We start from the raw sequence: 144,179 nt of genomic DNA, 5'->3' as shown, positions 1-144,179 counted from the left end.
TTTAATCTTTCATTTCTCTCCAAAAGCCAAATTATATAGTACATGTCTTAGAGCATTGACATTGGCTTCATCAAAGTCATCTCCAAAATTTGATGAAAAGTGCATGTTTTCCATAAGTCCAAAACTTCCTGAGCCATAACCCCACATTGGATTCATCAAAATAATAATATAATATTATTTTTGACATAATAATATTTTTAATTTATTTTTTCATATTTTGCAATTACAGTAACCATATGTTAATTAATAATTTAATTTTATATTTTGCAATTACACTAAATATATTTTACAATTATACTAATAATATGTTAATTAATAATTTTTAATTATCTTCAAGCTCATCCCCCCAGTGAAGACTACAACCATGTAGTCAACTATTCTCTTGCCAAAAAATGTCTGCAAGCTACGAATTGTAGCTTCCTCTTCTTGAAAGCAACGCGTCAAGATTTCAATGACAAGACAAAAAAGTCTGTAGCTCGGGAGTTGTTCTTCCGCATTTTGGAATAAAAAATTCCTTTGGCCTGTGAATAGTATCACTTCAAATTTAAAGAATGAATTGGATTCATTGTAGCTCAAATCTTGAGCTGAGAAGTTATAGCCACTCCAATGAAGACACTTTCAACGATATATATGCAAAATTTGCATTTGGCTGTGCTTTTGATGAAGCCAATGCCAATGCTCTTAGAAGAAGTATCCTATGGTCTACCACCCAACTTGTGGGTATACCTTGTTTGATGGGGACTTTATGGGGGTAGGTGTAGGTTATATTACACCTTTTCTAATTAGTATATAACCAGTTCACTTTTGTTTCGGTTATATTGTTTTTTGGATGCCAATTATTTGGTTTCTAATTATTTAAAACCAAATATCACTGATATCCTCATTGAATTCAACCAATTTGGTTGTGTAAGTTGGTTCAGTCAGTTTTCTCCACGGCTATAGTTACTATTCTTTTCTTCTTTAACATTCTTTTTTTTAGGAAACATTTTTCATTGTATTGAACTAGTGTTGATGATTCATGTTTTTTTTCCAGGAATGATATTGGTCTACCCAGCAAAAGCACTGCAGTTGTTTCTGCTTCAGGGTCATCTGAAAGGTTTTAGCTTCTTTATTTTATTTATGATGGGGATAAACAAAGAATGGTTAGTTTGACAATCCCTTCAAAGGGATTTATGATTATGATTTAAGGAAAAACAAACAATGGTTTTAGCATATTTTGTTGGGGATAAGCAAAGAGCCTTAATTTGGGAAACAAGTATTTCTGTTATCTTGGCACACATTCAGTCTATTGTTGAAATGCACATGCATTATGCTTAGATGCACTTTAATACTTGTCATCATATATTTTTCTTCAAATATGCAGTTAGGGAGCATTGGAAATGGAATTGACTTTTCTCAGTTCTCTCTCTAAGAAACCAGTAGACAATTGAAGTTCGAAAGTGGATTGTAGACTATGTTGCATTATCATGCGTATCAATTTTATTGTCTGGCACATAGCACAATTTGACTTAGATTGTTTTGTTTTCCTTCTTGTAGGAATTTATCTACATCTGCAATAATGGAAAGAATCCCAAGCAAATGGCCACGTCCTGTATGGCATCCTCCATGGAAGACTTACAGGGTAAGCCTCCATTGTAGTATTGTATTAAATAGTTTCTTAAAAAAAAAGAAAAAACTAAATTGCATGATTGTGTGAAAGTTTTAAGATTTAAATTTTGTTCTTTTTTAAAAGAAAAAGGAATAAATTGTGTGCCTTTTTTTTTTTTTCTGAAGAAACTTTAAATTGCTGCGTCTTTTCTTTTACATTTTAACATTCTGCATTTTCATTTCTATAGGTCATCAGTGGCCACTTGGGATGGGTGAGATCTATTGCATTTGATCCAAGTAATACGTGGTTTTGTACCGGCTCTGCCGATCGCACAATCAAGGTATCCAGCTTCAAGTTCATGAAATTTGTTCCATGGACTTGTTCTGATGAATGATATCATGATCATTTGGGCTTCCATTGGTACCTTTAAAAATTTTATCTCATTCCTGTTGTCTTACATTTACTGCCCCTGCTCTCTCTAGCTTCACGTTAGAATTTCTTGTCTAGTCAGAAATGTCTAGTTTATCCAAAATTATCCTGATTGGATTGGTTCAGCATTACCCGATGTAAACTTGGAAATGTTTAGGAAACTATTATCTTTAGAAACTGCTTTGGGGAACTTGGGCAGAAAACCTGGCCAAATTGAGCCAAGTAAACTAAAAGACTGCTCTATTCCAAAGCTCAGTTATTGTGAGGTGGATAAGGAGATAGAGCGTCTCTTATTTCCAAACTGAATCTGGTCATGCAATCTCTTCTGTGATTTGAAAACCAAAGATTATGATTATGCAAATACCCTAATGCCATTCACTTGTGACATTTCGCTGTGAGGAACAACAACTGAATGTTTTTGTTGTTATTTTTGCCTGACTAGATATGGGATGTGGGAAGTGGAAGGCTAAAACTCACACTAACAGGACACATTGAACAAATACGAGGTCAGATCCTAACAAATTATTGATGTTATAGAAATTTTAGTGCCTAATTATGATGTGGTTAATGGCTATATTATTGGGCACAAGATGGCTAAAAAAGTGTGTTTTCTTTTGCAGGCCTTGCTGTCAGCAGCAAACATACTTACATGTTTTCTGCTGGTGATGACAAACTAGTTAAATGTTGGGACCTTGAACAGAATAAGGTTAGAACCTCCATGAAATAAAAAACTTCAATGCTCTCTTGTATTAGTCACTCTGATTCTTATCAAACATATTAATTGCTGTGCAGGCCATCCGATCTTATCATGGTCATCTAAGTGGTGTCTATTGCTTGGCTCTCCATCCCACTATTGACGTTTTGCTGACTGGGGGACGTGATTCTGTCTGTCGGGTATGCAGTTAAGTAGTATGACAGAAGTTACTTTCTGCAATGTCATAACAGCTGCAGTATTTTTAGCTTCTACACTCAGTGATTGTTAGCATTGTTTTGAGAAATTGGGATGAAAAATATGAATTTGGATGTTTTGATACAACAATGTCTAGGTCTGGGATATTCGTAGCAAGGCACAAATTTTTGCTCTATCTGGCCACGATAACACTGTCTGCTCGGTGTTTACTCGACCTATGGTATGTGGATTTTTTTTTTTTTGTATATGCTTTCTTTTAAAATCCTGATTGCACTGATGATACTATATTTACGAGGGCCACATTTTGCTACTTTATTATTAATTTCTTTTCTGAGTTGTGGAAAGGAAGAAGAGAAGAAAAGAGAGGGGGGGGGGGGGGGTATGAATCTTATATTGGTTTACGTGTTGTGGAGTTACGAGTATATCCCTTGGGTGGTTGTTAAAATGTGAACTTAGATATGCTGTTATTATTCGTAGTTTTGTATGAATATCTCCAAATGTTGGTTTGGGGTTTTTTTATTGTTAATTATATGTGGATTCGTCCGTTAATATGGGGGCGGGGTGGATTTGAGTTGTGTGATATATATAATGTGTTTCTTATTTTTTCAGGATCCACAAGTTGTTACTGGCTCTCATGACTCAACCATCAAATTCTGGGACCTCAGATTCGGTAATTTGGATTTGTGTCATTGATTTCTTTTTCCCAATTTGAATACCGTTACTATTTTTTTACCTATAAGCTGCTGCTTTGCAGGAAAAACAATGTTAACTCTCACACACCATAAAAAGTCCGTGCGAGCAATGGCACAGCATCCTAAAGAGTATGTGCTATACAGAGCCGTGGTTTTAATATCATCCTTTTATGAAAACATATTACCTATCTGCTCTTTTTCTCAGGCACTGTTTTGCATCTGCATCAGCTGACAACATCAAGAAATTTAACCTGCCGAAAGGGGAGTTTTTACACAACATGCTGTGAGTTCTGAGCCAAATTTTCTTTTCCATGTGCATTTTCAGACAACTTGCTTCTTCCTTGTTAATATTAGTATTCTGTCTGATTGTTTAATATGAGTGAGATCACAATGAATATTTTGGATAGTGTTTAGTATGACTGTATGAGTGAGATCACTATGTTTTTCTTTTCTTTTCTCTTTTTTGGATAACCAAGTGAGATTGCTTAGATGACCCGTTTGCTGATAGTTTGAAGTGGTGAACTACTAATACATCGAACTTTATAACTTTTTCCCCTCTTTTAAGAAGAAATTGATTGCAAGATGAGTGATGCACCCTCCCTTTTTTGTTCATATACTTTTATGTCTTTTTTACTCCTTGAGAATAACTAACATTGCAATCAGTTAAAAATCACCACGTAATATCCCACTCTGCGCATCCAGTGAAATGGTACACTTTTCCCCCTCAACTAATATTTGTTTAGTTTGTCTAGTGATGAACTGATATTCTGATGTTGGTGGTTTTTGAGCAGCTCTCAACAAAAAACTATAATTAATGCAATGGCTGTCAATGAAGAGGGTGTGCTGGCTACAGGAGGTAGGTATTTGATACATGTTGATTGTGAATTAAATTTTATATTGGAGGTGCCTGATGTCTAGGTTCACCATCTACATTATATATTCTCGTACTTCTTTTTATATATATATTTTTATTTTTCTATTTTCTTTTTTGAGAGGAGTATGCTTGTATTTCCACACTGAAGTCAACAAGGTTTCTAGAAATAGATAGATGTTTTTCTAATCTTCCTCCCTTCTTTTGTTTATGTTAGGTGACAATGGGAGTCTTTGGTTCTGGGATTGGAAGAGTGGTCACAATTTTCAGCAAGCCCAAACAATTGTACAACCTGGTATGTATTTTGTGCTCTTCTCTCTCTTTTTGATCGTTGGAGTAGGGGTGACCTGAAAACAAGTCAAGTTTATCACTGTTAAAAAACTTAAATTCTTATATATATAAATATATATATATATATAAATATATATATATATATATATGTATGTATAAACTTAAATTCTTGCTTTCAGGCTCATTGGACAGTGAAGCCGGTATCTATGCTCTCTCCTATGACATAACTGGTTCGAGGCTGATTAGTTGTGAAGCCGACAAGACAATTAAAATGTGGAAAGAGGACGAGAATGCCACACCAGAAACTCATCCCCTTAATTTCAAGCCACCTAAAGATATCCGGCGGTTTTAGCAGATGTGAAGCAAATTTACAACCAGCAATGTTTCTACACGGTTTGTCAGTCAGACTGCTAATATCTTTGTTAAACAGAGTACATGGCTGTCGAGGAAATATTTTTTATGTAAGCATTGATGTAATATATCTTGACCTGTAGGCTGAAACATCCAGAGATCTGCACAAGTTTGGTTCATTAAGAAGTCGCTACGTACTAAAATATTTAGCTGTCTTGTCTTTTTCTTTAGAGATAATATAGAAAAAGGCTGGTCTGTTCCCTATAATTTGAACTAATGTTTTCGACCCCTTGATTTTGACTAGTATAGGTTTTAACTTGGCAGGCACCATTCATGGCCCCCCCGGCGGCTTAAGGCGTATTTACATGTTTCTTTATTCTCTCTCTCTCTGTCTCAAACTTTGGATGTTGATCACATGTTTCCAGACCCAAGTTCATGTACTTCTTTCATACTTTCTGCCACGATGAAACGAAACAAACAGGTCATGGACCAAAAGGGTGCTTTGCCATTTCACTGACTCCATAAATAATATTTCTATATATTTATATATATATATATATATTATATTATACATATAATGTAGATTTTTAGGAAGCCACTGACGTTAATCCCAACATCAACATGATTAATCGTTATCGTTATCATTTACTAGGCGTTTATATCATTAGTTGAATTCGTCCATTTAAAAAACTTCCGAAAATGCATGCTTGGTTCACGGCCAAAAACCACACGCCATTCAACCAAAACCGAGGTTGGTGTTATTTCTTCGTATGCAAATGATATATTCCGCCTTATGTTGTCGGGTTTGGATTGAGAGATACTTCAATCTCAACAAATCTTATCTCAATATCTATACATCATAAATGTAAATATTTTTCAATTTTCAATTTTTAATTTTTTCATCAAATTATTATTTAATTATTATAACTTTCTTAAACTTTTAAAGAAAACATAAAAAAACAATTCAATTTTTTCAAATTTTAAAACAAAAGTTATATTATAACAAAATCTTAACTTTATAATATTTTTATTCATTTTTTTCTCAATCCATTTCTAACTCATCTTATTTCAATTCAAATATTTTACTATTATTTACAAACTATATCAACTCATCATATCTCAACTTACTATTCAAATCACGCGAGTGTGCATTAAGCAAGCACTGCGAATTCTCTTTGAAAAAAAGTAGAAGAAATTTGGGACTCACAAAAATCAACTTTTTCTTAATAAACTTATTTTTTTTCACTTGCACACTCTAGAACTTCTTATCGCGTTGGGATGTTAAGTTAAGTTGAGCTGAGTTCTTTATGAATAATAGTGAGTTGAGTAGGTGAAGTGAGTTATGTGAGATCCATCTAAAATGAGTTTAGATGTGTTTGAATGTTAATTAAGATGAGTAATTTAGTACTATTTATAAGATATTGAAAAAGGTTGTGAGTTCCACGTATAAAGATATGTTGAGTTGAAAAAAATTATGAGTCTCACGTATAAGAAGATTTTGAGTTGAGATGAGTTTAATAATTTAAAAATTTAGTATTTAAATATTAAATTCAAATTAAAATTAGATTGAATTGAATTGATATCAAGATTAGCAACCAAACGGGCTTAATGCGAGTCTTTTCTCTTCTCTAAACTTTTTAAGAAAAAAAAAAAAAAAACTTACAATATTATGTTTCCTTGAAACAATTTTCCAGTGAAAGAGAACCAGATGTCGACTGCTTAAGAGTGCCAAGCCAGCAAAGAACCCTCGCACCCTCCCACCGATCATTATTCGGCCAAATCTCATGCATGCAAGTCCTCCCTCTTCAACCAAAACGCTCCCCCTCTTCCATCCCACCACTCTCTCCAAAACCTACCCTTTTTTCTTTTGCGTACAAGGAAACTGCACGTCTGAAAATATGAACTCCGAGCTGGTTCATAGAACTCACACCACCCAAACTCCAGGAACCAATGATCTTTATTCACCACAACGTGGAAACCCTCTTCAGAAATCACCGAATCCATTGCTCTACATTCTCCGCGAGCAGCGACCCCTGTTCGTGCTCATCGGGATCGCCATCGCCACGCTTTTCTTTAGCTTCGTGCCCCCGCGTCGTGACCACCATGATCTGATGATCCCTGCAGACCACCGCCAGGTTATCCAATCTGAGTCGACGAGGACCCTCCCGTTGACTCGGCGCGTGCTGATCTCCGAGAACCACCGCCATTACTCCGCACTCGGGCAGGTGAATGCGGGAGGGAAACTAGTGCCGCTGGGGCTGAAGAGGAAAACACTGAGGATCTTGGTGACTGGCGGGGCGGGCTTCGTCGGGAGCCACCTCGTAGACCGTCTGATGCAGCGGGGAGATAGCGTGATCGTGGTGGATAATTTCTTCACGGGCAGGAAAGAGAATTTGGTGCACCATTACGGCAACCCCAGGTTCGAGCTAATCAGGCACGACGTTGTTGAGCCGATTCTCTTGGAAGTTGATCAGATCTACCATCTCGCTTGCCCTGCCTCGCCTGTGCATTACAAGTACAATCCCGTCAAGACCATCATATCCTTCATTTTTCTTTTTGTTCAACTTTTCTTTTCTGTTTGGTTATCAAGAAAATTTCAGTACTCAGGTTTTTAGATCAAACTCCTATTTCCTTTTGTTTTTCTCCATATTAACCATGTATACAAAGAAAATAATGGAACTTTTTTCTTTCATATTTCATTTTTCTTTTCTACTTCCACATTCCATTTGGGTCTCTCCAAGCCTTCATCCTTTTTTTTTTCCCAGAAGGAAAAAAATCAATTCATATTCTAATTAAACTCAGGATATTCTCTTTTGTAATCGCTTTTATTTTGGTGGGTGGTGTTTTGGAGTGTCCTTGACTCTGATTCTTGTATGCGGTTACAAGACGAATGTGATGGGGACACTGAACATGTTGGGACTCGCAAAAAGGGTGGGTGCAAGGTTTCTGCTAACCAGCACCAGTGAGGTGTACGGTGATCCTCTGCAGCACCCTCAGGCCGAGACCTACTGGGGCAATGTCAACCCCATCGGTATGCTCTCTCTCCTTTCCCAGTAGTGGTATTAGCATATGTACTAGTCCTGGTACTGATAATCTGTTACACGGCAGATCGACCACCAACACACATGTAGCACAGCACTAGCTAGTATATTCTAGAATAGGTACTGCAGAGTACATTGTGGTGGTTATTCTCTACTGTGATTTGTAACCAACAAATATTCTTTTGTAATGTCTATATATGGACACAGTTTTCTATAATGCAAAATAGAGAGGTTTTATGCAAATTCTTCTTCTCAACATGGTATGATCCAGAGCCCTCTGACTTGCACGTCCCTAGCTGATCCATGGCCTCATCTCCTCCTTCAGTTGCTCGTGTGGATCCCTTGAGCATGTGGACTCAAGTGGGTCCCACTATCTTGTTAATAACAGAGATGCTTGTAGACATTAATGTCGTTAATTTGCATATTCTTGGCAGGGGTAAGGAGCTGCTACGATGAGGGGAAGCGCACGGCGGAGACTTTGAGCATGGACTATCACCGAGGCCTTGGCATTGAGGTGATCAATTTTAACTGTTCCCAAGTTCTTACATTATAATTATTTGAGTTTTTTTCCGATAATTGCATATTCGAAGCTTTGGGATTGAAAAATTACAATTTCCATGGCTTAATAAAGCTGAGTGGTGAGCTAGCGTGCATGGTCACAAGCCTTTTAATTAGTTTAGCATTAGAAAGGCATCAAGTAATAGAATATAACGAGAAATATAAATGATATTAGCAATGTTTTGCAGGTGAGGATTGCTCGGATTTTTAACACATATGGGCCACGTATGTGCATAGATGATGGTCGTGTTGTTAGCAATTTCGTCGCTCAGGTAAGCTTTGTTCTTTATATAGAGAGAAAAAATATGTTATTTTTCATCTAAATTTTGTCATCTCCAATCATATTTTTTTGACGTGAGATATTGTAAAAAAGTCATATATTTAAATGATGAACATATAAAGACACTTAAAAATATGTCATATCAGCAAATGCAATTAGAATATTAACAAATCTGTATATATCTCACCTTTCTTCAATATCCTATTTGTTCACAGGCATTGAGGAAGGAGCCATTGACTGTCTATGGTGATGGGAAACAAACCAGGAGCTTCCAATTTGTTTCGGACCTGGTAATGATCTCTCTCTCTCTCTCTCTCTCTCTCTCTCTCTGATATATATACATACACACACACATATATATTGTAAAATGCATGATCTGATCCGCATGTCCTCTTTAATATACGTACCCAACGCCTTTATATATTAATTTATATAACATATTATACCAAACTATACCTTTCGAATCCATATATGCACATGCTTGGTGTCAATATTGCTTGTGTATATAGGTGTTTCAATAACATTTACTTTCTTTTGGTTAATTTCTAATCTACATATATATGAACCGCGTTACGACATAACATATATATAGCTAGCTAGCTAGAATTACATCGATCTTGTTGAGATAATTTGTGAGAGAAGTACTGGTGCGTGCTAATAATTACACAGTACTCCCAAACAATTAGGCATTAACAATAAATTTTCTTTGACCTATTATATTATATGTTGTTCCATCCATTCATGATGTTTCCTCTTGCATAAACAAATCTCATTTTCCTTTGTGATAAAATAACAATTAGGTTATCTTTTTGTATATTTACTAGTTGGAAAATGAGGTTCAAGAATTGGGAGTACTGACTCCCACATGATGAACAGTGATTTCACTCAGTGTTCATGTGGGACGATCCGTTTACGACTCCCGTATCCCTAGCAATCATGAGGGGTTAATTACTTCAAAAAAGTCAAAATTAATCTTATTAGCCCTAAAAAATTAATCTATATTCCCGACTTACTACAGATCATCATGAACGTTGATGATATTTTATTTTATTAATATACATAATTAACAAAGCATATAGCTAGGAGTCGTGATTAATCAATGAGTATTACTAGTCCCACCGCGTACGTACTCATGATCACAGTGGTTTAACCAGTGAAGGTTGGGACGGTTCCGATTATGTTAATAGTAGGAAGTTGTTTAGATTTTTTGATTAATTAATGTAAGTACGTACTCAGATTAATGACGTTTTTGGGATTGTTCAAATTTGATACCTGCAGTAGTTTCTGTGCTAGCTAATTAGATAGATGATCATCATCATGAGAATGCAAAGCCACATGATGAATCTATCATTGTCTGCTGGCTTAACTAGTGAAGGTTCTTCTTCTTGTGGGTCTCATCAGTAATGGTCGTAATATGTAGTACTTCCTGGTGAAGGCTGTACTACTACTATTAGACTTTGTTTGGTTCTTAAAATCATCTCAATTCATTTTAACTTATCATTACAACTTTTTTAAATTCTAATATAAAATATAATAAATAATTTAATTTTTTTAAATTCTAAAATAATAATAATATTAAAAAATAATATTCTAACAATATTTTATCATCTCAACTCAACTCAGTTCAACATCTAAACGCAGTCTTACTCTACGATTCTCAAACCAAATAATTGTCATTCAATTTTGTGATCATTATTTAAGCTAGTTTCGGTGAAAGGCTTAACAAAAAGATTAGAGCAGGTTTAAGAGGTGAGATGAGAATTTTGTATTTTATTTGAGAGTTTAAAATATTATGTTTTAATATTATTATTGTTTTGAGATTTGAAAAAAGTGAATTGAGATTTGAAAAAGTTGAATTGTTTATTATATTTTGTATGAGGATTTGAAAAATGTGTAATAATGAGATGAAAATTTGTGTCTCATCCCACCCTCCAAACCTGCCCTTAAGTCCCATTTGAATAGTGAGATAAGATGAAAATTAAAAGTTGAATAAAATTTTGTTAGAATATTATTTTTTAATATTATTATTATTTTGAGATTTAAAAAAGTTAAATTATTTATTATATTTTGTATAAAAATTTAAAAAAATTATAATAATAAGATGAGATATAACCGCACTTCTATATTCAAACGGAACTTATTCTTCTTTACATACTAAATATATACTATGATTAGATGATGGACGTTGCTACGTACATCCACAAAGGATTTCATATACCGAAATCCTCTACCGATCAGTTAAATTTTTATTTTTTTTACTTTTATTTTCATTATTTTTTAAACTATTTAGATATTTTTTTAAAAAAATAATCAAATTCATTTAAAAATATTTACTTAATCACTAAATAAAAAAAAATTAAAAAAAAAATTCGGGGACCACCTTCTGTGAAAAAGCATTTCGATCCCTTAGATGATATAAATATATATATATATATATATATTTATTTATATAAAAGTCAGAATGTACGTACTACTCGCGTTAAGAGGCACATATATTATAGGGGCAACATGAATTAATTGTTTTTATTGATAACACTCCCACCTCTGATCCTCTTAATCATTTCGTCGTTTTTAACACCGTTTTTTTAATTCCCTTTTTTATATTGAGTTTTGACTATATACGTACCTGCGTTTTACTTCGTCGGGACGGGCCATGTGCTGGGGGATGAAGTCTCGGCCTGGCCTTCCATTGCACTTGGGGGGAAAGTCTACCCTTATATTATTTTTATTACACGTGGCAGTAGACTCGGGGTGATATATGTCCATGCAACATTTTTCAAGAAATTGATAGAAAATAAGATTGGATATTAAATTTCAAAGTCAAAGTCCGGGATTTGATGTCAATACATACAAAAAAAAAAAAAAAAGCACACGAGTTATTATCATGATTTGTCTAAGTTATATTTACTTAACTATTTTAGTATATAGGAACTGTTTATAATCTTTAAGGGTTGGCTCAAGTGGTAAAAGTCTTGGGTTTGGGATATAATGCTGCTCTTCCAGATCTAAAATTCAAATCTCCTTAAATGTAAACAATCTTTAGAGACCATTAGATTGGATGATTTTTTCTTTTAATTACTCATTGTGCACTTACGAAAAACTCTTTGTTGAGAGCCTGTACACCCCTGGGATTAGGAGGGACGTTGTTCCTGAACACCCGATACCAATAAAAAAAAAATATATATAGAAACCATTTATTGCATGTTTTCTTCTTCTTGGGGTATAAGTTTCTTGGTTGGGCGAAAGTCATATATGGTGGACAGTCGTAGTTAATCATGCTCCATGCATGAAGTCATGTGCTTTTGTCGGTAAATCCCTTTAAAATGAAGTGTGTAGGGAGCATTTTAGATTTGAATTACTAGTAGGAAATTCAAATATAATTACGATTTGTCTTTGATGATTCAGTCAGTGAATGTCTTTCATGCTCCATGCATGACGTTTCCTTTTCAAGTCATGTGTATGTGAGTGTGTGAATGATATTAATAGGAGTGTGGGGAAGGCTTGCAGGTGAGTTGGGTTGGGGGTAGGCTTCTGGCTGCAGTGGTCTGTACCTGTCCTCCATCTTAATTACAAACTCACAGTAGGCATTATTTATGGTGATTATATATGAGAACTGATTGTGTTGTATTTGCACATACAATAAATAATAGGTGGAGGGTCTAATGCGGCTGATGGAAGGTGATCATGTGGGTCCTTTCAATCTCGGGAACCCTGGTGAATTCACCATGCTTGAACTTGCTCAGGTAAATTTTCCCAATACTTGCTGCAAAAACATTTCCACATTTCTATGCTATATAACCCATAAAAAAATGATCTCTATGCTATATATATATATTGAAGATGCAATCTTTTCAGGTTGACTCAAACAGAGTAACAAATAGTTTGTGTGTTTGACTCCCCTTTTCGAGAAACATTCTTCTGTTTTCCTTTGTTGGATGAAGACATCAGTCCGTATTTCCTTTCCTGGAAATATGAAAGATGAGAGCGTGAAAAAAATCTACAAGGAGGTGTCTTGATGTAATCAACAACAGTGCACCATTATTCATAATTGCTTAATTTAGTCATTGCATAAAAAATTGCCATTTCGTGGTCCTCTCCTTATTCTAGTCAAGGAATATGGGTTTGAACCAACATTTCGATTTCATTATCTAGTTTTTTGCGTTTATTTTTATGTAGTGATCAGTTGATTGTAGCCCAAGATTTTGTTGGATTTTTTACTCCATCCATCCATTATGTCTTCTCTTTTTTAATTTAACAAAATCTTACTAAAAAAATTGAGCTAAGAAGAGCGAAATGGATACTGTTTTGTGCAGGTTGTACAAGAGACTATAGACTCGAATGCAAGGATAGAGTTCAGACCCAACACAGAGGATGACCCACATAAGAGGAAGCCAGACATTACCAAGGCCAAAGAGCTTCTTGGTTGGCAGCCAATCGTCTCCCTTCGCAAGGGACTTCCTCTCATGGTTGAAGACTTCCGACAACGTATATTCGGTGACCAGATCAGAGACAGTACTGTCGGAAATACTGTTACATCCTCAGCATAGATTTTGTGTATGCTGAGTACGGGCATTGAGAAAGAGATTATAGCAAAAATAAAGATAGAATAAGAGGACCCTTTTGATCATTAGGTACTTCATTTTTTTTTTCTTCCAGATTGTTTTCCTCCTTTTACTCTGTTAAAATATTATGAGATGAAGACTGCAGAATAAAGTTAATTTGCAGCAGCTAAGACAAGTACTTCACATCAGAGTGGTAGGCCGATGATCAGTTCTTTCATCTTTGTGTATGTAGAATAATCTTGATCTTTATCTACATATAAAGATTATTCTACATGATATAAAACTCTTTTAGTAATTTTTTTTTATCTTTTCAAGCTCTTTGTTTGGTTGACATATACAACATTTTATGGACTGATAAGATTATTAGATCAGTCAATTCTCAAGTACTAAAAAATAACAGACTTCAGTTTGTACCATCCACAGCAAAATAATCTGGCAAGACCCGTAGGGATTCAAGGAAAAAAATTGTAACACTTCATACTAAGTGCATGTTTGGGATTGCGGTGAGAAATATAACTTATAGTTTTAGGGCTTATAGTTTATAACTTAAGTAATAAGTTCTACTATTAAAAACTTATTTACTGTTTAGTAACCATATGTTTAAAATACTTTCAAATATGTTGCATTTGTTTGGAAACAAATTAGAAAAATACTTTCTGAGGTAGAAATGACAATTATTTGAATTTTGAAAAATTATGACCATATCCTTAAAAATTTGAAAGTTGTAATTATCTTAATGATGTTTTTCCTCAAATGTACTTTTTAATTTATTTGAGATTAAAAGTACTTTGATATGTAGCACCAAAACAACTTAATTTTTCTATTAAAGATATTTAAGGTTATTTAAACACCTTTTAAGACTTCTTTTGCAAGCCCTATAAAAGAGTGGTGAATAAGATTCAATATTATCAAAGAAAAATGAGTTATATAACACTACAACAAATGTGGGTTTTTTCCAAGAGTGACACTCCTGGGAAATTTTTTTTTTTCTACCAATTATTCCGTGGGAGACTCGTGACATATAATAGGTGGAGAAAGAGTCTTTTTCCACCAAACCACAAGTTCATGGGAAAATCATTCTTTTTCCCACAACATATGTGGCGGTTAAAACTTTTTTTCTTCGTGACAAATAAGGTCTCATCTGGTATAATGTAGTGGGAAATAACATCATTCTCCATGGAAAGAGGTTGTGGCAAAAAGTATTCACCCATGACACATCTCCATGGAAAAAGTGATATTTGATATTTCCGAAAAAATACTTTCCTGGAAAATATATATTTTTCACAAAGTATTTCGTCGAAAATACTTATGTATGAAGAAATTTTATCGTGGAAAATAATTACTTTTGGCCAAAAAACAAACATTTGCCACGAGTTTCATTCGTGGCAAATGCTAAGAGATTTCAGAAAAAAAAAATTGTCAAATCAAAAAAATGAGACTGAACCAAAAATAATTATAACAAATAGTCTAACATATGCTATAATTATTATATCCTAACCAATGACAGATTATAACTAACCCAAACAACTACATTTAATTAAAATTTGTTTATAATTAAACTAATTTTAATTTAATTAATCAATGAAAAAATGCATATGCAAAGAGCTTTTGATTATATCCTAATCAAAAAGTTTTTTTCCCACAAAGTTTTACTTGTCGACATAATTTCGTGGCAAAAGGCTTGTCTTTTTTCCTACCGACTGTGTTCGTGTCATCAACATACTATTTGCCACGATCATATATTGTGGGAAAAGAATTCGTGGCAAAAGCCCACATTTATTGTAGTGATAGTTGTTTATAATGATTCTAATGAGCAATAATAGTAACATTAACTAATATTTTTTGGGTATAAGTCTGAGCATGCCCAAGAGCGGAAGAGCCAATTACTTGACCAAACTAGCCCTCCTAACATATCTCCATATATGACTTGGTTTTAATTGTATCATTACATTGGTAACATGATTGTTATAAAAACTTGGTTCTTTGGATTTATATGCATATATCAATAGTAATGGATGCATGCATTGAGTTTGGTGTTAAAAGCTTCCATATGCATAGAATTAGGGCTGCAACCTGATCAACTCTAACTGGATCTGGACCTGGTCCGACTCGACTCGACACTGTTTGGACACCAAACAAACCGGTCCGACCCGTACAGTACGGGTCGGGTTTGGTTTTCATGTTTTTTTTTTTTTTTTTTCCTGTATAAACTATATGAACGTTGATATCCCAATTATGAAAATAAGTAAGAGAAACGTTTGGAAATTTCAATAAAGAGGAACTAAAACATATAAACCAAAAACATGGCAAACATCAAGCCATGAAACATAAACCAGAAGAACTAAAACAAATAAACCAAAAACGTTTATGAAACAATCAAAATGAAAGAAGAACTAGAAATGAGTAAACAATCCAAATATGTCTACAGTTATTGACATAAACCAGATGAACGAAAATAAATAAACCAAAAGAACTAAAATATTAATTCTTCCAAGAAAGAAGTAAAGGTGCAAAGGCATGATGTGAATTAAAAAGAAGCATATGCAAAGAACTATCCAGGCCTATCACATTGCATTCAAATCTTGTTAATAATCTAATTAAAAACAACAACGACCATGCATAACATGTAATAAAAAAAAAATGAATTTTCATAAAAAATATGGAGCTCTTGGATGGACTTTATCCATAAAAAATGTGCAAAAGCCATCTATTACAAAAACTATCTAAATTACAAAAATATGAACATCAACTGATAAAGGGCTGAGGAGCATCCAACGATCGAATAACAACAGCTTCTCATCTCTTCTTCTATATCTGCCATTACAAATCAATAATAGCACATCATATAATTCAAGTCAACACAAAGTGGTTTAGTTTCTCTAACAAAGGAGTGAAAATGAAAAACATTCTATCATGCAGACCATAAGCCTTGAGTTACTCCTCATCAATGTAAGTAAAACTTGATTTTGGATCAAACTCTAAAAAAACACATGATAATTATTAAATGATATAAAAAAATAAACATTATGAAAAAGTTTAATAAATATGTAAATAAGAAATAAGTTTATTACCCAATTCCACCTCAAAGCTTTCAATATTATCCAAGGAGGCACGAAGATCAATGGGTATTGGATCCCTCAACCAGAAGAGAAAGCTAGCGTGAAGAACAAATAAGGCAAGGAAATACACAAAGGATCTTTGAAAGTGGTACAATATCAGAAGTTTTGAGAGAGGGACAAAGAGAGAAGGTTCTGAAAGACAGTTTAAGGGGGGAGCAGTACTGGAAGTCCTGGAAATTTAAAGAAGTTAGAGAAGTTAGAATGGAAGCAGATGGAGTTGTTTTACTGGTAGTTGGAAATGTGGGGCTGGTGGACTTTAAATATTGGATCAGATCATGAATTTGTATTCTCCTCATTTATCAAATGTGTGCAAATTAATTAACAAGTAGAAATGAAATTATCTATGCCTAGTTGCCTATCATCCTGTGTATTCTCAGTAGTAGAATTTTGACTCGAGAGTAATAAAGAATCATGCATTCAAACCAGTCAAACCATGTGTCATTAATAGGTAGAATCAAGGGAAATCTGGTTAACTTTTTAAGTACAAGTAATCCTAGTTAAACACACAAAATACAAATGACTTCAAAACAAACAATAGAAAAGCACAGAACATTTATACTAACTAGGGAACTTGCAGGTATGGGTGGTACTTATTCTAGAAGTGGCTATGACTCTTGGCCCATGACCACATGGACACCAACAGCTAACAAGAAGACGCATATTAAAGCAAAATAGAGGATGGAATGAACTAGTTCAACATTTCAACAGACTCTACAACCCAGAGAACGACGACCAAACAGAGAACACATAGAGCACCAAACAAAGCTCGAAAACTTAAATCTTATCGAGAGAGAGAGAGAGAGAGAGAGAGAGAGAGAGAGAGAGAGAGAGAGAGAGAGCAAACCCATAAATACATGAGTACACTGAAAAGCAAAAGAAATTATGGATAAACAAAGACAACGACAATCACCACATAAATACATGCAGATCCAAAGAAAAAAAAAAAAGAAAGAAGAAAGAAGCTGAAAGAAGAAAGAAACACCTGCATTTACAGCTCTCAAACCCATGAGAAATAGAAACTGATGGATAAAAGGGGTCCTCCATTTCAATGCAATTTACGTTGCTCTATCCAACATAAAATTCACAAACTAGTTCAACATTTCAATAGACTCTACAACCTAGAGAACGGCGACCAAACAGAGAACACATAGAGCACCAAACAAAGCTCTAAAACTTAAATCTTACTGAGAGAGAGAGAGAGAGAGAGAGAGAGAGAGAGAGAACGCACCTCTGCGATGACTACTGCGACCGGCCAAGGCGACAGTGACTAGGGTTTCCGCAGTGGAGAGGAGAGTGTTTTCGTCTTCAGTTCAGAAGTGTTTTCGTCTTCAGTTCAGAGTCGATTTCGACGGGTTGTTTTTACTAAAACCTGGTATCATGCATTTGACCTGATGAACCCGTCTTTCACGGGTTGGAGAAGTCGGTTCTGGCAGACAGATCGGGCTTACAGCCCATTATGCACAACCCTACATAGAATACACACACCCCCAGCTATATATATATATATATATATATATATATAGCGAGAGAGAGAGAGAGAGAGAGAGAGAGAGAGAGAGAGAGTTGCATGTTGCACTTCTGAATTACCACTGTTGATGTATTCTCTTTTGCAAATTTACTCTGTTACTTACCAAAACCGATCTGAATTAACTTGACACCATCAATTGTCAAATTTTGAAAATCTGTACCCCTTGGTTGAATATGATTGTGCCTAATATATGTCCTTTTTGTTTAACGATCTTAGTGATCAGATCATCCTTTGTTAGTTGAATGCAGAATCCTTTAGATGATCTTGTGGCACATTTTTTTTTTTATAAGGAGGCTTTACCTCTATTTTTTAATAAAACCCTCACTCAGGTGGATCAATAACCATAGGTACATCACAATTAAAATAAAATACATCCCCACAAAAAACTAATGTCTAATTTAAGGGATGATCTTGTGGCACATGCCACTCATTTTTGTCTATCTTAAGGTCGGCCGGTGCTCAAGTCCCCAGCGGAAGGGCGGCGTGTTTGGACACTTAAGATCGTAAATGGATTCGAGTGCCATTCTGATAATCTCTTTCATGATCATTTTTATAGGTAGAACTATCGTGAGTGGTGATCGATCTACGCTTCAACAAAGCATGGAATTTTATTCCTAAGAAATCACAATATCTACTCTTTAATTGCATTCTCATTAAATCAAAATTAAATAACAAAATAAATAAATTTTATTTATTCCTACGTATTCGCATATTTACCATTGATTTTGAAAATTTAAAAGAGCAAGAACCAATTGTAAGATGATGAATTTAGTAACAATTTAACAATATCGAGTTATAAAGTTGAACTTAAATATAATTACTAATTTCTTTATCTCAGCATCTTGAGGATACTAATTTCATGCCTTCTTAGCAAATTATATCTATCATGATAGGTTCTGATTCGTTGTCCACTTTTATATACACTTTAAACCTCCTTTACATGCACTTTATATAATATTAATGGAATAAATTAAAAACCTCCTTTACATGCACTTTATAATATTAATGGAATAAATTAAAAACCTCCTTTACGCTTTATATATATAGCATTGGAATTGCATTCATCATGTGCATGGCATATCCTCATTCTACTCCAAAAAACCTGAATACAAGAGCATGTTTTGAAGGCTGGCTAGCTCTCCTCTTCATTAATGGCCATTTTATCGGGTACTGCACATTCAACGTACATTATATGTGAAATGTTTTCGCTTTTGGTCCAATTGATGGGTGGATAAAGCCCAACTAAGCTCAATTAATTAAAAAGGATTTTTCTCCTAGATGTTAGAAGTTATTTATTCATAAGCTCTGAAAATTAATAATTTTTAAACTAATTAAAAAGACTATCAAAGTGATCAACAGAAAGCCAATGAATGGTGTTGATGCCGAAAAAATGGCACAACAGGCCGGAAGGGAGAAAAAGTCATTCCCGGCCCACTATAACAATTCGGGTCTAGATCGGTGTGGTCTGGAACTGCAAAAAATGGTTTGGTGCGATTGTGCGTGCATCCATGACAGTGAATGAGATATCAGTGCAGAGAAAGTAAAGAAAGAGAAACACCCAGATTTACTTGGTTCGGCATAATGCTTATGTCCACGAGAGTTTGAGGAGGAGATATCCACTATAGTAAGAGTATTTTACAATTTCTCATAGTCTTTCATTTTTAAATGTACAAAAAAAATCGACAATTTGTGTGCTGGAGGAGATCTTCTCCCTGGAGTGTTCGTCGAGAGGTTGAAGAGACTCTCTCTTTTTGCTTGCGCCTTGGTAGTGGTGAGAAACGTTCGCTTTGCGTGTCTAACATTTCCTTTTCGTTTCCGCTTTTTTCCTTCCCCTCCTATCATTTCGTGGCTTTTCTTCTGGCATCTTCACTCTCGTTGTCCCCTCCTTGTCACAATTTTCTCTCTTTTGTATCCTAGGTGGGCTGGGCTGGCCTTGAGCTTGAATATTTTATCCCTTTTAGATGGAATAATAATTGGTTTTGTTTTGTTTTGTTTTTTTAATTACATTTTTTAAACTTCAATTAATGATATAAATCATGATATTCAAGCTGCCCTGACACCCAGCCAAAGCAGTTGGATTCGACCAAGTAATTTATCTAGAGAAGTGCTATGAGGCTTAAAACCATATATGTAAATATTAGTTCCATAATTATTTTTTATTCTATTCATATAAAAAAAATATAAATTATGTGAAAAATACAGTACTACTAATCAGGCCAGCGAACCATCATTGATCTCATAAAAATGTTTATTTCTTATAATTACCAATTCATGCAATTTTTCTTGAAAAAGCAATATAATACATAATAAAAAACTTTATATATACAAAGAATATCACTAGCACAACAAATAATTATATATATAAAACCACCAAATTCTGAATATATATAAAACTTAAAAGACTTTAGGTTGGAAGAGTTCTTGCATATTTTTTGGTCTCTTGATCAATCAGTCTTTACTCTTTTGGAATCTTCACACCTAGCTGATAAATAGAGAAACAAGCAAGCATTTAAAAATGAATGATACTATATTACTAAAATAGTAAACACATTATAAATCATAAATTCATATATACTCTACTATTTACACTTAATTAAAGTAATTACGTAATTTTTTTAAGATACCTAAGTTGCAAACAAGCGTTAGTAATATATGCTATCAATTAATCATATATGATATATTGTTGTGAAACTAAAGAGAGATAATAAAATATACAAAATAAAATTGGCTATTCGAGAGCTCAATATTATTCACTACTAATTTTATTTTCTTTGCATAGACTCATAGTACACACTCATACTTATGACACTAGGGTTAGTTCTTCGCTTTAGCGATTTGTCGAGCGCTTATCGAGCGAACTCACGGGTTGATAGTCGCTCGAGCGGTGTGTCGAGTGCCTATCGAGCAAACTCATGGGTTGATATTTGCTCAAGCTCCAGATTGAGCAGAAGTCGAGTGAACTCACGGGTTGATCTTTGCTCGAGCATCATATCGAGCGAACTCACGGGTTGCTATGGATGCTTGCTGAGTTACGTGAAACGACATGTTTCACGCAAATCATATTTTTCTTTTTAAAATTACCCGTGTATAAACGAAGTCATTTAGCTTTATTTTCAAGCTAAACAACGTCGTTTCAACCCAGGTTCTCTTAGATATCGCCCCCGCCCCCTCCCTCTCAGTTTTCTCTCACTCTGTCATTCTCCCTCCCGAGTCACTCTCTCAAACGACAAAGAAACCCTAGAACTCCCAGCGCCTCCGTCGCAGCTTCTAGTTGCTCCATTGCACGCTGTCATTGTTCTAAGGTACGGAACAACCCAGCGCCTCCAGCACCTCCATCGTGTTTTCCTATTTACGTTGGAAAAAATGAGGTTTTTTAGGAAATCAAAAAGATCCATATATCAATTGATTTAATCACGTATTTTTTGCTTGTTTTGCTTCTGGAGAGTGGTGATGTAATTTTTTATGGGTAATTGGGGTTTTTGCAATTTTGACGATTTTGTGATTTGATCTTTGTAATTTTTTTTTTTATGTTTACATGTGTTTGATTATTGGTTATGACGAAGTCTATGGATACTTGTTTGTTACTATTATGATAATTATTAAGTTAATAATATGATTTTTTGTTATTGGCTTAGTGATTTCAAATTTATCATTTGAATGGCATAAATGCTTAAGTTTAGGAAAAATTTAGATTTGGACTTGTTAAGTTAATTTTTGTTTGATTATTTTTCTAGATGGACCATACAAAAGAAAAGATTCTGAGAGACTCTACCATCGATGATGTTAATGAGTCAATACAATGATTTAGTGGCATTCCTCCACTCCCACCTAGACCCAATGTAAGTACTAAAATGAGTGGTAGTGGACCTAGTGGTGGTAGAGTTAGGTTAATTGTTAGGAATCACTTTACAAAAATACCAAAAGGTGATCCCATTAAACCTAGAGTTGCATGTAATTACTGTGGTGCTTCATATGCATGTGATATGAAGACCAACGATACAAAATCTATGAAGTACCACATTGAGAAATAGTGTAAGAAATGTTCGTTTAATAAGATAGACAAGTTCCAAACTACTTTAGGTTGGAAGGCGAAGGACGGAGGAAATGGTAGTAGGGGACTTGTTCTCGTAACATTTAGTGTTGAGGCTTGCAGACAAGCCTTAGAGAAGATGTTGATTCTTGATGAGTTGCCATTTAGGTTCGTTGAAGGAGAGGGCTTCAAAAGATTTATGCTTATTGTTTTTCCTAAGTAGGTAGGGATTTAATCCCGTATCACGATTGTGAAAGATTGTTTTAATGTGTATTTGAGGAAAAAAAGTAAGTTGAAAACCGCTCTTCATTGGCAACAAATTTCCCTTACCATGGATATATGAACATCCGTGCAAAACCTCAATTATATGTGTGTCACTGCACACTTTATTGATGATGATTGTAATTTACACAAGATGATTATTTCTTTTTTCTTTGGTTGAAAATCATAAGGGTGATACATTTGGTAAGACCATAGAGGTATGCTTGCATGATTGGAGCAACTGAAAATACTTGCAATCATTGTTGATAATGCAAGTTCTAATATCGGAGCAATATCTTATTTAAAAAAGAAAACCAAGCATAGAAGGGACACTGTCTTGGGATATCAATTATTGCATGTTCGTTGTTGTGCCCACATATTGAATTTAATTGTCTGTGAAGAGTTGAAAAAGAATAATGACTCTATTGAAAGGGTGAGAAGTGTTGTGAACTACGTGAAATCATCCCTCTCAAAGGTGGAGTACATTTAAGTTGTATATACAATTAGAAAATATTACATGCAAATGTGATATTTGCATGGATGTGCAAACTAGGTGGAACTCCACCTATCTTATGTTGAAGAGGGCGGAAAATTTAGAAAACCTTTCAAACGGTTAGCGGAAGAAGATTCAAACTTCCTTACTAGTATCGGAGATGATGACGACAATGATGATGACGATGAAGATACCTGAATGAGGAGAACGTCAAGGAAGTTAGGGCCATCAAACAATGATGACTGGGAGAAGGTAAAGTTATTTGTGAGGTTTTTTCAACTTTTTCATGATGCAACTTTACGTTTCTCGGGGGGTGAATATGTAAGTTGCAACTATTTTTTAATAGAGTTAGTTACAATTCAAAATGCGATTGGCATGGAGGCGAATATGAGAAAAAAATATGATAAATATTGAGGTAACATTGAAAATATGAATTTGTTATTGTATGTTGTGCTTGTTCTTGATCTTAGGTACAAGATGAGATATCTAGATTTTTCATTAGAATCAATGTATGTCCATGAGCTAACAAAAACACTTGATTTGAGTTGGAAGGTAAAAGATGCTTCAGCTCACATGTATGATACATATGTTGAAAATGAAGAAAGGAATATTTCTGGTCAACAATAATAGTGCACCAGTCCCTTAAGTGAAGATGTAAGTACTACAGTTATTAGACTTAAGGATAGGAAGGCACATAGATTGGCTCTATTTAAGCAACAATTATAGTCGAAAAACTTTTTAGAAAGCAAGTCAGAGGTTGATAGATACTTAATTGAAAGCTATGAGGAACAAGATGCAAGTTTTGACATTCTAAATTGGTGGAAGGTTAATTCAGTTAGATATCAGGTACTTTCAAAAGTTGCAAGTGATGTACTTGCAATACCGGTATCTACAGTGACCTCTGAATATACATTTAGCACGGTGGATCGTGTATTTGATCATATCCGAAGTAGTTTATCTCCGATGATAGTTGATGGTCTCGTTTGTGCACAGAATTGGCTTCATTCGTCTTCTACTCCAATCAGCCTTAGGACTTTAATGGATGAGGTAGAGGATTTTGAGAAGCAGCTTATTATGGGTATGTAAATTTACTTCATTTTATATCTTTTATGATTTATATGTTATGTAAATTTATATAAATTGTTTTGTTTTATAATTTTATCTTTTATGTATAGAACTTGTTTGGGAGGTTGAAAATTCTATGAAGGCATCGAATACAATGCCTACACCCAATGTAGATGAATATGAGGTGAGAATAATATACTTTTATACTACTATACTAGTTATTTTTGTTATTAAACTAAGACATTTAATATTTGTTTGCTATGTTTTTGCAGTAAAGTTGTGAAGATTTGGAGTTTTGGACTTGGAGACTAAAGACTTGGAGTTGGAGTTTTTTTTTTATTACTATTCAGTCATTTATAATTTGTACTTTGTAATTTCGAAGATGCATAAATTGTAATTTGTAAATTTTATTGTGTATTTTCTTTATTTTTTTGGTTTTGTAACTTTTTCTTTTCCTTTTATTTGGAGTTTGGATGATTAGGGATTTTTAGCTTTATTAGTATTTTCTCCTTTTTTCTATATTTTTGTAATATTTATATTGTGGATGTTATTGGCATTTTGCATCTTTTTCTAGTTTTTTTTTTTGTATTTTTTTGTATGTTAATAATAATTTAGATTGAAAATAGTCTCAAAATGAGGACTTGGGCCAAAACTTGACTAGTAAAGTCAGATGGGCCGAAACTGGAAAAGTGGCCCATTGGGGTAAGGTTTGGATCGATCGAACTGGACCGATTGCCAATGGTTCAGTTTGGTCCATATGCCACTTCGGTCCAGTCCAAGGTGGGAAACCCTAGATTGAACACTTTCAGTCTGGCTGCAAAATTTCCTAAGGATCGACCGAATTCACCTCTACTTGAATAAAAGATTTTTTTTTTTTTTTTGTAGTGCTGCTATGCCCCCAAGTTTGACAGCTAAGTGTGTTCCTAGTGCAAATTATATATATATTTTTTACTTTTTATTTCAAATATTTTTTAAAATATTTTAAAAAATATAAAAAATAATACACTATTAGTCATTTCTTTAATCATTAAATAAAAAGATAATTAAAAAAAATAAAATATATAAAGGGTCAAATTAAGAGACAAACTCAACAACATATTATCATTTTTTATCATTTCATGTAACTTTTGCCCCATAAAAAGTATGGGTGCTACCCGCCCCCTAAGGGCGAGGGCACCCCTTCCCCGCACCCTGCCCCGCATGGGGCGGGGGGTGGAGTTTTCACCCCTGTCCCCTGCCTCGATGGGTGTGGTGTACGGCGGATTTCCAATCCGTCTCGTCTATTTTCACTTAAAAAAAACACTACTTTTATTTTATTTAAAAATTATTTATAAGTATAAAAGTAATTAAAAATATATTTTTAGATCCAAATTATAAATTGAAATTTTGTAAATATGACTATAATTTAAAAACTATGTAATTTTTAAATTTGCTAGTGCATATTTTGTGTAAATTGTAGTGTATTAATTTTTAAACTATATAGTTTTTAAATTTGTCAATGCATATTTTGTGAACAAGTCTAACAAATTGTAATATATATTTATATATACATAATTTTTAAAATATAAATATATATTTAATAATATATATATAAAAAAAATGGGGGCGGGGCGGGACGGGGTTTGGCCTTCGCCCCCGCCCTAGGAGCCCGATGCCCCCCGCCCCCCCGCATGGGCAAAGCGGGGTTGTCTGCCGCCATAGGGGCGCAGAAGCAGAGCGGGCCCCTGCTGCCCAAAAAAAAAAAAAAAAGCAAAAAGCATTCTTATCAGGGGTCGGGCGCGACCCAAGCCTGCTCGGACCAATCGGTCTTGTTGCGGGCAGGCTACTTTTCAATTGAAATTACTTAAATAGCCTCGTGAACGTGAGTAACTAGTAATCCCTATATCCCTGGCAGCAAAACGCTCTCGAATCTCTCCGCCTGCTTCCCCTCAGCTATTCCCGAAGAGAACTTCTCGCAGCTCTCTCTCTCTCTCTCTCTCTCTCGCTCGCTCGCTCGATCTCTCGACTTGAATCAACCAGGTACATCCCTTCTCTCTCTGTATCTCTTCTGCGTTTATTCTCTTGCCTCTGGTAGACATTTCTGTGTACACTTTGGTTGGTGTAGTTTTCGATTTTCAGTGTCTGATTTGTGGTTTTTTTCAAAAACATTTTCTGGAAATGTAATTGTTTGCTAATGAACTATACGAAACTTTTTCGGGGTGCTTTATTCAGGGTTCTGATAATTGTTTGTAGTCAGCGAATCATTCTGATGCTCGCCATCCTGACAATGAATTAATAATGTTGATGATATGACTAAAACAAGTCTTTGGGGGATATGTTGGGTTTTCAATTTTTTTTTTTTTTGTGATTCTCGCAGAAGAATCAGAGATAGTTTGTTGTTGTTGTTATTATTATAATTATTATTACTACAATTGGGTTTTGGTGTATATTCTTCTTTCTTTTTGGAAGGACTTGGCTAGTGATTAGGGGATTAGAGAATTTAAATTTTGAAGGTTTGGTGTTGCTATTGATAAGATTTTATTCTTGTGTTTTTTTTTTCTTTATAGGTAATCAAGAAGTTTTATTCATAAGAGAAGACATAGCCCAAGTACACATGAAGTATACATGAGAAGTACCTAACTAGGGTTTACAACCGAAAGTAGAAAATCATGGACATTTAGTCCATGATTTCTTAAACTTAAACTTAAATTCCATGTGGTTCTAGAGTTGGCATCTCTTTAGGGGTGCATACAAAGATTATTGATGATCAAATGTGAATTCTTATGCAAATACGAATGTACTCTTAGGTGATCTGTGTATTTTTTTTCTTTTTTATTTTGTGCTGTCCTCGGAGAGCCTGGTGAACATATTTTCTCTGCTTAACAATGTCTTTCACGTTTTCTGGCATAGTTTTTAGCATTTTTAGAGTGAAAGCACTTTCAAGTTGAACTTTGAGATAGCCAGTTCTTTCATCAGTGGGGATCTTCGAAACAGACAAAATGTCGCGGAAAGGTTTGATGGAGCAAGACCTAAGTAAACTGGATGTAACAAAGTTACATCCACTCTCACCTGAAGTTATATCTCGCCAGGCTACAATTAATATCGGTAAATTTTATTCCCTATGAAAAGTTAATATCTTTCACATATTGAGTCACCAGAGCAGTAAAGCTTGATAAATTCTCATTCATATAGTTGGGGGTTGATTGTAGCTCCTAAGTTTATGTCTGAAGCTGATGGTTTGGAACTAAATTTGTTGTACCAGGCACTATAGGTCACGTGGCACACGGGAAGTCCACAGTTGTAAAAGCAATATCTGGTGTTCAGGTGATTAGTTTTTTTCTTTTACACATTGGTACTGTCACTTATTAAAAAAAGAAAAAAAAAAAGAAAAAAAAAAACAACTGTAAAACTGTATGTCATCCAGTAAAAGGAATAACTACTATGTACACACGTTTTGGACATGGAACATTGGAAAGTACATTTTTCCTAGAATAACATTGATTATTAACTTTTCATGAGAATGGGATTGACTGAATCTTTCAACAATGTTGAGTCTCCTTCAACAGTCTTGTTACCTTCATACTGGGGTCTTTCAAAGTTCATTGTTAGATTTAAGGTGTCTTGGCCAAGTGGTAATTTGTAGCCTGTATGGAGTGGATACCACTGGTCTAATTTCTTTTGATTGATTTAGGCAAACATTTGCTTGACTGTTATTTGTTAAAGTTTGAGCTTAGATACGAAAAGACGATGAATTTGGTTATAGTGGAGCATGATGTATATAGTTTTTTCTTGGTACAAACATTAAATGGTCGAATTTTGAAAGTGCAGCTCTCTGTTTTGTCAATTTTCTGTAGACTGTTCGTTTCAAAAATGAGTTGGAGCGCAACATTACCATCAAGCTTGGTTATGCTAATGCAAAGATATACAAATGTGAAGATGAGCGGTGTCCTCGACCAATGTGCTACAAGTGGGTAACTAATTGACAAATTCAACTAGATCTTCATTTTGCTAGCAGCATTTCATTCATTTGTTGCATTGTTGCGATAGGGCTTATGGAAGTGGGAAGGAAGATAGTCCTCCGTGTGATGTGCCAGGGTTTGAGAACTGCAGGATGAAATTATTGAGACACGTGTCCTTTGTGGATTGCCCAGTAAGATTCTGAATGCTTATTATCAATTGCTATGAGTAGGTATAATATGTCTTAAGTAATTTAGGTTCCATGATGTGTTTTATACTTGGTATTATATACATTAGATAATGAAAATAGATTATCCTTCACTGTTATGGGCTATATTAGCTTAGGAAATGTTATATCTTAGTTTCTATTCCCTTTTAAGTTCTTGTTGAAAATGCACTAATCACATTAAAACTTACTCTCTCTCTCTCTCTTAATTCAGTTAATTGCATGTACTGTCTAGTCTCAAGTCTTCCTAAATTTTATTAGGAGTTCCTACTTTCCGAACTCTTCAACAGATTCTCCCATGTAGAAGCCTTCCTTGTTGTAAGGTTCATCAGTGTTGGATTTGTCGGTGTAATTAAAAAAAAAAAAGAATTCATAGGAGGCCCATGTTTCTTTGTATTTGTTTGCTGTTTGCTGAATCAAAGTCGGTGCTTGCATATCATATTATGCTGATAAATCTGGATGCACTTGGTCTTGAACTTATGTTGATGTGACGGTTTCTTAACCAATTCTACAGGGTCATGATATTCTCATGGCTACAATGCTTAATGGAGCTGCAATTATGGATGGAGCCCTACTTCTAATAGCTGCCAATGAAAGCTGTCCCCAACCGCAAACTTCTGAACACCTGGCTGCTATTGAAATTATGCGCCTCCAACATATAATCATCCTTCAAAATAAAGTAGATCTAATTCAAGAAAATGTAGCCATCAACCAGCATGAAGCAATCCAGAAGTTTATTCAGGCAAGTCCCTGTAGACCATCTTTGATGCAAAAACTGGTCATTATTTGTTGTGCTTAATGATGTTGATTGGCTTTTCGTTTTTAGGGAACTGTTGCTGATGGAGCACCTGTGGTACCAATTTCTGCACAGCTGAAGTACAATATCGATGTTGTGTGTGAGTATGTCGTGAAAAAGATCCCCATTCCAGAAAGAAACTTTGTGTCACCTCCTAATATGATCGTAATCCGGTCTTTTGATGTCAATAAGCCTGGTTTTGAGGTTGATGATATAAGAGGCGGTGTGGCGGGTGGAAGTATTCTCATGGTATATTTCTTGTCTATGAATTTGTTCCAAAATTGAGAACCATCGCAAGTGTTGATCATGACTGCTGTTGGCATATGATTGTTGATTCTTTTTAGATGGATTTTCTTAACAATGTTGGTCCATATTATTCCACATAATTGGTTACATCATGGGCGCCAGATATATTCCTTAGGGTTGGGTTTCTATTGTCAATTCTTCTATTTTATTTTTGTTCTATAATCCATTCATCAATTTTGTATGAGTTTCTGACCGCTCAAAGCAAGTGTTGGTTTGGACCACCGACTATTGATCTATGTAATGCAAACTCTGCCATATGCAAACATGTTTTTTTTTTAGGTCTGGGATATATAAAATCAGTTGTATGACGGTAACTCATTTTAGAGTTTTGTTCTTTGGTAGGGTGTTTTGAAGGTAAATCAATTTATTGAGGTTCGTCCAGGGATTGTTGTTAAAGATGAGAGTGGCACCATCAGATGCACGCCCATATATTCCAGAATAGTTTCACTGTATGCTGAGCAAAATGAGCTGCAATTTGCTGTGCCTGGGGGTCTCATTGGGGTTGGTACAACAATGGACCCCACTTTAACACGTGCAGATAGGTTGGTGGGTCAGGTTCTCGGTGAAGTTGGCTCACTCCCTGAAATTTTTGTTGAGCTTGAGGTAAGGGGATAGTTTGAAAGCTTCTGTGCTTGTCTCTTGACCTGCTTGAACTTGGCACCTGTTGATGTGTTCAAATGTTTGTTTTTTTACCAATTTCATGAAAATCTATTTAGCAAGTAATTTGCGACTGCCCTTTGTGTTTCTCATGCACTTTCCTCACTCCTGTCAGATGGATTTGGTCAGGCTTTGAACATTGCAGAGTATATAATATTAATTAAAACGACTACTATGTACATCTGCTTTCAAAAGAAAAATGAAGTTGCCGTTGCTATGCATTAATTGTGCCGTTGTTGCTATGTATTAATTGTGCCCCTTTTTATTCAAACAAAAAATGAGCTTCTCGAGGGCTGTAGATTTCCCCCCCAGATTTTAAGAGGTGATACGGTTGTCTTTTCTTGTGGCATTCCTCGAGTTCAAGTAACACCCAAAACACTTGAAAAAAAAAAAGTTACACCTAAAACTTTGTTAGACCGTTTTGATGCTCTATATGCTCTAGGGGACTATTTTTGTAAAAAAAGATGTGGTCAAGGTCGATGTTGAATGCTTTCTCCTTTATGTGCTCTTAGGCAACTATTTTTTTGAACTTGTGTTGCTGTGATTTTGCAGGTGAACTTTTTCTTGCTGCGGCGGCTTCTAGGTGTCCGGACTAAGGGCACTGAGAGACAGGGAAAGGTCTCTAAGCTGACCAAGCAAGAGATCTTGATGTTGAACATAGGATCTATGTCAACGGGGGCTCGGGTTCTTGCTGTAAAGAATGATTTGGCAAAGTTGCAACTCACATCTCCAGTGTGCACAAGTAGAGGGGAGAAGATTGCCCTTAGTCGACGAGTGGAGAAGCACTGGCGTCTGATTGGTTGGGGTCAGATCCAAGCTGGATCCACCCTTGACGTCCCACCTTGCCCCATTTGAGTTGAATTTATTCGCACATAGACAGAAGAAGACCAGTTAAACCATTTATAAGAGAATTGAAGAACAATGTGGGAACGATAGGCAATTGTTGGGAATCATTTTTGTCAGGTGGATAAGAAAACATTGCTTTTATTTGTTCTGTTTCATTTTTCTTTTGGGATTGTGTTAATTTGTGCTGTCAACATCTTTTGGGTTTTGGAGTATTCATTTTAATTTACGAGGCTGTATCTTATTGATTTATCTTGGCCTATTCAACGTTTTGCTTCTTGAATTGCTGGTTTCAAATTTGAACCGTATTGGTGAGCAAATGATTGGCCTCAATTTCGTTCTAAGATCTTTTTACTCTTTAATTTTTTTGTTTTGCTTTTGTTCATAACGTTTCAGAAGCTTAGATTGAAGACTGGAACCTAATGGCTAGGACTTGAAGAGATAGAAAATCTAATAAATTGGACTTAGTTCAATCCATACACTTTCCTTCTTGGCCTTCACTCAAAGGGCTTGCTTTACCCTCTGATCTACTCTTGAAAAACATCGAAACAGCATCGCCTCTTGTCATTCTTCCTTTCACACTTGAGGGCTGAACATCCTGTTTGCTTGAACGTAGATGTTTTATGTGCTGAAGAATAATTGACAATAGTAAAGATAATAGCCTCAAAGACTCTTCCTCCTCTCTTCTCTAGCTTCTTTTCTATTTTGTTCTATTTTTTGCATGGTATAAGAGCTCTTGGCTAATATTAGGCTCGATTCTATGAACTATTTATTTTAAAGTTCTTCTGTTAGCCTTACCTATCACAAAATTTTCTCAGTTACGTCCATTTTTCAATATTTTTTTCTCATATCAGACCACAAATTGACTGTACGAATTGTCATTAGCATTTTGGCATCAGAGCCATCGAGTTCGGCCTAGTATCTCTTGTAGTTTTTTTTTTTTTTTTTTTTTCGCGATAAGTCTCATACTCAAGGTATTTTTTGACGTTCTTTTTCGTTCACTATACGTTCTCAAGAGGCTTCATACGCACTTAACGAATCTCTGTTTGTGATAGATATCATATTCAACGTGTTATTTAGTGTTCTTTTCCATTCACCATAGGTTCTTTATAGGCTTTTTACGCATTTAGCGGATCGACGCTCGCGATAAGTCTTATATTCAATGTGTTCTTTAATGTTCTTTTCCTTCATCAGACATCACGTCCTCTAGAGGCTTCCTATGCATTTAATTGACTGATGTTCGTGATAAGTCTCATATTCAGCGTGTTCTTTTCCATTCATCATATATTTTTAAGAGGCTTCTTATGCACTTAACAGATTGATGTCCTCATTTTCACCATCAATCTTTTACATCGGTTTGTTTTTACTGACTGTCCACTCACTCCACGTGCCACAAATACACCTTTTGTCGGGTCGACAGTTGGATCCACAAGTCCCATTCACCTAGTTGGCAACGTGATCTTATCTTCAAACTCAAGACATCATCTTGAGTTTGAGGAGATGTTAGAATATTATCATACTTAGAATATATTCATAATATTTTAGTATGTATGGTAATATATTCTCTACCATATTTAGTTTATTTTGTAAATCAACTAGTATAATTGATTTATTGTATTTCCATTATTTTTTTAATCTTATTCATCTATAAATAGGGACTGAAGTCTCTCTTCTCCATCTCCTTTGCTATGTTATTCTATTTTCTACGTATGTTTTTTAAATTGCTTGAATCAAAGCTCTTCCCCCCGCATGGATCCAGCAAAGCTCAAATGCTCTACAACCAATTTTGGCAAACCAATTATGAGTTTTGATAAATATCTTTGTATAATCTTTAAGGTAAGCTATAAAAAATTAGTCCCCTGCAGTTAATTAATTCTTTTCAAAATCAAATTGCTAAATCAAATTTCTCCATGTTTTTTATTGATCATTTTACCATCCCTATGGTTTTAATAACAATCAAATTGATCCCTCCATTGAAAATTAGTTAGCAAACTATCAAAAATATCACATCAAATCACATCAATCATTACTCAGCACGGCACTTAAATACTAAAATATATAAAAACTCTAAAAATAATAAAAAAAACTTTTAAAATAATCTATTTGTTTTTTAAACTCCTTTACATGTGGAAGGGTGGGGGAGGTACCTAAACCACCACTGGGCAGTCCAAGGAGTGGCGGTGAAGGGTGCATGAGCATATATACCACCGTAAGTACAGCCACGTGCAATTAAGGTCCCGTTTGAATAGTTAGATGAGAGATATAGTTTTAGATGAAAGTTAAAAATTGAATAAAATATTATTTTTTAATTTATTATTGTTTTGAGATTTGAAAAAGTTGAATTGTTTATTATATTTTGTGTGAAAATTTTAAAAAATTATAATGATAAGATGAAATGAAACCGTTTTTGTATCTAAACGGAGCCTAACTGTTGACCACCATCTCAGAAAAATGCGTTAATATAGACACACACCAACAAAAACAGAATGGATAGAAGATTCGGAAACAAGCTAGTTTTGATAGAAGTTATTCCTTAATGACAGCAAAACTGCTTCGTAAAGAAGTTTACAGTTTTGATCATGACAACCTTCGCAATAAGAAAAGAGACAATTCTTAGGAAAGGAAGACTTAATTTAGAAAAGTAATATTTAATAATATAATTATCTTCCTGTGATTGGTACATATGGCCTTATTCGATCGCGTACGTAATTAACAAGCTGCATGGCAGTGGTCATGATGATCAGCTTAATTAATTATCCTTGTATTAATTTAATTATTTGCTGATGATCAAGCTGAGGGAACCAATAGGAACCCAGTTGGAACAATGTTGACAACATTAAGGAGGCCAGCAATGGTGTTTCCTATCAACAGCAAGGGCGAGCGCAAGACCCCCAGACCGGGAAGAGCAGCGTTGCAGGTGGCGAGTGGTGTGCTGACAACTAGATTGCAATCGGACAGGAGTGAAGAGAGCAGCGTTTGTAGGGGATCCAACAGTATCGTGAACACTCCCGACCCATTCGTCGTTGTACTCGAAACCACATTTCCAGATCCACACCGCAGGGTTACCAGAGCATCTATAACATATATGACAAGTAATTATCAAAGTGATCATCGTACTAGTACCGTTGGTAATACAGAGGTTTCAATATAGATACAAAGCCATCTACAAATTAAACCTCGTACGCTGATCTAGGATTTAAGCACGATCTGGTAATAAATTTTGAGAAATTTACTTACTTGGGAAGACCGGGCAGGCAGTACCATTAATGACAGCTACAGCGCCATTTATAGAGCAAAACACAGTCCCCTGTATGCGGATCAGACCCAGCAGACTACCTACGATCCCCAATTGTGCTACTGTTATTGGGGCTGCTACTGCAACAACTACCATAAGCAAAACAAAGACAGCTGATTTTGAGGCCATGTCTCCTAAGTTGATTACTAACGGAGTATCAGTACTTCAGTTACAGTGTCTTGCTCTAATAATATTACAACTGACTTGCAGGAACTCTGCCCATGCATGCAACCATTTTATAGGATATGAGTGGCCAACTTGCAACCGATTTTTCTGACTTGAATCATAAATAGCTTGGGCATATGCACGCACGCGTGTAGAAGGAAAATACAATTTGGAGGATCCGCAAAAGAAGTCAAAAGAGATAGCAACTATATATCCTATTCTCACTTTTTACTTCTGAAAACTAAAGATTGTCATGATGAAGCTCAGCTTCACCATGCACGCCATCTTAATTTAATTTGTGCGCTTACGACGTCTACAACCCGACAAGATCATAAGATTCGTCATCAGCATCCGTTCTGCTCCTTGCCCCTTAATTTTGGTAAACCCCAAAATCACTGGTAACTCATTCCTTCCAAAAGTTTGTAGATGGGTCCATTGCTCTAAAGCGCGAGTTGAAAACTTACTTCAACTTGTAGATAGGTCCATATAATGCTAGAGAAAATCCAGGTTTTTGTCAACTTTTCTTTAATCTCATGCTCAAATCATAGCAAGTTGCTTCCGGCTTGATGTGAGAGTACTTCCAGTAATGCTTTTGATAAAAATGATCATAACTTGTATAAGCATTGGCTTTTGATCAACGAAAGCTTTCTATAGCCCCTTTGGAAGTCCCTTCACTCTTTACAACACCGGTGTGGAGCCTCGTTGCTACTTGATTGATCACTCATATTTTTATGGAGCCACTATTGCTTCTCGAGCTGGTATTTTTAACCAATCTAGATTTTGTGCTTAATTCGTTGGGTTTTATCTGGGATTTCCTTGTTAATTAAAGTCTCGTTTGTTTTCACAAAACTTTTTAACTCATCTCATCTCATCTAATCATTACAACTTTTTCAAATTTTCACATAAAATAAAATAAACAATTCAACTTTTTCAAATCTCAAAATAAAAATATTATTAAAAAAATATATTATAACAATATTTTATTTAATTTTTAATTTTTATTTTAATTCGTCTCATCTCATCTACAAAAATAAATTGCTGCTTGCCCATTCCAAATATCAGTACCAATGACAATGCATAAAATTATATTGATATATATATATATATATATATATATTTCGAACCCACAATTTTTCATGTTGGCTTTACTTATACTGATCATACTTAATTTGCTTTTTCAACTTTTTGGGATATTTGTGTGTGTGTGTGTGTATAAGCAACGAAATTCAAGTTGTTTATTGTACAGACACTTCCAAATTTCCAGCTTTATGCGTTAGATCACAGCCAATATGCATGCATGATCAAGTGATATATATTAAAAAGTATTACTGGAAGTAGTCTCCCATCAAGCACCTCATGTCGGTGTCTGCATATTCCACCCCGAATGCCCTCAGCCGGAAGCAATTTGCTGCGTGTGGTTTGAGCACGAGATTAAAGAAAAGTTGACAAAAACCTGTATTTGCTCTAGGGCTATATCTGGACCTATCTATACCTTTTGGAAGTGTTGATATTTCAATTCGTGCACTAGAGCAATGAACCTACTTAAAAAGTTTTGGAAGGAACGAACTGTTATAAACGATTCAGGAGAAGATCAAAATCAAGGGGCAAGGGACATAATGAGTCCTGGAGGTCTAGGAAGTTAGCTTCTATCACCCAAAATCATCTCCGATAACACAATTATATATTCCAAAACTACATATAAAAATATAAATTTACTTGTTCAAACCAAATATATTCATATATATGTTCCTCCATTGGGACTTCAAATATAGACCTCAACATGGTAAAGTAAAACTTTCATAAAGACTAAAAAATATCCACGTCTCAAATTATACAAATCATCAGAAAATAATAAATCTACTAAATAAAATTATCCAATAATTACTTGTACTCTTTGGCACTTATTTATCTACGATCATCCAATCTTGCTCATGCTTCCTACTTTTGATTTCCAACTAAACCATCAAAGATTCAAAATTATCTGAAAATATTGTGGAGATAAGGTGTGAGTTATCAACAGCTGATCAGTAAATAGAGAACATAGACTAGTATGGAAACATGAGCATTTGCAGATTTCAGAGTGTAAAACAAAACATTTTTATTTTCATAATGTAGAACCAAAACATGTTATCAAACTATCAGAGTGACAATTCAAAATATTCCTATACAAAAATCATTTGGCATATCATAACTGAAACATCACATCAGAATAGAATTCTATGTTTAAACCCCGCGATAGAGTTGTGCAAACTTTGGTAGTCAATCGAGCAAAAACAGAATGTTAAATCTTCCCCTTATTTATTCTCGAAGTCCTGAGTGTGCACACAGAAAAGACCACGTAGAAAACCACTTTGCTTCCAAAATGGGTGCACCGGAAACAGAAAAGTTGGTACCAACCCGAACAGAAGCCAAAATTTTACACCTCTGGTGAGGTCAGAACAGAACAGAAATAGAATCCGAGAGGTTTTCAAAAATCACATCATATCATATCAGAGTACATAACATATTCAGAACAAACTAGAATCAGATCGTTGTCATATAATTATGCACGAATTTTCACATTCGCTCCCTTTGCACATTTCAGAAACAAAATGTCAAAAATAGTTCATGTCTACACCAGTTGTGACAGAAAATATTTATCTCTTCTTAAACAAATTTCATGAGTAATGCAGATAAAATGACGGAGGTTGTTTTCAAATTTTTTTTTTCATAACAAAACATGCATATTTTTCCAAAATTAACCCGTCCATTTCTTTTTATGCAAAGTCTAGTATAGGAGCCCCGCTTACTTGGCTTTTTAATTTTTCTGAATTTTTCCACAACAGAGCCGAGTGAAATTAATCATCACCTATAAAATATACACATAACTTACTTAAATCTCTAATTAAACTTATATTTTGATATTTAAGCCTGAAATACTAAAATAACTAATTATTTCCCTAGAATTCTAAAATTCTTCTAACCCTCAAATAAATCAACATCCACTAAATATCTCTGACTGATTCATCAAAAATTTAAATTATTTTCCACTTTCAAACATCTAATTTCTCTTAATTTTATCAATCATATCGTAGAATATAAATCCTATGATCAACACTTACTAGTAGGGGTATTTAAGTAATTCCAACAGGTTACTTATTGACAAGGGTATTTATGTAATTTAGACTTCTAAGGGCTTAACCGATTCAACTAGAAGCTTCATGTGACAATAACCCAGCCCAATTTAAAAAAACAAGATGCATCTATTTTTAGGCTTTACAAAAGGCTACATGATAGAATAAGTGGCATTTTTTGTAATATCGCTAAACTTGTGGTATAGATTTATATTACAAAAATATCACAAAAAACAATCCATGTTTTCTAAGAATAATAGAGTCACAAGGGAAGAGCATCATGTGATGGAATCATCATGAGAGCAGCTACGAAGCGGCAACAAGGTGGCTGGGAGAGGTGGCAAAGCACTCTGGGAGGGAGAGAGAGAAAATTGTTATGGTGGAGAGAGAGAGAACGAGAAGGAGAGTGAGAATGTGATGAGAGAAACTGAGAAGACACCATGGGGGAAAATCAAGCGTGGGCTTATCGGCGCGATATGGGCGTAATGGGAGGGTTTCTGGTCAGTGCTGCTAGACTTCAACATGTCATGGCTCGTGGCACCTAACGTCAATGGCGGAACCAGAAATTTGTTATAGGGGAGGGCCGAGCAAAGCTAAAATTATAATAAAATATTTTTTATTTTATTTTTGAGTCAAAATAATTTATAAGATCAAAATAATTTTGTAGAGGAGGTTAAGATAACGTTTTAGAGAGAAAACCAACACAATATGAGATAATAGACTAATACAATTTTTTTTTTTCAAACTTTGTGGGAGCCATGGCCCCCCTGCCCCTGTGTAGGTCCTCCACTGCCTAACGTGGTTGAGAGCTAGGAGAAATGGAGTTGCTCTGTTTCGATGTGGTGAAACGAAGGCTTCTATGGTGGTTTACAGAGGGTGGTGCAAAGACAGTAGTGTATAGCGGGGCTTTAGCTCACAGTTGATCTATTCCAACGAGGATGGTGCTGTCGTGTGAGGTACTTCACCTAGCTATAGGCACTGGTCTATGCTAGTTGCAGCGTTTCCCACGGTAGCGGCTTGTTGTGGCTTCGACGTGGAGGGATTGTCTTGCGATGCAATAGCTTGCCCTCATTAGAAGGCTACTGCTTCGTGTGACAGGGCTTGAGGGGAGGAGACGATAGCAACGTGGTGGTTGAAGAGGGAGACGTGGCTGCTAGACTTCAACATGGGGAGGTTTTACTTTCTCTCGGCCTATCCAAGTACTGTTGTGGCGGAGGAGTATGGGCCAACTGAAATGTGGGGTTGGCGGCTTGTGGAGGTGCAATAGTGTAGGCCTTGGGCAGTGTTTGGCAGCAGCTACATGGATGAGGATTTTCACTGAAAAACTCAAGGTTGCGGCAACCCTAGCTTGAAAAACTATGAACATGAAGGTTTCGTATGTATAATATATATATATATATATATTTATACATATCCTAGTGTGAACCCTAGTGGGGCAGAGATGTGCATGGCATGGAAACGGGCGTGGAGACGTCCATGGCGTGGATTCTAATCTTTGGTTGTAACGGCTTGGGTTTTTGGGCCCATTTCAAAGCATTTGGGCCACATATTGGGTAGTGTAATGCCGCCACTAGTACCTTACCGCTGTATTGTATAAAATTAATCGTGTTTTATCTAAATGCAACCACTAGTAGGTTGCCAGTGTTAGCACAAAAGCTGGAACAGAAAAAACCTATTAACAGATTTTGGTGTAAATTATCGCCATTTATCTAAACTCCACCACTAGCACGTTGCTAGCACATTGTCTAAATGCCACTATCTATGTTTTCTAGGAATTTCGTAAGCGCCACCAAATAATAGTTACTGGCGTTTGCGAGCATATGTTAAACTTTAAATAAACGTCACAATATTTATGTTACCTATATTTTTTAAGTGACACCACATTTGGATAGAAATCCATTGCGATTTATTTTATATTGACATTTAAAAATACGTCAGTAATTGGATGTACCACATTTAAAAAAATATAATACACAAATTAATAATAAATATAAAATAATGGGTCATTATTGATGCAATAGAGAACTAAAATTTCAAACCAAATCACATGAAAATGATTTGATAACAACTACTATATATAATATTATTACATGTGAATAGAGACTTTATTTCTATTGATTTCTAGAATTTTTTGGTTTTTCACTAGCAACTTCAATATCTCCAAAATCACAATCTTAAGCCGTATATTCCATAAGTGGCTGAACATTGGTCTAATCTACATAAATAAAGTTAACTCATTAAGTAGTTAACTTAATAGATTATTCCAATAGTGCAGGAAGGTTCTTACCTTGAATTTCTTATTGCTAATAAATGACTTCAAGCTCTCGAGAAAGGAGAACAACATAGCCATATCAAATTAAAGAAAGAAATATGGAATATGGAAAAGATGATAGAGATGTATTGGAGATATACCCTAGTAAGGCCCCATTTGGTTTCACATATGGTTTCAACCTATCTCATCTCATCTCATCTTATCTCAACATCTAAACATCATTCAAACACAAATACTTTTTAATATTAAATTTTCTAAATTTTCAACCTTTTCATCCAATCATTACCTAATCATTACAATTTTTTCAAATTTCCAAACAAAACATAAAAAACAATTCACCATTTTCAAATCTAAAAAAATATATATATATATATTCTAAGAATATTTTAACTTTATAATATTTTATTCAACTATTTTTTTCTCTCATTTTCCAAAATCTCATAATCATCTTAACTCAAACTATTTCACTACTACTTATAAACTAACTCACTACAATTTACAAATTTTTCATCTCATCTCATCTCATTTGTGTAACTAAATGAGGCCTTAAGCCTTAATAGTCAAATCAATAACCTCCGCCACTGAGATTTCTTCATCCTCATTAATAAAGTATCATGAGTAATTCTTGCAAACATGATGGATAAGTTTAGAAAGTAGAATTTGATACGGTGAAAGTGAAATCTAGTCACTTGCATTATTTATCAGTACATCAATAGTTCCCCATGCATCAACTACCTGCAGATGAGGGAAAAATTATCATTACGCATACCAAAAGTAGAAATTGGCATCAAACTAAGATTGTGTAGCCAAACTCAACTCATCTCAAACCAATCATTTATGGGGGACCCATTACTTTTTCTAACTTGCCATAAAAAAACTAACCTCATCTTAACTTACTTCATACATTTTAACTTAAAAGATTAAACTCATCTCAACCTAAAAAAGTTAAACGCATCTCAATGGCACCCACAAAATATTACTATCCACAACTCAACTCAACTCATATCATCTCAACATCTAAATGTAGCCTAACTCATTCGTTATCAAATTGTAATCCCTTGTACCCAGGGGTCAGGGAGTTACTTCCTGTCACATAAAATCACATCTCAACAATACAATCATAGACTCTAAAGTCTCAATGTCACATGAAACTCATTGGTCAAATCATACAATTCCAATATAATTAACTTACAACTCCACAAAGCCACAAAATAAACATTAACCTTCCAAAATGCCAAGTTAACCGAATAAAACAAATTTCCTAAAATACACTCTCCAATAAAATACCAAGTCAACTGAACCAAACAAATTTATTGACTAAAGCTATTCCATAATCGTAATACCCTTTGACATTCAATCCATTATGCTCAAATAGTCTCGCCCCTGCTTCCTTTTTAGGATCCTCAGTTGAAAAATTCAGAAACATCTAAAAATGTTGTAAGTACTGAACATATATTAGTATGTAAACATGAGCCATTTACAAAGTACAAAATGTAGAACAAAATAATTTTAGTTTCAAAATGCAGAACAAAACATATTATCAAAATATCAGAGCGGCGGTTTCAAAAGTATTCATATACAAAATTCATTTTGCATAGCATAGATGAACATTATCATATCATAATGGAAGCATCGTATCATAACAGAGGCCATGTTTAATCCTCATGGTAGGGTTGAGCTATTCCCGATGGCCAAACAGGACATAAACAAAAGTGAATCTTCCCCTTATCATTCTCGGAGCCTCGAGTGTGCACACATGAAAGACCACACAGAAAAACCATTTTCTTTCCAACATGGGTGCACTTAGAAACATAAATATTGGTACCAACATAATAACATAATTAGAATCAGTAGAGGTGTAACCGGTCCGGTTCGGTTACATAATTAGAATTAGAATAAATATTGGTACCAAATCTCTCTCCCTCTTCCTCTCACTATTGTTGTTGTACAAAAATCTTGTCGTCGACGAGCTTCATCGCCTGAGCAACGCTGGTAAGTGGCTTTGTCATGTCCTCTCGCCCCCTCTATTATGTTTCTTTTTCCTCTACCTCATTGCATCTCCTCACAAGATTCTCTCTCTTTCTTGCATAGAATATTACCTCCCTTCACCACGTTGTGCGCCTCCACCATCAAGCATCGTCTATTACCAATTGTTATGATTCTTAGTAGTTAAGTAGCAAAAATGTAAAGAGGATAACGATCGTAAGGAAAATGGATCATAATCTTATTCATTGAGTTCATACAACCATACATTCATATGCTTCGGGAATGAATTCGAGGCAATTCCCAAACCTTCAAAGGAAAGTTCCAGAGACAACAAATCAGAAAATCCATTCTCTCCTCTCGTCTTGAAATATTTATATGACGTACAAATAAGTAAGAGCTCTTCTAATAGCAAAATGCAAAGCTTTAATAAAAATAAAACAACACTAGATAGCATCGAACGACATCGTATGGATGAAGGACTTCCAAATCAAAACGACACCGCATCGCATCAGGTTCATAACAATGTCGCCGGTTGACTTTCCTTCTCACGTCGAGCATTTCTATACTCAAGGTACTTTGCCTCTATCCAACGCCACCTGTAGTGGTTTGGACCAACTAGGAAGGCAATTGTGGTGAAGGTATTGAGGATGAAAGAGGTTGTTAGTTAATTCTATTAATAGTTTACTACAAGTGTCGTTTACATGTATTAATTGTAATAGAGGTAGTAGGTGCTACAAGTCGTTTAGCTCATAAGGGAATAAATGAAACACATGTTTTGATGTAAGTATGAAACGGTGTCGAACGACATTACTGTAATTATAAAAACAGATTGAATGAAAGAGAAAGATATGAAGTATATTCATTAAGTGATTTCCCTCTTGATCTTCTCTCTCTCTTTTCTCTCTCAGACTCTTCTCTTCCTTCTTATTTCTTGCGTAATCTTCTTCATTTCTTACTTCTTCCTTTCCCTAAGATTATATATCGAATTGGGTCCATTACAATTGGTATCCAGAGCCATGGCAGAAGGCACACGTTCCTATGCTCAAGTGGTTGATTCTTTAAACTAGCTTCGACAACAGCATGATCGTCAACAACAACAGATTGAAGACACCATTGCTGTCTTGGTTCAACAACAAGAAACTGCAAGACTTGATTGAGAAAATCAAGATAAACGATTTACAGAAATTTTACAACAAATTTCAAAAACTTCTTTGAATGGTTCAGTGGGTCACAAGGAGGCTGCAATGAATGTATATGACACATACGAAAGTGGGGATGAGACACACTTTCGAGAAAGAGGTGATCGAACCATCTTAAAGGGTATCAATATTGATTTTCCAAGATTTTTTGGTTAGGACCCGTCAGCTTGGGTCTATATGACTAACCAATATTTCCTATACCACCAAGTGCCCAGGCCAAAGAATCTTTATTGCCTCCTTCCACATGGATGAGGAAGCATTTGTATGGTTTCAAGATGCCAGTGAAGCAGGAGTATTTAATTCTTGGGAGGATCTGACCCAAACAATTCAAGTAAGGTTTGGCTCATCTCCTTATGATGATCCAATGTAATCTCTTACAAGGTTGAAGCAAGTGGGATTTGTCACAGCTTACAAAACAGAATTTGAGTTAATCTCAAATAGAGTGCGAGGCATTTTTGAACAAAATAAATTGAGTTGCTTTTTAAGTGGCGTAAGGGATGAAGTGAGGCTGCCCGTGAGGATGTTAAGTCCCAAAAGTTAAAACGATGCATTTGGGCTATCCAAGATTCAGGACCAATATGTGGCGAGTACAAGAAGACCATGGAGAAGCAATTCTTTTGACACAACAATTATGTCACCAAAGCCAACTCTAAATCCTTCAATTTTGGGGCCTCCACCAATCAATTCTAAGGTGCAGTTTGCTCCTAAACTTTCTTATCAAAGACCAACAGACTCTCAGATGCAAGATCGAATGAGGAAGGGGGGCTTTGTTTCTTCTGTGATGACAAATGACAGCAAGGTCATGAATGTTCAAGGCCAAGATTGTATGTCTTGGAGAGCATGGATTTATCTCAGTTGGAGCCATTGAATCCTGAGGACGATTTTGATCCGCCCTTGACCATAGCTGATCAAGATGTACAAGATATGGCTACAGTTTCCTCCATCTCTGTGCAAGCTATGGTGGTGACACCTAGCTTAAAGATTGAGAGTTTTTGGTTAGCTCAAGAAGAGATGGGTCACCATTTGGATTGATACTGGCAGTACCCACAACTTTGTGGATACTATAATAGCAAAGAAGTGTAGTTGTTGATTCAAAAATCTGTTCCCAGGCCAGTCATAATTGCAAATGGTGACATGACCAACAGTGTAGGAAGATGTGAGGGTGTGTCTTTGCATGTACAAGGTACAACCTTTGAAACTGAGTTGCTGACCTTAAACCTGGGTAGCTGTGATGTGGTCTTGGGAATCCAATGGTTGCTGTCATTAGGTCCCATTTTATGGGATTTTGGTAAGCTTCACATGCAGTTTACTTATAAAGGTAGCTTGACCTATTTGAAGGGTTTAGCTTCTACCTCTAGCAATTTAATTGATGATGTTGAGATTGCTAAACTCACCTCAGTCCAATCTAAAGGCCTACTTTTTCAAATAACATCTCTTCAGTCCCAGGAGGTGGTAACTGAGGTACCTAAGGATATCTTAAATCTGTTGGACAGATTCAATAAGGTCTTTGATGAACCTAAGGCCTTTCCCCACCAAGGTCTCATGACCATCAAATTATCTTAAAACAAGGTACAACACCAGTTAGTATAAGACCCTATAGATATCCATTTTATCAAAAGACTGAAATTGAGAAAATAATGATAGAATTATTGCAGTCAGGGGTTATAAGGCCCAGTCAATCTCCTTTTTCTTCACTTGTGCTCTTGGTAAGATAAGGAGATGGTTCTTGGCGCATGTGTATAGACTATAGGGTACTTAATGAGGCAACTATCAAAGCAAAGTATCCCATACCTGTGGTGGATAAGTTACTTGATGAGCTTTTTGAAGCAAGTGTGTTTTCTAAGATTGATCTTAGATCAGGTTACCATTAGATTCACATGAAGGAGACAAAAATCTTAAAGACAGCATTTAGAACACATGAGGGTCATTATGAGTTCCTTGTAATGTCCTTTGGACTCACTAATGCACCCTCCACATCTCAAGGACTCATGAATGATGTGTTTAGGCATTTTTTAAGGAAACTTGTCATTGTCTTTTTTGATGACATATTGGTTTACAGTCCAGATTTTCAGTTTCATTTGGGCCATTTAGCTTCTGTTTTGCATACCCTGGAAAACCATCAGTTGTATGCCAAGCAATCTAAGTGTCACTTTGCATGTACTGAGATTGAGTATTTGGGCACCTTATTTCTAAGGAAGGTGCTAGAGCAAACCAGAAGAAGTTGGACTCGATGTTAACATGGCCTGTACCTAAAACTGTGAAAGCCTTGAGAGGTTTCCTTGGCTTGACTGGATATTATCGAAAGTTCATCAAGCATTATGCCATCATAGCTGCCCCACTAACTGCTTTATTGAAGAATGAAGCTTTCAAGTGGACTATTGAGGCAACTAGTGCTTTTGACCAACTCAAGCAAGCTATAACACAACCTCTTGTTTTATCATTACCTGATTTTTCTAAGCATTTTATAATTGAATGTGATGTGTGTGCTAGTGGTGTAGGTGCTGTGTTAATGTAGGAGCAAAGGCCCTTGACTTTCTTAAGTCAAGCCTTGAAAGGAAAAAATATGTTGCTGTCAACCTATGAAAAAGAGTTCTTGGCATTGATTTTGGCAGTAAAGAAATGGAGACCTTATTTGCTTGGGGGCTCTTTCAGTGTGAGAACTAATCATCATAGTTTAAAATATTTGTTGGAGTAAACGATTGACACCCCTGCTCAACAAAAGTGGCTGTCAAAGTTGCCAGGCTATGACTTTTCTGTCGAGTATAAGAAATGTGTGGATAATAAAGTTGCTGATACCTTGTCCAAGAGGAGTGCTAGTTAAAGAGGACTCAATTTTGCTCACCATAACTGTCCCTAATCCAGTTTGGTTAGAAGAAATTAAGAAGGCTTATGAGGCTGACCAAGCTGTCCAGCAACAACTTAATCAATTACAGCAAGGTTCCTCAACCAATGCAGTCTATTCTTAGAGAGGAGGTGTTTTGTTCAGAAAGGGAAGGATTTACATCCCTGATTGTGCAGAGATGAAATTGAAAATATTTCACTTCATCCATGCAAGTCTTAATGCTGGTCATTCAGGATTTCACAAGTCATTGCATCGAGCTAGAATTGACTTCTATTGGCCTAAAATGAAAACCGAGATAAGAAAATTCATTAAGGAATGTGAGACTTGCCAAAGAAACAAGGTTGAAAATGTCCTTCCAGCTGGGTTGCTACAACCCTTACCAATCCCTCAACACATTTGGATAAACATTTCCATGGATTTTATTGAAGGATTGCCTGCCTCTAAGGGTTACTTAGTGATAATGGTAGTTGTGGATCGATTGTCCAAGTATGCTCATTTTTTTGCTCTCAAGCATCCCTTCACTGCAGCAAAGGTAGCTTCTGTTTTATGAATAAGATTTTTAGGCTTCATGGAATGCCTAAAAGTATTGTTTTTGATCGAGGTTCTACATTTACAAGCTCATTTTGGAGAGAGTTTTTCAAGTTACAAGCTGTGAACCTGTCCTATTCTTCAGCATACCATCCTCAAAGTGATGGTCAAACCGAGGTTGTTAATAAGTGTTTTAATAAGTGTTTGGAACACTTTTTGAAGTGTTTTTCTGGTGATAAACCCAAACAGTGGATTGAGTGGTTACCCTTGGCTGAATGGTGGTATAATACCACATTCCATGCCTATACTAAAACCACCCCATATGAGGCTGTTTATGGAGTACCACCCACTAAGCTGCAAGATTATATTCCAGGCATGTCACCTAATCAAGCTGTGGAAGAGATCTTAAGGACTCGGGAACAGATTTTAGACACTTTGAGAAGTAATTTGGTGCTGGCTCAAGAAAGAATGAAGACTCAATTTGACAAGAGACATACTAAGAGATCTTTTGCTGTAGGGGATTGGGTGTTTTTGCGGCTCCAACCATACAGACAAAAGTTTTTGGCTGTTAGAAAGAATATGAAGCATTCCCTAAAATTTTATGGTCCTTTTCAAGTTTTGGCAAGGATTGACCAGGTTGCTTACAGATTGCAACTTCCACCACAGTCTCAACTACACCTAGTTTTCCATGTTTCCTGTTTAAAGAGAAAACTTGGATAGCATGTATCTCCCCTCTCAGCCTTACCTCCTGTTGACAGTTATGGAGAGTTGGTGCCTGAACCTCAAGCTATTTTACAAAGGCGTACCAGGAAGTACAATAATAGAGCCTTAGTTGAAGTTTTATTACACTGGCAGGGAATTGATATTGAACACGCCACTTGGGAGCCATACTTGCAGTTGAAACAACACTATCCTCACCTTGTGGGCTAGGTGTTTTGAAGGGGAAGGGTGTGTCGTGGTCTGGACCAACCAAGAAGGCAATTATGGTGAAGGCATTGAGGATGAAAGAGGTTGTTAGTTAATTGAAAGAGGCTGTTAGTTAATTCTATTAATAGTTTACTACAAGTGTCGTTTACATGTATTAATTGTAATAGAGGTAGTAGGTACTACATGTCATTTAGCTCATAAGGGAATAAATGAAACACATGTTTTTATGTAAGTATGAAACGGTGTCGCACAGCATTACTGTAACTACAAAACAGATTGAAGGAAAGAGAAAGATATGAAGTATATTCATTAAGTGATTTCCCTCTTGATCTTCTCTCTCTCCTTTCTCTCTCAGACTCTTCTCTTCCTTCTTATTTCTTACGTAATCTTCTTCATTTCTTACTTCTTCCTTTCCCTAAGATTATATATCGAATTGGGTCCATTACACCACCTTCGATCTCCTCATTACTACTGTAAGCATCTTAGACCTCTCTCACTTCAGCATCTGTTTTCAATCTGTTCTATTGTTAATTCATGGGTGACATAGTAAGTCTCTGACTTTTCTCACTCATTTCTATGTCAGTTCCAGCCACCGTGCGTGACCAAGCCGTAAGTCGTCACCTCTATTCGTGGACTCCCTTGTTGACGGCCACTTCCCCACCACACTACAACTATACCGTGCTGCTACACATTTAGGTGAATTGTTCCACTGTTTGCTAGGTTATGTGGGCGATATGAATAAATTATGAGTGTTGGAAATTTTTAGCAGAATATGTTAGTATGGTTAAAATTATTTGGGCTTGCATTTTATTGTTGGATTGCTGTGTTGATAGTTTTCTCTGTTGGATGGGAATGTATGATGCAGGCTGTTTGAGTTGATGTTGGCTCCGGGTTGATGTATGTGGTGGATTGGGTTGGTTTTATGGGCTATTCTTATTTATATAGGGGTTGTTAGAAATGAAGTTTCTTTTGCTTTAAATTTATATTTTTACTATTGGATTGATGTTGACCATGGGATAGTTGATATTGCCACTGTCCATATTGGAGGGTCTCTTGAGTTGTGTTAACTCTCTTGGCATAAGACTAGACGTGTTGGATGATGTGACGGGTTATGTTGGTCATGGAGTTTAATGTAATGGTTGTTTTGGGTTGAGTTATGTGGTTGTACAGGTTTACTTTGTGACTGTGATTGAGTTGGTCATGTTGGGCTAGCTGCGTTGACATATTGTGAGTTGTGTGGATGTTCAAGACTGAAGTGTTTATTGATTGGGTTTACTTGTGACATGTGGGAATGACTATTTGTAACACTTTTAAACTGGTTTTGTGTGTGAGATAGGTTAGTTTGTGAAATATTTAATTTATCGGCATGCTGGGAGTAAATGAATGTTGGTTATTGCTAGAAATAATAGGTGTTGGGCTTGTCTATAATTTTAACTGCTTGTAGACTTGTTTTATTCTATTCATAGGATGGTGAAAATTTTGGTTAATTAAGTTTATATGCTGGTATGCTTATTAACGTGTGTACAAATATTATAATTTAGGTTATCATGACACAGCTAGATTACAGTCCCAAAACGTAGAGAATATACTACCAGAGTCAGGTAAGCATGGTTTCTATACTAGAATTTCCATAAAAAGAAATGAACTCATGCTAATTTATGAAAATGTTTTGAAAAGAAATGTGAAAACAATCTCAATTATGTGTTTTGCATTACTCATTAAATATGTATAAAAGAGAATAATTTTTGGCATGACCGGTACAGACATACACAATATTTTGACGTATTGTTTTTGAAATGTGCAAAAGAGTGAATATGAAATATGAGAATTTTGTACATTTTATATGAAAATGTTCTTAATCCGTTTTTTATTATGTGAAAATGATATGAATATGTTCAACACTGATCTGTTTGATATGATATGCATTTGACATGACTTTATGATTCTGTATTTGATTATGTTTTTGGTTCTAATACGATAGCTCTGATTCTGTTATATGGTTGGTACCAACATCTCTAATATGAGTGCACACACTTTGGAAACAAAGTGGTTGTTCTGCGTGTTCTTTCCTATGTGCACACTTGAGGCTCCAAGAATGAATAAGGAAAAGATTTACATTTTAATACTGTCTAGTTTGACCACCAGGGATAGTATAACTCTACCACGTGGTTAATCATGCTATATGATATGATATGGTGATATAATAGGATACGATACGATATGATATGAAATGATATGATAAGATGAAGATGTTCAATCATATTATGCTAAAGGGTCTTTAAATATGAACAACTGATTATTTAATATAAATAGTTTGAAATATCACTTTGATATTCTGATAAAACATTTTGAGATCTGCATATTGAAACTGAAATGATTTGTTACTGCATTCTAAAATGACTCATGTTTACATACTAATTTATGTTCTTTACTTACTGAGTTGTTGATACCTTACCCCCTTATCTTCATAATATTTTTCAAATGATGTTGAGGGTTTAGTTGGGGATCAAGAATATAAAATGTGAGCAAGGTTAGTTGAGGATAGAGAGTCGAGTACCTAAGGGTACCATCGCTAATAAAGGGGTTTTGTTTGATTATCTGGATTTCATTATGTTATTTGGCTTATTGAGATTTATGGAATTATCAATTTATTATGTTGAGGTTATTGGGAGATTGTGGAAACGTTGATTTATGTTATTTGATTTATTGCATTGATGACCTTGTGGAGAAAATTTATGTATTAAGTTGCAATGGATGAATTTATGTTTTGTTTCGAAACATTTGGAGGTTATATTTGTATTGGGAGATAGGATTATAGGTGACAGGTAGTGATTCTCCGACCCATCCGGATATGAGGCGTTACAATTTGCCTCATCAACCAAATGATGATTGGTCCACGGCCAATCATCGGGAGCATTAACAACCCATATGATTACGGACGTTGAAAGAGGAATGTCTCGACCGGTGCCCCGCCTGCGGTATAAGAGAGAAATATGGCTGGGGTTGCCCAAAAAGCAACTTGTGGAATAAATGTTCAGGAAGACATGGGTACCCACGTGGACATGCCACATCACCCGATCCCATTGAGAGGCCCATAGAGGTGATTACTGAACCAGAGCACATAGAGGTGATTGCTCTCTTTCGTGGCCTTCAGTTGTGGCCTTCAGTTGTGTGTAAGTATGGGAATAGATAAGATTCAAGTGGAGAGTGATTATCTCTTGGCAATTGAAACAGTTCAACAGGACAACATGGCTAATTCACTGCTTGGTGGTTTTTATTCAGAGATTAAAAAGTTGTCATCTTGTTTTAGGGAATGTGTTTTTCAACATGTTTATAGAGAAGCAAACATGATTGCTCATTGTCTTGCTCATTATGCAAGAAAGGTTGATAGAATTACTATATGCGGGATTGTATTCCTGACTTTTTATCTCAAACCTTGGTTTGATTTATGTTTGTAGTCCTTTTTTGTTGATTAATGAAGTTCATGGTTTTGTAATAAAAAAATAATAATATGAGTCAAATCGATAGAATAATAAAATTTATTAAAATAAACTAAACGTGATGTAATTCAAATAGACTTTACTAACTTAATTTTATTTCTTCTTAGATCAACTACACACGTGCATATTTAGATTCATGAAAATAAGTTAATATCCATAATAATAATAATTAGTAAAATAATATCGTAAAGATAAATCATTGCGATTATAAATTTATATGGATATCACTGAATCCAATTCCTTGAATTTTGTTTTGGAAGGAATGGCAGCCAAGTTGGTGGTGGCCGCTGCTAGCTGCTAATTTCCCATTCAAATCCTCATAAATCCAGCAAATATGCCACCGCACTTCACCCTTTCTTTCATGCACTTCTGTTGATGGCCGCTGCTAGAGCTACTGCGTATTTCGGCAGAGGCCGAGACCTTGGACTTGCCTGCTCGCTGCGACTCCACTCTTCTTAGAGTGCAGTCCCCAAACTCAGCGGAGATTCTCTCGAACAAGTCCCCTGAGAAGCTCCTGCTTCCACACCCAACAAATCTGGATCTCCAAACCTTACGCTCAAAGGACGAGGCTGAAGCATTTGCTTGCCTATTGGAACCATCATCATCATCATCATCTTCCGCAATGTCACTTTTCTCGCCCAGAGAGGACCCTGGACGCTTCTTCTTTTTATGCTTACCAACTGAACCATTTGTTGCTTCGTCTGCTTTCAAAGTTGTGATCTTGGAGCCGTCTCTGAAGCTCTTGTCCATACTCTTGGAAGCACCGGACTTCGAAGAAGAGGAAGCAGTAGTAGTAGTAGAAGAAGAAGAGTAGAGAAATGACCAAAATCCACCACTTTTTCTTTGGCTGACGTGTTCACCATTGTCAGCACCCGAGAACTGTTTTCTCCCAGGGGTTGCGGTGTACTTGCTTCGCTTAAAAACCATATTAGCTGCACGATCGGATGATGCTACTGTAGTAACTTTCTTCTTCTTCTTGATCTTCTTCTTAGCTAAAAGAAAAAGGATCCGGGCCCGCCTTCTATAATACTCATGATAATGACCGTCTTTGCTGCCAGCATCGTAGATAACTTTTGTTAATGTGGGTCGGACTGAGAGTGAAGGAGAGGAAGAAGAAGAACCAGCACCACCATTTCCAATATCAGATTTAAAAGAAGGAGAGGGAGAAGAAGAGGAAGAGCTACGAATAGGAAGAGAGAAAGAGGAGACAAGCTTGCCAAGCTTCTCTTGGAGGCAAAACGGACAGATCCCACCAGGGTTGTTTCTGAAGGCGTGGTCATTACACTGCATACTATCTCCTATGTCTTCCTCTCCAACACAAACTCTTCCTTCTCCTCCGAGACCTTTGATTCCTTCCATCATCATGTTCGGTTCTCGGGGAAATCTTTGATTCCAAACGTAGACATCTTCCTCCTGCTGTTCCTCTTTTTTCGGACCTTGAATGTCTCTTTGCTGTAGTCTGCTTTTCAGAGAGAAGCAAACAAGTCGGTCAGAAAGTGTAATTGAGTGATAATGTATGTATATAGAATCATAGATGCGATGGTGGGAGAGGAGACTGGCAGGAGGGAGAGAGTCCCAGGAGCACGTGGAAGACTGACTTGCCAAACAGAACCGCTTCTAATAAACAGCCCTCCAATCAAAAGCAGCCACCTCACAATTTACACCAAAAGCAAAATAGTTGCAACCACACACAATTAGCCCTGCCACAATTGTAATTTCTTCTTTTTCGTCCCGTGTGGTGTATTTCTCATTTTTCTCTTTCGGTAATCTCTCTCCGTCTTCGAAATTTCTTAGTTTCGTCTTTTTTTTTTTTCTTTTGTATTTTTTTAAAAAATCTTCTTTCCTATGGTATTTCTCTTAGTCTCGTTTTAAGGAGCTTGATTTATCAATTTTCATTATTAATGAGAAGCTCTAATTAATTGTAAATTATTGGTCTGAAAATTTTCTTGCTTGGTAATGGATGGTCGGTGTCGGAATGAGATGGTAGCGGTGGAACTGAGCTTCGTCTTGGGCGACGGGCTTGGTGGCTGTGCACTAGGGCGGGCTCCGTTTGCACCACTGCTGCAACTCATCTCACCGGACCCCCAAATTGTAAAATGAACTGGAGAATAATTACTGAAATTATAAGTAGCGATTTCATTTGGAGAATGTTCTAGCCCAAAGTAGTGAATGATGAAAAGAGAGAATTGAAGAAGAAGAATCTTGAGGGAGAGAAAAATCGAACCATTCTAGGGTTTCTGGATCTGTCACCAGAGGGGGCTGGGGCTGTCCGTCTCTAAAGCCACGGTTGCGGGGGTTGGGGCTGGGGATGTCCGTCTCCTTGCCATGGTCACGAGGGGGTTGGTATTCGCAGCACCGTCGCAAGGGGGTGAGGGGGGTGGTATTCACGTCGCGAGGGGGGGTTATGATTCGCGAGAGTTCTCCTGGATGAAAGGGAGAACAAAGATGAGTGGAAAACAAAGAATCGGGTGAGGTGCAATCCCATGAAAATAATGATGAAATGCGTACGTGTCCGCTTCTAATTGGTGGGCTATTTTTAGGGGCTTAGCAGCCCAACCGGTCAGCGGGTTTTCTCCTTACCAAATATATTAAAAAGTTTGAAAAAGACAAGCAAAGACAGGAATTTTTTTTTCTTCTAATCAACCATGCATGTTTAGTACTATAAAAATTAAAATCTAAAAGGTGGATCATTTTCACTATCAATCTAGAAAGATTATTTAAAAATATTAAATAAAAAATTAAGTTAGTTATTGTCCATTGTGCCACATAATGCACACATCAATTTTAAGATCAATAGATTTTGGCTATTTTCCACTCTTGTGTTGCTGGAGGTGGATTTGCTGAATATCATCGGCGTGATTTTCCAATTAGGAGAAGAGTCCTTGCTTTCAATGGCTGTTACGACGGTTTGTGCATTGCCCTCAGAACTGCTTGGCTTTGTTGGAGCTGAGTTGCCATTTGAGAATTGCCAAAAAAGCTTCGGCTATCATGGATGATAGGATTTAATTTGAGAGAAAAGTAGATAAGTTTATGGATTTCATAACCTTTACTGTTAGACGTGCATTTTTTTAAAAAAAAAAAAAATAATATTAAATATTTAAAAATTATTGTTAAACTTATTTTATAATATGTTTATGTTTCTTTTTCTCGAAGTCTTCAAATTCATATCAACCTATTTTACCTTTTCAGTAGGTTCTCGGACTACATCTCTCGAGGGATGTAATAATATTCTTTCTCTATATATATTTATTTGATAGATATGCAACATCTGTCATATCGTGTATGTACGTGCATGAGTACATGGCCCCCGGTAGTCGCTCTATCTTTTTAAAGGAAAAATTTAATTGTAAGTAATTTTACCCATTAAAACACGCACTCATTCAATATGATTGGTCAAAAAGTAGATTTTATTGAAAACAATATTAATTTGAATTTAGAATATGAAGGTAACAATTTTAGTACGCAGATTAGTACACAAACTTGTTTATACATAGTAAAACTCCTTTTCAAAACATCATAAGTTTTATAATTATACTTGAAACAATGCATGCATAGCTTTGATCTAGTTGTGAAATATTCTCTAGCATATGCCATATGAAGACTAGTTATGATGTGTGATTTAATTAGGTTTTACTGGGTGGTAACCTAATGATTCACTATAAGAAAATTATTTATTTGTTATAAATTAGTTCTTGTTAATTAAAATGAATCTATTTTTCTCGTGAATAATTTGTCATAAATACTTATGTTTCTTAGACTTCTAATTTGGGAGGCCACTGATTATATATATATATATATATATATATATATAGTACTTTTGGGAGACAATAGCAATACCAAGCTAGCTAGCTGTAAATGCAGTTTGAGTATCTCGATAATAATAATGCTTACAGCTTATTATTTACATGGACAGGTGAGCATGCGGAGTACGTACAAGTATTACAAAGCAGCTCTCAACAACTACATCTGTGCGTTATAAATAATGACTATTTATTAATTTGCATCTGAGGCAACAACTAAATAAATTTCATTTAATTACGTATAGTTAGAGCTGCTAGCTTTAAATAATGTAAGATCGATACGAATTATATGAAATTAAGGCCAGTTACTGCACGTACGTACGTATTAATAATTGTAATATATGGCTCGATCTTGCACATGATGTGCTAATCCGTTTGGTAAATAATATGAGAAAAGTAGAGGGAAATTGAATCAAAGATCATGAATAATTAGGAGTACTAAAAAAGAGGTAGAAAAACAAAAGAAGAAAGAAGATATAAATTATTAGATTTTTTATCAGACGATTATATATTGGGCCGTACATACTCGATCGGAGGGATATTGAATCATTGGAAAATCAATTAAAAATAGATTAATGTGCTAATTTTAGATTATTTGGTGATCATATATCAATTAATATTAGATGGAGTTTAATTTGGTGTAGTATTATTTGAAAGAAATGATAATTAAAACTACCGATTGATAAACATTTTATCTGATCATGATCGAGGTTGAGGTCAATCTAAGTTTTTATTTATTTTTAAACAAGCTTTAGCTATATATATATATATATATATATATACATACACGAAAGATAACTACAATAAGTCCATGCTCTTTATTTACAACATTTCTAATTTAAGGTGGGTATTTCCCGCTATGAAAATCTAATATGTAAGGAGGAAGTAGATCAATAAGAGAGATATTTCCATAGGCCTGCGTTGAAGCTGCCCATTGCGCCAGATTATGTGAGCATCGACTTTTGTCTTGATATATTTTTTCAACTTTCCATACTTTGAAGTTGCCAAGAAGGTGCCCGATGTCTCTGGTGATGTTTTGCATAATCCAATCTGAGGTTTGTTTCTTGTTGTTTATTGCTTGAACAACCAAATTTGAATCATCATGGAATATGATTTTCTTGAACTTAAATTTGTCAACTTCGTCTATGATCATCAAGGCTGCAGCTGTCTTTCCTATGTTGGGGTTGTTGTTTTGAATAAAGTCTATTTTCACCATTAATACATTTTTTGAGTCAGATCTACAAATTGCAGCAAGAGTGCTGCCCTCTTTTCTAATTGCCATATCAAAAGATAGAAGATGAAACCTTCTGGATGGAATGTTGCTAGAATTTCCTGAGACTTTTAAGATATGTGTCCATGCTTTTGTGTGTTCTGAGTATGACTTTTCAAGTTTAGTAACAAAGATGTGGGGGGGAATTTTTTCTTGGTCATGCACTACCTTGTTTCTAGAGAACCATAAATTGTCCATAGCAAGTGTAGCAAAAATCTGGAATCTATGATGCTCCTCTTTGGAAATGTTTAAGTGAAGTGATGGATTTATGATGTTCCCAATCCAATCGAAGATTGATTGTGTTTCTAAACATGCCATGTCTAGGGGCCATGGTGAGTTCCTCCAAAGAATCCTAGTGTAGTATACATATATTTGAGAAATAAATGTTCAATGCTTTCAGCTTCTTCCTTACAAAGAGGGTAAAGAATTTGGTCACTTTCTAGATTGATGACTTTCTCTAAATTTTTTCTTGTTGGAAGAATATTATGACTAACCTTTCAAAGAAATAATTTTAGTTTGTCCTAAAGTTTTATTTTTTACAAATTTTTTCAATCCACATTGTAATTTTGATTTGGAGTTTGAAATTTCACAAGTGCAGCGTATATTGACTTGATTGAAAACTTATCAGAATGCACACATTTGATGTTGTCCTCAAGATTTTGAATGTTGAAATTTGACACAGGAATATTTTGAATTTCTTCAACAGAGCTTAAATCTGAGTTAGTATATTGATATCAAAGCTTTGGCTTTTACAAAAGCTATCTCCGTAGCTAGGAACCGTACCTCTGCATCTTGTCTCCACATCTTAGCTGAGAGAGGGAGAGAGAGAGATTTGGTACGATTTCCAATGTGTTTGTCCAAGATCTAGCCTTCTACTTTAATATGGTCAGGGAATCATGGTGTACCCTGTGGTTCCCTGCATGCATTGAAAGCAGCAACGCTTACATGAAATCTTTCTACAAATAGAAAATGTCATTTGGCCACTTGAATTTTTCTCGGTTCAGGTTTTTTTTAACTTTATCTATATATTTTTACTTAAATGGTTATAGAATTGAAGTTGTGTATTGTTTTTCTTAATAATTAAAGATGCTTAAAAAATATTTGAAAGAAAAAAAATTACGATTGCACTTGTGGTAACTTTTTGGGGAGGGGGGTGTTGTGCCAGGGAATTCATGGAACTGAGTAGTAGTATTTTTCTTATTTATTTAATAGTTAAAAAAAGTGATTATTAGTAAAGTTATGTATTTTTTTAATCATTAAAAATGTTAAAAAAATATTTAAAAGAAAATATAAAAAAAATGTACTAGGAGGCACACTTAGTGGTACACCTATTTTAAGAAAATAAATAAATACGAGATTCACATAAATAAAATTAATTTTTTAATAATAATTTTTATTTTTTTTAAAACGATTGCACGGCACTTACGTACTTTATGACTACATATAGTATTACTCAACCCAAAAATGTTTTACAACTTGTGATATATCGATCGATTCTTCTAGCTAGCTCATTAATTACCAGAAACGAACACTTTGATCATCTCTATAAGTTTTCAAGCAATACAAACAAGATCAGGTTCATTATAAGATTGTCCGGAAGACAGAAAACTCAAGCCCAATTACTTTCCTCCTAAATGGTTGCCTTCAAGCAGACTCACCCTAATTTCTAGCTAGATTTGAGCTTGGGATGTCAACCCAGCTGTTGCTAGCCCAGTTTCTTGTTTTCTTCTTTGAAATATCAATTATGTTTGTAAAATTTAGACAGTTTTTAGTATTTTATCCCAAGAGTAAATATCGAGATAGGAAAAATTATGCGACCAAGTTACACCCACCAATTGTTAAGATGCTAGCTGATGATCATCAGGCACGACACATGATGAGCTTGGTTCTTTGACAAGTAGATTTTTCGTACAAAATGATAGTCGTCCGGGCATGCATGGAAAACGAGATGGGAAGATAGAAATGTGGCCCCAACGTTATCACACCATAAGAAAGGGGCCTAATGTTGGAAGATATGTAGCTCTCAACAAAGGGCCATTGTGGCCATAGGAGTTAATGGCAGTGCTCTCAGCAATCTGAAATACGTTTGAGAAAATCTTTCCACACCCAACGATGGACACTATTCTATAGCTAGCTTATTATATAGACATAAGAAGCTGATCAATACAATCAAAACTTATCACAAGTTGACAGCTTATCATGTAATTCTAGTTTTATCATGCATGCTTCTGTACTGGAACTTGTTTCCTAGTACTAAAACTCTTTGCTCTATTATCTTGACGACCCCGGTTGTCATAGATCCTTAATTAACTGGGTTAATGTCTTTGTGATTAAGTGTACTTGTATTTCCTACAATAATACGCCATATGGAGTTGCAGTAACACGATCTACATGATTTAAAGTTTGGATTTCTTACCTTATAAAACTTATAAAATGGCCTCTTTTTCTAGCTAGCTAGCTAGTTTCCAAGCACAACATTCTATCATCTGTTAAAAGAGAAAAAGAAACACGGAAAGAAGTCCATGCATGTTTCATCAATTGAATTTCTCTCTTAAAGTTTTTGCAAACCACTAAAAATGAACCCTAATCTGTAGATTAGCTAAGATATTGAGTTGAGCTACTAGAGTTCTAGTAAAAGATCAAGTTTAGTGATCTGGCAATTGTCAAAAGTCCTGACGACTGGTGTTACAGCTGGAGCAAACATAGTTTATTGATACAAATAAGGATCTTTTTTTAAAGGTTTATGAAATAGTGATTGCAATATTGGAAGTACTTTTGTAATTACAGTAACTTTCTTTTCAAATAATCCGTACATAATTATGTACGTTTCTTCACATGATCTATTGATCACCTCCTCTAAGAATAATGCTACTCTCACCACTCCCGGTCCCGCTCTTGGTCCCGCTCAGTGTAAAATTATTTTTTTAATATATTTTTTTTTTACTTAATGATTAAGTAAGTATTTTTTAATGATATTATAATTTTTTTTATTTTTTTAAAAAATATTTTATAGTGTTAAAAAATACATGTATAAAAAAGTAAAATAAAAAAACACTACATTTTACACTGAGCGGGACCGAGAGCGGGAGAGGGAGCGGGGGCTGTAGCAGGACTCCTCCTCTAAATATAACATTTTGGCGTCTAAACATGACCTTCCAAAACAAAACTAGAGAACTTAAGCAATTATTATCGATCATAGGTAGCTCGAAATTTAAATTAAGCTAGCTAGAACACGATCGAGCTGTAGTAGTAGTAGTACTCTCACGCACGACACTCAACCCAATTTTAATCTGCAATCGCTTCAAGTAATTTACTTTATATGAATATAGTTGGAAAAATGCACTATACTGCACTGCAGAGAGCTATGATCTGGGAAAACCAACAGAAAGATCAAAATATGTTAACTAATCCAACGAACTAGCAGTGATCTATGTATTACGTGCGTACTTTTCATGTAATTGATCGACTTGAGGTACTGGAGATGAGGGGTTCGGCCTGTTGTTGCCATCCTTCTTCCAGTCTATGATCAGAAACATTTTTGGACAGGTTGGGCTTCCTGTAAATTGCATATAGCACTAGCTGCACTGTTCCAAGTAGAAACCCAGATCCATTCGGTACCTACACCACAAAATCAGTACCCTCTTTTCATACGATTATATACAGTATGTACTGATATTTTCAAAAGGAAACAAGACCACGAGCCTGACAAAATCGCTCGCGCGTGTCATGATACATAGTGCTGTTACAAGCTGCTTGATTGTCGCTAGAATGGACTGGCCCAGAGATGGCCCAAGTTGATAGAAAATAAAAACTTTAAAAGCATTATTGAATGTCTCCTTGTTGGGCCATCCAAAGGTACAACACCATCAGTCGAATACATGTGTCTGTTAATATAAATTATATTACAATAGATTTTTTTAAAGATATCCTAAAATAATGATAATTTACTTTTCAAAATATTTTCATAGATTTCATTTAGTATTTTGTTGCGTAGGTTTTTTTTAATCTTTTAATAATTTTTTCATACTTACACCTATTTTTTTGTCATTAATAAAATCTCACATTCTCATTTTTTTTTTACATCTTATAAGAGGCAAGAAAATATCTTGATCTCTTTTTATAAGCTAGTTGATAAATTTACAACCTCATTTTTTCTATTTATTTACATTTTTCTTTAAAGTCTCTCACTAGTTAATTTGTTTGAATTAGTTTTGTTAGTAAGTACATATATATTACTATCGAGTTAACAATTAGGAGTGAATGCAACAAATCTCACATAATTATTTCTATCTATATTATAGAGACTTTACATATTCAATCTTACAATTTTCAATCTTAGATTCAACAAAAAAGTTTATCTTTGATTACTTAATTTTTATCATTTGTTTCAAAAAACCTTGGTTATTTCTATCTTAATTTTTATCGTTTACTTGAGTCCGATGAAACTCAAGTAAGAGGTTTAGATGAGTGGCTTTAATAATTCAGTTTATCCATAAATAACAACCTTATATGTTTAATGTTAAATGTCGGTAAGTCAGTTACTGTTCATCCCTACATACGACACACTTTACAAATCATCTCCCATGCACCAAATCCTAGTTCCGCCTCTGTATATATATATGATATGCTACATTCTCATGATCTCACTCTTATGTTGATATGGTATTAATTTGAATTTGTTATTTTGAAAAATAAGAATTAATTAAACGGATATATAATACCATATTAACACAGTATGATAAGATCAGTGAAATGAGATTATTATATACAGCATAATTAACTCCTATATATATATAGCTAACTATCACTAATTGATTTGAATCCCACCCCACTTAAATTAGAAAGTTTCCATGAGGTGACCACTCTATGTAATTAAACCATTGTACTAGGAATTATTAGCACTTGCAGATCGAAAATGGTGAAGGGTATGATAAAGAACAAGCACTACTGGACCTCATGGGTGGCAGTGACTATGTATATAATTGTAAAAATGACAGGGAATTAATTACTTACGTACCAAAAGGAAGTAATCGCGCACGAGAAGAGCATAGAAAGCCCAAGTCCCACCGTTCAAGAAGAGAAAAAATGAGAGAAAGAATGGCATGTACTCCACACTCTTGGTTGTCACCACTGTTCTCTGAAAATCACAATTTTTTTCCAGTCTAATAATTAGTGCATGCATGGTTGCCAATAACATGCAAAGATACAATAATTAAAATCTTCCATTTGCTGATATTAGGTGATGAGAGGATTGCAATGGTAGAATAAGGGTGAGATTGACATAAAAGTCTCATTGATGTGTTTATGCACTAAATATACTCATGGCCGAGCTGAAACCTGATCAAATAGTGTTCTATGGAGCCCTTTCCTCGAAGGTATAATATAGAGAGATATTGATGTACAGAAAGATTTAATGTGCTGGCAAAACAAAGGGGAAAAGAATCAAAAGGACACATTATGTAACACCCAGGCCAACATTTAAGGCTAGGACCAAGCCATGCGAAGGCCAACCCATTGGAGAAGGAAACGACGTCGTTTCCTAGAGGTCAGTACCCGTATGTTTTCCTTCTTCTTCCCCACTCCGTGATAGTTTCTCCCTCCCGATTCCATCTCCACCCCGTCACCTCTCCTTTCCAATACTTTCTCTCCCCACTCACCCATGCCACACTTATTTTCCCTCCCATATCCCTCCTCAACAAATTGATCCATCTCTCTCTCTCTCTCTCTCTCTCTCTCTCTCTCTCTCTCTCTCTCTCTCTCTCTCTCTCTCTCGTGTTGCAAACCCAAGCACAATGACCTGCACCACCAAATTGACTACCCCACCGCCTCAACCCTTTGATTTCTCTACCAAATCCCACGCCCAATTCCGTCAGACTCCCCACGCCCACCTCCTCACTAACACCATACATCAACACCGTGAGACGCAAAACCCGCCACCACTCACACATGCAACCATAAACCACCAAGCACGAAGCCAACCGTGCCCAACCACCATAGCCTCCATCATCAACCTGCCTCCCTTAGCCCCTATAGCCAATGTTTTGAATACCGTACCGGATGGCGTACCGGTCAAGACACTGGAACGAAATATTTCGGTACCGGTACCGTTTCGTGTACCGTTTCGGGATAGTCGATATATGAATAAATTATATATATAAATATATATAACAATTATATTCTAAAATAATAGTTTATATATGAATAAATTATATATAAATACATACATACATATAAATTATAAATAGTCTAATCTAAATTGGGGGTCAAAAAATAAACTTGTAGTTTGAAAAAACAAAAAAAAAAAAACACAGGCCGAAATATAGGCCGGTATAGGCCGAAATTTATGCCTAAACGGCCGGTACCGGCCGATACGGCCGGTATTTTGGCCGGTACGGTATATATCTAGTACCTGTACAGGCCGGACGGCCGAAACGAAAAATTTCAGGCGTACCGGCCGGTACGGTACGAAATTAAAAACATTGCCTATAGCACCAAACAACAGCCTCCACGCACGTCCAGCAGGCCACTCAGTGGCGCCACCCAACCTCTGCTTTGCAGCACTACTACCCACCCTATATAAAACCACCAAAAGCCCCTATTTTCCCTACTCCCATAAACAGAGCCCTTGCTTCCTGCACGTGAGCCACAAGTCGCAGCCATGCACCTTCCTCTATTCAACCACCACCCCATAGGAATCAACCACAAAAAGTGACGCCAGAAGCCTCCCACCAGTCTAGATCCTCCACATGTCTTCCCCGTAAATCCTCCGTTGCAAAATCTCTCCTTTCACTCTGTTATTCTCAAGTTGAGACCACGGTGCCATTTCTTCCCGTAACACTCTACCACACAGAGGAAACCGCCATGACTGGCATTTCCGTCCGACCACCCAGGATCCGCAGCTGCACCTCCCTCCTCCATTGGTGAGTTTACTCGGTCTCTCCCTCTCTCACACACACCTCTCTATGCCTTTCTTGGCTTTTTTTCGTTCCAGAGTCCCCACTCCTTTAAAATGGAGATGGGCTATGGGCCTCAAGCCCCTTAGGTCAAGTAGCCCTTCTTAATAGTCTTAAGTGGGTTGGCTTTCACATGAGCTTATATAAAAATGGGGAGTGATGATGTTTTTTGGGTTATGATTATCAGTTAAATGAAGTCTAGGTTATTTAGGTATTTTAGATTTTAATTAGAAAGTGCGTGCTTAATTAGATAGTTACATACTATTGAAAATTTACATAAGTTATGTGTTTATTTTATAGGCGACGATTGATATTCGATGTAAGCGGAATTCCTATGCTAAACTTTTCATAAAAAAAATGAACTGAGGTTGATTTTGAAAAAATATGCATGTTTTGTTATGAAAAGAAATTTGAAACAAGCTCAATTGTTGGTTCTGTATTACGCATGAAATCTATATAAAAGAGGAAAGTATTTTTGTCATAACTGGTGTAGACATGAGCAGATTTTTAACATTCTGTTTCTAACTATGCAAAAAGAACGAATATGAAATCTAAAAATTTGTATATGTTATGTGATATTTTGAATCTGTTTTGAATATGTGAAAATGATATGAAATTGTTCAGTACTTTGTTTTGATATGATGTAGCATCTGAAAAACCTTTGGCATGACTTTCTAATTTTGTATCTGATTCTATATCTGGTCATGATCCAATGATTCTTCTTCTATTTTGCTCTAATATATGGCCCTGTCACGGGTGATAATAGTGGTCTCTGCCCTTATCATGGGTGATAATGGTGACCTCTGGCCCTGTCATGAGATATAATAGTGACATATGGCCCTACCATGGGATACAATAGTGGTATCTGGCCCCGTCGCAAGATATAATAGTGGTCTCTGTTCTAAGTGTCATCACTTTGGTATCATGGTGATTTATGTTCTGGTTGGTTTTTCGTAAAATGCACAACCCTATCACAGGGTTAAACATGGTTTATGTTCTAATATGATGCTTTGATATGGTATGATAAGATGATGATGTTCAATCATGTTATGCTAAAAGACATTTTTGAATATGAACATTTTGAACTGTTGCTCTGATATTATGATAACATGTTTTGGATCTGTATTCTGAAACTAACATTCTGAACTCTATAAAAAAGCTCATGTTTATATACTAGTATATGTTCTCTGCTTACTAAGTTGTTAATAACTCATCCTTCATTTTTATAATATTTTAAGATATTTTGGATGTTTCGGCTAAGAATCAAGAATAGAAAGCATGGGTATGACTATGTGAGCATAGTGGATTAAGCACTAAAGAATGTCATGGTTATTTGGAGAATTTTATTCAGTAAATTTGTTTTGTTCTAATGACATGGTATGTTGAGAAATTGAAGTTTATATTAAGAATTTGTGGTGTTAGTAGTTAATTATTTGTACTAGTGGAGTTAAAACAATGAGATTTATATGTAGTTGAGAGATTGAAGTCTATATATGTACTGTTATATATGATTTTAAGTGAAAGATAGTAACCATCCGTGACCGGGGCGTTACATCTAAAACCTAGGATTTCTTTCCCTTTAATTGTGAATTAGTTGATTGAATATGTTCCTACGTTAACTGTTCGTTTTGTTTAGGTACTGGTCATCAGAAGAACATGATCAAATACATATATATATATATATATTGATAATCAAGCCTTCCATTCTTACCATGACGGCTAGAGGTGAGCTGTACATTGCAATGTTAAGCCCTGCACCCAGGAACCCTACAGCATCAATACGTGTCTCTCCCTGCAATGCCAATTGAGTAACTAGAATCGCTGCTGCTAGGAAGCCCACATCCAACAACCCGACAAGAATGACTGTCATAGCCTGGATTTTTTTGTTTTGCACATGTAGTTAATGTCATGATCTGTTGATAGATCATTTGTTAACACTTAGCTATGTATGTGTGTGTGTGATGATCAGTAGCTAGTTAGGATGACATCATGATGAACATGGTGTTTACCTTAGATCTTGCAGGCGCATATATAAGAAATAAAGTGACGTAGATAGTTTCGACAAGGATGCCAAAACCATTAACAGTGGCCACGAGTAATTCCCCTGCCTTTATAATTCCATAGTAAGTCCACAAAGATGAATTCAACAATGTGCAGATGTAAGGAAGGCTCTCAAACTGCTCTGTCGACCGCTGCTTTATTATTCTCCAAAATGTTCCGCTGCATTCACAACTGAATCAATATTAATGCTAATTTTGCAGTATTAATAATAAACTTATAAATTACAACGCACGCTAGCTTCAGAAATAGAAGATCGTATAAAGATCAAGGACTGCAATTAGCTGATCTATACAAGTCTTTCCAGCTTACACGGGGGAAAGAAACATTAGTACTGAGATGATGTTGCCTGCAAATGGCGGAAGGAACCCTCAGTTTACTTATATATCATTCTTCCCATGCATGTAAATAAATGAGGAATTAAAGAAGTAAGAAGTAGAGTGGTAATGGATTCTCTTACCTATGATCCCAATATAAAAACTCAGTTCTTCCATGTCAATACTTGAAAGTCAGAACTGAAGGGGGTTTCTGTTAGGGGAAGAAGATGGGGATTTAAGGGAGCTAGACAGAGAGGGAGAGGTGTAAAACAGATGTAAATTCCTCTCAGTCAGTAACTTTCCAGAGACTACAATGATTACAGGGAAATGATTGACAGATCAAGGTGGAGTAGTTGTTGGGAGTTAAGAGAGCTAGCTGTCATGGACGTGAGACGTGCATCACATGTGCATTAACAAGGGGGAAGAAAGGGCAGCGAGTTTTCCCCAAACGCCATATCCTGACCATAATAAATGGGGGGGGGCCAATGTTATATACTGACATGAGAACTAGTTGGCTGTTGGGTTGATAATAACGTGACAAGCTAATCCACTTTATCTGCAATTCGGATTCATTCCAATACACCCGTACTCAAGCATTGAAGCAGATGATGAATAATGTTAAGTGAGTACTCTTATGAACAAGTTTCAAATGTATCAGTTTGGTGTAAATCTTTTATAACAAGGAGATTCCATTAAGGAAAAATAATGAGTTTTTACACTTTTTCATAATGCTCGGGATCCATTTTTCTTATAAAAGAACTACGCTAGACTTGTATATTTAAAACATGTATATATCATTACTTCTAATAATAAATGTTAGTAAGTAACTAAATAAGGATCGATGGACATCAATCACTTTGTATTTATGTATACATATACACATTATAAATTGTTAGGTTATATTTTAGGACATAATATAAATATTTAGTTGATGCAATACATATATATATACATATAAATAATGAAATACTTTAATCATATAGAGAAATAATCTTATAAATTAACGTATATATATAAATAATGCCCGTCCGCTAGTTTAAAATGTGAATATATAAATTAAATTCTGATATATTAATGGGGAAAAAGCTGTTAAAACACTGAGATCGTAGATTAAAAACATAACAAAAACAATATTAATGAGAACGTCGGGGGTTGGGGGGACTGGGGAGGCCATGCATGTACCCATGATTTATGGAATTAAGTAAAAACATGATGAAAAGTATATATATAGACATAAGGCCAGCAGACGATGATCTTGATCAATTTTCCTCCATCGGGCAGTACTTTAAGTACTCATTCTCAGAAGGTTGCATGAAAAGCGGGTGAGGGAGTAATTAAATATATATATAGATATATATATATATATATATATATTTGCACAAAGTAGTATCAAGCATGCACACATGACACAGAATTTTAATGTGCTACGGCTACAGAGTTGCAGGGGATTTTATTCCAAAGGATATTACAATCACGCACAGTGAGTTACAAGAATGTCACTTTACTCACTCAATCTCAAATCTCTAAGGCTTTTTCTCTCGCTTAATATGCTATCTCACCTTTACCTCTCTTTGTTCACTCTGATTTGTTGAACCCTACCCACAAGAGAACAAGCATTACATATATATAGTGAAAACGGTGCTAGAAATCCTAAACGGCAAAACTTTGTTCTTCATTCGAGCGGGTGTTGAGCGCTCCTAGAACAAATAGCCAATCAAACATTAGCTCGAGTGGTCTGTCAAGCGCTACTCGAGTGAACACTAGGGTTAGTGTTTTGCTCGAGCCTAGCATCACACGATCCTTGAGTGAACAATCTATCTAATCTTCGCTCGAGCTCACTGTCAAGCACACATCAAACGAACTGATATGTTGAGCTTTGCTTGAGCGCCAAGTCGAGCGAACTTCCTATCTATGCCTTTTTTGCTCACAAACCAAGCTCCACATGCAATCCAACAATTTACGTTCAGGCACTGCTTTTTTCTAGTCCTTGTGTACATGCAACTTGCTTCTCGCAAAACTTGACTTAAATGATTAAGTGTAAAAATGAAACTGTATCTCCTTGAATGTGGGATGCAAGTCTCAAGGATGGAATGCATTAAATTAAAAGTATTTTTTTGTTTTGGATGAAAATTCATTTTTCGCTCCAAAAGATATTTTGGGACAATCGTCTTTAGATGAATATTTTTGGTCCCAAAAGCTTTTTTGGGACACAAATTGTATTTTTGGGATGAAACTGTTTTCCCAAAAAATGTTCTCTCTTGTACACAAGGGGGGACGGGTAGACTAGTGCACAAACAAACAAACTGTTACATTGCTTACAGTAATTATAAGAAAAACAAAATGAAAAAAAAATGATAATAGATCAATGGTTTGGGTCCCTGCTTAGAGGGAGTCATTTGAAGCAGTTTGCTATTGTCTAATGAATGGATTGAGAGCTGGTGGTTAAGGATTGAGGTACTGCAAGCAATTTTCTAACTATTTTGTTGGAGATTTCCACTTTCAGTACCATTTATGTGTCTTCATTCAAGAAAAGCATGAACAAAACAGGATTTCTTGAGTGGAAGAGGTAGGATCGCCAGTAGGGCACGAGACTATATATACCAGCATGCAAGTGAGGTACATGCAAGTTATCTATTTCTGGCAAATATGAGGTCGAAGTGCATTGCGTATACTGTTTAGGACCCTACTACTATGCTGCTCATCGATAACCACCAGGCGTGCCACACAGTATAAATTATATTTTTTTTTTTCCTTTCAAAATCTTTAAACTAGGGGTTGGCAGAGGGGCCCCGCCTAGCTTCCTCCCCGCCCCGCATGGAGAGGGCCTAGCGGGAGCGGGATGACCGTAGTGTGGCCCCGCCCCGCCCCCCACTCCGCTCTACATATATAATTTTTTATTTATTCATATATATATAAATATATTGTATGTAGATATATACAATTTATTAAAAATTTAAAATTATATTCAAGTCATTGGATTGTCGTGACCTCATAGGCTAACATTTATATAGGAGGCGAAGATAATACAATAGTCATCCTTAAGCAATGTGAGACTTAGTAGTAAATCCCACATTGTTTAAGGATGACTATTGTATTACCTTGACCTCCAATATAAAGATTGGCTTAAGAGGTCAAGACAATCCAAAATCTAACTCTAATGAGTTTAAGTTCTTTTTATATTTATAAATTTTAATTTATTATTTAAATTATATTATAATTTAGGTCTAATAAATTTTTTTGGACCAAAAATATATTTTTTTAAACACAATGTGTTGGCCTAGGCAAGGGGCGAGGCGGATGGGGTTTTTTCTCCCTCATCCGCCTCCAGTGGGCGGGGGGTGGGGGAAAAACCCCAACCCCTGCATGGTGCAGGGCGAGGTGCGGGGGAGGGCACCCCCCGCCCCACACCATGCGGGTTTCACCCATACTTTAAACATTTTTAAATACTAAAAAAAATTAAAAAATATATATATCAATACACTAATAGTCACTTCTTTAATCATTAAAAAAATTAAATACATGAACGATAAAAATGAGAGACAAAACTATAGAACTTTGGCCAGCGCATGCAGCTCACACACTTCTCCACTCGAAACTCCTCTCAAGTATGCCTTCTGGTGGAGCACATGCACCACTTGGGTCCTAAAGGTCATGACATATTAGACATTTTTCGATCTAGGATAAAAAATTTAAAAAGAAAATAAAGGAAAACACAACTAAGATTATATCAGATAAAAATAGGCCGAGAGGATGAAAGAGAGGCCGGAGGAGATGAGATCTCAGCACCCCCTCTTGTGAAGAATTGGTTCCTTGTCGAGAGATGTGAGGGCATTTTTCTTACAGTTACTAATCAGATGTTAGAGAGAGATTGTAATTATTATTAATCATATTAGAATAATACTTTAATTATAAATATATTATATAAAAATAATCTCATAAATTAATATGATTTGATGCGATTTATTATATTATAAATTATTTTTATTTTAAAATAAATCTAACTGACCACGTTATAAAGACACGTGATCAATAGTTGGTTTTTAGTTGTTGGAAAAATAGACCTTTTGTTCTGTGTCCTCATTGGCCAGGTTGTAGGTTGGGCTCCATATGTACAACTCAAAATTCACAACAAATCTCCCAATCAATTCACCGGTAAAATGGTCAAATTAGGCCATATTTTGTTCTCTGTTTTTTTTCTTTTTTCTTTTTTTTGTGTGTGTGTGTGTGAACATATATAATCTAATATTATATTTTTCCACGTGTGAAATGGAACACTAATGCATTAACATCTGACGCTTGATATTTTCATGGCAGTTGTCAAGGTCATGATCATCATGTCTCGTGGCCAACAGCACTAATCGATGTGTACGTCTGCGACTGCACCCCCAAAATTATGGAGGAGGTAAAAGAAATGATTTCATATAACAGTGCGGAGTTAACATGTCCGAAAAAATTACTTTACCTTTCAAGCTGTATCGTTATACTTGACCGTTTAGAAAAAAAAAAAAATTTATTTTTTTATTTAATAATTAAGAAGCAATTTTAAATATATTAGTATATTTTTTATTTTTAAAAAATATTAAAAAATATAAATATAAAAATATAAAAAATTATAAAAATAACTAACAGTCAAAATTAACCGCAGAGTAGCCCGATTCTAAAACTAGAGTGGAAGGGTCACGGGTCACCACCACTTTAATTTTTTTGCTGAAAAAATAGACAAGATGGTTGAGTAGCTCATACTATTTTGGTTGTCTTCTTCAGCTTGCCCACTCCAATTAATTATGAAAGAGCCCACATGGTAGACCCCGATGTCTAAAGTGAATCAAAACATGATGACCCATGTTGGCATATGATCGATCTCTATTTGCACATGTTGTTTTTATCTTCAACCTAAAATATCTTTGAATATATATTTAAGTCTTCGTTTGGAAGTAAAATTTATCTCAACTCATCATTACAATTTTTTAAAATCACAATACAAAATATAATAAATAATTTAATTTTTTTCAAATCCTAAAATAATAATAATAATAATACATAATAATATTTTAATAGTATTTTATTATCTCAACTCAACTCAACTCAGTTTAACATCTAAACGCTTAAAGTTTTGAATTTTTTTTCATATTCATGTATGTGGAAATCCAATAAAAGATGAAGAAGTGCATTGATTTATGGTGCCAAAATGATGCAAAGGATCCAAGTCAAATGATGTTAAGTTGTCAGATTGTATGTTGATGGTGCTGAATTACCTAGAGATGACTGGTCAGCTCAAATAGAGTAGGAAACATTGTTTCCAAAAACAATGACTTTTTCTTGATTTGGGGCAGTTAATTTGAGCACATATCAGTATTTTAATCATAACTTTGACTATGTGTATCGAGTTTGTGCATATGACTCCAATTCGGAAAACTCTTTTCGGCGTAGACGCCGTGGTCACCAAGCTATGAGCATTGTTTTCGAGCCAAAAATCATATGTCTTCCCCTTCAAATCTCCAATTTTAGATATTTTTTGCATTTTAAGTTAATATTTCATTTCTCGATTAGGAAGTGATTTTTAGCCTATTTTGGCCAAATTTTTCTGCAAATTGCTTCTTTATTTATGTATTTATTATGATTTTTCTATTTTTGATAAAATCCTGATATTTTCGGATTTACAACTATTTCCACCCAGCTTGTGGGTTTAATTGGACATTCTAGAGTTTTTGATAATTTTCAATTGAAAACGGAGTTGTTTTCTCTATGTTTTGGGAGAATTTTTTGTCTTCTTTATTTCGATTATCTGTTGAAACTAGCCGCCAAAATTAATCTAAATTATGTTTAGTGTCAATTGGCATCACCTGTGGTGATATCTCATCAGTTTCAATAGCTGGTGGTCGTGGATGTGGTCGTCGTGGGAAGGTTCCGAACAAAATATCAAGTTTTTCATAGTTAACATAAAGTAAACATACTTAACAAAAGGTTTTTTTATAAAATATTTCATGCTGAGAACATAAAATCATAATTTTTCATACATATGCTATGACATGCAAGATTTATCTTAGTTTATCTAACTTATCTTACTTGTCATACTGACCCACAGACTTAACCCTATGTACAAAGTTGTGCACCAGCCCCACATCTCCGAGCCTTAAAGAAAGCTGTTAATAGTATTCTAGTATACTATGATGGACCACGCTTAGTTTCATGGCTTGTATATCCACCCATAAATCGCATTAGTACCATGCATTTGAATGACCATTGGATTAACTGTTTTAAGCTTATCTTACACTTGATCTTATGAAAACTTACGTATCTTATGTAATGTTAGACATATAAAATGCATAATACATACATAACTATAATATGCAGAATGAAACATAATGAATGACGTACTTGCAAATATCATGACATGCGTGGTACATAAACACTGACTTCCAAAGAAATGGCTTTAATAATAATATATATAACTAGCTAACGTATGCTAATCCTAATTTATGATCAAGTTACTTATCTTGTAATGCTAATCAAACACTTATTTCCTTTCATGGGCTCGACCGCTGCACTTATGGAGATTTATGGTTTTTTTTTTTTTTTCAAATAACACACGGAATGGAGATATTTATAGAGAGATTTAGGAGAGGGTGCTAACGAGTTTAGTTGGACTCGATTAATACATGTAGTGACACTAATCTGATGAATACTCAGTTGTGATCATCTAAGAAGAGAGTTTGAACTTAAAAACATGATCTAGCAATTTATTCAATAGGATTGATTGTGTCTGAGACTACGTAGCGGATTTCAATTAGTGATCATTTTAAATTGAAATAAATTTCTAATGACCGACCTATAAATTCCAAAATGAGCCTAACTCGTTAATAACAAATGGGATTTAACCTAGTTATTGAGTTTAATAAAACTCCTAATCAACTTTAATAATTTATTACTAGTGGGCTTATCCAATATGACACATTAAATATAATTTTGGCACAATAAAAGTTATCAATATTCCGACCGTAGAATTATTGGGCTGAGTCGTTATAAATTCTAATATCAGATGTTTTAGATGTGGCAAACCAAGACATCGAGCAACTGATTGTAGAGAACTCGTTAATCTGAAAGGCAAAAATTTCCTGATTAAAAAAGAAATGGTAGAAGAAGCTAAAGAAATTGGGGAACCTTTGTATGATGACGAGAAGGATGGAGACGTGTTGTATGGTGATGGTCATGTGACCCTAGTTGTTCACAAGAGTCTATTGGCTCCCAAGGGTGCTTCAAGAGATGATTGGTTGAGAACCAATATTTTTTAGTTGCCGATAAAGTTTGTGAGATGATTATTAACAATGACAGTTGTGAGAATGTGGTGTCTAAAGAGGCTATGCAAAAGTTACAGTTGAAGACAGACCGCCATCCAAAGCCTTATAAATTGTCATGGCTAAATAAGGACAGAGAGATAATAGTAGATAGACAATGCATAGTATCCTTTTCGATTGGCGAAAAATATTTTAATAATGCTTGGTGTGATGTCATCTCTATGGATGCTTATCATGTGTTATTAAACAAGCCTTGGCAGTATGATCGTAGTGTTACACACGATGGGCAAAAGAATACGTATTTCCTTAGCATCAAAAGGAAGAAGATCGTATTGGCACCTCGCCGGGAAGGAACCACTCATACCCCAATAGCCAATAGTACTAACCTACTTTCTATGTCCACGTTTCTAGAGAAGATTGAGCGTGAAGATGTGATTTACGTTTTTCTGCCTTGTGGGAATAATGAAGCAGACATAGACCCAAATTTGCCACCAGAGGTGCAGCAATTGCTAGCAAAGTTCTCTGATATGATGCCAGAAGATCTTCCTCCTAGATTGCCACCTATGAGGGATATTTAGCATCATATTGACTTTGTTATGGGGTTGAGCTTGTCAAATAGACTAGTGTATCGCCTCAGTCCTAAATAATCTGAAGACTTGTAACGCCAGGTTATGGAGTTATTGGAGAGAGGCTACATCCGTGAGAGCATGAGTCCATATGCAGTTTATGCCCTTCTGGTACCGAAGAAAGATGGTTCTTGGCATATGTGCGTAGACAGTAAAGCGATCAACAGAATCAGAGCGAAGTACAGATTTCCAATTCCCTACTTGGATGACATGTTGGATTAACTGTCCGGCTCTAAAGTCTTCTGAAAAATTGACCTTTAAGGCGGATACCACCAGATCCAGCTAAGGCCTAAAAATGAGTAGAAAATAGCGTTCAAGACACAGCATGGTTTGTATGAGTGGATGGTCATGCCTTTTGGACTATCCAATGCACCTAGCACATTCATGAGATTCATACAACAGGTTTTACGGCCTTTTATGGGAAAATTCGTTGTTGTTTGCTTCGACGATATCCTCATTTATAGTCCGACATGGGCATATCACCTCCAAGCTATTTTTGAGATGTTGAGGAATGAGTGTTTGTTTGTCAATGAGAAGAAGTGTTCTTTCTTTACTACTTCTATCACTTTCCTTGGTTTACTTGTGTCAACTGATAGTGTTCATGCAGATTAATCAAAGTTAGATGCAATTTTGGAGTGGCCCAGACCTAATACCTTGCACGATGTCAAGTTTTTCCATGGATTGGAATTCTTCTAACTCCGGTTCATCAGAAATCTCAACACTCTGATTACCCTTATCACAAAGTGCCTCAAGGGACGTGCATTCTAATGGTCTAAGGAGGCAAAGACTAGTTTTCAACTGGTCAAGTAGAAGATGACAAAAGCACCAATTTTGACTTTCCAGATTTTGAGAAGGTGTTTGAGGTTAATTGTGATGCATTTGGGGTTGGCATTGGTGGTATTTTGAGCCAAGAGGGACGCCCGATAGCCTTTTTTAGTGATAAGCTGTCTAACTCCAAAGAAATTTTCCACTTATGATCTAGAGTTCTACGCCGTCATTTAGTCCCTGAAACATTGACGGCACTACTTGGAACAGAAAAAGTTCATCCTTATCACTGACCACAAGGCTTTGAAGTACATCAAAGCATACTTAGAGGAGTTCACATTTTCCTTGAGGCACCAATCAGGAAACTTGAACCGTGTTGTAGATGCAACACCCGAGCCTAATACCTAGCCCGTTTTATTTTTTAGTTTATAGGTATGAAAGCCCATTTGGGATTGTGAGTAAAATTTTTGGAAGAGAGTACGAGCCTAAGATTTTTTTGGAGGAATATGATTTTTCAATAGGTTTGATAATTAGGTTTAAAATTTTTTAATGGACCAAGTGGATTTTCATCTGAAAAATTTTTGGGACAAGTGTTTTTATTTTAGGTTGAGTCTGGCCCAAAACTTAGGGAAAAAACTCATGTATTAATCCCATGCAAGATCCAAGACATGGGCCAAATTTTTTCAGCTTAAAGAGCCCTAACCCGCGAAAACAATTCCAAACTCCATGACATGCACGGTTTCACTTCCGTTCCCACTATATGCACGCTTCAATCACGTACATGTTCCACGGATTGCCGATGCATGTCTTTCCTTCTTTCCCTCTCTAGGGATTTTATATTCAATCCACTATATGTATGCGTGTCACATCCATCCATCATGCATGAAGAAACCCCAAGCTACCGCTACCCTCTTTTCATGACCTCAACCATCCAAACCCCTCAAACCATCTACCTTCCATTGTAAACCACGACCATCACCACAACTGAGAGCCAAACGTGCCGAAAACCACCCAAGCCCCACTGTAAGCCACCACCCTCTTCATGAACTCATCACGTTCTCCCATGTTTTCCCACTCCCGAAACTAAGTCGTGCCTCAACCAACTGAGACCTCCACTCCATCATCACTAGCAAGGCCAGCCCGAGATGACAAGTGGCATGTCTGTGGTGTTTTTGCATTAAAAAGCCAACTACGTGCATCCCAGCCATTGTTAGCACCACCATGAACCCAACAACCCATGTTATTTAGCAACCGAAACAGAGCACATGCTCCCTTCACATCGAGCCACAACCCAGCCACCCACAGCACCAACTCTTTTCACCTCATCATTACCTACTGAGAAAACAACTCCGGCCATTGCCACCCCGGGTTTGTCATTCGTTGACCTTCTCGATAAGCCCACAACCTCGTTTCCCCTCACAGTACCCTCTGTCCATTGCATCTCACAGTGAGTTTCATCTCTCTCCTGCACGTTTTGCTCTCTCTCTCTCTCTCTCTCTCTATCATGTTCAGTTGCTTAACACGATGGTCTCTTTGCTGACCACCCAATTCCACCACACCGTGCTCTCTATCACGGGTCCTCTGTGCTCGTTGGGTAAGCCACGCCGCACATCCCTTTAGTTCTGAAATCAATATGTGTTTTGTTTTAAGATGGGCGTTAAGTTTTGATTTCAGTCTGTCAAACGTGGTAGTATTTTGTTTATTTCCCAAAACACCTTTGTTAACAAACTGATTTCACGTGGGCTCCAGGTTTTTCTTTGGACTTAGACACTTGTGGGCTTATATTGTTAAGTTAGTATTTTAGGATACTGATGAATTTAACAGAATATTTATTAAGTGATCATTGATGAAATTGGAAAGTGATGGTATTTTTAGGATTAAAAGAATTTTAGACATTTAACTAAAATATGTTATTTTAGTATTTCAGATTTAAGAATCGAATCGAAATTTATGAGAGTTACATGAAAATTTTATAGGTAACGATGGATTTTCGTTCTGTACTAATATGGAGAAATTCTGATAAGTTAAGAAGTTCAGGTAAGCGGAGTTTCTATACTAGACTTTGCATGCAATAAAATAATCTGGGGTTGATTTTATGAAAAACATGCATGTTTTGTTATGAAAAGAAATTTGAAATATCCTAAGTTATTTGTTCTGCATTATTCATAAAATTATGTATAAGAATAAAATATTTTCTGGCATGACTGGTGCAAGCATGAGCTATTTTTGTATTTTGTTTCTGAACTGTGCAAAAAAAAAAAGAATATGAAATTTTGTGCATAAAATTATATTTTTGTGAACTAATTCCGTTATGTTCTGAAAATGTTCTGTACTCTGATATGATATGATATGATGTGATTTCTGAAAAACCTCTGGTATGACATTCTGTTTCTATTTTTGTTCCATTCTAACCTTATCATAGGTGTAAAATTGTGGCCTTTATTCGGGTTAGTACCAACTTTTTTTATTTCTGGTGCACTTACTTGGGAAGCGAAATGGTTTTCTGCGTGGTCTTTCATGTGTGCACACTCTAGGCTCCTAGAATAATAAGGGGAAGATTCAAATTCTTTTTCTGCTTAGTTGGCGGCCGAGGTTCGCACAACCCTACCACGGGGGTTAAACTTGGAATTATGTTCTGATATGATGTGTTCATTATGCTATGTCAAATGGATTTTGATTATCAGTATTTTTTTAACTTTCGCTCTGATATTTTTTATAACATGTTCTGACTTTACATTCTGAAAAATAAAAAGTGTTTTGTTCTGCATTCAGAACTTTGTAAATGCTCGTGTTTGCATACTAATATATATTTCCTGCTTATTGAGTTGTTAATAACTCACATCTTATCTCCAAACATTTTTCAGATGATCGTGATGGTTTTGCTGGATAGCAAGAGTAGGCAGAATTAGAGAGGTTTGATGTTCATAGCGGGTTAAGGGTCTGAGGGTATAAGTACTTATTTGAGAGTCATTGTTAGTAAATTGATTATTTTTTATTATCTTGATATGATCAGTTAAGGATACTTTTGAGTATTTTGGGGAGTTTTTAATTTATTTATTGATAATTTCTTTGTTGTACATATGAAGGAACATGGATATTTGGGTTGAACAAATGAATTAATATTTTTTAGAATTTTTCTAGATTTTATAGTTGTGATATTGGAGTTGATATTAAGTAATAAGAGCTAAATCTCCAGACCTCCGGGACCGGGGCATTACAGTAGATGCCTTGAGCCATCGTATGTTACTCCTCACCTCCATTAATGAGTTAGTTACATAATCTACATTAGTAATTCAATTAATTATAATTTAGTAATTTAAATAAATTTTTTTATCTTAATTTATTTGAAAGAAAAAGAAAAAAAAATAAAGAATAACTGGATCGGACCGATAGTTATCGTTCCGGTTCGATCCCTATGGATGTTTGGACCGAATCGGACTGGACTGGACAGATTTACACCCCTAATTTATATGCCGCAAATCCTTCATTTGGGAAGATATTTCGAGAGGTAACTGATGGCCAATGAACTGATTTTGTTTTAATTAATGGCTATTTATTTCGTGGATTACAGTTGTGCATCCGAGATTGTTCACTGAGGTAGTAGATTATTAGTGAACTTCATAGAGATGGCCACTTTGTGTGAGACAAGACTTTGGCCTTGATCTCACCTGATTACTATTGGCCCAAGTTGACTAGTGATGTGGCTCGGTAAGTGGAGTGATGCTTTGTGTGCCAGCAGTCCAAGGGAGTTCTCACCAATGCAGATTTATACACTCTCTTGCTTGTTCCTGAAGCCCCTTGGTTCGATGTCAGTATGGATTTTATGTTGGTCTTACCCCAAACCCAATGAGTCGTGGATTTTATCTTGGTAGTGGTTGACATGTTCTCCAGATGGCCCAATTTGTTGCTTGCAGGAAAATTATAGATGCTACATGGATCACTCATCTGTATTTCAAAGATATCGTTCATTTAAAATTCCACAGTCAATCACTTCAAATCATGACACCAAGTTCATGAGCCATTTCTGGAGGAGTTTATGGGAGAAACTGGGGACGAAGTTGAATTTCAGTAATACCTACCACCCCCAGGTAGATGGTCAGACCGAAGTAGTGAATCGAAGTTTGGATAATCTTTTGAGGAGTTTGGCAGGGATAAACCAAAGCAATGGGATCTAACTCTATCGCAAACAGAATTCACCTATAACAGGCCCAAGAACATAACCACATGGCTATGCCCATTGGAGATTGTTTACTATTAGAATCTGTCGGGTATGCTTGACTTAGCTCCTATATTGGTCGTTTGAGTCACATGGTAGATGAGATAATGGAGTATCTTTGGGGTATCCATCAACAAGTGAAGCTAGCCATCCACGAGAGTAATGTTAAGTACAAGTCTCAAGCCGACGATCATCGTTATCTGGTACTTTTTGATGTTGGTGATTTTATTTGGGATGTACAAACTCCTGATCGTTTTCCTATTGGAGAGGAAGATTGGAACTTGTGAGGTTCTTCAGAAGATCAATGATAATGCATACAGGTTGCCCCTTCCTAGCCATTTAAAGACCTCTGATGTATTCAACATGGAACACTTGAGTCATTATTTTGTAGATCCCGATGATACTATTGTGAACTCAAGGGCGAGTTCTTTCCAACCTGGGGTGACTGATGCAGGGAGATCAGAGTCAGATGATGTTGAGCTGTTAGATTACACATTGATGGTGCTAAACTACATCGAGACGGCAAGTCAGTGCAAGTACAACAAGAAACAGTGACTTTTTTTTTTGGCAATTTTGAGCACGTATCTGTATTTTAGCCATAACTTTGGTTATGGATATCATATTTGTGCATATGACCCAATTCAGAAAGCTCTTTTTGGTGTGCAGGCCGTGGTCACAAAGCTATGCTAAGTGGGGATTGTTTTCGAGTCCGAAATCAGCTACTTTCCCATTCAAATGTCCAATTTTAGGCATCTTTTGCCATTTATTGTAATATTTCGTTTCTCATTTAGGAAGTGATTTTTAACCCGATTTTGGCAGATTGCTTCTTTATGTAGGTATTTATTTTTTGTGTATTTATTAGGATTTTGTTAGTTTTTGGTAAAATCCTAATATTTTCGAATTTACAGTTATTTCCACCAGGCTTGTGGGTTTGGTTGAACATTATGGAGTTTTTTATAATTTTCAACTGAAAACATATTTGTTTTCTCTATGTTTTGGGTGAATCTCTTATCTTCTTTATTTCGATTATTTGTTTAAACTAGCCGCTCGAATTAATCAAAATTATGTTCAGCATCAGTTGACATTAGAGCTTTAGCATCTTTCCTGTGGTGATATCTCATCAGTTTCAATGGTTGGTGGTCATGGTCGTCGTGGGAAGGTTCCGAACAAGGAAGTCTCTCACCGTGATCGTAGCATTCAGGATGTGATAATTAAGGATTTGCAAATATAGATTGCGGAGTTAACCCAACGTCTAGAAGTGCAAAATATCATTGATCATGAGATGGTTGATCACGATTTTGATTCCAATTTCATGAACCCGTATCATAATCGTGCTTTATTTCATGAGCACAGTGGTAGGGAGTAGCGTTATGAGGACTCGATTTCAGAGTAGATCTACCTGAGTTTTCTGGTATGTTACAAGCTAAAAGTTTCATTGATTGGTTACATGAAGTTGAGCTAATTTTTAATTATAAGGATGTCACAGATTGTGTGACGGTAAAACTAGTCGCCATTAAACTAAAGGGTAGAGCATCTACTTGGTATGAACAATTGAAGCGATTATGAGACAAGCAAGGTAAGGCCAAGATTATTGATTGGGAGAAGATAAACAAAAAGATGAAGGGTCACTTCCTTCCTTTCAGCAGCACTCAAACCTTCTTTCAACAACTTCACATGTTGAGGTAAGGCACGAGATCAATTGAAGATTACATGAAAGAGTTCTGTCAATTGATAGCCAGGAATGATATGTCCAAAATCGAGAAGCAGAAAGTGGCACAATATTGGATGGTGTGTGACAACCCCTGCAAGATGTCCTCAGTCTTCACTCTGTGTACAATTTCTTAATCATATCAGCATGCACTCGTCGTGGAGAAAAAAAAGAGCAAGAATCCAATAATAAAAAACAATTAAGAAAGTCGAGTGGTTTGTCCTCAGGAATCTCGTCCTACCCCTCAACCACCATAGGGTCAGTGTTCTAATTCTAATATCAGATGTTTCAGATGTGACGAACCAAGACATTGAGCAACTGATTGTAGAAAATCCACTAATCAAAAAGGAAAAAAATCTTCTGGTTGAAGAATAAGTGGTAGAAGAAGCTAGAGAGATTGGGGAACCTGTGTATGATGACGAGAAGGATGGAGACATGTTGTATGGTGATGGCCATAAGACCCTGCTCGTTCACAAGAGTCTACTGGCTCCCAAGGGTGCTTCTGGAGACGATTGGTTGAGAACCAATATTTTTCACACTACCTGTACAAATGACGATAAAGTTTGCAAGATGATATTTGGCAGTGGAAGTTATGAGGACGTGGTGTCTTAAGAGCTTGTTCAGAAGTTACAGTTGAAGACAAACCGTCATCCAAAGCTATATAAATTGTCATGGTTAAATAAGGGCAATGAGGTAACAGTAGACAGACGATGTCTAGTATCCTTTATGATTGGCAGAAAATATTTTGATAATGATTGGTGTGATGTCGTCTTTATGGATGCTTATCATGTGTTATTAGACAGGCTTTGGCAGTATGATCGCAGTGTTACTCATAATGGGCAGAGGAATATGTATTTCCTGAGCATCAAAGGAAAGAATATCATATTGGCAGCTCGCAGGGAAGGAACCACTCGTACCCAAATAGCCAATAGTACTAACCTACTTTCTATGTCTAGGTTTCTAGAGGAGATTGAGCGTAAATACGTGATTTATGCTTTGCTGCCTTGTGGGAATAGTGTAATAGACCACCAAAGGTGCAACAATTGCTAGTAGCATTCTCTGATTTGATGCCGAAAGATCTTCCTCCTAGACTGTCATCTATGAGGGATATTCAGCACCATATTGACTTTATTCTGGGATCGAGGTTGCCAAATAGACCTACATATCACCTCAGTCTCAAGGAATCTGAAGAGTTGATGTGGTGACCATTGTTTGTTCTCCGGGCTCATGGTTGGCCGTTGTGAGTCCCTAGAAGCATATTACACACACGACCTTCGTGGTTGGTACCATGGTGTGCACGTCCACGGTGGTCGGGGACTACCGCGACAAAGACAAAGGAAGTCGGTGGTCCACGTGGTGGCCACTAGCACCTTTCTTGGTCCTACCATTTGTAGGCAAGGAGGTATCAACCGTATGCATGTCCTAAGCACACGGTTTGTGGGGTGGGCACCACCCCCATGGTCGCAAACCACTTCGATGGAGACAAAAGCCTCTGACAGTCCACATGGTGGCCATCAACGCCTGTGTTAGGTCCACAATAGGTGGGCGATAGCATGCACCCGTTGCACGCACTGTGCATGCCGTGCATGGCCCCCGCGGGTGGAAACCACCCCAGTGGAGACATAAGGTGCCAACAGTCTAGGTGGTGGCCACCAGCACCCTTGCCGGTCCAATGGTGAATGGGCGGCGTCTTCCTGGGTGCTTGGCAGTGTGCACCAGTGTTGCACCATGCATGGCACTGTGCATCCCATGTGCGGCCGAGATGGTGCTCATGTGGACTATGCACTTTAAATGCATAATGCATACCTGGCCTCTACCCACGTACTGTGCATAGTATGTCATTAGGATGCTATGTACTTTACATGCCTGGACATGGGTCCTCGCCCTTTGATTTCCCCGTAGTAGCGTTAATAAAAATGAGAAATGGAAAGTTCAGAACACTTATTGATAGGAATTATATTTGCTCATTCGGGAATGATTTTGTACGCCGAAAAATCATCATTCTTCCGCTTTCGGTGTAGAGAATAATCGCATCCCACAGACTGCGAACTTTTAATTCATGTTTTGTAGGAACAAGTTGGAGGGGGAGAAAAAGTCATTCCCAGTCCACGGTGACAATTCGGGCCTTGGTCAATGTTGTTTGAAGTCCCCGATTGCAGTCCCGAATGGCAATATGGTATTTGTACGTACGTCCATCTTAGTAAATATGAAATAAATATAGCAAACATAAATAGAGAATAAGACACACATATTTACATGATTCCGCACAGGGCCTATATTCACGGGTCATTTGGAGGGCAAATCTATTATAAATAGTATATTTTATAGTCTCTTATAGCTTACTGTACAAATGGGTCTATGACCCTTGCCGTCTAGAGAAAAATAATAAAACTGAAGGTTTCGTCTGGAGGTTGAATAAGCTCTCTCTCTCAGTCACCCCGAAGTCCCCGGATATCGTATCTAACATCCATTTTTATTGAGCCCCTGTTAGTGGTTCTTTATGTCACTTCGCTTCCCCATTTGCGTGCTTGACCTTCATTCTCTCTTTTTAACTCTTATTTTTACCATCACTTTCCTCCATCACAACCTTCATCACACTCCATATTCTATATTTTTTAAAATTTTTAATATTTTTTTAAAATTTTTTTGAATTTATTTTTTTAAAATTATTTTAAATATCTTATTCATTATTTATATAATAAATATTTAATAAAAATTATAAAATATATAAAATATAGAATGTGAGAAAGTTGCAAAGATTTATTCAATTATAAAGGGAGCCGGTGCAAGAGAATATAATCGGTACGGAGCCGGTGCAAGACAAGTTTTCAAACCTTTTCAAACTTGTATGTAAAAGTTTGGCCAACCTTACATCCCACTTTACTTTTAAGCACCCGCTGTTTGAGTTGGAGTAATGCTATATATGAGTTTTAAATAAATAAATTTTATATAAGTTTTAAATAGATAAATTTTATATAAGTCTTTTATAAAATAATGAGTCTTATTAATAAAGAATATTTTTTTTTATTTTTTTAAGGTGGGGTCTACTATTTTATAAAAACTTGTCTATTTAAGACTTGTACAAATTATTTTTCTTTGAGTTGAGGCCCCACGGGTTATGATAAATACTTTTTATTGCTAAGATTTTAATGCTATACCGATACTCACGTGAATGATTTGAGGCAGGCAGTTTCTTATTTGGAGCATTCTCAATTAATTAGTTAAAAATTAAATTTATTAAATATTTAATTATTAGAGAGTAAACTATATTCATAATATATTAATTAAATTTTAAATTTTACAGTAACTTTCAAAAAGAATTTCAAATTTAAAAGTTATTGTACATACATCAAATACATATTTTATCAATTATTTCTCTCTTCATTTATTTCTATCACATATTTTATCACAATTGATATATTAATTCGAATTAGTAATATATTAATTTAATTAGAATATGATTATTAATTAATATATAATAGGTAGAATAGTAAAATGGTTTAAGCAATCATGTAACTTTCTAAATCCTTAATCATTATGTGTGATATGTTTCATGCGTGGACTTCTCAGTTTGTCTAAATCTCTTGGTTTTCCCTATTCCTCGCCTATAACTATGTTAACTTGGTGCAATGCCATGTCATGCTCGGTTTCATGCTTATATCATACTTAGTTTTTGTGCTTGTGGCATACTTGATCCTGTGCTTGTGACATACTCGGGTTTAGGATTTTTGAATGATGCTTATATCATACTAGGAGTTGTGTTTGAATTAAAAGTTATGTTTGGATTAGGAGTTGAAGTAGGTTTTTGTACTAATCTAGAAGGCTTAATCTCGTGCATGGTGCTTTGGGCTTGCTCACCCTCACTCGTCCTAGTGGGCTCAGCCCTAATGGGCTTGAGCCCAGTTGTTGGACTTAGTCCAACTCTACTTTCTAAATATGTAAGTCTTAATTCTAGTATAACCCTAACTTTTCTAATTTAGAAATTTGAAGGCTCAGGTGTTATATATTGCATTTTTCCACCCTATCTTCATTTTCCCGTCCTGTGACATTTTTCCGTTCAATTGCATTTTTTGGACCATCTTCTTTTTCCCATCCTATCTAGACTATGGTTTTCACTTTGATATAGGTTATTGTTAGACCATTATAGACATGCATATTATGATTTTTTTTAGCATTTATTTGTTCAATTAAATTTGACACATTTCTCATGGGGAATAAGAACGTGCATCTATTTGCTAACAGACCAACTTGTAAGCAACTAACACTTTAAAAAGTTCATCATTCTCTTCATCCTTAACCAAGAAACTTTTTGAGCTTTTGCCATTGCTAAAAGGTCCATTCGACACAACTCTGCAATCAGTTTCATGCATTTGTTCATATCTAGATTACAAGGATACCAAGGTGGCTTCAAGACGTAGAAAAGTATATTGATTATTGATTCTGATGTGAAATCACCACTTTTTTTAAAAGCAAATAATGATTTCATATGGTATCAGAGCAAAGATCCTGAATTCGAACTCCGATTTTATATTCTATCATATTTAATTAAATATTCTACTTATTGAACATACTCATTGAGAGGAAGTCTGGCCTACAAATGAATGAGTGTTAGAATATAAAATAAATAATAAAATCTACATCTTCCTATCAGATTAAACTTTTGGTACAAGTAGTAATTTCACATCTCATACCCATTGTTGCATGTCTAGCTAATTAAACACATAATGGGATACTTGGGGCGATTTTAGAAATCTCAAATCTTTTTTGTAGAAAGAACACTTGGAGGAGTGGTCTTACGCTTCTAATTAACAAAGTTTTCTAAATTTGATAATATATTCTAGTCATATTTTAGTTAATTTTTTAAAAACTAAAATTTTATTTGATTTGTATTCATTTGTCACATTTATTTTTTCTTAATGTTTATTTTCGTTTTCCAAAGAAATTATGATATCAAGCTAATTGTATAGTTTTCATAAAAATTGGACAAAATCAATGAAGGAAAATATATATATTTCCTTTCTTTTTTAACCTTCAATATGAATCGAATACCAAGATGTGGATTATTTACAATTGCAAGAGCTATCGGGATAAAGTAGCAACAATATGTAAAGAGAAATGATAGTTGTAGTCGTGAGTGCGTAAGTGCCGTACAATCACTTTAAAAAAAATGAATAAACACGACACATGAAAAAATAATAATTTTTTTAATAATCGACCCCACTCTTTTTCAAAGCGACTACACGGCGCTTGCGCACTCCACAACGACATGTAACATTACCCATCACATACTTAAGTAATTTTTTTATATAAGTGGTTGAGATCGAAAAAACAACCTCAAATTTATCAGATTGACTAAAGATAACAAATTAAAGATGAAGAGTAACATTATAACATTACTCAAAAAATTTGTACACATTATTTAGCTGATTAGAAAAGGATAATGATGATAAGGAAATTCTTTACCAAGCATGTGCTAAGGAAATCGATCCTACAAACGAGATGTTGCTTGCTCCACTGGAGAACTCTGCAAGGAAACAGTGCAAGAACCATTAGAGAGGCAATACCAGTGAGCAAGGGGGCAGCCATGCATGCGGTTACATTAATGATTTTAAAATAAAGTAATTTACTCTACAAACCAGCTGATTTCGTACCAAATGAGGCCATAATAAACTCTTTCCATTATCTAATGTTGCTTTGTGGCATGAAAGCGGATTAGTTTGTGATTCTTTGACCCCAAAATTAAGTAGGAAACAGAAGAGTTCCCCAATAGTGGAATTTACAGCAGGAATCCATATGAAAAATATAGGCAATCATAAGCCCCTAAAGCCACGGATTCACTTCTTGTAAATTATTCTACTTCTTGTAAACCTGAACTTTTTTTTTTTTTTTTTAAATATTTGGAGGATAGACAATTGGGTCTCGGATTCTCACCAGAGGAGCACCCTTGGAAGCTCTTTCAGCCAAATAGGCACAAGGCTTGAAGAATTCTCCATACATCTTTGACCATTCCTCCAATCTTGAATAAATGTAAGTGGATCCAAGAGAATCAGCCCAGAACATTATACCTCCCCTGATCAAATGTGCCCCAACAGGTTTAGCAAGACTTATGGCGTTGAGAACAACTGATTCAAAATCGATGAGATTTACAAACCTGTAAGGTGGGAAACCCATGCCCATAACAGCAGCTATGTCAAGGTCTGCTGCTTTGACTGCGATACCCTCAGCCAGTACTCGACAGGCCTCATTCACCACAGGGAAGAATATCATCTCCACAATTTCGTTGTCTGATAACTTCACTACCTGTGGACAAGTTCAAATTGAAAAAATAAAAATAAAAATGAGGGAGACGGGTGACTTCTATATTGCACGATTTATATCATACTATGTTTCAGAAGACCACCATTTGAGGTTTACTATTGCAGCATTAGATCGGCTGAATAGTAAATCAGGTGAGTCACCAAATCTAGGTTATGTAATAATAAAATGTGTATGGGTGTGTAGGTATGAGTAAGTGAGAGAGAGAGAGACCTTAGGGTCAATGGTTACCCCAGAAACGCTCCTTGACTTCTCAATATATTTATATAATTCAGGATCTGGGCTAGCTTTGCGGTTCTTGTCATATATATAGAACCCTTTGCGGGTAGTCTCACCTGGAAAAGAGTGCATGGTAAACAAAGAAATATTTAAAGCTCCATATAGAATTTGATAGATTTAAATGAACACGATAACCACTTGATCTTTCACTTCTCATTAAAAATAAATAAAATTACCTGCTCTCTTATCCTCCTGCATAAGTGGAACAAGCATTGATTTATAAGTTCTCTCAGGAAAATGCTCAGCATATTGCATGCCACTTGCCATTGCAACACCAAAACCAACCAGGTCAGCCAATCTGCATGGACGTAATTAAATATAAAAGCCCCTCTTTTTGGATAGGTAAAATATAAAAGCCAGTTAAATGCAAGAAACTAGATCAAGAAGCAACAAAGGGATCAAGACGACTGGTACTAATTTCCCTTTCGTTTTACCTGAACGGTCCCATTGGCATTCCAAACTTGGTACTTGCCCGATCAATTCGATAGGGATCTGCACCATGCTCAACAAGCAAAACAGCAGCTTCTGGATAAGGGAAGAACATCCTGTTGACAGCAAAGCCAGCACAATTCCCAACCACCACTGGAGTCTTATTAATCTTTTTACCAGCATCTAGCAAATCAACAATCACTTGGGGAGATGTCTGCTCAGTACGAACAATTTCCAGAAGTGGCATGACATGAGCCGGGCTGCATAAAAAGCATAATAACTATAAGGTTGAGCAAAACAAAGTTTCAGACAGGAAGAATAGCTGTAAATCTGGTATTACCTAAAGAAATGAGCTCCAACAATCCGATTTTGGGATCTTGTCTTTTCTCCAATCAGGTTCAAGTCAATTGTGGAGGTGTTACTTGCAAGTATGCAATGTGGTGGGCAATACTTTTCAAGATCAGCAAAAATTTGTTGCTTTAGAGAAAGATTCTCAATAACAGCCTGTTCCATGCATCAACAACAAAGACTCAACACCTTTTTTCCTCAGTTTCTGAATAAAAAAGACAATGACAAGGGCAAAACAATGCATTGTGGACTACCTCAATCACTATGTCCACATCTTTAAACCTTTCATAGTCAAGAACACCTTTGAGAAGAGAGATGGTTTTCTCAAACTTCTCTTGAGACATTTTCCCTTTCTTCACACGGCTTTGCAAATTGGCTGGATGAAAAGGAATATATTACAAGAAGTAATTTAACATTTTAAATACAAAGACCAATGCGAGTTTTGTGCCTACCAGAGTAGAAGCTATTTAACCAGACAAACTAAAGAGGAATACCTTTTTCAGGAAGTAAACGAAGCAGAAAAACTATAAAACTTTTCGAAACAAAAGTCAAACTGAAAATTTCAGCCCCAGAAACTAATTAGAAACTATAAACTTCGTATGGAATTCTAGCCTCACCTCTCACTCTACCAATCCCAGCCTGCAAGAACTTATCATTTACTTCTTTAAGGATGACTGGATAATTACGGAGAATCAATGCTGTTGCTATGCCAGAGCCCATTAGCCCTCCTCCAACAATAGCAACCTTATTTACTCGTCTTGGCACTAAACCAATATCAGTAACTCCAGGTACCTGTTTAATGTATGAGAAGAGACGATCTTAGGAAAGCAAAAACTAGAAGATACGTAGGTCAAAAGTATGCAGAATCAAATTTGTAATGTCATAGTGTAACCGAAATATTCAATGACATAAGACAGAATCAATAAGACATTACGTTAGAGAAAAGAATGAACAACCAAAAGTTATGATTGAACAAGACTATTAGATTAATAAAAGAATGGGTTTATCCAAGATCCAGATTTATGAGATACAAGGATCAGAACTACCAATCTTCAACAAATCTCTAAAACCTGAAGCTGAACCTACAATTACTTATTCTCATGCTCAGCACAAGTTTCTTTGGAAACACAAATGTGATTAATATTTACCCAAGCAACACAGTTTAACAACCCAGGTTGGGCTGTCCACTAAATGGGCAGCTAAACTACACACAAGAGCAGAATCTTTTTTTTTTTTTTTTTTTTATCAGTACACAAGCAGAATCATAAACAGCAGAGCTCTTTGCAATTGGGAGAAATATCCTCATACATAACATTCTACTACCCAACATGGCTCCCAACCAAATCAAACTGCTATAAACTTAATTCATCTAGATATGTAGTGAAAGCTTTATTCAAAATCTAAACCAACAAATTATAATAACCAGCCGTCTGTCTGAAAAAATCCCCTAAATTCAGTACAAACAAGTTTCAACTATAGAAGAATTAAGTCCAAAGTAAATTGACAAAAAGTAGATCTCGTTAGTAAATCAGCAAGGCTTTTCTGGACATTTGGATCAAACCGGCTCTGGAAATAAAAACTTCATTTTCAAACCTTTGATGTTCGGCGTTGAGCGAAGAAGATATGGATCAAACTCTTGGAAGTGTCAGAATGTTGAAGCGCTCGACTAGCTTCAGCCTCCTGCCAATATCAGACAAAACATCAAGCAGTTGCATGTCACTGCTTTTTGAAGGGAAGTCAAAGAATGATAGAGACAGATAAGGACCTTCCAAAGTCCAGCCCGAGGACCAGAAACTATACCCTCTTCGATGATATCAATGCAAAGCAATGGATGTTTGAGATTGGGAGCCTGTTTCCGGACCTGAGCTCTTGCAAACTTAAATATTTCCCTTGCTTCTCCAAGGGGCTCTATCTTGTCAGTCTTGTAAAGACTAGCAGCCCATGGTCTTCTACGGTCCAATATATCCAAGGCCCACTGACGTGCAGTATTTACCAACTCATCAGGTGAAACAATGGCATCGACAAGACCCAAAGTATAGGCTTCCTGCCCTTTGACTGGCTTAGACATCTATTCAAGCATGCACCCAGGGGGTTAGAGAGAGATTACTATACTTTATGAGGCCATCAATCAAATCAATAGTGTCAAGAAAAAGAAAATACTAATTAAAACAAACCAGCATCATTTCAAGAGCTTTTGAGAGGCCAACAAGACGTGGAAGCCGTTGTGTTCCTGAGCCATATCAAGAGTATGTGACAAAATGTGAGTAGTAATGACAGAGAATTTCATCAAAGACTTCTCTATATGTTTCTATTCCCTTCATTTTTTTATGTAATTAAAGAGTATATAAAAAACTAGTCTCCAAAATGAAGTCTAACATCATACAAACTGGCAGCACCATTTGTCAATTCTATTTTCATCCAGAAGGTCTAGTTTATGATTATGACCGATGCTTTAAAAGGGTCTTCCCATCAGATGTATATCGGCAGAGCCTTCAGAAGAAGCAATCATGCTTATTGTTTAAAATAGCATGACCAAGTTCGATGGAACCTATAACGATTATTGAATAAATATTTTGATTATGTTTGTATGTATTTATGTTTGGTTTTCTGCTATTGTACTGAACAGAACTGGTGTTCATGACCTTCTTGTATCATTTTCTAGTTCCTAGTATGTAATTAGGTGTTTTCTTGTATATACTTCCTGTGTACTAGGGCAATGCCTTAATTAGCCATCTCATGTTTTCTTGTGTATACATTCTTTTTTTTTTCGAATAAGCCATCTCATGTTTTCCTCTAACTAACATTCAACAGCCCTAGAACGTTGTCCTTTAAAATAACTGCCTATGTGCCAACTCGACAACCCTACAAAGGTGCAAATTAAAAGTAACACCTTCTAAAATCTCTTCCACATGTTGGAAGAGCAATACAAATAATAAATCAACTATCTAGATTTTGATAATAAAAAAAATATGTATCTTGTATCCTTGTTTTGGAGATACCCACATTGCATAACATTAGACATTGCAAAACAATAATACCATAGCTCAGATTTGAACATAGAACAACTACTGCGGTACTTAAGATAGATAGTACATAATGCATATTAACCTCATGCTCATCAGAAAAGCCCACTTCAGCACATTAAAAACATAAAGATTCCACCACTAGTACTCTCATTAAAAGCAAGGATGATGTAGCCTTACCTCCAAATCCAGGAATTATTCCAAGCTGAAGTTCAGGCAACCCTAATTGTGCAGTGGGTGTTGATATTCTAGCATGGCATGCCTGGAAGAGAAAAATATGAAAATCTGATATGGAAAAGTTTAGAGAAATGATTTATACAAGCCCCAAATAGACAAGCCACATACAAGCCCTTATAAATGTCAATGGACAGCACTGTCCATCATCAATATAGTTTCCTTCTATTCTTCTTTCCTTATCTCATCTTTACTTCCGTTACTTAGGCTTGTACAGAATATAGTTTCCTTATCTCATCTTTACTTCCGTTACTTAGGCTTGTACAGAATATAGTTTCCTTATAAGGCTAAGAATGCTAGAATCACTCGATAATTAGTTTCTTCCCATGTATAGTTCTCTTGTAAAGTTTCTATATAATATACAGATCACTCAAAGGCCAATTGATTCGGCCATTCATACATCGCATTTTACCTTATCTTGACATGGTATCAAGAGCCGGTTGATTTTTTTTCTCTCTCGGTTTCGTTGTTGCCCGCGTGCATCGTCTTCTGTCTCGGTTACGTGTGTCGGCGTGGTCTGTGTCTTGGCAGTCCCTCTCGGCATCTTCGATTTGTCTCGGTTTCGTGTGTCGGCGTCGTCCTCTCGGCATCTTCGATTTCTCGTGTATCGACAGACGTACGAGCTTCGTATTTTTCGGCACTCTGCTTCTGGGGTAGCCTTTCTCGGCAGGTTCTGTCTCGGTTTTGGGCTCTCTCGGCATCTCCTTCCTCCATCGACACGCTCTTCTTCTGGAGTGGTGTGTTTCGGCAGCTCTGTTTAAGGTCTAGGCTTCTGTTCCTGCGTTCTTGTTTACGTTTCTGAGTGGGTGATTTCGGCACAATTAATTTTTGGTCTTCGTATTATTATTTTTTTGCCTTATCACATTTGTCGGCAGAAACTCATTTTTTTGGGTTCCTTAAGTTTATTCTGGAATTTCTTTTCGTCTCGAGTTCTATTTTTTTTGCAATGGATTCTGCACCTATATGTGTCAAATTTACAGGCAAAAATTATTCTATTTGGGCTTTTCAATTTGAACTTTTCCTCAAGGGAAAAGACCTTTGGGGCCATATTGATGGCACGGATGTTGCACAAACATCCAATCCTGAAAACTCCAAAGATGTCGCGTCTTCGCCTTCTTGGGATGTACTTGATGCTCGGATCATGTCTTGGCTTCTTAGTTCGGTGGAGCCACATATTGTCACTAACTTGCGGGCTCATCGCTCCGCTCAATCCATGTGGAATTACCTGAAGAAAGTTTATCATCAAGACAATGATGCTCGTCGCTTTCAGTTGGAACATGCGATTGCCATGTTTCAACATGGTAGTCTTTCCATCCAAGACTACTACTCGGCATTCTTGACTCTTTGGAATGAATATACTGATTTGGTTATCGCGGATGTTCCTGTTGCTGCACTTTCCACTATTCAGAAGCTTCATGAGACTAGCCGGCGTGATCAGTTTCTTATGAAACTACGCTCGGAATATGAATCTGTTCGCTCTTCTCTACTGAACAGATCTCCTGTTCCTTCGCTGGATATTTGTTTTGGTGAGTTACTTCGCGAGGAACAACGTCTTAGTACTCAAGCTATTCTGGAGCAATCTCATGGTAGTTCTGGTACAGCGACTGTGGCTTATGCTGCCCAAGGACACGGATCACCTATGACTTCTAAAAATTTGCAGTGTTTCTGCTGCAAGGCCTATGGGCATATTGCTGCAAATTGTCCTAAAAAATATTGTTCTTATTGTAAGAAAAAGGGACATATTATCAAAGAATGTCGTATCCGTCCCCAGAATCGTCAGGCTCACGCATTTCAGACTTCTGTGTCTGTTTATCCCTCAGCGACTTTTGCAGTACATGACTCTTCCTCAGGTGTTTCCTCTGATCTTGCATCTCCTGCAGCAACTTATTGCACTCCTGAAATGGTGCAACAGATGCTAATTTCAGCATTGTCTGTGATGGGGTTTCAAGGTAAAAATTCTACTAAACTCTGGTACGTAGACTCGGGAGCTTCTAATCATATGACAAATACGCCCACTGCTCTGTGTCATGTTCGACCTTATGCTGGTCAATCTGCTATTCAAACTGCCAATGGTAGTTCTTTGCCCATAGCTGCTGTCGGAGATGCCTCTTCGACATTTACTGATGTGTTTCTTGCTCCTCAACTTTCCACGAATCTTATTTCTGTTGGTCAATTAGTGGATAACAATTGCGCTGTTAAATTTTCTGGTGATGGTTGTGTTGTGCAGGACCAGGTAACGGGGGAGCCGATCGCGAAGGGACCTAAAGTGGGGCGTTTGTTTCCACTATTTTTACCTGTTCCAGCACTTTCTTCAGTTTCTTCTATTACGTCTTTTGCTTGTAATAATGTTCCTAATCTAAGTATGGTGTGGCATCGTCGTTTAGGCCATCCTAATACTCAGATTTTATCTCATGTATTGAACTCTGGTTTTCTTGGTAATAAAGAACGTTTGTCTTTATCTCTTGAGTGTGATTCTTGTAAACTTGGTAAAAGCAAAACTATTCCTTTTCCTTTGCATGCTAGTCGAGCTTCTCACTGCTTTGATCTTGTTCATAGTGATGTTTGGGGACCTTCCCCTGTTAGTTCACATGAGAAATTTAAATACTATGTGACTTTCATTGATGATCATAGCAAATTTACTTGGGTTTATTTCCTTCATTCCAAATCTGAGGTTTTTCGTACTTTCACTGAGTTTTTAGCATATGTTGACAATCAATTTTCTGCGACTATTAAGACATTACGCACAGATTCTGGTGGTGAATATTTGTCTAATGAGTTTCAGGCTTTCTTGGCTTCTAAAGGTATTATTCATCAACGTTCATGTCCCGCTACTCCCCAACAGAATGGAGTAGCCGAACGCAAAAATCGCACTCTTCTTGACATGGTACGTACCCTCTTGTTAGAATCCTCTGTTCCATCCATGTTCTGGGTCGAGGCTCTGAAAACTGCTACTCATTTGATTAATCGTTTACCTTCCCAAGTCTTACACATGGAGTCTCCTTATTTCCGCTTGTTTGATAAGCAACCTAGTTATGATAATCTTCGTACATTTGGTTGTGTATGCTTTGTTCATTTACCTCCTCATGAGCGACATAAATTATCTGCTCAATCTGTTAGATGTGCATTCTTGGGATATAATGTGTGTCAAAAAGGATTTGTTTGCTATGATCCTAATTTACATCGCACACGCATTTCTAGGAATGTTATTTTCTTTGAAAATCAACATTTCTTTCCTGTGTCATCTGTGCCCTCTTCTTCCACTGTGGTCCTCCCCTCCTTTGAGCAGCAACTCTCAAATCTTCCTCCTGTCCGCTCTCGCTTTAAACCAGGTATTGTGTATACGAGACGCTCCCGCCCACAGTCTCTTCCCATGGCTCACCCGATATCTGATCCTAACATGCTCCAGAACCAGTCAGTTGCAGCACCTCCAGAGCCCTTGGTACGACGCTCTCCTCGAGTGTCTGTACCTCCGGATAGGTATGGTTTTCCTTCTGGGACCTCTATTTCAGCTCTTACTGCTGCTTTATCCAATTTTAATATTCCCACATGCTACTCACAAGCTGCCAAGCATGACTGTTGGCAACAAGCTATGCAGGAAGAAATTGCCGCTCTAGAGGCCAATCATACCTGGGACATTGAGCCATGCCCTCCAACAATTGCTCCTCTTGGTTGCAAATGGGTTTACTCAGTCAAGGTTCGATCTGATGGAAGTTTGGATCGTTACAAAGCTCGACTTGTTGCTCTTGGGAATAATCAGGAATATGGTGTCAATTATGAAGAGACCTTTGCTCCTGTGGCTAAGATGACTACTGTTCGTACGATTCTAGCTCTTTGCTTCTAATGATTGGCCACTACATCAGATGGATGTCAAGAATGCTTTTCTTCATGGGGATCTTAAAGAGTGTATTTATATGAAACCACCACCGGGACTGAGTACTCCTTCGACTTCGCATGTGTGTAAGCTTCGTCGCTCTCTTTATGGTCTCAAACAAGCTCCAAGGGCCTGGTTTGATAAATTTCGAACCGCTTTATTACAATTCTCATTCAAGCAGAGCAAGTATGACACTTCATTGTTTCTTCGGAAATCAGATGTGGGTATTGTTGTTCTTTTGGTATATGTTGACGATATTGTGATTACTGGTTCCGACTCTATTTTACTTGGCCAGCTCAAGACTCATCTCTCTGAGTCATTTCATATGAAAGACCTTGGGTCTCTCACATATTTTCTTGGTCTTGAGGTGCATCGTAGTTCATCTGGTATTTCACTCAATCAACATAAGTATGCTAGTGACCTGGTGGCTACAGCTAGCCTACAAGAGGCCACTTCGGTTGATACTCCCATGGAATTGAATGTCAAGCTTCGCAAAGAGGAGGGTGATTTACTTGAGGATCCCAGTTTATACCGGAAGTTAGTAGGTAGTCTTGTCTATCTCACCATTACTAGACCGGACATTTCCTTTGCAGTACAACAAGTCAGCCAGTTTCTTCAGACCCCTCGTCATCTTCATTTGGCTGCTGTCCGTAGGATCATACGCTATGTTCAGGGCACCTCTGCCCGTGGCTTATTCTTTCCTGCAGGCAATTCTCATCGCCTTATTGCTTATAGCGATGCTGATTGGGCTGGTTGTGCTGATACACGTCGATCTATTACTGGTTGGTGTGTGTTCTTAGGTAATGCATTGATCTCCTGGAAGAGTAAGAAGCAAGACAGAGTCTCTAAGTCATCTACAGAATCTGAGTATCGGGCAATGTCTCTTGCTTGTTCCGAAATTATTTGGCTTCGAGGTTTGCTTGCTGAGCTAGATTTCTCTGAGACCGATCCTACACCACTACATGCTGATAATACAAGTGCTATTCAAATCACAGCCAATCCTGTCTATCATGAGCGCACGAAGCATATTGAAGTCAACTGTCATTCTATCCGTGAAGCATTTGAAGCTCGTGTTATCACTCTCCCCCATGTTCCCACTGAACTACAAATTGCTGATATCTTCACCAAAGCTCTCACTCGCCATAGACACTGTTTCTTAAGTGGCAAATTGATGCTTGTTGATCAACCCGCATCAATTTGAGGGGGGCTGTCAATGGACAGCACTGTCCATCATCAATATAGTTTCCTTCTATTCTTCTTTCCTTATCTCATCTTTACTTCCGTTACTTAGGCTTGTACAGAATATAGTTTCCTTATAAGGCTAAGAATGCTAGAATCACTCGATAATTAGTTTCTTCCCATGTATAGTTCTCTTGTAAAGTTTCTATATAATATACAGATCACTCAAAGGCCAATTGATTCGGCCATTCATACATCGCATTTTACCTTATCTTGACAATAAAAAAGTAGACCCCACCTTAAAAAAGTGTAAAAACTCTATTCTTTATTAGCGGGACCCACTTTTTTACAAAGGGCTTGTATGAGGCTTGTACTCAAAAGTTTAATAGAGAAGGTCCCTTGTTCAAGAGAAATGGCAATACATACCATTGCAACCTCTAATCCTCCACCTAAGGCAAGGCCATCAATGGCAGCAACAGAAGGCTTTCTTGCAGCTGAAAAACAAAGTAGGTGATCAAATAGTAAAAAAATTAATCAAGCACTGTCTTGGAAGAGCAACTATTAAAGTATGAGGATCGAGAAAAAAATCCAAATGTGTACCTTCAAAAGTGTCAGTGATAATCTCTATTGATATATAGCCAGGCTTTTCTTCTCCCTCCCCTGATAAAACATAATGAAACTCATTTCCGCAAACAAGAGATAATTAGCGGAATACGAGACAAAAAAACGGCTAACATACTCAATCCCCTCTGAGTTCCTCCAAAAGCTGCAATATCAAAGCCACCAGAAAACTTGCCCTTTTCACCTGCTCACATAAGATATTAGATTCATATCTCAATCAAAACCAATGCTCAACAAAGAGAAATTTACATATTCTCATACTCACCTGTAATGACGATTGCTTTCACATCATCCCTTCTTAGTGCCTGCTCATAACTGTCTTTTAAGTTGCATAACACTGAGAGAGAGAGAGAGAGAGAGAGATTACATTACTTTATCAGGCTAATTAAAAATTCAATAGCATTGTGAAGACAACGCAAGATTATCTTTAGTAATAATACTACTGAAACACAAAAGTTTGTCCAGTTCTTACCCTGCACCTACTCAAACTAGGGAGAAAATGGGGCAATGGAGGCAGCATTATAATGCTCCAATGTGGCTTCAATTCTTCTTTTTTTTTTTTTTTTGGAAATAAGTTAATGACAGGAAATGAGGTACATGGAGGCTGGATTATATTGCTCCAATGTGACTTCAATTCTTTTGTCAATAAATAAGTTGAATTTCATCAAAAGCACAGAGGGGTACAACCAATTAGGGGAGAGGAGAGATACAAGAATCATAAACTCTAAAAAAGTAGAATGCACATTGCAGTGAAGCAATTCACCACTTTTCCTTGCACATACAGCACTAATCCATCACTATGATGTGTAGGAACTTTGTTCCACCAAAAATATTTCCAAGGAAATTAACAGTTATCTTGGGATCGGAGAATTGCTGTTGGGAATTCATCTAATTTTGTCCTTCCCAACTCAATCCTCTTGAAAACCCCTTAGGAATCAAACATTTAGAACAATAAATATTTAATTATTCACTAATAAACCTGTGATGGGGAATGAATATATTTGATGTATTATTTCCAAGAAATATTAAGGCATGCTGTTGCCCGCATAATTCAACAAATGTAGGAGGTTGAGGCCTAAACACCTGAACTTAGGGGATTCCTTGGAGAATGAAATGAGATAATAATTTTGTGAATATTAATAAGATAGTTTGTGAATAGTAGTAAAATGGTTTGAGTTAAGTATTTATTGGGTTTTGGGAAAGAAGAGAGAAAAAGTTGAATAAAAAATATTATAAAGTTAAAATATTGTTAGAATATAATTTTTTAATATAATTTTTGTTTTGGGATTTAAAAATGTTGAATTATTTTTTGTTTGAAATTTTGGAAAAGTTGTAATAACTAATTTGAAAAAGTTGTAATGATTAGTTTGAAAGTGTTTGTGTTTGAATGATATTTGAGAAGGAAATAAGATAGGAAGAGATGGAAATTGTTTCCAAACATCCCCTTAAAAGTTTTAATTTCACAACCTAGTCGTGACAATATCTAATGCCATATTACAACTGAAGTAACAGTATCAAGTTATCAACAACCAATTGAAGTGGGCAATAAGTAAATTACTTTTTCTTCCAAAAAACCTCCTTTATGTACAAACAAAACCAGGCACATACGAATACGTTTTTTATCAAGCTGCAATATCATATCATCCAGTTATCATCCTCCACCCACAAATCAAGTTCCCAAAAAACACCTTACAAGCACCAGCCTCGGGTACGGTTCCCGAGGACAGTTTGGGACATTTCGCATTTCATCCTGCATTTCTCAATCAGTGACCCTCCAAGTCTCCCACTACCAATTATTATGTTATTTTCAAACAAAATAATAAGTAAGGCACCCATATACGACGACCCCAGTAGCGGTTGCCAAAAAAATTGGTAAATTCAATCAGAAGTCAAGTGAATATCAATATAGGGACCCCAGAACTGAAAACTCCCAACTATCCCTGCAGGTTCAATTGTCTCCATGAATAATAAGACTCTATGGAAAGGAAAGAAAAGAAAAGAAAACAAGCAGAAAGAGTCCCCTAATTAGTCCATGCACATATTTGTGACAAAACAAAAAGTCAAAAACCCAGGAAGAAAAACAAAAAGCTAAAAACAAAATCACAAAATATGGTTTTACAATGAAGTCGGTAGTGGGGGGAGGAATGTAAATGGACAGGATCTGGGGAGTGCGACTAAGGAAAAAGTACCATCAAAGGAGAGGGAATTAACCGGAGGGTTGACTATTGTTAATAGAGCCACCCCGTCAGCTCCCACCTCCATTATAGTTCTTCCTTTTGCTCCGCTACCCATTATGTCAATGCTTCACTATCTGTCTCCCCTTCTCCGTCTCGCACTCTCTTGGCGAAGAATTCGAGTAGCTTTCAGATGGGTTAGCTGGGGCATCTTATGCAACGCGGGGAGTTGGCGCGTCCGAATTGACTGCAGACAGAGTGACGTTGGATGCGCTTCTCTTTTTTTTCTTTTTTTTAATAAAACGGATCATAATCCTTTATTAAAAGAGTTGACTTGAAAAAACAAGTAAATTAAAATTGTTAGTAACAATCCAATACACTTTCGTAACTGACATGATCTAATTCAGACAATAAATCTCTAAAGACTTAGATCTTAGAGAAACTATCACCTCTGTCCACGACAGAGGTTACAAAACCTCATATCCCGACTAAGCAGGGTAGGGTTCACCAAACCCCGTCAATATGGAGGGAGGACTACTACTCCATTTGAACCAAAGTCCGAAGGCACTACTTTTTTAAAATTTTTATTATCCTAGAAACAACATTACACAAAAGAAAATATAGAGAAAAACATTGCACAAAAAGTGAAAAGCAGTGCACAGTGGCTGCTGTGGCGCATGCAGTACATGCGCCACTCTGGGAAGAGAACCGACAGTCAAGCTTGGAGATCTCGGACTCACAGACTCCAGAAACGCCGCGCGTGGCGTTGGCAGAGGGCTTCTCGGTGATGCGTGAAAAACAACGCCGGAACTTCGAGTCGCGCGTGTGAGCTACTCGCCGCTCCGTTTGGTGCCGCATTAAGTGGTCTTGAAGATCGGCGGCTGGGCAACACCATGGCGGGGCATGTGCTGGCTATGGGTAGTGGAATGACCCAGAACTGCGTTCTCCCTTATTTCGCCTGAAACCACACAAAAAAACAACAGAAAAAAATAAACACTACACAGATGAGAAGGGAGGGAGGAGGAGGAGGCGGGAGGGAAGGAGGGAGGGAGGGAGGGAGGGGGAGGAGCCGAAGCTCCCACCCCTCTAGTCGAATCTGTGGAGAAAGTTTTAGAGAGAAATGAGAGAGTTTTAGAGAGAAGCGTGTCTTCCAGTAGGATTCTTTTACTACTAAAAGGAAAAAGAGAGGACCTCTTTTTTTATTTTCTAGTAAGTATATTATAGGTATATTATTTTTTTTTTCTAATAAGTATATTATAGATATATAAAACAGATATAAAATTCAATGGATAGAAGGATAGAAGGTCCTAACATTCATCTCAAACCAGTTAGTACAACTCGGGAAAAAGAAAGAAAATAGGGATTTGGGGTCAAAAACTTGGTCCTCACCCATTTCTCACAAGGAGAAGCCGCTTGAAGCAATTTTAATAATGTCTGACAAATAGACTATAATACTACGACCAAAGTCACAGTGACTAAATCTATACTGCATATTGCTGGTTTGGATTGACTGAATGAAACTTTCACTACCTTTTTCTCACGATCCTTGGTTAGGATGAGTGATAACATAAGAAAATAGCAAGCAGGAGAAGCGTCGAATCGCAACCAAGCGATCGCCAGTAACTGTGGTGGTGCGTGAGGACCACGCGCCACACTAGGAGAGTGGAGGTAGGTTGAATCTAAGGGATTCGAGACCGCTAACCCTAAAAATGCCTCGCGTGGTGGAAGTACACTCGGCCTAGTGTGGTACTGCGTCAAATTCACACATGGTTTGGGCTACACGTGAGACTCACGTGTGACTTTTTTCAACGATCGAAAAATTAAAAAAAAAACTAGAAAAAAATACAGTAAAACAATATTTAAACTAGGAAACTGATATGGATATAAAGAGATCTCACACATTGATGTGGCTGCTACATCAGTCTTTTCTTTTCTTTTCCTTTAGAAGAAACCGATGCCCCCTTCTCTCCCTTCTCCCCCCCCCCCCCCTCTTTCCTCCCTTTTCCTTCAGAAGAAACTAGAGACAAAAGAAACCACTGCCACAACCAGTCGTCATCGCCCACAACCTCGTTGCAGTCGCCGACAACCCAACTCTCTCTTCCCCACTGCCCATCTCTCTGTCTCTATCTCCTCCCTTTTCCTTCCTTCCCCTATTTTCCTTCCCACCCGCACGAAGACCAGTCCGTCTCCCACAACAATCACCGACCGCCATCACCATCACTGACATGTTTATGGATCGTTTGATTTTGCTGTGTGATTGGTGCGTGCATGCCCTTGCTTGATTCTACACTGTCGGTTCCTTAGCATGCAAAGACAACCTTGCTACAAAAATTAGTTGCTCTTTGTGGTAGATAAAAATTTGAAGAAACAAAACTCTGTTTGATTGTTTGATAGTAAAAGTTATTAGCAGGACTAGTTGTTTGATAGGATTCAGTTTTTTATGTTATTGAAAAGTCTGGAAATGATCTATTTTATGAAAAATACGCTTGTTTCAAACATGCTTTTGATTGACACTAAGGTATAACACTACAATGATGGAAATCCCTACATCTGGATAAGTGCCTGAAAGATCTATCAAAAAATTCATGATTAAAGAACAGTTGGATCCTCATTGTGTTTCATGAATATATTAACTTTATTAACTTTATTATATATTAATTGATGAAATATACCCTGTTTTTAGTTTTCAGGTTATTTGTTTTTCTCAACTTCTCTAGAAACAAGCAGGATTATGGATTCATGTACACTGAAATCTGTGTTAGATTTGCTTGCACATTTTCATTCAGCTTTTAATTTCAGGTACATTCTAAGTTTTTAGAAATTTGATCATCAATAAAGAATTGAATGAAAAAAATTCTTTTGCAGATTCATATACACATTGAAGCACCAAGTGGAATTGTTGTTACTGCAATGCTAGATTCACAGCATGGTTGTGTTCAATGATGACATTGGATAACTAATACCTTCCATTAGCTATTTGCTTTACATTAATTTTAGCCTTACAATCTGTCCCTCCTACCGGCTTTGATTGATCAATTTTTGATGACTTGCTTATTGGCTTGTGATGGCGATTGCATGCTACGGTGAAGTATTTTACCTCCCCATAATCCCAGTAGTCGATGTATTTTTTGACACTTCAAATCCCTCATGTTTGGCATACTTTGTGTAGTATTCAATAACATTTGCTTGAGCCCCAAATATCATATCAACTTTTGGTTCTTCAACCTTTTGATTCTCGATATGCTAAGATCTAGCTTGCTCTTGTTGGTCTACATTAACCAAAATATTATTTATTAAAAATCCGTTAAGCATGCCATAAAATAATTGATATTTAAAATCCGTTAAGCATGTCCATAAAACAATATCATTAAAAATTCAATAATTAACATCTAACCTCGTGGAGTGTCAAGACTGTCACTGTCGTGTTCTTCCTCGAAAAATATCAATCGACATGGTTCCATCTTGATTATAGCTATCAAATAAAATAATAAAAAAATATATAAAACAGTTCTATACAAAACCAAAATTATATAACCGAAATTATTTTTAAAACTCGTATTATACATATGGTTTCATACTAGAACACACTTTAGACTTTAGACATAAAATGCACTTCAGACTAGAACACATGATTTCAAACTAGAACACAAATACATACTTCAAACTAGAAAACAAATATAGGGCCATAACAAAAATAAATTGTGTGGCCATAACACGACTAGGAAGGATATTGAATGTGTAAAAATGCAGGGCCATAACACGACTGGGAATGATACAGGGCCATAACATACTAAATGTGTAAAAATGCCATTTTCTCCAATATTTCCCAACTTCGTGTAAAAGAAATGTGTAAAAGTTTTTGTTCCCATTCCATCTTATATATACCTGTCGGCGAGGGCTCCAATCTAAAATATAACTTTCGGCAATGTTAGGGAAGACGTCGATGATACCAAACAGAAAAAGAAAAAAAAAGAATGAAGAAATAGAAAACCAGAGAATGGTTGAGAGAGAGAGAGAGTACTTACCTACAAACTTGAAGAAAATGTGGTTGGGCGGGAATGAAAACTTGTGAAATGGATGTAGGGAACTCTACAGACAGGATGGCATGCATGCAGGGAACTCTAATACGCGTGTAAAGCGCCTTCAATTTTCTCTAGTATCGGGTAGATCACTTTTTGGAGGAAAAAAACTGGCGTGGCATAATGTGACATTAGTGTATGGGATCCCAATGTATCAGTAGCACTTCTCTTCAAACTATATAGACTGGAGAAGGGTTCGGCTCTGACGGAGAAGGTAAGATTTTTGGACTTTCTCTTGAGAGCTTTCTGCTGAAGAGAGAAAACGAAGGTCTTGGTTTTAATGCCGACGTTGGTTGAGCTTATACGGAAGAAAGAAAGTTTAAAGAAGTTATTGTCGTTTAGCAATGTAACTATTATTAAATGTTTTCATATATTTTTAAAAAAATTAAAATATTATTTAAAAATACTTTCAATTTTAAATCATTAATTTTTTATCTAATTATTACAATTTTTATAAACTCCTAAACAAAACACAAAAAATAATACTATTTTTACAAATTTCAAAACAACAATAATCTTCAAATAGTTTTTTAACTTTATAATTTCTTATTTAACTTTTTATTCATCATTTTCTAAAATCCAACAAAACATTTTAACTCAAACAATTTTACTATTATTCATATATATAGTGAGATATTTAGAATATCCAAACAGACCCTAAGACATAAAAGGGATCCTACAATTTGACAATTTTTTTTTCATTTTTCTCCATCCTCGCGGCTGAGCCCCCCTCCTCTCTCCCCCAAACTCTCTAGACCTAAGCCACATAGAAATATACGTACGTACCTGCCGGTGAGAGATAACAACGTGACGAGGCGACGATGTTGGGGACAAGCAATGACATCCCCGCCCCGCCAGAGAGAGAGATGAGAGAGAAGCATACCTACCAGTGAGGGGCAACGATGGTGAGGATGCATAGGCAAGGAAGATAGCTGGAAGTGTGGCGACGTCAATGTTAACAGGAAGTAGTAGCAGTGCTAGGCTGCACAGATGGGGGACCTCAGGGTGAGGGAGGGGGGGGGGGGGGCATGGAAAAAAAACCAGTTAACTTAAACTGACATGGCACAATGTCATTTCAATTTGTGAATTTTCTTTTGTATAATCTCTTTGTGTATCTAACAACTCTCTTTTGCCAATTTTTTTTTTTAATAACAATTTCATTACTAAGTAAAACAATTACATAGCAGCATCTACAAAAGTTCTTTGTAGAATAAAATCAAGGGGAGAATTCCACCATACAACATTATCATTGATACATTTGGCATGAATAACAAGTAAATGAGCAGCTCAATTGCCTTCTCTACCAACTTGTGATACTTCATTGAAACCAAAAGTCTGAGCAAGAATTTGATCTCTGCCAGAATAGGGCATTGACAAGATGAAAGAATAGGATCTCCATTTAGACAATCTACAATCCATGAAGAATCACCTTCTAATATAATCTTTGAAAAACCCATATTGCCCACCATCTATAACCCTCTAAGTGGCCTTCACATCGTCCACATCTGTAATAACCTCTTCTTTTTACTGATCAGTCATAACAACAACACCTCTTGCATCCCATAAGATAGCACCAGATCCAGCTTTAAGTGAATCCAGACTGACTCCCATCAAAATTCAGCTTCTAAAAACCTTAAGGAGATGCTTGCCATTTCATAATTGTTTCCTTTGCAGGTAAACATCTATTTGACTTCAATGTTCTATAACTGTTAACATATATGCTAAACAACTATCAATAATCTGCAAAACAGTCCAATCAATAGCTCTATGCAAACTAAGCTTCGTGCATCGCCATATTCCCCATACAATAGTTAAGAAAGATGAGATAAACTCAATATCTTCATACTTCATTATATATATATATATATTTTATGTCGAGGAACATCTCCAAGTCAGAGCCCTTCGGATCCACCCCTCGAAAGTTTCCATACAAGAAACTGGTTAAATCACTAGTTTTTTACCATGAGGTGTGGTCCCAAATGATTGTTTACACACATGAAGTGTTGAACTTTGAACCTTGAAGTGAGTGATACTCCAAGACCAAGGCTTTCACCACTTGGGCCAACCCCTTTGGGTTATCTTCATACTTCATTATATCCCAGAATATCAAACCAAAATTAAATTGATTCGCATCCATTCAACCTCCATGTTAAATCTTTTGTGCCAAAAAGGCTGAATTTTAAAAACAAATGACATGACTTATAGGTTCAGGATCTCCATTACAAAAAGCATAGATACTATCAAGAATAATCCCTCTTCAAAATAGATTACACTTAGTTGGAAATAAATTTGAGATGCTCTCCAAGCAGAATCTTTTATTTTGTTTGGTAGATTCAAATTCCAAATCTTTTTCCAAAAATTCACGTTGTTCACCACTATTAGAACTTTCAGCAAAATCCCCTTGCTTCGCAAGCTGTAAAGACAATAGATAGACACTTCTCACCATGAAATATCCCTCCTTGGTACCACTCCAAACAAGTTAATCTTGACTGTATTGTACACTTATAGGGAGTTTTAAGATTAGCTCTGCTTCCATATATAGGAATAAAAATATGACAAACAAGTTCAGTTTTTCGGCAATGTGTTTCCTTGTTAATTAATTCTGCAACTGAAGAGTTTGGCTCAAGAATTTTGCAAGAGGATATAACCTACTACTGTGTAATGAAGGCAACCACCTATCTTGCCAAATGCGAATATTTTTCCCATTTCCCACCTTCGAATACACCCCTAAGCATACTCACCATGAAGGCTTTGATCCTAGAGAAGATGGTAAGAAATCAGTATTTGAAAAATATTTTGCTCAAAAAGCTCTAGAACAAAGGGAATCATAGTTATATAAAAGTCTCCACCCATGCTTCGCTAATAAGGCTAAATTAAAATCTTCCAAACTTCTTAAACCCATTCCTCCCATGTGTTTTGACCTAGATAATCTCTTCCAACTTGACCAATGTATCTTCCTTTCATCTCTCGTTTGTCCCCACCAAAATCTAATCATTAAACTTTCTAGCCCCTTATATAATTGTTTTGGTAGTTTAAAAAACTCATAGCATTATTAGGAATCGCCTGCACTGCTACTTCAATCAAAATTCCACGGGTTGCTTGAGATAATAACTTTTCTGTCCAGCCTTATAATTTATGCCAAACTCTTTCTTTGATACTTTAGAAAGAATTTGTCTTTGATTTACCAATTAAAGCTAGTAAACCTAAATATTTATCATGTCTTGTAGCTTCCTATACACCCTATAACTCCTCAATCTTTCTCTACTCTTCAAGACGAGTGTTTCTGCTGAAAGTGATTTCTATCTTTCCTTTATTTATCATTTGACCAGAAGCATTTGCATTTTCTTTATTTCTGTTAAATTTTCCTGACAAAATAAAATATTATCATCTGCAAATAAGAGATAACTAATTATAAAAGTTCTTCTGCTTATTGCCACACTCGTGATCTGCCTATTCAATTCAACTTTCTTCAGAATGGAAGAAAAACCTTCACTACAAAGAACAAAGAGATAAGGGGATAAAAGATCCCCTTATGTAGACCTCTATTTGGTTGAATCTGAGTTTGAGGTTCACAATTGATAAGTATTGAGTAATTGACAAATGAAATACAAAGCAACAACAGATCTATCTAATAAAAGAGGGAAACTGATAGTGATACAAAGGGATCTTACACACTGATGTGGCATTCTGTCACGCCAACTTTTTTTTTCCTTTCCTTTAGAAACCGCTGCCCCCGCTCTCCCTTCTCCCCCCTTTTTCCTCACTTTTCTTCGTGTTTTCCCCAGAACCCGTTGCCATCACCCACAACCCGTCACCGACAACCCCTGTCACATAAGTCTCTCTTCCCCCACTGCCCACCCCTCTGTTTCTCCCTCCTCCCTTTTCCTTCTTTCTCCCATTTTCCTTTCCACCCGCACGAAGACCAGTCCGTCACCTGCAGCAGTCACCGACCGCAATCACCATCACCTACATCCATCACCGTCACCGACATCCCACCGAAACCAGGTCTCTCTCTCTCTCTCTCTCTCTCTCTCTCTCTCTCTCTCGGTTCCATTTGAGTTGCCTAACACAAAACACAGATAAAGGGGTTTCGAATTTCCACATTGAAATTAGGCTTGCTAAGTTGGTTGATTTCTGTATATATGAAATTATGCTTGCTTAGTTTCGAATTTCAAAATTTGTGAATGGATTTGGCCGGTTGTATGAAAATTTTTATGTAGATCTAATTGGGTTCCACATTTATTATTGGATTTGTGTATATATGAAAATGGAACTGTAATGTAGCTACTCAACACAATTTATTAGCACTGAGCCAACAAAAATGAATTTGGTCAAATTACTTGGATTAGATTATAACAGTATATGCTGAGTATATATTCTTCATTCATCTTTATGGAATCAATTTTGAACTAAAACTACTCCTATCCCTTCTCTTATTATAGGGCTGCATTTCATTTCTGTCCTAAATTGTATATAAATACGTGTTTGACTTATATTTCTCTTTCAATTATTTCTATTCTCCAAAGCTTTTTTTTTAGGCATATTCAATAGTTCAAAAATCCCCCAAGGCCGTATGCCTTGATTGTATCAAAAATCCTAGTTCATGAATCATGATGCCTTTGTGTTTTGTGTTTTTATAAGTGCTGGTTATTATGTGACAAGAATCACTATCTTAGTAAGAGAGGTTAATCTCTTAGTTGCATGATTGTGTTCGAGGACGACATTGGATAACTGATACCTTCCATCGGCTATTTGCTTTACATTAATCTTAGCCTTGCAATCTGTCCTTCCTACCGGCTTTGGCTGATCAATTTTTAATGACTTGCTTATTGGCTTCTGATGGCGACTACATGTTATGGTGAAATATTTTACCTTCCCATAATCCCCAGTAGTCAATGTTCTTTTCGACACTCCAAATCCCTCATATTTGGCATACTTTATGTAGCATTCAATAACATCTGCTTGAGTCCCAAATATCATATCAACCATCGGTTCTTCAACATTTTCATTCTTGGTATATTGAGATCCAGTTTGCTCTTGTTGGTCTACATTAAGCAAAACATGATTTATTTAAAATCCGTTAAGCATGCCATAAAATAATCGATATTTAAAAGAGTTCATAAAACAATGCCATTAAAAATTCAATAATTAACATCTAACCTCATGGAGTGTTAGGACTGTCACTATCATGTTCTTCCTCGAAAAATATCAATCGACACGGTTCCATCTTGATTATAGCTATAAAATAAATATATAAAACAGTTCTATACAAAACCAAGATTATATAACCGAAATTTTTTTAAAACTCGTAGTATACATATGGTTTCATACTAGAACACACTTCAGACTTCAAACATAAAATGCACTTCATACTAGAACACAAATACATACTTCAGACTAGAAAACAAATACAAGGTCATAACAAAAAAAAATGCAAGGTCATAACACGACTGGGAAGATGCAAGTAAAGGTGATAACAAAAGGTGATAAAAAACAAATGATGCATAACAAATTAGAACTCTATATTGAATGTGTACAAATATGAGAATGTGTAAAAATGTCATTTTTTCCAATATTTCCCAACTTCGTATAAAAGGAATGTGTAAAATTTTTTGTTCCCATTCCATCTTGTGCATACCTGCCTGTGAGGGCTCCAACGTGAGTGTAACTTCCAGGAACGTTAGGGACGGGGTCGACGATAACTACAAACAGAAAAAGAAAAAAAAAATGAAGAAAAAGTAAACTAGAGAATGGAAGTGGAAAAGTTGGAGAAAAGAATGTCAGAGAGAAAGAGAGAGTTATCAGTTGCCGAAGTTGGGTTGCTGAAGAAGACGTGCGGGATGTTGGGTGGGAATAAAAGCTTGTGAAATGGATGTAGGGTTGGAAACTCTACAGACGGGATGGCATGGCAGTAACGCAGGGCTAGGAACTCTACACAACTTTTCTCTTCCTGATACTCACTTTCTCGAAAAAAAAATGACGTGGCATAATGTCACATGATCAGTGTGTGGGATCCTTGTATGCCTACAACAGCTCCCATAAAAAAGAATGAATTCAAACTGGACGTGGTGTATTTGTGTTTTATACGCTCCAATAAAAACTTGACATGTAGGCAATTTACTTCATTCTTAGTAGGTGTGAGTTGAGGAGAGGAGATAACACCCTCCTGAAGCCCTCGTTCTCTTCTCCCTTCTCACCCTGAGCTCCCATTTTCTCTCCCTTTCTCTTTCTCTTCTCCCCTCTCTTCTCCCTTTTCATTAGTCGCTCTCCCTCTCATCCCAAACTCGTCGCTGATTTTGTCTTCGCAAAGCTCTCTCTTTCTCCTCAAGCTCTCTCCAATCTCAAACATGTCGCCCATTTCGTCGTTGATCAGCCCCAGCAGCAATGATTGTTGTAAGTATGTGACAGGTAGGATAACTTGTATAATAAATAGGAAAGGAATAGAAAGAGAATAGGAGAGAAAATAATATAAGTCTGGAAACAGAGCCAAAAAAGGGCATCCAAGGGCCTGGAATAGTATTGGGTAGTTGGGAGCACCTTCTCTGGCTGTTTCCATCTTCTAATTGGTTTGGCATCATAGTCGTAGACTCGTAGCATTATTTTTGTTAATGAAACTCACTTTCTCCTACATGATTGCACATGAGAATTCGATGAGATAGAGGGAGCATGACTGAGAGGTATTTCAAAGGTGATTGCTTCGGAGGAGAGAGAGAGAGAGAGAGAGAAGGGAGAAAGAGAGATCAACCGGCATGAGCTACATGGGAATTGATTCCTTACTATTTTTCACTTTCTAGTTCTATTGGAGCATGTAAATATGCTCTTTACTCAGCATCCGGTCCCCAGGCCCTCTCCCAATAAAAATGTAATCCCATTCTAAGCATAACTCTCCAGGAAAACTCTATTCCATGCAATCACAGGCCTTATCTAATTTAATTTAGAATAATGCAGTCATGATTTATGCAAGCATCGCGCATTCTTTTTTTAAAAAGTAGAATCTACCATTAACAAAATTAAATTTTTTTATATGGATTTTATATTTATTCATTTTTTTTAAAAGAAGTACAAGACACTTGCTCGCGACCACAAATATCATTTCTTTTTAATTTAATAAACACAAGTTGTAGCATCCCGCACCCCACAGTAAAGAAAGATGTTATTTCTTTTAGAAAATCACGGGAGTAAGAGTTTTACTATTCAAACTGACTTAAAAATATATTTGTTTCTTTTTCTAAAAGAAGCGCCAAGTACAAAAATTACTTATAATAATTAGAGTTGTTCTGTATTAAAATGCTAAAATTATAAATGAGAGTGTGCGGAAGCATTTATTAAAAATTCACAAAGTTCATACCATAAAAATCATAACTCAAATCTCTATACATTTTCTAGGCCGCTATCACACCTCCCTAAACTAAGTCTCGTCCTGCAGCTCTTCCTTCATAAATATTCTGACCTGGGGTGGTTTATAAACATCAAACAACTAAAATGAGTCGATAACTCAGTAAGAAACTCATCATAACGTAAACATACTTAACATAAGGTTGTCATAAAATATTTCATGCTGAGAACTTAAAATCATGATCATTCATACGTATGTTTATGACATGTATGACTTATATTGGTTTATCTGACTTGTCTTACTTATCATATTGGCTCACACACTTAACCATGTGTGCAAAGTTGTGCACTGATCCCACATCCTGTGATAGCAAGGGGAGCTGCTAATAGTATTATAGCATATTATGGTGGATCACGCTTAGCTCCATGGCTTGCACATCCACCCATAAGTCGCATTGGTACCATGCATCTGAATAATCATCTGATTAATTATTTTGAACTTATCTTACACTAGATCTTATGAAAACGTACGTGTCTTATGTAACGTGAGATACATGAGACGCATAACACATACATAACTAAAATATGCAGAATGAACTATAATTTTCACCCCCGCACCCCACCCTCAGGATGCGGGGGCAGACCTCTCATTCACCCCACCCCCCTCCCACTCCAATAGTGCCCATGGCCTACTGGGACTAGAAAATATTTTTGGGCCCAAAAGTAACCAAAAATATATTTTTAGACTTAAATTATAAATTTAAATTTGTGAATATGACCATAATTTAAAAACTAATAACATAGTTTTTAAATTTATTAGTGCATATTATTGTCTTGGCCTCCTATATAAAAGCCACATTAAGCTACATTGTAACTTGCACAAAGTAAAAACTATACTTAATACATATTACTATATTTATATATAGGAAAACTAATAACATATATTTATAAATATGTATAACTATATATATTTATATAAAATATATATAAGTAGTGGGGCGGGGGCAGGGGCTGGGCTGGGTCGGGCCAAGGTCCCCGTTGGGGCTAGCCCACCCTTTGCCCCAGTTGAGATTTCTCCCTACAAGGTGGGGCCTCGCCTCGGCATGGGATGGCGAGGCGGATGGGGGCAGGGTGTAGCAGTAGGGCCCGTTGCCCACCCCTTAGACGTGACACTGAAATGACCAGTGTCACTTTTGTAATTCTGTGTGCCATATAGTTGCTCTCTTTTGTATATAGATTTGACTTTGAGAGCATTGGCAATGGCCTAGCCATTGCCAATTCCAAATTTTAGCTAGAATGTTAGATTTTAGCTATAATATGAATTTGTAGGTAGATTAGTCCACATTGGACTAGCTATCTTGAAGTTCAAATAATAATAAAATATTATATATATAATTTTTTTTTTTTTTACAAATACAGTTGATATATTAATTAATAACTTTATTAATAAAAAATATTATTATTTTTCAAATATTTTTTCTTTCAACCTAATTATTGAATAAATATATTTTGTCAACCATTCACCCAACAATCACATATATAAACATACCAACATTTCTTCTACTCAACATTTACATTTAGAATTGTAGTTGAATCTAATAAACATGCCAACAACTTCAAATGAACATATCAAACTCACAAATAAAGTTGGAAAAAAAAAAAAAAAACATGTAAGCCAAAAGGCTCACAGCAAATTTTCTGCATGGTTAACCAAAAGCAGTCACTTGAAATGTCAAATGCAAGACAAGAAACATATTATTTTGTGAAAATCTTGACACTGAAGAAGCCTAATACATATATAACCAAATTATATATGAGCTAAAATAGAAGAAAATTATCCCAAAAACAGTTTAGAAATAGAAGAAAGTTATCCCAAAAACAGCTAAAATAGAAGAAAATTCATCCCAATGCCATCTGTATGACAGTCCACAATTATCTAAAAAACAGTTCACAAATACCCAATACAGTCCACAATTCATCCCAATACAGTCCATAAATGAGCTAAAATAGTCCACAAATTATCCCAAAAACAGTTAAGAAAAGGTGCATATATTTTCCATAATATAATATCATATATACAAAAAGGTGCATATATTTTCAGCACACAGTCCATATGTGCATATATTTTCAGCATACAAAAATATATGGGGTATATATTTTCAGCATACAAATATCAAAAATCTGCATTCTAGGTAGGTTGAAAAGAGTAGCCAAAAATAAGCAAAAAAAATCAATATGCTGTAACTGAAACACTAACTCAAACTTATTAACTAACTCACTAACTCAGCAGCAAACTGAAACACTAACTCACTAACTCAGCAGCAATCTAAAGGTGAAATCCTAACTTCATAATATATATATAAAACCCTATGAATCATGGAAACTGAAATATATATATATATATATATATATATATATATATATATAATGCATATGAATAATCTAATGGGGCAGCATGCTTATCGCAACAAAACAGTCCAAAGCAACAAACTGAAATTCCAAAATATTGAGGCAAGTAGTGAAACATATATCAAGTAGTGAAATTCCAAAGCAGCAAACTGAAACACTAATTTCAATATATTTTTACAAGTTTCTTTTCCTCTTGGCAGGACTTAACTCTTTCTAGTATTCAACTATTCATAATCTTATAACCATTATTCCTTTATCATTCTCTATAAGAATCTGAAAGGAGGGGGATCAAAATGGCAAAACAATACTTGTAACTTGTAAGGACTAGTACATATATATATGGACCTTTTTCCAGCAACGACTTCACAATTCAAGCCCGGGAAAACAAGGACTTCATCATGAAAATTACACAACCAGTTTGCTCACTTACAAAAAATTCCAACATCCCTGGCTCATATAACACTTGCACAGGTTTTCAAGCTATATTACACTAACTAGATAGACCCCACTATCAACACCATCATACAGGAAACTAGGAATTTCAACATTCCCCCATAAGAGAACCATGGGGAAGGCCCTGATCTTTGTGGACAGGCATTTGGTTGGGAAGGTCTAGGGGCACTTGCTGCAATAGGATTAAGCACACCAAAACAGATCACAAATACGCAATACACATTATCCAAATCAGTCTATACATATGTGTGTGTGTGTGTGCGCCTCTTATCTCATCATGAAAATGCCACAAATTTGACACGGAAAGAGATGGATTTGAGTATATAAACAACATTATTTTAACTCAATCTAGATTCCCAACAGAAATTAAGCACAAAAAGCATCATGCCGATTCGTGTAAAATTACCCAAATCACAAAAAGCATCGTACCATTTCATCCTCAAAAAGAAAAAAAATAGCAAAGTATTTACCCAAATCACACAACGGTAGTGGCAAATTTGTAGTGGCAGGTGCTGTAGAGCCAAGCCGATTCAAGAACCTGTTTTGACGATTCGTGGAATGAAGCCGATTCAACAATTATTTCTCCTTGCAAAGCAAAAGAGGAGGTGATTTAATCACTCGAAGAAGATAAAGTGAGAATCGAGGAAGAGGGAGAGAGGAGACGGCACAGAGAATACACAGAGAAGAGGGAGAGAAGAGCGAGGAAGAGAAACTTACGTTTGTAGAGAACGAAGACAACGGCAACGGGTGGAGAGAAGGGGACGCTTGCGGGCTGAGGAAGAGCGACGTCTCGGCAAGAATGAACCAGAAGATTATGGCTTGCGGGTTGAAGATGAAAAGGGCGAAGAAAAGAAGAAACGGGCGTGGAATGAAGAAGCTTCGGGAGAAAAAGAAAACGAAGAAGATAAGGGGTTTCGGGAGAAAGAAATGAAGAAAAGAAGAAACGGGCGAAGAAGAGAAAAGCTTCGGGAGAAAAAGAAAACGAAGAAGAAGGAAGTTTCGGGAGAAAGAAATGAAAGAAAGATGAAATGGAGGGTTTTGGGGACGAAGACAGAGAAAAACCGAGCGAAAGAATCAGCGGGAAAGTAGAAAAATGATAAAATAATAATTTGGTCTGTGAATAGGAGCTCGCCAGATATAGAGAGGAGGTAACATATACTGTAGATGAAATGTTAAACTTCATCAAAATGGCTAGGCCAATGCAGACGGTTTTTCTTATTTTGACTTCTAATTTAGACTTGCATTGGCAAATGGCTAGCCCATTGCCAATGCTCTGAGTTAGAGGGCCTTGCAATCCTTCTATAATAACTAACCACATGGATTAATCCTTCTTATTACCTATCATAAGAAGTACTTTTTTTTTTAAAAGGATACATCATATTATTCAAATTCAAGAACAGATAACAACAGAATAATGCATGAAGGAGCCTCCTCCATGTCTATAATCACATCAGAAACAAAAAGAGCATTTCGAGCTAGAGTGTGAGCTACAATGTTTAGGTCCCTTTTCACATGGTGTATAGACCAATTGCCAAAGAACTGTAACTAATCCTTGATATCACTGACAAGCAAACCTACTGCTAACCAAGACTCATCTTCCCTTGTAATTGCTTGGACAATCTGAAGTGAATCACCTTCTATAAGGATTTTTGAGAGTACCAGATGCATCCCAAACTTGATAGCTTCAAAAGCTCCGACAACTTCAAAAGCTCCAACAGCTTCTACCAATAAAGGATCAGGAAACATAGACTTATTCTGTCTCATGGCTGCAGTAACCAGCCCATTCTCATCCCTTACTACGATGCCTATTCCCACTTTACAATTAATCTTGTCCACAACCGCATCCCAATTTATCTTGAAGAAATTCTTAGTTGAGGGGTTCCAACTTTGAACCACCATATTGATTGAGCTAGATTGCTCAGGTTTCTGGGCATGTAGAGCCTTCATCATTTGCAGATTCTCAAGAGCCTACTTCACCGCCACATTTGGATGTTTGAACTCATATTGGAATACCACCATGTTCCTTCTATATCATATTCTCCTCGAGACCACAACCATCTCTTCCATGATCAGTACTTCAACCAAGTCCAAGAATATCCTCCCAGTGTGAGGACTTTTTTGTAGCTTTATAGAGCACCAACCCCAGATGTCCTGAGCAGCAGGGCAACTGCTTGGGCTACTGATTCCCCTCCCTCAAGACATATAGGACAATATAGCCTCTCCACCACTTTCCTCATAAGAAGTACTTGGATCGAAGTTGATGTCTTTTTTCTTTTCTTATTTTATAGGTGGATCTAAAATGATATTTTCAACTGTCCAAGGTAGAGGGGTTTTCGGTGACGCCTTTAATGCTAGCCATGCTGTGAGTTACTATGTAATTTAGAATTGCCAACCTTAGATATAAGTTTAGTCCCGACAATTCTCGTGTACTTTTTTTTTTTCGACAATTCTCTTATACTTGTTTTAAAAAAATAATATCGTCCTAAAAAGTTATGAAAAAATCATTTTTTTTATAATGAAATTTATGATTTTTTAAATAGATTTACATGCTCAAAACCTGCTCAAATTATTTTTCATTTACAATATAATGAGTATCTTATTTAGTATGTTATATCTTTTGTTTTTAAGATTTTTTTTTTTTTATTTTAATTTTTTGTTTTCGCCAATCTAATAGTACTGTTTAAATTATTAATCATGAAGCCACTTATAAGAAGCTGCATCAACAAATATGACTAATTAAAGATAAAGAAGACAAAATATAGAATGAAGATTAGCATTACTCTTTTTTTCCTCTCTAACTTTTTGTCTTACGATATTATATCAAATTAAGAGATTCATAGAAAAACTTAAATCATTTATCATTCAGTTGAGATTATTATAACTTGTATCCACACACTGTTCAATCTAGATTAGATGACCAATAACTTTTATTAAAGAGTTGGATATAAACATAAATTGTAAGAGATAAATAATAGTTTGAGAGTGTTTTGAGATTAGATGCAGGTATGAGTGAATGGATCCCAATAGCTCAGTCTCTTGATATCATAGCAGAAAACCCCAACAACATAATAGTCTTTCACACAACGTCTATCTTGGAAGAGAGAACCTACGCTATCCTCTCTCACTAGCACTCCATTGATATCATAGCAGAAAACAATAACAACATATAATGTAAAAACTAGAAAACATGCTAGAAATAAGTATCTTAATGGACAAATACAGGATAGGAAATATAGAAAATATACTTGCGGAAGTCATGATTAAGGAATGCAGACAGATCTTCTCCTCTTTGCTCCTCACAAAAATATTAGCTTTCAATTGGGCAAACCAATGGACGTATGGAGAGGAGAGGGGATCTAACATATTATAAATAGAAAACTTATGGAGTCCTTCTATTAAGGACTCAAAATTCCAATAGGGTCTAGAAAAATTCCAGAATAAGACCCTTAAACTTCCGGGCCCTACATACGTAATTTATCACAATTTAAATAGAATATAATCCTATATTACTAAGGTGCAATAAACTCCAAATGATCACTCGACTTAATGGGTTAAGCCAAAGTACCATTGCGAACTATATATATCTAACCAGTTTTATAAACATGCAATCCAATGAAGCCCACATTAGAAATTATTCTAACACATAATTATTATTTCACGATTACACCGTTGTTTTTGCATCAATGTTTCGCATTTATTTTTTCTAAACACGTCATACGTACCCTTATTTGTTTCCTATCTTCAAATATACAAAATACCAACGATTCTTTCAATTGCTATATATCACAGTTTCCCACCTATATTTCTCCCACTACACATAATCCACAACATACACAAACAGCTTGAGTACTGTCATTCCTCGAATAGTTTTTGGTGAAGATGGTTTCCCTCATGAGGGAGTTCTTGTTTATGGATGTTTGAGCCAAAATGCCAAAGAGAGGAAGAAGATATAAGGGAATTCTTAACCAAGCAGGCGCTGCAACGATCAAACTGATCTCACATTAACTGAGGTGTTGCTTCCTCTTTTGGAGAACTCTGCAAAGGAAACAGTGCAAGAACCGTTAGGACCCAGGAGGCAATTCCGGTGAGCAAGGATAGGCTTACGATGATTCTAAATTATCAAGTGATTGAACTCTTCAAATCAGTTTTTGTTTTCGAAGTTGTCTACCATAATCTCGATTCGTTCAATAATTTATGTCTAGTGTTAAGATATAATTTAAATAATTAAATTTATCGTTTTCCATCCGCTTAATTTTTTTGGACAAGTGGTGGTTTAACATGAATTTGAACCCTAACGATATAAATAAAACTATGTCTATGTTACTGCTTGCTTTATAAATCAGAAGAGTTTTGCCGCAGTGAAAATCTGCAGGGTTCAACCGAATTTTTTCAGCAATCCTATGCCTCATGTCACACATGTGGGCATGGATTCACCTTTTGAAAACTAGTCCTGTCATGCATCAAGGATGTGTGTATAGCAAATAGATTGCAATATTAGAGGATAGACAGAATTCTTTTTTTGTTTTCTCACCAGAGGAGTCCCCTTGGCTGCTCTTTCAGCCAAATAGGCACAGGGCTTGAAGAATTCTCCATAAATCATAGACCATTCCTCCAATTTTGAATAAATGTATTTGGATCCGAGAGAATCGGCCCAGAACATGATGCCTCCCCTGATCAATTGCCCGCAACAGGTTTAGCAAGAATTGAATGAAGCTCGGAAACTTACATTAAATCAATGAAACTAAACAAACCTGTAGGGAGGGAAACCCATTCCCATAACAGCAGCAGCATCAAGGTCTGATGCATTGACTGCAATACCTTCGGCAAGGACTCGGCAGGCCTCATTCACCACGGGAAAGAATATCATCTCCACAATGTCCTTTTCTGCTAATTTCATTAGCTGTTTCCAAGTTCAATTAAAAATATAAGAAAAAATTATATAGGAGACTAGTTCATTTTACAGCTAGCAATATAATATTGTTCATAATACCCAGCTTGGTATAACAGGTGAGATGTCAAATATAGAAGCTATATCAAAAACGTCTATCTAAGTATGTGTGTGGGTGGGCAAGTATGTGTGCTCATGTGAGTGTACTCTGTGTGAGAGAGAGAGACCTTAGGGTCAATAGTTACACCATTAATGCTCCTCGACTTCTCAATATATTTTGCTAATTCAGGATCAGGGCTGGCTTTGCATTTCTCATCATACAAATAGAACCCTTTGCGCGTAGTCTCACCTGAAACAGAGTCCATGGTCAACCAAGAAATACTGAAAAGATTCATACTGAATTTGAATAGGTTTCTCATTTCACCCATTGTGTTAAAATAATCAACTATTTTTCCTCTAAACTTTGAATGCCAAATTCATACCTTCTCTCTTATCCTCCTGCAAAAGGGGGATAAGCATTGATTTATATGTTCGCTCAGGAAAATTCTGAACAAATTGCATGCCAGTTGCAATTGTGACACCAAAACCAACCACGTCAACCAATCTGCGGGGATAAAATAAGAAGTAAGAGCCAGTTAAGTGAATGATGATTTAGATCAAGTTGAGAACAACCACCAGATAAGATGACTGGGTCACAATATTAGATATTGATTAAAAACCTGAAAGGGCCCATAGGCATTCCGAATTTGGTAATGGCCCCATCAATCTCATAGAGATCTGTACCACGCTCGATGAGAAAAATAGAAGCTTGTGTGTAAGGGAAGAACATCCTGTTGACAGCAAAGCCAGTGCAATTTCCAACCACCACTGGAGTTTTCCCAATGTTTTTCCCTATGTCTAGCAAATCAACAATCACTTGGGGAGAAGTCTGCTTAGTATGAACAATCTCCAAAAGTGGCACGATATGAGCCGGACTGCATGAGAAGCATAGTGAAACAATTAAGCACAACAGATTGCAGATGAAAAACAATAGCAGTAAATCTTGTACTACCAGAAGAAATGAGCTCCAACAATTCGATCTTGGGAAATTGTCCTATCTCCAATCAGGTTCAAGTCAATTGTGCTAGTGTTGCTGGCAAGTATGCAATGTGGTGGGCAATACTTTTCAAGATCACTAAAAATTTGTTGCTTTAGAGAAACATTCTCGATAACAGCCTGTTCCAAGGATCAACGGCAAATACTGAACATCTTTTTTTCCCTGGTTTCTGAATCAACAACAATGACAAAGGTAAACTAATGCATTGTGAACTACCTCTATCACCATATCCACATCTTTAAAGTTTTCGTAGTTGAGGACACCCTTGAGTAGAGTGACGGTTTTCTCAAACTTCTCTTGAGACATTTTCCCTTTATGCGCACGGCTTTGCAAATTGGCTGGATGAAAAGGAATGCCATAAAATAAGATTTCAAACTTTCGAGAAACAAAAAATAGTTGTAAATATCAGTAAGATAAGTCTAGCCTCACCTCTGACTCTATCAATCCCAGCCTCCAAGGATTTGTCATCTACTTCTTTCAGGATTACTTGATAACCACCAAGAATTAATGTCGTTGCTATTCCAGAGCCCAGTAGTCCTCCACCTAGGATAGCAATCTTATTCACTCGTCTTGGCACTAAACCCACGTCAGTAACCCCAGGTACCTGTTTTAAGGTTACATAAGAAACGATTCTCGGGAAATCAACCTCAGGAAATAGGACTCAACCAATGAGACATGCCTTTTGCAAAATGTATGAAACCTTCATAAATGTGGGGATTTATCCAAGCTCCTGACTTACGATTTACAAGGACAAGAACAACCAATCTGTAAAATGTCAAGCTGAACCTTAAATTTGTGATTTTCGAACTCAACCCAACTTTCCAAAGACATAGGAATGTAATTAATATTCACCTGTAAGCCACCCACCCTAATGCTACAAATAATACGAGCCTATACCAACATTCTAGTACCCACGATGGCTCCGAACTTTCTTAATCTGTTATTACCTTAATTCCTCTACTAATACTTCATAAGAAGTAAGCTGTAGGTATGTCGACAAAACTTCCATGAACAGGTTTCTACTCTAGAAGAACCAAAGTTCGAAGTATATATACATGATCAAGTAAAACAACAGTCATAAATATACCCCAAAATGGGGAAAAAAAAAAAAAAAATCTTCTGGCAATAAAAACAAATGGATTTTCAAACCTTTGACGTTCCACTCTGAGCAAAGAAAATGTGGACCAAACTCTTGGAAGTGTCAGAATACAAAAGTTCCTGAAAAGCTTCAGCTTCCTGCCAAAATAGACAGCAAGCATCTAGAAGTTGCATATATATCACTGTTTCTTTTACAAGCGAACTAAAAGAATGGTAGGGACAGACAAAGTCGACCTTAAATAGTCCAGCTCGGGGACCGGAAACTATACCCTCTTCGATGACATCAATGCAAACCAATGGGTGCTGAAGATGGGGAGCCTGTTTCTGGGCCTGAGCTCTGGCAAACTTGAGTATTTCCGTTGCTTCCCCAAGGGGTTCTATTTTGTCTTTCTTGTAAAGAGAAGCCACCCATGGTCTTCTGAGGTCCAAGATGTCGAGGGCCCATCGACGTGCAGTGTTTACCAAGTCGTCAGGTGAGACGATGGCATCCACGAGGCCCCAATTGTTAGCTTCGTCCCCTTGGACTAATTTTGACGTCTATTTAATTAAGCATGCACAAACCCCGAGGGGTGGAGAGAGATTATATAAAGAAAGGAAAATGTTAGTTAAATCTCTCAAATTTATCGATGAATCTTATTGTTAATATATTTATTTTTTTTTTTTACTAATAATAATTTTTTATATTTTATTTTTAATAATTAAGAATGATTAAAAAATACTTCAAATAAAATAATAAAAAAAATTTATAACTAACAGTACGCTGAACAATAATATGTGTGTGGCTAATTGAGATATTGGCAAACTAATAGAAATTATAGAACCAACAAAAAAATTTTAAACTGTAGAGTTAATATTTAATCTTTAAATTATAAATCAGGATTAGGGGTGGTAAACGGTTCGGTCAGACCGAACTGACCGACCGGACCGGATCGAGACTTAGACTGGTCCGGTCTAATCCACATTTTAGAGGATCGAAAAGTTTCAGTCCAGTCCATGGTCCAGAGTTTTTCAGGACTGGACCGGACGAAATGAAATATGAAACTATATATATTTTTTATATATAATAATTGTACAATTAACAATATAAATTTTTAAATATATTATTAATACTTGTAAATATTCTATAAATTAAAAATATTTTATATATATCTTTATCTAACCTATCACTATTAATAATATAAAATTTTAAATATGTTATTAACACTTGCTAATATTCTATGAATTAACTAATATATAATATCAATTAGTTAATTATATAGTAATTATATAAGTTAATAATATAATTGTCATCTAATTTATTATCATTGACCATATAAAATATTTTTTTATTGAGTTTGTTACATAATCCACATTAATGAGTCACTTAATTTAATTTAGTATTTTAAATAATTTTTTTTATTAATTAATTAAAAAAATAAAAAAAATTAGGCCTGACCGACCGGAAGCTATCGGTCAGGTCCGGTCCCTTTGGGTGTTCGGTCCAATCCGGTCCGAAAAAATGATGGACCGAAAATATTCGGTCCATCGCCGGATCAGACCGGACTATTTGCAGCCCTAATCAGGATATACATTTTTGACTTTATAAAATTGGTATTTGAATTTAAAAAAAAATGGTATTTTTGTTATAGAAAATATGTAGATTTTCACGTAGTTTTAATACGCACTACAAGAAAATTGCTTATTTATGGTCAGTTAATTTTAGCAAAATGACTATTTACAGCTAAAATGAGTCTGTTTTGGTCATAAATAGTCTTTTCGCCGTAATTAAATGGCCACAAAAACCTGTTTTTCTTGTAGTGACGTAATGTGTCAGTTTTTGATAAATTGAATGGCATGATATTAATGTAAAGTGTAGCTAATCAATATTATTGACACGTGAAAATCCAATTAATTTTACAAAAATGAAAAACCTAAATTTCGATATATGAAAACAAGGTATTAATTAATTTGTAATTAACTCAAAAAATGAAAAACAATCACAACATAGATATTACCAGCATCATCCCAAGTGCCTTTGAGAGACCAACAAGACGCGGAAGTCGCTGTGTTCCTGAGTTCATGATGTCATGAGGAGGATGTTAGACATAGGGGCGGAATAATGGTGGCATTTAGCGATAGAGTATTGATACACATAATATTATTTCACAATACATTAAATTACAATAATGTTATAAGATAAATTATTATGTATTTTTGTAAAGTAATCTTCTTTTTATAAAGTGTTTTACAAAATTACCCTTCATTTAATATATTGTTGTGAAATGTGTTTTGATAAAAAATGTTGTGTATAAATAATTTTTCTTAGTGATATACCTACATTTTTTTTATATTTAATTTATAATTTATTTATAAATAACAAATAAAATCACGATACTTTATTAAAAATAAATTTTAATATTAGAAAATTATCCTCTATTTTTTATAAAATTATAAAATTATAATTTTTCTTTGACAAATAATAGATCGAGAATTTAAAATAGTCGATCGTGACTAGCTCGTACGTACGTACCCCCAAGTCCAGGAATTAGTCCAAGCGTCAGTTCAGGCAACCCTAATTGTGCAGTGGGAGTTGATATTCTAGCATGGCATGCCTGATGATCATCATGATCCATCCATCCATCCACCAAAACAATCAAATATCATGATTAACACAAGTACGTGTATATATATATATATATATATATATATATATATATATATAATTAGTACGTACGTAGGTACAGAATTAACTAGCTTCGAATACCATTGCAATCTCTAATCCTCCACCTATGGCAAGCCCATCAATGGCAGCAACTGAAGGCTTTCTCGCAGCTGAAACAAATTAATTAATAATTATGCATTAATAACTCAAAATAAACGAATATATATTCAACGCTAGCTGATGATTGATGTTAATGGGGGACGTACGTCCCACTCAAAATTCCATATATATATATATATATATATATATATATATATATATAAGCACCTTCGAAAATGTCAGTGATGACCTCGACAGCCATATAACCAGGCCTTTGTTCTTTCTCCACTGAAAACACACCACGGAAATTAACATCATTTAATCAGGAAACATTTTTACTCCTAGAATTAATGTACAAAATGAAAGATCAACAGAAAACATCTATATATATATATATATAGATATAAGATATTACTGGTTCCCCCTTGACTTCCTTCAATAGCTGTAATTAACATCGAAGCCACCACAGAAATTTCCCTTTGCTCCTGCATGCTCCAAATATTACAATGTATATATATATATATATGTATGAAATTAGGGTCGCTAGCTCCAAATATATCTCAATCAACTCCAATATGCTATATATATATTACACTCACCTGTAATGACAATTGCATTCACATCATCTCTTCTTAATGCCTCCTCATAATTTTCTTTTAAGCTGCGAAACACTGACACACAGAGACAGAGAGAGAGAGAGAGGGCAGATCAGCAAGAGCAAGCTAGGTGGCTAGCTACATATATCAATATTTCATGATCGGGTTAATAAAAACTCCAATATCTCTTCTGAACAATTGCTAGGAAAATTTCAAAATATCAATCGTGTATATAATATATATATATATATATATATATATATATATATACATAGGGAGTACCCCAGAAACTGAAGTTCCCAATTACTAGAGTTTTGAGAAAGTTCACACAATATCATGTCTCTCCTGGAAGAAAAATATAGAAAAAAACGCAAATTAACTATCCCATATATATTGATTCCTATAAAAAAAAAAAAAACTATCCCATATATATATATATATATATATATATCAATCCATGCAATTTCTTTTGTGATCACAAAAACGTCCTAAGAACAAATTTTAAAAGGTACAATTTACGGAAATTAATTTTGATAATGTTTGCATATTTTTTAAGACTTCTGAAATAAATTATTTATTGTATTTTGAAAAATTAGCTAATAGATGCACAGAAATTTTCTTTCAGCTATGACTCTTCGTCCCCTTGGACTAGTTTTTTAGAGTTTTTTATTAAGTAAATTAAATTAAAAAACTAGATTATATATATATATATATATATATAACTTTGCCCCCAAAACTAGAGCACTTTTTAGTTCCGGCCGGCACTGTAGAAGGCCGGCGTTGATACATGATGATAATGGTTGTTGTGATCATAGCGCTCCCGTCAGCTCCCAACTCCATTGAAATAAGCAGGACAGGAAGAGTCGACCCATAATTAAACCATGCATGCAAATCATGTACTAATTGTGACAAGAGACGTACATGAAAATTATCTCTTATTCTGTAAAAATGGAATATATATATATATATACATATATATATATATATACGTACTCTGTGTGTGTGTGTTTACGTGTAACATATATCAAAGTTCTAGATCTGAAAAGTGGGAAAAAAAAGTAGTACCATCAAAGGAGAGGGAGTTAACAGGAGGATTGAGAATGGTTATGAGAGCCACCCCATCATCTCCTACTTCCATTGCTATTCTTCCATCTGCAATACTACTACTACCCATTATATATGTCTCTGCTATATACAATACTGCACAATCTCTCTCTTTCTCTCTCTCTATCTCTCTCTCTGGGCAAAGAGCTCAAGCTATTTCTCCTGGTGCTCGATCCTTAGCCTTAAGAGCGGTGCGCGCGTTGACATTATAAGCATCCGATGGAGGACGGAGTTTGATGCCCGACCGACCACTCAGAGAATACGACGTACTGGGGGTAGGAAGCCCAACTTGGGACTTTTTATTTTATTTTATTATTTCAAGCTGACGTAAAATGATAATAAAAATAATTATCGTTTTAGACTAGAGTTGAATTTAGATGATTTATAAATAATAATAAAAAAATAATTTTAACTTATCCTTCAATCCAAATCTACTTTGAATGATAGTGATTATTTAATCAAATAAAAAATGGCTGTCATTATCGTTTGGGTCCTATGGGCCACGAGAGTGTTCCAACTTCCAAGGATTTTTTTTATTGAGAGGTGCAAAATATATTTTTTTAAGTATTTTTTAAATCTCTTTAAATAGTTAAAAAAAAAAAAAAAACTCACAAGACTATTTAAAAACACTTTCTCAATAATTAACTTAATAAAATGAAAAAATCGATGACTTTTGTTGAGTTGCATCGTCAGTGTTTATTGACAATAAGAGGGAATCATTTTCCTTATGTTTTATTCACAATATCAGGTAGAATTATATTTATATATATATTATATTTAATTCAGAGTAATAGTAGTTAGATAAAAGATTCCTAATATATATTTTCTACTTCAATAATTAAACGGTACCTTAATAATAATAATAAATTTAAAACCCGCTAGAAATTACAACCAATACATGAATTATATAACTTAATTATTTAGTTTCTCTGTATACTAAATCCCACACACTTGACATTAATTTTTTTTATATCTATCTTTTCGTACTTAACTAATTAGCACATCCATGTTTTGAATCAAAAGAAACAATTATAATTTTTATAAATAAATGACGCCCAACAGGCAACAACGTAATTAGCTCCTCCCTGATAGGACGTTTGTCCCGAATTATTAATGGAAAATGATAAAATATCTAGTCGTTAGTGCATGTTAGTTTGTTCAAAAAAAGTTATTTTATTAATAAGTCGGTGTGAGCATGTATAGGATCTATATGAAAAAATTAATTTTTTAATAATAAATTATACTCTTTGTTAAAAGAAATATATAGAATTTACACACTCTATAACTATATCTAATATATTATTAGATTTTGACAAAGTCTTTAATGTGGACAAGATGACATGGGATCTGGTCTCTAAATAGAAGAACCAGATTCGAACTCCCACCTTTTAATAAAAAGAAATATTACTCCATTTTATATTTTACAAATAAAGTCATGCCAAGTTAATCGACTTAAAAAAACTGAATTATTATAAATAACTCCTCTGATCTATGTTATAAAAAATAAAATAAATATCTATTTTTTCTTTTCTTCAATTCTTCTTTTTTTATCCCATTTTTAAAATAAATTTTTTTAGTTGAAATATATTTCTAAATAAATAAAAAAGAATTTTGGACATGGCAGACAACCGTGCAGATTTCATGTATTTTAGCTGAAAGGGATGCTCTAGTTGTTTTTCCAGATGAAAACAAAACTGAAAGATCTCAGAAAGCAGGGGGATTGGCTGATATATATGTCGCCTGTTGTCTTTTAAATTTAAAAATTATTAAAATATGTAATGTTAAATAAAAAAATAATGTGAATTATTATCAATATTATTCAACGTATCGGTTTGATTATTTAGATTTAAATAAAAATATGTCATGATAATTTGAACCAATGCATGTCTCTTGGGAATACGAGCCTTAACCACTTACCAACCAAACAAATGGTTGTGCCCTTTGGAAAATTAAAAATATTTTTAATGTATTCTCTAATATTTGAGAAGTTGTGAAGTGCTCATTCATTTTAGTTGTGACTTTCACAAATATATTTTCATTTATACAAGTTGTGACTTTTTACAAGTATCATTTCTTTTAAATAAGTTATGACTTTTTACAAGTGTCATTTCATTTCAGTTATAACTTTTCACAAGTGCTATTTCATTTTCTATAAGAAAAATAGGGAACCTCAATCACAAATTTATTCACTCAAAATTCTCTACAAAAATTAGAAAAATATTTTTTTCTTCTTTTTATCTTTCTCTTTTTTTTTTGGACTTTGGCTATTTTATATCGGATTCGAGAATCTCTTTTTGTGTGCACCGACAAAGAAATTAACGGGAGTAACGTTGTTATATTTTGGAAGTAGACTGTCAAGAAACCTAATACATGTTTAAATTTAAAGGCAGCAAAATATACTCTAAAAAAAGTATCTATCACAATATGCCTCAATACCGAATTCTCTCTTTTTAATTTTTTTTATTATTTTACATATTCTCTAATTTACAAAAAGTTTGCACGTAAATCATTTATTATTCAAAATATTTCAACATCCCCAACTTTCAATTAAAACTGGTGAAGATTATCTTCTTTGTCGACGTTTGTGCTTAAAAAACTCAATAGTCCAAAGTAGAGTACTGAAAATAAGAAAAAAATAATAATTTGTGTCGTTTTCTTTGTTGAATGGGATGCTGCATGTCAAAAACAAAGAGAAATATATTAATTTACGGCATATTGGGGGCACCGTGAATGCATGCAGTCAATCGAAAAAGGTGACACTAGATGTTCTTTGTTGACGGGTAATTGTGCTTGAAAGTCCAAGGTTGAGCTAAAAAAAAGGGGGTCCTTTTTCTATCACTACCAAAACGAACAAGAGTTTATCATAACAAAATAATTAATCTATTGAAATAGTATCATTAATTGAATTATTTATTATTTTAAACTGTGCATACATCTTTTTTATTATTCTTATAATAGAGTAATCTTACATACAATTTAGAATATATAAAATTTGGACACTGTGTCTAAAAAATAGTGAACCCAATCTTAAAAAGTGAGATTTTTTATGGGTTCTAAATTTATTCACTTTTTTCAAAGAGAATCGCGAAACTTGTACGCTATAAAGTTGTATTTAGCATAGCTCCTTCTAATTTTAATAAAGAAAATAGCGAGGATAACCATGTTTCTTGTTGACTACTCAATTCGGTTTTGAACAAGTTAAAGTAAGCATTATATAATCCGTACATTTATTTTAATAAGGTATTTGTTGGACACAAAATATTATAAGTAAATTTTCCCAACTTTTTTCTTTGGATTGCACTAAAGATTTGTAGGAGAGATTTTTCATTTTCTAACACTAACAACTTGATCAAAAAGAATCTGTCAAAACAAAATTAGTAATTTATCGAAATTCCTAACATCATTAATTTAATTTAATTGTTTGGAAAATGCCAGTCTACCCTCCCCTTTTGACTCTCAAACTTACCACTGCCACGTTGCTAGTTATTTAAAAAAGAAAAGAAAAATGAAAAATGATGAAGGAAATACAAAATGAAACTCATCTGCCTTCTCATCACCTCCTAACAGAGAAAGACCCCACATTAAGGCGTCTGAAGCTTCAGAAGCCAAGAGCTTGTCATTGAGCTTGCAAGAAGCTTTCTTTCTAGAGGACTTGAGGTTGGAAACGAAGTAGGTGTCCTCTTTGAAGGAATGAGAGTGGAGCGTGGTGGCCTCCCTGAGTGTGGTTACAAAACTAATTTTGTAGGGTTTAGGGGATGCCTCTAGAAGATCTTAGAGGTATTTTGGATGGAGATGGGTGATGAGGTTTCCATAAATGGGATTGAGTATGATCCAATGGTTTGTATTTGTAATAATAATGTAGTGGAAAGGAAACTGGAAATGGTGGTCAATGACGTGAAAGCTCTATCCCTTTCTGTTGGCGCTGTTGGCACCCAAAATGGTGGCTGACAACGTTAGCTAGTAAGGGAGGCGATCGGACGGAGGCTAGTCCTCTCGTTGGTTTTGTGTTTTTTTTTAATAAGTAGACACGTGGAATAGTAAGGCCGAGCGACACAGTAGTATCTCTCTAATTGTTTATCAAAAGATGCCAATTCATGTTTTCCACTTTTTTAAAAAATAATGATGATTACAATGTTTCTTCTATACTATTCAAATACATCTTGAACAAGTTATATATTGATTATAAATCCATCATCTATTCTAAAAGCACTTCTTGAAATAAAATATTATAAGCAAATCTTTACAACATTTTTTTCCCTTCGGGTTGCAATAAATACTTGTAAATATTTGTCTTTCTCAAATACTATATGTTGATCTAATTTTCCATTAAGATTGGATGCCAATAATAAAGTTGAATGGCTCACAAGAGTGTTTGGGCGGAAGTACGGGACTCAGATGCTCATATTGAATAGACAATCTCTCCATGAATCACTCTCCAATCTCCACAAATTGCTGTGTTTTTATGTTTTCCATGATTCTTGTTGTACATAACCGTTAGACTAGCTATACTTTCCATGTATGTACTTTCCATGTATACTTCTCAAACAGCTACCAACATAGCTGTACATACCTTCTGTAAATTCTATATAAATGCCAATATACAAGCCATGCGAGGTGCGGGCTATTCACAATTACATGGTATCAAGAGCCACTCAAGGTTTTAGTCAAAATGGCTTCCTCTTCAACCTCCTAGATTCCTCCCATGGACAACACATCCTCTCTTGGTTTGTTTTAGACAAAAACCAATCTGCCTGAGATTTCTATCAAATTAGCTTCTACCAACTATATTCTTTGGAAAGCTCAGGTAGTTCTTGTTCTTTGAGGACACGGTCTTCTCGGCTATGTTTCAAACAAAGTGCCTTGTCCTCCCACCACCATTCTTAGTGAAAATGGTGTTTGGAATCCAAACCCGGCAGCAGCAACATGGCTGCGTCTTGATCAGTTGATTCTTGGATGGGATTAACAATTCTCTTTTAGATATTCCTCTTTCTCAAGTGATAAATTGTGAAACAGCACGTGATGCATGGGAGGCACTCAAAACTCTATATGATCGACATACAAGAGATCGTGTTCAGCAGGTGCGTAGTGAGTTGCAGGCACTCACCAAAGGCTCCTCTTGTATGGAAGAATATCTGCATAGGGCCAAAGCTTTGGTCATTTCTATATGTGGTGCTAGGAAACCAATGGAGGATGAAGATTTTATAATTTGCTTGCTACGGGGTTTAGGACCCGAATTTGATCTCATTGTGGTTGCCATTAATGCTAGAGACACATTGCCACCTCTTGAAAATGTCATTAGCAAATTGAGAGACTTTGACCTTCGCATCTCTTCATCCCGTGGCTCTGCAAATTCTGTTGTTGCCCTTAATACCACTTGTACCTATGGTTCTAAACCACGTGGTGCTTCAACAATCTCGTGCTCGTGGTCTCATTTTCCTGGACGTGGTCAGCACTATCATGCCTGTGGGAGTGGCAAGCCCCACGACAAGCCTTCTGCTAGATGTGGCCAGCAGCCTCAAACTCGTGGTAGCAATAGTCGTGGATTTGCTCGTGGTGTACAAGTCACACATCACTTATTTTCGGTGTAGTGGTCCGGATCATAAAGTGGATAATTGTTGTGCTTATGATGAGGAAATGGACCAATACCAGACATTTCTTGCAGTTCATGCCAGTTACACCGTTGATGAAGCGTGGTTTCCAACCATGGGTGCTAACAAACATATGACTCCCACTGAAACTAAGACACAAGGTACTTTACCAAACCAAAGAAATTATATGGTTATGGTCTGTAATGGTTCTCACATCTCTATTTCTGGTGTTGAAAATTCGTATGTGCCTAATACGAATCTTATCTTGAAAAATACTTTTATTGTTCCTGGTCTCCAGAAAAAATTATTTTCGGTCTCTCAGTTTACTGCTGTCAATAATTGTTGTTTCGTGTTTTATTCGTGGGGATTTCTTATCAAGGATCTTAGGAAGAACCAAATACTACTTAAAGGGCTTGTGGAGGACATATTATACCCCTTGCATTCCAAGTCTCCCATTGCATCTCCAGTTAATTTTGTGGCAAATAAAGTGTCTAGGCATCTATGTCATGCTCAACTCGGGCACCCAAATATTCGGGTCCTTCAACCTTTGTTGCAATTTCTTCCCACTTTGATTTTAGGAAAGTCAACCAAATTACCTTTCCATGTTTGCAACTCTCATGTTTCATCATTTCTTCACACAATACATACAGATGTATGGGCCCTGTGCCTATTACCTCTTTTGATGGCTTCCATTTTTATTTAGTAATTGTTGATTAGTACTTACACTATATTTGGTTATTTCCTTTAGCTAGAAAATTGGATGTCATTTTCATCTTTCCCAACTTTCTTACATTAACAGAAAATATTGAACCCTATCTTAAAAAGTGAGATTTTTTATGGATTCCAAATTTATTCACTTTTCTCAACGGGAATCGTGAAGCTTGTACACTATAAAGTTGTAGTTAGCATTGCTCCTTCTAATTTTAATAAAGAAAATAGTGAGGATAACCATGTTTCTTGTTGACTACTCAATTCCGTTTTGAACAAGTTAAGTAAGCATTATATATAATTCGTCCATTTATTTTAATAACGTATTTGTTGGACACAAAATATTATAAGCAAATTTTCACAACTTTTTTCTTTGGATTGTAGGAAAGATTTGTACGAGAGATTTGTCATTTTCTAACACTAACAACTTTATCAAAACGATTTTGTCAAAACAAAATTAGTAATTTATCGAAATTTCTAGCAGCATTAATTTAATTTAATTGTTTGGAAAATGCTAGTCTACCCTCCCCTTTTGACCGCTCAAATTTACCACTGCCACGTCGCTAATTATTTAAAAAAGAAAAGAAAAAAGAAAAAAATATGAAGGAACTATGAAATGAAACTCATCTGCCTTCTCATCACCTCCTAACAGAGGAATACCCCACATTGAGGCGTCTGAAGCTTCAGAAGCCAAGAGCTTGTCCTTGAGCTTGCAAGAAGCTTTCTTTCTAGAGGACTTGAGGTTGGAAATGAAGTAGGTGTCCTCCTTGAAGGAAGGAGAGTGGAGCGAGGCGGCCTCCAAGAGTGTGGTTATGAAACTAATTTTGTAGGGTTTAGGGGATGCCTCTGGGAGGTCTTGGAGTGGGGTATTTTCAATGGAGATGGGTGATGAGGTTTCTATCAATGGGGTTGAGTATGATCCAATGGTTTGTGTTTGTAATAATAATGCAGTAGAAAGGAAACTGGAAATGGTGGTCAACAACGTGAGTGAGGGATGCGAGCGGACATAAGCTAGTCCTCCCATTGATTTTGTGTTTTGTTTTTTTTTTAATAAGTAGACACGTGGCATAATAAGACCGAGCGACACAGTAGCATCTCCCTAATTGTTTATCTAAATATGCCCATTCATGTTTTTAGTTTTTAGTTTTTTTTTTTTTAATTTCAATAAAGAAAATAGCGATGATTACAATGTTTCTTCTGTACTATTCAAATACATATTGAAAAAGCTATGAATTGATTATGAATCATCTATTATAAACGCACTTCTTGAAACAAAATATTATAAGCAAATCTTTACAGCATTTTTTCCCTTCGGGTTGCAATATATACTTGTAAATATTTGTCTTTCTCTAATATATATGTTGATCTAATTTTCCATTAAGATTGGATGCCAACAGTACGGTTGAATGGCTCACAAGAGTGTTTGGACGGAAGTACGGGACTCAGATGCTCATATTGAAGAGACAATCTCTCCATGAATCACTCTCCAATCTCCACAAATTGCTATGTTTTTCTGTTTTACATGATTCTTGATGTACATAACTGTTAGACTAGCCATTTGTTTCATGTATGCTTGTTGTACTTTCCATGTATACTTCTCAAATAGCTACCAACATAGTTGTACATACCTTCTGTAAATTCTATATAAATGCCAATATACAAGCCATGCGAGGTGCGGGCTATTCACATTTACATGGTATCAAGAGCCACTCAAGGTTTTAGTCAAAATGGCTTTCTCATCAAGCTCCTAGATTCCTCCTATGGACAACACATCTTCTCTTGATTTGTTTTCCATAAAAACCAATATGCCCCGACATTTCTATCAAATTAGCTTCTACCAACTATCTTCTTTGGAAAGCTCAGGTAGTTGCTATTCTTCGAGAACACGGTCTCCTCGGCTATGTTACAAACGAAGTGCCTTCTCCTCTCACCACCATTCTCAGGGAAAATGGTGTTTGGAATCCGACAACATCAACATGGTTGCGTCTTGATCAGTGATTCTCGGATGGATGAACAGTTCTCTTTCGGATATTCCTCTTTCTCAAGTGATAAATTGTGAAACGGCACGTGATGCATGGGAGGCACTCGAAACTCTGAATGATTGACATACAAGAGATCATGTTCTATGGAAGAATATTTGCACAAGACCAAAACTTTGGCCCTTTTTCTATGTGGTGCTAGGAAGGCAATGGAGGATGAAGATTTTATAATTTTCTTGGTACGGGATTTAGGACACGAATTTGACCCCATTGTGTTTGCCATTAACGCTAGAGACACATTTCCACCTCTTGAAAATGTCATTAGCAAATTGAGAGATTTTGACCTTCGCATCATCTCATCCCATGGCTCTGCAAATTCTATTGTCACCCACAATACCACTTGTACCTCTGGTTCTAAACCACGTGGTGCTTAGCAATCTCGTGCTTGTGGGTCTCATTTTGTTGGATGTGGTTAGCACTGTCGTGCACGTGGGAGTGGCAAGCCTCACGATAGGCCTTCTGTTGGACGTGGCCAATAGCCTCAAACTCATGGTAGCAGTAGCTGTGGCTCTGCTCGTGGTGGACAAGTTTCACAGATCACTTGTTTTCGGTGCAGTAGTCCGGATCATAAAGTGGATAATTGGTGTGCTTCTAATGAGGAAGCGGACCAATACTAGGCATTTCTTGCAGTTCAAGCTGACAACACCATTTATGAAGCATGGTACCCAGCCATGGGTGCCAACCAACATATGACTCCCACTCAAATTGAGACATAAGGTACTCTACCATACCAAGAAAATGATATGGTTATGGTCAATAACGGTTCTCACATCTCTATTTTTGGTGTTAAAAATTCGTACGTGCCTGATACGAATCTTATCTTGAAAAATACTCTTATTGTTCCTGATTTCCAGAAAAAATTACTTTCGGTCTCTCAATTTACTGCTGACAATAATTGTTGTTTCATGTTTTATTCGTGGGGATTTCTCATCATGGATATGAGAAAGAACCAAGTACTACTTAAAGGGCTCATGGAGGACACATTATGCCCCTTGCGTTCCAAGTCTCCTATTGCATCTCTAGTTAATTTTGTGAGAAATAAAGTGTCTGGGCAAGACCCGAAATGTGCATTCTATTATGTTACAAATGGATGAATGACGATAATTAAAATAATCTTTATACCCCATAAATCCCCTCTGACCCTGACGGTCAGTCCTATTATATATTTCTCTGGAATATGGGGCATAAATCTTCGAGTACATGGAAATGCATAATCGACTAGATAATAATGATTTGTTCACCCATTTCAACCAAAAAATCAGTTACTTACCAACCATGTACTCAGAAATATAACAAAATACATATGTAGAAAAAAAATTAAATAATATTAAATGTTTACCATCCTTGGGGCATGGAAATTGGTTTTGGGCATAATTCAATGCATCGATGAATACGCGAGTATCATGCGCTGTTCCATCCCACCTAGTGTAGATAAATGTGAACTTCATATCTAAGTCACATACACATAAGATGTTTTGGGCAACTCGCCCATCCGGTTGCGAAATGTCTCATGTACTTCAGCAGGTACAATGACGTTGATCATGGTCCCATCAATCACATTAATGCATCGCTGCAAACGAATAAGCCATCTGATTATGAATGCGTAACTTAGAATAATTAATTTAATTGAAACTACTGCATAATCAGTATTGATACTTTATTTTGTACGGCCTTGAACTTACCGCAAACCAAGGATAATTTCGCAGGTTGCCTGCGATTGTTGGATTCACCTCGGTAGTGTGTGTTGGGCCAATAAGATGTGTCCCAAGAACACACAGGGCCCGTGTGACTTTCCTTACGTGTCGGTTAATGGTTTCTCTTGAATGTTGAAATCGCTGAGCCACAATGCATTGTTCTTCTCCAAGCGCCACTACTGAATTGAATATGCTTACCTGTTTAGAGATGGTCACCCCTCGTCTAATATCTCGCAAAAAACCATTGTTCTGTAACAAGGAGCATAATGCGCAGAAGCCTCAACCTCCATTTGGAATAACTCTTTACAATTCATCAGATTTCCATTCAAAACTTCCAGAATATATTGATGTCTTTGCTGGCCAATATTATGTAATGGCGGTCTACGATTCAATCCCCGTCAGTGATGGACATTCCCAAGAAGGTTCATGATCTCAACCATATTTTGTGTGAATTCATCATTAGTATCACTCGTAACCCCAACTGGAAAGACGAGCTCCGCATAAAGGTTCACGTCCGTCGACGAAATTCCCGCCAACCAATTCTCATCATCCATGCTCTACCACGTTCTACTACATTGTTTGCGAAAAAATGTTAGAAATTAAGTATCGTATAATTCCAACATTATATTTTAAGATAGAAAGCATAACTATATTTTTATTCTTGTTCTCATCAACCATCCAAGATATACTTGTCAATAAAAAATATTAGTAATAAAGATCGCATTAATACAAATAACTATGTCATAGAAAAAGTTGAACACAACACACTTAGCAATAACATAAACTCATCAAATTCATACATAATAGGATCAAGTAACAACAACATAATGGCCCCATGAAAAAAATAAAGTAGCAGTCACATAAATAAATAGATAATAAAGTAATTATCCTAGATACTCATCAACAATTATGGGCCCAAAATTCCCTCCCATTGACGTCCAGTGACAAGAAGACTCGCTGCATAGTAGGATCAAGTAACTCCTTCATTGCATGATACCATATTGACCCCTCCAGTCTTTGAGAAATCTCGCTGAGCAATGTCATACAATGACTCAATGGATCGTAAGCCCCATCACTGCCCTTGGAAGCCCTTTCCGACTACCCATCGACCCTGTCTGTGGCTATTGTGGTTGCGTTTCTACAACCGCCTGTGAGAAAACATTGAGACCCATCGCTGGGTCAACCATCGGAATCACAGAGAGCTCCTTTTGGACCACCTTCAATGGTTCCTCAGACCTTTTGGACCCCCAACAACTGTAATTACTAACCGCAATAGCATTTTAAGATGCATGTGAACATGCTTATGGGGTCATTGAACTCTCTTGATGTCATCATGAGTGGGCCAGTATCATACTTCTGTCACTGTGTTGTCCAATTGGTCCAAACATAAATTAGATCAGTTTTGAACCTAAATATTTCCATGATTTTGCAAAAGAAATATATGAATCCTAGACTCATTAAGGCCTCGTTTGTTTTCACAGATGAGATGAGATGAAATGAGATGAAATGATATTTTTTGAGATATAAGTAAATAGTATTGTATCATACTTGATGTCATCATGAGCAGGCCAGTATCATACTTCTGTCACCGTGTCGTCCAATTGGTCCAAACATAAATTAGATCAGTTTTGAACCTAAATATTTCCATGATTTTGCAAAAGAAATATATGAATCCTAGACTCATTAAGGCCTTGTTTGTTTTTGCTGATGAGATGAGATAAAATGATATTTTTGAGATATGAGTGAATAGTATTGAGATATGTGAGTTGAGATGATATGAGATGAATTTTAAAAATGTGTTTGTTTATAGAGATGAGATTAGATTATTTTGAATTTTTTGTAGTATTTGATAGAATGTGACCCATAAATTATTGTTTTGTTGAAATGGGTAACATTTTAATGAAAACCCCATGTCCATGCAACAGGAAAACCCCATGTTGAAATTTGCTTGGCCTGTATGGGTGTTCAAACCAAACCATTTCTTTTCTATTGCTTCCTTTTATTTCATATGTATATCCAAGCATCTCCAATGCATATTTCAACTACCTGCACCAAGTATGTGTAATTTTCTTTTTTTTCTTTTTTTTTTATAAATATCTTGCAAACCCTTTTAAACATTGGTAAAAATAAAAATAAAAATCACAAACTTATTAAAATCACAAAGAATCTAAAATTTCTCATTAGTATTCTATATAACTTTGCTTTCGATTACACATGTTATTGACGTTATAACATGCAATTTTATATATTTGTCATTTCAAAATCAAGTAGTGTCATGAAATATCGTGCAATTGAAAGCGCCAATCGGAGCAATATTCATAACAAGGGATGCATGAAATACGTATAGGAAAAATAACAAACTACACCATCACAACAAAAACTTCTTTTTTACAAATATGTTGAGTTTTTAATTACACTATCAATGGCCACCCCTAGCTTCTCAAATAGAAATGACAATCTCATCTCTTATTGCAGCCATAGCTTGGCTTCCTTCAGTCGTCATGTCCACATTATGAGATGAGGATGTCCCATCACCAACTTTGCTCTCAATAACAGAGAGTTGCACCTTGCTATAGCTCTAAAATAGCCAATTATCGGGAATAATCGTTCTAATGAAGTTATGCAGCGCACAACAAGCTATAATAATGAGTCATTGCCTCCCAACAGAATAAGTGAGCAATAACTTCAAAATTTTAAATCGTTCTTTCAAGACACCAAAAGTGTGTTATATGATATTACGAATTGTTGAATGGTGGTAATTAAAATAATCTTTATACCTCCGAAATTGAATATGGTTGTGACGATCACTCATGTGGTATTGTTCTCTTAGATAGGGGCAAAAATCCTTTAGTGCATGGGAAAATTGAATCCACAAGATAATATTGACCTGAGAGGATCCATTTAAATCCAAAGCACACAATTAAATATTTATAAAGGGAAAAAAAAATCGCTTCATTTGGGTAAATATTGCGAAAGGGAAAAATATAAGATTTTACCTCGGGCGGCCATGGAAAATGGGCAAATGAATCGTTGCACACATGGTGGAAGACACGAGCGTCATGCGCTGATCCCTCTCATCCAGTGTATACAAATGTAAACTTCATATCCAAATCAATTATTCACAATACATTTTGGGTAATTCGCCCTAACCGATTTCGATATGCCTCACGTACCTCAGCTGGTATGATCGCCTCCATTATCGTGTCGTCCATCGCACCAATGCATCCCTATCAAGTCAGAAATAAAATTGCCAATAAACAATTATCTTAGATGAAGCTATGTCCAATTTTATTTTGGACTTAATAAGCTTGAATTTAATTTTTTACCCGAAACCAAGGAAAATTTCAGTGGTTGCTTGACATATAGGGGTGCATGCCGTCTCTGTGTGTTGGTACAATCAAATGTCTCCCAAGCTCATAAAGTGCTTTCATCACCCTTCTCATATGTTTATTAATTGTTGACGAATGTTGAAACCTGTCCCCAACAATGTGTTGGGCATGTGTGTGGCCCAAAAGCACGCAAAACATAGCCAGAGATTCCTCCACCATCATTGATCTCCTAGAATCACGCAACAAGTGATTGGTATGTAACAATGTGCATAATGCACGGAATGTGAGTACCTCCATGTGGAACATCTCCTTACAGTTATTAGGATGTCCATTCAAAATTTGTATAATATATTGATCTCCGCTGAGGCCTATTTTATGTTGTAGCATTGGGTGATTTCTTTCCCGTCGGGAGGACAGTTCCTAATTAGGTTGAGGATATCTATTGGCTCCATGGGATCGAACCCATCATCACTATCACTCCCTTCAATCCAAGTATTGTCATCCTTCATTCTCTAACACTGGAGCATCTACTGTTTGTAGACATAAATAAAAGTCATACTTCGACAATATATTCATAGCATTAACAATTAACCAAAAATAAATAAAGAAATAATATCCAATCATATCCAAATGTAGGTCAAACGGTAACAACTAACATAATACCATCAGGTTTACTGAGTTCCAAATCAACATAGCAAATAACAACATAAAATAAATATCTCTCAACACATAGTCATAAATGAAAAATAACATCTCAATATAGTAATTTTTTCATAGCTGCCGAATGGATAAGCAATATCTCTCAACTATGCATAGCCCATGCTCGCCGATGCACATCATCTATGGCCAAAAATCCTCGTTGAACCATGGGATCCAGTAAGCAGTCTAATGCACAAGAGAAATCCCTTCCGGCAATAGAGGTTGAAGTGCCTGTAATAATGTCACACAGTGAGCGAACGGATCCCAACCGTCATTGCTGTCCATGGTGGGTCCCGATCCTCTGCTACGCTTTCCCCCCGATGCTTCAGCTCTACCCTCATAGCATTTCCACCATGCCTCATAGGAATGCATGATCACTGCAAGGCAGTGAGATATGTCATATCCACTTGGTTGCTTGGCCCCCCCTTTTGACGTCGTCGGGACGATCTACTTGATAGTCCCGATGAAGGTGTCCCCATGTCCATGGTGGACTACGTCATGCCATCTACATGAAAATCCGCACTGTCTCACATTCCCAATGTGAGGCCCCGACGCCGCATCTTTGCATCAAGACACTGCTCATCATATGATGTTGGCGGTGGTTTGATGAACACGTGGTGAAGTGTACTAGTGGCAACTGAAGCGCCAAAAATCTTGTAGAGCTCTGCATACTTTGGGTAGCTCGAGGTACGAAGCCTCTTCACTTGTGGTTTGGCCTAGTCCAAACATTTCAATATCTATATACTATAAAGTCGTTAAGTCAACAATAAATATAAGAACACATGATACAATAGCGCAATTATGTATAATATTTTAAAAGCAATGGCTATAGCTTCCATACCCTAATGGCATTTGCCCAATGTTCGTCACTTTCTATAACCGTTTTTGTATCAGGGTCCCATCCAATACCATTTTGGCTCATTAGGTCAATGAAAAGTCGTTGCAACATCTTAACCTATGTATTTTTCCTTTTACTTGGTTGGCATCATACACCTTTATGCCCAGAGCCGTAAGGCGTTCATCATACGAAGCGTGGTTCCTACTTATGATCTTTTCAGCCCTTAGTGCACCAGTAAGGGCATCATAGTACAACATCTCAATAAAAAATTTCTCCATCCCATCTGCCCATAATTCACGATCAATGTGTGAAATTTCCGAATCAGGATACATGATCAAAAGATAATATATGACAATCAAATATGTATGTATTCGGCATGTGTAACATAAGTCAAAATTTCACGCATTAGTGATAGGCGGGTGTACACGATCCATGGACTATATAGAAAATTCCAGCAAGTAATATGCATCAATAATAGGCAAAACAACAATGTAAATGAAATATAAACCGTGAGGAAAGTATGTCATACTTGCCGACGGTGAGATAGGCTAGAGGAGCATAGGTAGTAACGCTAACAAAACAAGAGGCTGTTCAAAATTTCAGAACACAAGAAGTGACCATTTTTTAAATAAAATTGATGTGCCATATATATTGCAAATCTAGAATATTTTAAGCAATAGAAGAAGCCAACCAAATACAATCTGCATGCTAGCCAACCAAATACCCTAGCTATATACATATAAGCATAATTCTAGAAAGTTCTGCGCACATCAAACATGAATAAATATGAATGGTCAAGTCGACAAATTCAATAATAAATTTGTGCAGTCGGACTGGATATAATAATGTTATGTAGGGTGATCTTTTGGTTGAGCATCTGATGAGCTATGACCTTGATGGTCATAAGTTGTAAAGCTATTACCATCTGAAACCTCACATGTTATATATAATGATTTCAGAACAAATGAAAATCAATGTCTATACTTATGCTTATCTTATAATTGTTTGTTTGATTGTTGTGTCTTTTACTGTTTCTGGAAAACAAGGCCCAAATGGAACAGTTTTGGATACTATCCGCAAATTTGATGATAAAATAGAGCCATCTTCTGCTAAAATGTGTTTCCATTATTATGAATAGCTATTGCATCAGCAAAATATGTTATAGGATTATGTGAGAACATGTTATATCACCAATCTATGATCTAGTCTTAAACTCACATTGGTAGTGGTAGTGGTATTTTATCATTATTTATATAAAGGCGATGCATCCTGCGATCTCCAATGTATGCCAACTAAAGTCACTTATACACAATTATGGAGAACTATGAATTATGATCAATAGAATGTAGAACATAAAAAACAAAGAATGAGTGTATATATATATATATATATATATATATATATATAAGGGGTGGGGGGAGTCAATTATTAAGAGAATTTGGGGCTGTTTCAGAAATACAGACCACCTTGGAAGAATACTATGGATTGAGCATGGGAGAGTTATTTGTAGGGCTAGAATCTTGGGTGGACGTGGGGAAGTTTCAAGATATCTATTTTGTTGCTTAAGAAGTAGACATACCCACCTTAAAAATAAATTAGGTTTTGGCCAACAAGTAATGTTTCTTGCTCTTACAACTCAAACTCATCATCTAGGTAATGACAAGCTAGCTAAGGTATAAAGTAAAGAGTAATGAGATGAGATGGTCATTAACCCATTTAATTTAATGCTCATGATCAATAAAAAGTGAATATTTGTCTCATTATTGTTTTCAAATGACATACATTGAGAATTGCACAAATCATTTTATTGAAGTAGATAAATCTTGTCATTGTCTTTTTTTTCCCCTTTAAACCTAGGCTTCTTCTAAGCAAAACTATAACCCTTGTTTGGGTTTTTGGAACAAAAACCAACTTTTGCACCATTTTAATGCACCAAAACCAGAAACAGTAACATGTATTGTATTGACCCAATGCCATGTGATGTGAATAGAAAAACTCATCCTTGCATGAATCACTGAAGTTTTCATGTATATGCATGCTTGCATGAATCACTGACTGCTTCTCTTTTTTTTAATAAAAAAGAAAAGAAAAAGTTTTATAATGACTTCTATTGGGGTTTTGCTTAATTCATGTAGAGGTAGCTAGGGCCGCACGAGGCAAGTAATTTGCTCATACATGATGATTTTAAAGCACAAATGTGATGTAGAAATGGTTTAAATTTTTTCATTGTCACCTAGAGATTTTTTTTACTACTCTTTGATTCATTTTATCTCACTAAGTTGTATACGGATGTGACAAAATATGAATAATATAACTGAAAATCTGATTTACAGTTTAGAAACTCTGCCGTAAGTTTTCATTAGAAATATAATATGCTTGTCTCTAATCGTTTTATATCTCTCATATAACATACTCTTTGTTTTGTATAGATGTTTTCGATGTTTATCCATTTTCTCACCTTGGTCATTAAAGGAGCTTGTATATGTTGAATTTGTACTGTGCCTCAAATTATTTCGAATGAAGTTCTGGTATGTTGTTTTTGGTGCTACATGATATTTTTAAGGGATTAGTCTTCTCCCGTAGGACATCTTGATCACAAAGCATTTATATGCACAAGTTTCTTAGGGTGGAAGAAAGGAAAACCTCTTTAGAATATTGGAAGAGAGATGGACGTATGAGATGAATCAACTCTATGGAGAGTGGAAGAGAGATGGATGGATGCGATGAGTCCTACATCATTTACGGAGAATTTTAGAATATCGTAAGATCCATTCGTTGGACAAAACCTCCAAGGAATCCTAATGCAAAAATGACAACTAGAGTGTACATACTACATATTCTTATCAAAATTTTATCTGGAATTGGAAGTGGATGTCTAATAAGAACACATTTTATCTGAATATATATCAAAGCCTGTCAGTCTCGTTTCATCCTCCCTGATTTTCTCTTTCTAAATAGGCACTTCCTCATATCGAAAATAGATTTATATTTTCATTACAAGGAAAACCAGTCTATTACATCAGTACAACCATAACTATTCCCATTAAACTAAACAGAGTCAGAGTTGATAGTCAAAGAAACAACATTACAACAAGAGTTGCGCTTCAGGCCGGATGGGTGTCAAACGTGTCTTCCCACAGGCCAATAGGAATATGCCACATAGGCATTCTATGGAAGAGTACAATAAGTGAAATGCATTGGATCGTCTTATAGTTAGAAGAATTACTTCTCTCCTTCTCTCTCCCTCTCCCTCCCGAATCTGAGTTCATTTCGAGTTCTTAGCCAAACACAAAATCACTTCTCTCTCCCTCTCCCTCTCCCTCTTGAATATGAGTTCATTTCTCAGTCAAAAACAACATCACCTCTATCCTTCTCTCTCCCTCTCCCTCCCGAATCTGGGGTGCTAAACACAAAATCACCTCTCTCGACTGAACCCATCTGCGCGATCGAGTCAGCCTTCTTGAGCCCCATCTATGCTCCATTCCACCACGCCGAAGGCCCCAAAAATATAATCTGCAGGTTGAAAGGTAAATAAAATTTATGTTCCTACAATGATCATGCCTAATGAAGCCAGCCTTCTTTCGTGTTTGTTTTCTACTCCTTTGCAATTGTTTTTTTTTTTTTTTTTGTGCTTATTGCTGCTACACCATTGATTTCTTTCTTTTACCATTTCTCAACAATGTAGACGACATTGTCGTCGAATCTCGTCCATCATTTTCGGTTGCAATGGATTGCTTCCTCCTCCAACTATTCATATGATCGGCTCGTATATAGCCATCTTTAGGCAGCTAAAAGTTTCAGTATTTCGTATAGTTTTTAAAAAGGAATTTAAAATGAAAGGATGTTTACAGAGAATTTGAATAAAGCTTTTATGAAGGGCGTTTTATTTTAAATTATGGTGAAATTTTTCTTAGATTAATTATTATTATTTTTTGAATCCATGCAAAAGTTTTTCAAGAAATGAGTTTTTCAGTCTTTGAAAATGGTGTTAAATACTAAAATAGTTTTTTGATATTCTTTATATTTAGTTTCTAATTTTAATTTTTTTGTGGCCTAATTATATTTCTTCAAGGCTTGCTCTAGGAATGTCTCGAGCAAGGCTTTCCTGGTTTGAAGCCTAATGTTAATGCCAAATTCATAAAATAGCATGCAAACAAATCATGGAGTTACTAATTGATTAACTATTTCATATAAAATTTGTGACTGTTTGAGAGTTGTAGAAATATAATTTCTGGCAATAATCCAGATTACAACGTGATGACATTAGATAGCTTATATCCAGATTACAATAATCCAGATTACTCATTAGGACTGTGTACTCATTAGGACTGTGGAAAATGTGAAATGTTATTATTGTTGTTTTAGCTATTTCATTTTGCAATCTTTGATGCAGTATTTCCTCTTTTTTTTTTTTTTTTTTTGTTAAAGCAATATGGAAAGTACTGGAGACACCATATCTAGCTTACGGTCTATGAGGGCAAGAGATGAAGTGATCTCGGGAAAAAGACAGCTATGTTATTGCGGCATTCCCTCCAAAATGCAAACGTCGGGCAACCCAAAAAGTATTGGACAACCATTGTATTTATTACGTTATTGCTTAGTTGTAAATTTTGTAAATCATTTAATGCTACATTAAGATGTACTTGACTTATTCGAACAAGTTGTGTTTATTTTCTAGATCAGTTTTTGTAAAAAACTATTTGAATATTATATGATGAATGGAGACGAGGATTCGCATGCAAATTGCCCTCACGAATGTTTTCACTTTGCTATGATATTTTGTCTTGCTTCTTTGTCGATTTCTCTCTAAGGAAGTCATGATCTAGCACATTAATGTCTATGAGAATATCTTAGAACCGGTCCATCTAATTTTACCCAATTAATAGCCCATCAATAGTTAACTGACACCTAGGCTTTCCACCATAACTATCATGGTGTGCATCGCAACCCCCACTCGTCGAATTCGTTTCTCCCTTTACACAAAGGCTCTCAGCTTAGAAGTAAAGTCCCTTTCATCTGCACCCACTATTATAGCTCTGCAAATGAGATTGACAGCATCATCTTGAGCTTGAAATCTGACAGAGTAATTGTCGATAAGCATCCACTCGGAGTTGTCGATGCAAATCATCATTGCATATTAAGAACAATCAAAGCAAATAAACCTCTCAATTTTCGAAAAGAACAACTTGAAATGAAACCCATGCTGAAGTTGGTGAAGATGGGAAACTCCATGTTATTGTGAGAAAATCAGCTTCTTCTTGCTCCAAAAGTCTGGTTATTCCCCAACCATCTAATTTAACCAATGCCGATATTTACTCGCACTAATCATCAACAAATCCAACTCC

General features: G+C 36.0%; 7 protein-coding genes and 1 pseudogene across 13 annotated transcripts in view; 3 read left to right on the top strand and 5 right to left on the bottom strand.

Moving 5' to 3' along the window:
* Positions 1-5,433, top strand: part of LOC108994815 (protein pleiotropic regulatory locus 1) — an 8,303-nt gene extending 2,870 nt beyond the window's left edge. Inside the window, exons 5-18 of one of the 2 annotated variants that reach the window (XM_018970193.2) lie at positions 1,034-1,096; positions 1,537-1,621; positions 1,836-1,928; positions 2,460-2,523; positions 2,638-2,723; positions 2,810-2,911; positions 3,064-3,147; positions 3,537-3,597; positions 3,682-3,748; positions 3,825-3,902; positions 4,411-4,475; positions 4,708-4,785; positions 4,961-5,174; positions 5,276-5,433. In XM_018970193.2, coding sequence (XP_018825738.1) covers positions 1,034-1,096; positions 1,537-1,621; positions 1,836-1,928; positions 2,460-2,523; positions 2,638-2,723; positions 2,810-2,911; positions 3,064-3,147; positions 3,537-3,597; positions 3,682-3,748; positions 3,825-3,902; positions 4,411-4,475; positions 4,708-4,785; positions 4,961-5,133 — 1,099 coding nt within the window. In that variant the 3' untranslated portion in view covers positions 5,134-5,174; positions 5,276-5,433. Of the gene's footprint in view, positions 1-1,033; positions 1,097-1,536; positions 1,622-1,835; positions 1,929-2,459; positions 2,524-2,637; positions 2,724-2,809; positions 2,912-3,063; positions 3,148-3,536; positions 3,598-3,681; positions 3,749-3,824; positions 3,903-4,410; positions 4,476-4,707; positions 4,786-4,960 lie in introns of both variants that reach the window. The other variant, XM_018970192.2, reaches the window with a different exon arrangement.
* Positions 5,434-6,886: 1,453 nt separating this feature from the next.
* LOC108994716 (UDP-glucuronic acid decarboxylase 4-like) lies at positions 6,887-13,775 on the top strand. Its single transcript, XM_018970041.2, has 7 exons — positions 6,887-7,669; positions 8,016-8,163; positions 8,608-8,687; positions 8,920-9,003; positions 9,227-9,301; positions 12,662-12,754; positions 13,325-13,775. The coding sequence occupies exons 1-7, from the start codon at positions 6,917-6,919 to the stop codon at positions 13,556-13,558; spliced, it is 1,467 nt and encodes a 488-aa protein (XP_018825586.1). The 5' UTR covers positions 6,887-6,916; the 3' UTR covers positions 13,559-13,775.
* A 12,165-nt stretch (positions 13,776-25,940) lies between these two features.
* On the top strand, positions 25,941-31,085 carry LOC108994814 (eukaryotic translation initiation factor 2 subunit gamma-like). The gene is made up of 9 exons (XM_018970190.2): positions 25,941-26,088; positions 26,959-27,153; positions 27,311-27,372; positions 27,903-28,015; positions 28,096-28,198; positions 28,746-28,973; positions 29,058-29,276; positions 29,676-29,936; positions 30,543-31,085. Exons 2-9 carry the CDS (start codon positions 27,048-27,050, stop codon positions 30,843-30,845), a joined length of 1,395 nt encoding a protein of 464 aa, XP_018825735.1. The 5' UTR covers positions 25,941-26,088; positions 26,959-27,047; the 3' UTR covers positions 30,846-31,085.
* Positions 31,086-33,322: 2,237 nt separating this feature from the next.
* On the bottom strand, positions 33,323-34,334 carry LOC108994753 (phylloplanin-like). The gene is made up of 2 exons (XM_018970075.2): positions 34,071-34,334; positions 33,323-33,907 (listed from the first exon to the last, which is right to left on the bottom strand). Exons 1-2 carry the CDS (start codon positions 34,255-34,257, stop codon positions 33,621-33,623), a joined length of 474 nt encoding a protein of 157 aa, XP_018825620.1. The 5' UTR covers positions 34,258-34,334; the 3' UTR covers positions 33,323-33,620.
* Positions 34,335-50,903: 16,569 nt separating this feature from the next.
* LOC108994762 lies at positions 50,904-52,050 on the bottom strand. The gene has a single exon (XM_018970084.2). It carries the CDS (start codon positions 52,023-52,025, stop codon positions 50,970-50,972), a length of 1,056 nt encoding a protein of 351 aa, XP_018825629.1. The 5' UTR covers positions 52,026-52,050; the 3' UTR covers positions 50,904-50,969.
* A 4,578-nt stretch (positions 52,051-56,628) lies between these two features.
* On the bottom strand, positions 56,629-65,474 carry LOC108994709 (bidirectional sugar transporter SWEET17). 6 transcript variants are annotated; one of them, XM_018970030.2, is made up of 7 exons: positions 65,202-65,398; positions 65,054-65,090; positions 64,693-64,915; positions 64,395-64,556; positions 60,748-60,867; positions 59,178-59,348; positions 56,629-56,646 (listed from the first exon to the last, which is right to left on the bottom strand). In XM_018970030.2, the coding sequence occupies exons 1-6, from the start codon at positions 65,233-65,235 to the stop codon at positions 59,181-59,183; spliced, it is 744 nt and encodes a 247-aa protein (XP_018825575.1). In that variant the 5' UTR covers positions 65,236-65,398; the 3' UTR covers positions 56,629-56,646; positions 59,178-59,180. The 6 variants fall into 6 exon arrangements, with proteins under 6 accessions (XP_018825575.1, XP_018825574.1, XP_035539156.1 ...); XM_018970029.2 differs by lacking the exon at positions 56,629-56,646 and adding an exon at positions 58,834-59,099; XM_035683263.1 differs by lacking the exon at positions 56,629-56,646 and having other exon boundaries at positions 59,060-59,348; positions 60,744-60,867; positions 65,202-65,474.
* A 19,560-nt stretch (positions 65,475-85,034) lies between these two features.
* LOC108994835 (glyoxysomal fatty acid beta-oxidation multifunctional protein MFP-a-like) lies at positions 85,035-98,393 on the bottom strand. Its single transcript, XM_018970224.2, has 18 exons — positions 98,157-98,393; positions 96,233-96,304; positions 96,086-96,151; positions 95,947-96,006; positions 95,773-95,840; positions 90,243-90,324; positions 89,214-89,269; positions 88,805-89,107; positions 88,633-88,719; positions 87,657-87,831; positions 87,294-87,415; positions 87,032-87,195; positions 86,697-86,951; positions 86,439-86,560; positions 86,197-86,318; positions 85,820-85,968; positions 85,600-85,738; positions 85,035-85,192 (listed from the first exon to the last, which is right to left on the bottom strand). The coding sequence occupies exons 1-18, from the start codon at positions 98,257-98,259 to the stop codon at positions 85,157-85,159; spliced, it is 2,181 nt and encodes a 726-aa protein (XP_018825769.1). The 5' UTR covers positions 98,260-98,393; the 3' UTR covers positions 85,035-85,156.
* A 17,698-nt stretch (positions 98,394-116,091) lies between these two features.
* On the bottom strand, positions 116,092-123,973 carry LOC108994737 (annotated as a pseudogene).
* Between the last annotated feature and the right edge of the window lie 20,206 nt (positions 123,974-144,179).

The sequence above is a fragment of the Juglans regia genome, chromosome 12, assembly GCF_001411555.2.
Source record: "Juglans regia cultivar Chandler chromosome 12, Walnut 2.0, whole genome shotgun sequence".
In the NCBI taxonomy this organism is placed as follows: domain Eukaryota; kingdom Viridiplantae; phylum Streptophyta; class Magnoliopsida; order Fagales; family Juglandaceae; genus Juglans; species Juglans regia.
This window is presented reverse-complemented; position numbering and strand designations above follow the sequence as displayed.

What these genes read in the sequence shown, in the direction of transcription:
- LOC108994716 (XM_018970041.2), top strand. Translation starts at nt 6,917, where the DNA reads ATGCATGCAAGTCCTCCCTCTTCAACCAAAACGCTCCCCCTCTTCCAT. An exon ending in GGGCAATGTCAACCCCATCG is followed by an intron (nt 8,164 to 8,607) that starts GTATGCTCTCTC and finishes TATTCTTGGCAG; the next exon opens with GGGTAAGGAGCTGCTACGAT. An exon ending in TTAGCAATTTCGTCGCTCAG is followed by an intron (nt 9,004 to 9,226) that starts GTAAGCTTTGTT and finishes ATTTGTTCACAG; the next exon opens with GCATTGAGGAAGGAGCCATT.
- LOC108994814 (XM_018970190.2), top strand. Translation starts at nt 27,048, where the DNA reads ATGTCGCGGAAAGGTTTGATGGAGCAAGACCTAAGTAAACTGGATGTA. An exon ending in CCTCGACCAATGTGCTACAA is followed by an intron (nt 28,016 to 28,095) that starts GTGGGTAACTAA and finishes TTGTTGCGATAG; the next exon opens with GGCTTATGGAAGTGGGAAGG. An exon ending in AAATTTTTGTTGAGCTTGAG is followed by an intron (nt 29,937 to 30,542) that starts GTAAGGGGATAG and finishes GTGATTTTGCAG; the next exon opens with GTGAACTTTTTCTTGCTGCG.
- LOC108994753 (XM_018970075.2), bottom strand. Translation starts at nt 34,257, where the DNA reads ATGGCCTCAAAATCAGCTGTCTTTGTTTTGCTTATGGTAGTTGTTGCA. An exon ending in TGCCTGCCCGGTCTTCCCAA is followed by an intron (nt 33,908 to 34,070) that starts GTAAGTAAATTT and finishes TATATGTTATAG; the next exon opens with ATGCTCTGGTAACCCTGCGG.
- LOC108994762 (XM_018970084.2), bottom strand. Translation starts at nt 52,025, where the DNA reads ATGATGATGGAAGGAATCAAAGGTCTCGGAGGAGAAGGAAGAGTTTGT.
- LOC108994709 (XM_018970030.2), bottom strand. Translation starts at nt 65,235, where the DNA reads ATGGAAGAACTGAGTTTTTATATTGGGATCATAG. An exon ending in TTTTTATATTGGGATCATAG is followed by an intron (nt 65,091 to 65,201) that starts GTAAGAGAATCC and finishes CGCCATTTGCAG; the next exon opens with GCAACATCATCTCAGTACTA. An exon ending in ATGCGCCTGCAAGATCTAAG is followed by an intron (nt 64,557 to 64,692) that starts GTAAACACCATG and finishes AAAAAAATCCAG; the next exon opens with GCTATGACAGTCATTCTTGT.
- LOC108994835 (XM_018970224.2), bottom strand. Translation starts at nt 98,259, where the DNA reads ATGGGTAGCGGAGCAAAAGGAAGAACTATAATGGAGGTGGGAGCTGAC. An exon ending in TGGGATTGGTAGAGTGAGAG is followed by an intron (nt 87,416 to 87,656) that starts GTGAGGCTAGAA and finishes CTTTTCATCCAG; the next exon opens with CCAATTTGCAAAGCCGTGTG. An exon ending in GTTGGAGCTCATTTCTTTAG is followed by an intron (nt 86,952 to 87,031) that starts GTAATACCAGAT and finishes CTTTTTATGCAG; the next exon opens with CCCGGCTCATGTCATGCCAC.